Source organism: Capra hircus, chromosome 4 (assembly GCF_001704415.2).
Source record: "Capra hircus breed San Clemente chromosome 4, ASM170441v1, whole genome shotgun sequence".
Taxonomy (NCBI): domain Eukaryota; kingdom Metazoa; phylum Chordata; class Mammalia; order Artiodactyla; family Bovidae; genus Capra; species Capra hircus.
In genome coordinates, this window is record NC_030811.1 from 108675426 (window position 1) to 108810583 (window position 135158).

The window sequence follows — 135158 nt, forward strand, 5'->3', positions numbered from 1 at the left end:
ATCAGTTGGCTGCAAGGTGGAAGGGGCCACACATGCTATTGTTTACCATGCATTCATCTGTCAAGTTGGCTGAAGTAAGCCATGGATTCATCACACTATGATAAAAAGCAGTACCACTACCGTCCAAAAATGACCCTATTTCTGAGAGGCCTGGAGAGCAGTGGGTTTGTGAACTCTTAGAAGACTACCTTGCTCTCTCTCTCAAAAAAAAAAAAAAAAAAACAAGTGTTCATTATAATTTCACTGTAGCTAGAGAAGGGTCAGCATATTTAATTTTGTCCAAATAAATGGCATAGGAATTTATATGTGTTGGGACCAGGAACCAAAACCCAAAGTTCGATTAAATTAGACAATAAAGTGCGAAGGGCTTAAACCAGATTCAGATAGTTGTAGATGAAAAAGGAAATAGGGTGGTACTACTGGTCATGTATGGACGTGAGAGTTGGACCGTGAAGAAAGCTGAGCACCAAAGAATGGATGCTTTTAAACTGTGGTGTTGGAGAAGACTCTTGAAAGTGCCTTGGACTACAAGGAGATCCAACCAGTCCATTCTAAATGAGATCAGTCCTGGGTGTTCTGTGGAGGGAGTGATGCTAAAGCTGAAACTCCAATACTTTGGCCACCTCATGCGAAGAGTTGACTCATTGGAAAAGACTCTGATGCTGGGAGGGACTGGGGGCAGGAGGAGAAGGGGACGACAGAGGATGAGATGGCTGGATGTCATCACCAACTCGATGGAAGTGAGTTTGGGTGAACTCCGGGAGTTGGTGATGGACAGGGAGGCCTGGCGTGAGGAGATTCATGGGGTCGCAAAGAGTCGGTCACAACTGAGTGACTGAACTGAACTGAACTGATCAAAAGATTCTAAGGAATATTTTCTGTTCAAGGTTGATCAGTTGCATTCTGTAATCACCTCTTTGTCATCCCTTTGCAGCTGGAATTAGGGAGATCTTTGTCCCTTTTCCCACAGGATTCTGAAATGGATCACTGACAGTGGAAACTATAATAAGGAAGAAACTCTGTGTTCTATTACAAATTAACCACTAATGGGATATTGCCTATAAGCCTAAATTATACATAATGGTGCATCTCTGGGAACCCTACCTCCCAGGAAGTAAGCATTGACTTAAAATAGTTTCGTCTGGCTCCCAGGAAACATGCTGACCAGGCCCACCTGTGAACAGTCTTAGGCAGTAAGAAATTAACACATCCTTTCTAGGATCTTACCTCCCCCACTCTGTTTTAATATAAAAGAGGCCTGAATTCTTTTTTTAAAAACATTTCTCAGAACTTTAATGGGCTACAGAAAGGAGCAGAGGATTGTTCGTAGGGGAATGGACTATGCAGGTTTCAGTGAGGCATGGAGACCCTGGGAACTCACCCTCCCTCTTCACAATGTGAATACCTTCTCTTCCTGATGATCTCAATATTCCTTTCACCTCTCTCTGAACTTAGAAAACAACAACAACAACAAAAAACACTTTTATATTGGAGTATAGTTAACTAACAATGTTGTGATGGTTTCAGGTGAACAGTGAAGGGACTCAGCCATGTATACACATGTATCCATTCTCCCCAAAACTCCCCTCCCATCCAGGCAGCAACATAACATTGAGCAGAGTTTCCTGTGCTATAGAGTAGGAGCTTGTTGCTTATCCATTTTGAATACAGCAGTGTGTACCTGTCCATCCCAATTCCCTAACTATCCCTTCCCTCTATCAAAGAAGCCTGAGTTCTAAATCAGAGAAGATGGTTTTTTGTGACATTGGTTCATTGAACAGTAGTTTATCATCTTCTCACTTTGCTGGCTTTCGAAATAAAGTCACTATTCCTTACCCTAGCAACTCATCTCTCAATTAATTGACCTGTTGGGTGGTGAGCAGTATGCGCTTGGACTTCTTAATGTACATTTTCTACTTCTTTTGTATGTCTTTAAATCCTTTAATCTCCTTAAATATCTTTTGACATATGGAGTTGTTATTCAGTCACTCAGTCATGTCCAACACTTTGCAACCCCATGTACTACATCACCCCAGGCCTCCCTGTCTATCACTAACTCCCAGAGTTTGCTCAAACTCATGTCCATTGAGTTGGTGATCCATCCAGCCATTTCATCCCCTGTCATTCCCTTCCCCTCCTGCCCTCAATCTTTCTCAGCATCAGGGTTTTTTCCAATGAACTGGCTCTTTGCATCAAGTGGCCAAAGTACTGGAGCTTAAGCATCAGTCCTTCCAACAAATATTCAGGGTTGATTTCCTTTAGGATTGACTGGTTTGATCTCCTTGCAATCCAAGGGACTCTCAAGAGTCTTCTCCAGCAGCACAGTTCGAAAGCATCAGTTATTTGGTGTTCAGCCTTCTTTATGGTCCAACTTTCACGTCTGTACATGACTACTGGAAAAACCACAGCTTTGACTATATGGACCTTTGTTAGCAAAGTGATGTCTCTGCTTTTTAATAGGCGGTCTAGGAACAAGCATCTTTTATTTTCATGGCTGCAGTCACCATCTACAGTGGTTTTGGAATCCAAGAAAATAAAGTCTATCACTGTTTCCATTTTTTCCTCATCTATTTGCCATGAAGCAATGGGATTGTATCCCATGATCCTAGTTTTTTTGAACGAGTTTTAAGCCAGCTTTTTCACTCTCCTTTCACCTTCATCAAGAGGCTCTTTAGTCCCTCTTTGCTTTCTGCTATTGGGGTGGTGTCATCTGCATATTTGAGGTTTCTCCTGGCAATCTTGATTCCAGTTTATGCTTCACCCAGCCCAGCATTTCACTTCCAGTCTGACATTTCGCACCCAGCCCAATACTCTGCATATAAGTTAAACAAACAGAGCGACAATATACAGTCTTGAGTAAGAAAGGGAATTTATTGCCCCCACTCAGACTCAGGTTCAATCCCTGGGTTTGGTAAGATCCCCAGGAGTAGGAAGTGGCAACTCACTCCACTATTCCTACCTGGAGAATCCCATGGATAGAGGAGCCTAGTGGGCTACAGTCCATAGGGTGGCAAAGAGTCAGACACGACTGAGTGATTACCCATGCGTGTACGCACTCCCATAATTAAGCAGTTGTCTCAGGACTATTTAAAGACTATGTCTATCTCTCCTTAGCAATGTGAAATCAAATATTACCTTATTCTAATATTTTCTGAATTAAAATATTTGTTTTATATTCTATTAATCTGTATATTCCACATTAATAGCTAGAGCTTAATGTGTCTATACATCCAATTGTTTCAATACAATTCCTACTCCTTCCATTGAGTGTGTGTGTTCCTTCCATTATTCTATGTAAATTCTCTTTTGGATAGCCATGCCCATACATTATTTTTCTACAGTTTCCCTTTAAACTTTCATAATCTCTAAGTGCTCCAGCTCTATTTCCCTTGTGCGTGAATGTGTTTTGAAAGTGCTGGGCCTTCTGGTCTTCAAGTAAATGTTTTTCCATTATTTTTTCTTACTGATAGTGTCCTGAGGTGAGGGTGAGATGGAAGGAGGTGAGGTGGGTTCTTAATTCTAGTTTACCCTCTCTGCATCAGAGATGGCTGTCACTATTTTTCTCCTGAATCACTTAGGAAAAAACTCATCTTGCTACTCCAAACCTATCTAGTCTAGTCTCACAGAGTACAGTATGATCCTGTTAATCAGGGCTTCCCTGCTGGCTCAGATGGTAAAGAGTCCGCCTGCAATGCAGGAGACCCAGGTTCAATCTCTGAGTCAGGAAGATCCCCCGGAGAAGGGAACGACAAACCGTCTTGAAGATAATGAAGACTTTGTACAAAGACTGGCAAAGACATTTGCAATTTCTGCAACACTGAGTCTCAGCCTAGCCACATTCTACAGTATGTGGCTGCAGAACATATAAGAAATACTAATCTTCATCTACCCTGTGAGATTTTAATTTCATTGACCTCATTGGCCAGAATCTGATTTAATATGCAACAGTGAAAGAGAAAGGAAGAAGAAAATGATCTAGATAATGATAAAAGCAAAACCAGATATTTCCAGATTCTAGAGGAGAAATAATAAGAGCCTGAAAAGAGGCGGTAGCAACGAGAGAAGAGAAATATGAGGACTGAAAAGGATTTAAGAAATGGATTGCATGGAATGTATGAGAAAGATACAAGAGTTGAGATGATTCCTAGATTTTCCGCTGGGGAGAAAGAAGGATGGTGCTACCTTCCACTGAAGGAGGAAACACAGGAGAAAATGTTGGCTGCTGTTTTCTGAGGGGAGGTGAGGAGAACATAGAAGATGCTCTCAGTTTTATTTACCTTGTCTGGAGAATCCCATGGACAGAGGAGCCTGGCGGGCCACAGTTCATGGGGTCACAGAGTCAGACATGACTGAGCGACTCACACTGATCCTATGATTTATGAGACAAAACAAAACATACTGACCTAGTTATGAAAAAACTACAGTCAAAAATCAAGTACTTTGATTAGAGAGTAAAGAAAGCTAAGAATTAAAGAAAAAAAAGACCCACAACTACCAGATAACCTTTTTATTTTTAATGTAAGATGGTGTAAGCCTTTAATATAACATATGTTTATAATATTGGAGATATTTTAAATTTGAAAATAAAAAATGCAAAAGTTTTTCTTTGTTGGTTTACCTCGAATTTGGAAAAAGAATCTTGGTACCATTTTTTCTTAAGATGTAAAAATGTCAGGTTTTTTTCCATTATGATGTTTAGTAAAATTTTATCTTTGAATCCTTTAAAGACAAAGCATTTCATTTTATCCTGTTTCATAGTTCCCCAAATTCTTCATAATGGATAAGATACCTGTATAACTTTTATATTTTAAAGCAACTACTTCTGGTGTTACCTAGAATTCAGGTATTTGGATTTTGTTGTATTTAGGATTTGGTACCATATTGAGTGGCAGCCATATAACTCGCACTTTCCCCTCATAGTTCACTTGTACTGTCACTATTAATATGAAAAGGAAAACGAATAGTGCTTTTACATTTTATAAAATTTAAAACAAGAAAAAGTTTTCTAGAATTTAGTCTTCAACCCTATAATTTTGGGAAGGTAGGTGCCAACTGTTTCCTCTGTAGAAACCATTTTTAGTGTAAGAAAATGAACCAGAATAAATATGTTGCCAGATACATTTCTCCGAATCTCAGCTATCCTGAGAATGAACAAATCGAGTCATATATCCAATCAGTTTTGAATGTCTTTGCAGAGAAATATTCAGTCTGGTAAGATGAGTTGAATAGCCAATCAGAACAGGCCATCTTTATTCCAGTCTTTGAAACCAGGCTAATGGTCATTTTCTCTTGAATTATGAAAAAATTTAATCTCTTTCGACAGTTCTAAAGAACTCTAAGTACAATGCCATGTAACCTCTTTTTATATAGCAGGCTCCCATATGGTCCATCCAATTTATCAAAGAAAACACTGACTTGTCCATAAGATAAGCCACCAAACACTCCCAGTTTATGATATCAGTGACTGTATTCATCCTATATCAAATTTTAGGATCTCCTCAATCAATCAGTATATCATTTTCTTATAATGAATAGGACATTGGTATATTTCTGAGTTGGTTACATTAGAATTCTCAGTGTAAGCACAAATATAATTAGGTGGCCATATCTTGATATACTGAAGGAGATAAGTTTTCCTCATTAGCTTTCTATTTTCAAAGCTTATTTTTTGGCATGTAATTTCTGGTACATTCAATGGATATGATTTTTAAACTTACCATCTGTTACATATTCTGATGTAATTTTTTCATTTAATATATACCTGAATTTCACAGCATGTATTATTTAATAAGTTTTCATTAAAGTCCGGTTGAAATTTCAGGCTTTCATTTAATTCATTAATCTGAGTTTTACTTATACTGGCACCCACATATACATTTTTATGTACTGGCAATAGTTTTTAGTAGAGTTGATTTCATAATGGTTTTTGAAGTGGCATTTTTAAGTAGTTTTATGACACAGTCACATTTTATCTGAACACAGAAGAATATTTTTTACTTCCACAAAAAGCACAATCTCTTTTTAAAATACATAGCCTTCCTAGTTTATCTTTTCATTTTCCACTTTTGGTAGAGATAGGATTCCAAATAATTCCCCCTACTATAACAAATATAATAGCATAAGTACAATGACAAATTGCAATTGACATTTTTCCCAGCATAAAGTGAGAGAATGAAAAATAGTAGAATGCACAGCAAGTAAGAGCCTGTTCTACCTAGCATGGCTAGCACTCAGGAACGCAAGTGGCTTCCATCCAGGCCGCAAAAACCCTTAGGCTCACTTGTTCAGTTCTCTCAGACTCTTTGCAGCCCCTCGGACAGTAGCCCACCAGGTTCCTCTGCACATGGAATTTTCCAGGCAAGAATACTGGAGTGGGTTGCCATCTCCTACTCCAGGGGATCTTCTCGATGCAGGAATCGAACCCAGGTCTCTTGTATCTCCTGCTTTGGCAGGCAGATTCTTTACCACTAGTGCCACCTTGGGAGGCCACACAAAGACCCTTATTTGCTGCAGAGTCACAGGTTATGTGCCGTGTGACTATTTGCACTCGTTTTTTTCTGACCATGTAAGTGGGTTAAATTTTTTGTAACAGTATTCAAATCAATATCCCAAAACTCAAATAAAGCATATTTTTAGCCTCTTGTCCAAATCACTAAGAAGGCAGCTGGGAAAATAATTTTCCTTTTCATCATTTTGCAGGGCTGCCCACCTGCCCTGTATGGGATTAGTACTTGATACTATTTCTGTAGCTTTTATTAATTAGTTCATTTGGCAAGTAATTATGAGGTATTATTCTAGGAGCTGTGGATACCATAGGGAGTAAAATAAAAACCTTGTCCTTGAAAGATTATGTTCTAAGGAGGGGCGAGATGGAAGCTGAAAAGCATAGGTATGTAAAAAGAGGAAGTATGGCAGACCTACAAAGAAAAAAGCTGACGAGTACCGTAATTCAAGAAAGAGCCAGCAGACTTCTGGAACAGGGTGATCACATTGGAGATGATGGAACGTGGTTGACTTACTGAATTATGGACCTATTTTGAAGATGAAAATAACAAGATTTACTAAAGTATAAAACAAAAAGTCTGAGAGTTGAAGTGTTTTGAACAATTGAACAATGTAGTTGCCATTTGCTGAGAATAAGACTGGGTGTTTCTGTGTGTGCTGCAACTACTGAAGCCCGTACAGCTAGAGACTATGCTCTGCAATAAGAGAAGCCACTACAATGAGAAGCCCCCGCTCGCTGCAACTAGAGAAGCCCCCACTCGCTGCAACTAGAGAAGCCCCCGCTCACTGCAACTAGAGAAGCCCCCGCTCGCTGCAACTAGAGAAGCCCCCGCTCGCTGCAACTAGAGAAAGCCCGCGTGCAGCCAAGAAGATGCAGCACAGCAGAAAAGGAAAAAAAGCCAGGCCTCTTAAAACAAACAAACAAACAAACAAAAGACTGTGAGTGTTTTTGTTTGCGGCCAGTAGTGGAGAAGCTTAGTTTTAGACCTGTTAAGTTTGAGATGTCTTTTGAATATTCAAATAGAGATATTCAGGTATCTAGATTTGAATTTCAGGGAAGAAGTTCAGACTAAAGACATAAATTTGGCTGGTAGACATCAAAATACATCCAAATATAAGGTTTAAAGCCATTTGACTATTTATACTCACTCCTTGGAGAAGGCAATGGCAACTCACTCCAGTGCTCTTGCCTGGAAAATCCCATGGACAGAGGAGCCTGGTGGGCTGCAGTCCATGGGGTCGCTAAGAGTTCGGCACTACTGAGCAACTTCCCTTTCATTTTTCACTTTCATGCATTGGAGAAGGAGATGGCAACCCACTCCAGTGTTCTTGCCTGGAGAATCCCAGGGATGGGGGAGCCTGGTGGGCTGCCGTCTATGAGGTCACACAGAGTCGGACACGACTGAAGTGACCTAGCAGCAGCAGCACTCACTCCTTAAGTAATATCACCTGAGGTTCTGAGGACTGAGCTTTGGGGAACTGCAGTTCAGAGGCTGACAGAATGAAGAGGGTCTAGTATCTAGGACTGTGAAAGAATGGCTGCAGAGGTAGTGGGGAACAGGAAATGGTGACATCCTGGAAGCATAGTGGAGGAGAGGGCAGTAAATAGACTGTGTCAAACATAGGTTAAGTAGGGTGGAACCTAAGAACTGATCAATAGATTTAGCAATATGGAGGCTCTTGTTGATCTTGACAAGAGGCAATTCAGGTCTGTAGGAGAAGATAAATGAAGCTGTAACTTTGGGAATGCTAGAGATAGAGGAATTTTGTTTTTAAGATGGCAGAAGTAAAACCAGAACTTCTTAACTGATGGCCAAGCATTTCTAGACCTACTCTGTGTATAGCACATGACTATATCCATCTTGACACTGGAGTTGCAATCTTACTGAAGGAGTGGGAAAAAAAAGGACAATATAATGGAACCAGGTAATTAATGCTAGAATAGTTGAAAAGAATATAAACTGTTGGTTTCACAGAGGATGTGGAGTTTAAATTCTATGTTAAAAAAGTTGGATTTAGGTGGATGAGAGAGTGGGGACTAAGGAATAGTACATTTGGGGAACAGTAAGACTGGTCTGGCTGGAACTCATATTAAGAGATAAACATGGAGAACTTTCACCATCAGCTAAGTTCTGGTTTATTATTTTGGCAGTGGAGATTAAAAAAATTAAATAGTCCATCTGTGGTAGCTGTAGAATTAAAAAAAATTCTTAATAGTTTTATGATCCTTTTTAGCAATTTTCATTATTAAAAAATTCTCTCAAGGGACTTCCTTGATGGTCCAGTGCTTAGGAATCCGTGAGCCAATTTAAGGGACTTGGGTTCAACACCTGGTCTGGGAAGATTTCACATGCCGTGGGGCAACTAAGCCTGTGAGCCCCAACTACTGAGTCTGGGAGGCATAGTGAGAGAAGCCAGCACAATGAGAAGTCCACACACGGCACGGGAGAGTAGTCCCCATTCACCCAGCTAGATAAAAGCCCCAGGGAAGCGCTGAAGACACAGCATAGCCAACAAGAAATAAAATTAAAAACCAATTCTCTCAAATATCTTCTATGGAATAGGACCACTAGGTATTAGTGCGTGCATGCTAAGTTGCCTCAGTCTTGTCCAACTCTTTGTGACCCTGCAGCCCACCAGGCTCCTCTGTCCATGGCATTCTCCAGGCAAGAATACTGGAGTGGGTTGCCATAGCCTCCTCCAGGGGATCTCCCCGACCCAGGGATCGAACCTGCACCCCCTGCTTTGGTAGGTGGATACTTCACCACTAGTGACACCTGGGAAGCCCAGGTATTAGTGAAGTAAATGATAATACAATCAGCTGAATTTCAAAATATTATGATCACTTTTAAGGATGAAGATTTTGCCTGCACATGACAATCACTTCCAGGCAAGCTTTTCCTTTTAAAATGTTGATCTACTCCATTTTTATACTTTAGAATGGCACTTTAAAAAGTGTTTCATAAATAATTTTTCATAAAATTTTGTATAAAAATTAATTTTGTATAAAAACAGTGAGTTTTAACTTTTTAATTTGGATCCATTTTGTCTTTCTTCTTGAATTGCTGTTGCTAAAACTTCCAAATATGTTGAAAAAAAGTGGCAGGGAATGGACGTTCTTGTCTTGTTCCTAGTCTTAGAGGGAATGCTTTCAGCTTTTCACCACTGAGAATGACGCTAGCTGTGGGTTTGTTGTATATGGTCTTTATTATATTAAGTTCCCTTTATGCCCACATTCTGGAGAGTTTTTATCATACATGCGTATCGAGTTTTGTCAAAGTTTTTTCTGCGTCTATTGAGATGATCGTATGGTTTTTATTCTTCAGCTTGTTAATATGGTGTATCACACTGACTGATTTGCAGATATTGAAGAATCCTTGCATTTCTGGGATAAATCCTACTTGATCATGGTGTATGTTCCTTTTAATGTGTTGGTGGATTTGGTTTGCTAGGATTTCGTTGAGGATTTTTGCCTGTATGTTGATCAGTGATACTGGCCTGTAATTTTCTTTCTTTGGTGGTATCTTTGTTTAGTTTTGATATCAGGGTGTTAATGCTTTTCTAAATGTTTCATACAATTCACCTGTAAAGCCATCTGGTCCTGGACTTTTGTTTGGAAGTATTTTTAAGCACAGAAATTTAAATCTTATTTCTTAATCTATTAGATAATTTATACCTCATAATATATTCAACTCTACTCTTAGAAAATAGTCTCTTACTTATACTACCTTATCAATCTAACTTTTAAGCAAGTCTTATCATTCTAACGTGTAGTATATAGGACGCTAGAAGGGATTTCATTAAAATATCAGAATGGATTTAAAGTGTGAGTGTGAGTATTTAGAATTTTGGTGTCAAAATCAATTCTGCAGGTAACTATCCAAGTTGTTTTAATCAAGAGAAGCTGTTGAGTCCCATTTTGTAGGTCAAAATGATAGTGTACTAATGATTTAATACTGCTAAACAAAAAAAATTCCAATTTGGCTCTCAAGCTTACTAGATTGTCCCTCCCATTTGTATCCATCTGCAGCAGAAGAGGCATTCTCCTAGAAGTTGCATGTTCCTTGACAAACTGTCTTTTATTAAGTCTGTTTTATGAAGGTTCTACTCTAGGTCCTATGGTTATTTAATAGGCTTAATAGTTTACACATATATTGAATATTTTTTACAATCTAGTTAAAAAATATAATCAAACATATATATGCTTATTGTTAAACTTAATTTTACAATGCTTAAAAGCCTCCTAACATTTGAAATAATATTCACCCATTTAAAATATTTTAACTGGCAACTTGTCTTACAATGGAATGGTAGGGTAGAAATGTTGTATTATACTAGCACCTACAGTAATAGGATTCACTTCATAGGTACAGTGAATGGTTTTATGTGAAGGCTCTGAATATTTTTAATAATTTATTTTTTATTGAATGCTAATTGCTTTATCGAATTTTGTTTTCTGTCAAACCTTAACATGAATCAGCCACAGGTATACATATATCCTCTCTGCTTTGAACCTCCCTCCCATCTCCCTCCCATCCCACCCCTCTGTGCTGATACAGAGCCCCTGTTTGAGTTTCCTGAGCCACATAGCAAACTCCCGTTGGCTGTCTATTTTACATGTGGTAATGTAAGCTTCCATGTTACTTGTTCCATACATCTCACCCTCTCCTCCCCTCCCCATGTCCATAAGTCTATTCTCTATGTGTTTCTCCATTGCTGCCCTGTCAGTAAATTCTTCAGTACTGTTTTTCTAGATTCTGCATATTTGCATTAGAATACGATATTTCTCTTTCTGACTTACTTCACTCTGTATAATAGGTTCTAGGTTCATCCACCTCATTAGAACTGACTCTAAGGTGTTCCTTTTTATGGCTGAGTAATATTCCACTGTGTGTATGTACCAGGACTTCTTTATCCACTCAACTGTCAATGGACATCTAGGCTGCTTCCATGTTCTATTGTCAATAGTGCTGCAATGAACAATGGGATACATGTGTCTTTTAAATTTTTGGTTTCTTCAGGGTATATGCCTAACAGTGGGATTGCTGGGTCATATGGTGGTTTTATTCCTTTTAAAGGAATCTCCATACCATCTTCAACAGTGGCTGTATCAATTTATATTCCCACCAACAGTGCAAGAGCAGTCCGTTTTCCCCACACCCTCTCCAGCATTTATTGCTTGTTGACTTTTTGATGATGGCCATTCTGACTGGTGTGAGGTGATATCTCATTGTAGTTTTGATTTGCATTTCTCTAATGAGTGATGTTGAGTGTTTTTTCATGTGTTTGTTAACCACCTGTCTTCTTTGGAGAAATGTGTTTGTTTTTCTGGTATTGAGTTCTATGAGCTTCTTGTATATTTTGGAAATTAATCCTTTGTCAGTTGTTTCATTTGCTATCATTGTCTCCCATTCTGAGGGTTGTCTTTTCACCTCACTTATAGCTTCCTTTTCTGTGCAAAAGCTTTTAAGTTTAACCAGGTCCCACTTGTTTATTTCTTTTACTCTAGGAGATGGGTCATAGAGGATCTTGCTTTGAGTGTTCTGCCTACATTTTCCTCCAAGAGTTTTATAGTTTCTGGTCTTACATTTAGGTCTTTAACCCATTTTGAGTTTATCTTTGTGTATGGTGTTATGAAGTGTTCAAATTTATTTTACATATAGCTGTCCAGTTTCCCCAGCACCACTTATTGAAGAGGCTGTCTTGGCCCCATTGTATATTCTTGACTCCTTTGTCAAAAATAAGGTACCCCTAGGTGCATTTCTTGGCTTTCTGTCTTATTCCATTGTTCTAATTTCTGTTTTTGTGCCAATACCACATTGTCTTGGTGACTGTAGCTTTGTAGTATAATTTGAAGTCAGGGTGGTTGATTCCCCCAGTTCCATTCTTCTTTCTGAAGACTGCTTTGGCTATTCAAGGTCTTTTGTGTTTCTGTATGAAATGTAAAATTTGTTGTTCTAGTTCTGAGAAAAATGTCATTGGTAATGTGATAGGGATCACACTGAATCTGCAGATTGCATTTGGCAGTGTAATCATTTTCACAATATTGATTCTTCCTACCCAGGAACATGGGATATCTCTCCATCTGTTTATGTCATCTTTGATTTCTTTCATTAGTGTCTTATAATTTTCTGTGTACAGTTCTTTTGTCTCCTTAGGCAAGTTTATTCCTAGATATTTCTTTTTGTTGCAATGGTGAATGGGACTGATTCCTTAATTTCTCTTTTTGATTTTTCACTGTTAGTGTATAGAAATGCAAGTGGTTTCTGTGTATTGATTTTGTATCCTGAAACTTTGCTAAATTCACTGATTAGCTCTAGTAATTTTCTGATATTGTCTTTCAGGTTTTCTATGTACAATATCATGTCATCTGCAAACAGTGAGAGCTTCACTTCTTTTCCAATCTGGATTCCTTTTCTTTTTCTTCTCTGATTGCTATAACTAGGACTTCCAGAACTATGTTGAATAATAGTAGGGAAGGTGGACACCCTTGTCTTGTTCCTGATCTTAGGGAAAATGCTTTCAGTTTTTCACCACTGAGAATAATGTTTGCTGTAGGCTTATCACATATGGTCTTTACTATGTTGAGGTAGGGTCTTTCTATGTCCATGTTTTGAAGAGCTTTAATCATAAATGGGTGCTGAATTTTGTCAAAGGCTTTTTCTGCATCTATTGAGATTATCACATGGTTTTTATCTATTTGTTAATATGGTGTATCACAAGGCTCTGAATTTTTAATGCTATTTCGGTTATTCATACAAATGGGAAGGTTTGACAAAGGGGAGGACTGGGGTAGACTGAGTAAGGCAAGTGCCTTTTGAAGCCAGAGGACAGATTTTTCAACGTGATATAATTTATAGAAATTCTGAGTTTCACAGAACCTGTGATTTTCTCTAAATTTTAGCATATCTAAATATTCTGTTAAACATCTTTCTCTGAAGAATGGTATGATTGAGTAATGCACACAATCATTATGTGAGTCAATGCAGAAAAAAATATTAAAATATACCATACATAGATGCTAACATTGTGGCAACTTAGAGCACAACAACCTCTTATCAGTAAAGACTCATTAAAAAAATCAAATACAAATAGAATATTTCAATCACAAATGTAATTTAAAAAATTTTTATGTCACTGTTTTATTTTATATATACATTAAATGAAAACATGTGAAGAAATAGGGCTCACCAGTTAAGTTTTAGGCTTGAGTTCAAATAGGGAAGAAAACTTATATTCACTTGGGTATCACTATTAGAAGATATAAATGCTTCTAAAAAACAAATACTGGTCATCATTTTTTTTCAGTTGTTTCATCAGGAAGAATCTTTCTCAGGTGATAAAACTTACAAGCTAAATTAAAACGCACTCTACTCATTGGCAAGCCACACTAGCAAGAATGATGTGATCACAGTACTTGGAAGTTTTTGATTTATAACTATACTATTCTCTACTTATAAGCCTGCGGTCTAGGAAGCAGAGCAATGAATCATTACAATTGTCTATCTGGGAAATGTCAAAAGACTAAGTAAGGGCAGAAGAAGAGAGAAAAAGAAAGAACACACATCTGTTTGAGAGACACTCCTCAATTAATGGAAATATATCATTAGCACATAAATCCAGTGCTAAAGAAATACTCCAATTTTTAAATCTTCAAGTAACATTACTAATAAAACAATGTTTTAACTCATGAGTAGAAAGGGCAGATTACCCTCTAAAGCACTGATAACTAAATTATTCTTTAACTATCACTGTGACTTACCCATATATGCTCAGAGGTTAAAAAAGTAAATTTAAACTGAGGAAATGAATTATAAGACGTTTGAACCAATCATTAATGGATCCAGCTTTTAAAAAAACCACATAGTTTAATTGATACTTTACAATACAAAAATAAGCATCCACAGAATGTTTATTTACTGTTTAAATTATTCCATATTTTCATATACCACGAACAAAAAATATTTTACCCCATACACAGTAACAGCAAACAAGTGCAATTTTTAAAACATTAAAATCTATAATCAAATCTGTACAACAGATAAATAAATTTATACCTCTAACAGTAAAGCCTGTAACAAAACCAAAAACAAACATTGCCCAAGGTGACCAGTTTACTTAAAATTCTACTTATACATCTCAAACATATCCTGAATCTTTACTACACTGCACACATTTAGATTGATAAATATTTTTTTAAAAAATAGGAGGGAGTAATAGGAAATACCAAAATGTTATAAAGAGCTTCCAAACATTGGAAATAATATACAAAAACTAATTAGATGGGGGAAAGCATATGTGATGCATCCACAGGGTAACTGGCATTACACTGGTGCAGCTTAAGGAAAGGAAACAGGTGCATGTTTGGACTGGAAAGAAAATTTGGCCTTTTTATAAAAAGCTAAATAGCATCAATGACAAAACCCTGTCATCGAGGCTAGAACAACTCTGGGACAAAGTGTACAAAGATTTTAGGCTTATATACCTGAAAACCACAGTTAGGAAGAAAAATCATATCAGGAAACATAATATCAGAACATGAACAATAAAAGATATTGTTTGTCATTCCACATCATTGCACATATAAGGAAACAACACTGCAATCTTTCTTGAGTAAGAAAGTTTTCGATGAAGTAGGAAGTTCAATGATGAATATAGGTGCATATAATTTTTATTACCATAAATTTAGTAAATATCAAAACACTCAGTGGTGTTACTAAGCTAATTAAATTATCTGTATTTTTTACTGGAAAGGTAATTATTTCCCTGCCTTCATATGTTAACTTAAAATCACTTATAAGTGGAAATGCAGATCCAATAGGAAAGACTTTTCACATGCAATCCTATACAATGCACTCTGCTTCAATCTTCTTCAGTATTTCACACTGTATATGTACATTTCCAAAATATACAACCACACGTGTTCAACAGATGTCACTGAGCTATCTTCTTGCCACACAAATTTTATTTACATATACATTTACAATACATCTCCAGATAGATGCTGTTCTCCTCTAGGTAGATTCAAAGTTAATCTGAAGAGTTTTAAGTTCTTAGAATCCTAATGTCTTGATTTATCTTGAATGGATGATAAGACGAGGAGTCCACAAAAAAATGCAGCTATACATGCCAACCTTTTCAACAGAGATGAGTTATCTTTAGGAATAATAATCTGTGCAAGATCATTAGTGATCTGAGAAATTTCATGTGCCACACAAACAAATATGAAAGTGCTGACAATAATGTTGAGCATAGGGTTTCCAGGTATGAGGACCAAGATACCCCTTGTGTCTGCTGCCAGCCATATGTGATATTGGCAAATAAACAGCTGGAAGGAAAAATATTTCGAGTTAGGTATTTTCAGGAAGTCCATAAATATATTATAGATTTTCCTAATTAAAACATATGAGAGCATAATTATTTCACTATTGGCCTTGAAAATCTATTGTCAAAATGCCTATACCACAAAGTAAACTACAGATTCAATGCAATACCTATCAAGTTACCAATGCCATTTTTTTTGCAGATCTAGAACAAAAAAAGATCTTAAAAATTTTATCAAAACACAAAAGACCCCAAACAGACACAGTAATCTTAAGAAAAATGGAACTGGAGAATCAGGCTCCCTGATTTCAGACTATACTACAAAGATACAATAATCAAAACAGCATGACACTGCACAAAAATAAATGACAGTGGCACAGAAACAGAAATATGTATCCGTGGAACAAGACAGAAAGCCCAGGGGCGAACCCACACCTACACCTGATCTATGACAGAGGCGGCAAGAAAACACGATGGAGAGTAGAGAGCCTCCTCGGTAAGGGGTGCTAGGAAATCTGGACAGCTCCATGTACAAGGATGAAATTAGAACACAAAAATAGACTCAAAACGGATTAAAGGCCTAAATGTAAGATCAGACACTATAAAATTCTTGTAGGAAAACACAGCAAAAACACTTTGACATAAACCACAGCAAGATCTTTTTCAATCCACCTCCTATAGTAATGAAAATAGAAACAAAAATAAACAAATATGACCTAATTAAACTTAAGAGCTGTTGTACAGCAAAGGAAACCATACACAAAATGAAAAGACAACCTACAGAATTGGAGAAAATATTTGCAAATGAAGCAACTGACAAGGGATTAATCTCCAAAATATACAAACAGCTCATGCAGCTCAGTATCAAAAAGCAACCCAATCAAAACACAGGCAGAAGATCTAAACAGACATTTCTCCAAAGAAGATATACAGCTGGCCAAAAAACACATGAAAAGATGTTCAACATCACTAATTATTAGAGAAATGCAAATCAAAACTACCATGAGGTATCACCTCACAACAGTCAGAATGGCCATCATCAAAAAAAATCTGTAAACAATAAGTGCTGGAGAGAGTATGGAGAAAGGTGAACTCCCCTACACTGTAAACTGGGTACAGCCACTATGGAGGAAGTACGAAGGTTTCTTAAAAAACTAAAAACAGAGTTGCCCTATGATCCAGCAATCCCACTCCTGAGCATATACCCAGAGAAAACCACAATTTGAAAAGATACACGCACACCAATATCCAGCACTATTTACAAGAGCCAGGACACGGAAGCAGCCTAGACGTCCAGCAGAGGAATGGGCAAAGATGCGGTGCGTCTTCGCAATGGAGCATGGCTCAGCCGTATGAAAGAGTGGAGAAGCACCATCTGCTGCAACACGGGTGGGCACAGATGGACTGATAGTGAGCGAAGGAGAGGCCAAAGAAATTCTATATATAACAAACTCATGTATAAAATGGAAACAGAGCTACAGATGTAGAAAACAAATGTATGGTTACCAGGGGGTAAAGAGGGTGTAGGGATAAACTGGAAGATTGGGACTCACCTATATACACTACTCCATATAAAACAGACAGCAATTAACTACTATATAGTGGAACTCTGCTCAACACTCTACAATGACCTATGTGGGAAAAGAATCTACTCTAAAAGACTGTACACCTGATTCATTTTGCTGTATACCTGAAACTACCACAACATGGTAAATCAACTATATTCCAATATAATTTTTTAAAAAATCCCACAAACAACTCAGTCAAAAAATGGCAGAAGCTCTAATAGATGCTTCTCCAAAGAAGACATACAGAGGGGCCAAAAAGTACATGAAAAGGTGTTGAACATCGCTAATTACCAGAAAAATGCAAATCAAAACTACTACGAGGCAGACCTAGGGAAAAGACTGGTGCTGAACGCACGGAGACAGCCTGAGGAGCTGGAGTGTGGTGTGGCTGTAACGGTGGGTGTTTGCAGAAGCATGGGCCTGCCATAGAAACGAGGGCCACTGTTAACTGGTGTGTGAAGGGTGGGGCATCCACAGCAGCCTCCTGCTCCATGTGCTGGCCCATGGCTTGCCTCCTCCGCCTCCAGGAGAGTGTGCCCCAGCTGCCACTGCTTCAGGAGACTCCTGTGTCAACCACCACCTTGGCAGGCCCCAGGAGCAGATGCCAGGGGGTTGCCCACACGCAGAAGCGGGGCTGAAACCACAGCTGAGCTCCAGAGGCCAAGCAACTTAGGAAGCAGGACTGAATTCTCTCCCCATAGCTGTGTGAGAGATGGAACACCTCCACTGGCAGCTCTGTAAATTCAGCACCTGTGGGACATACAAGTAGACAAGAGGTGCTTCTGCCGCTGGGAGGGCTCTGACCTCAGCAGCTGTGGGCTCTGTGGGTACATGTGCATGAGGGCTGGGCTAGGCCAGGGTATGAGATGTCTCCACAGCTCCCACCCTGGATTCAGAGGCGTGAGTACTGCGGTCCTGGGACCTGAGTGGACCCAGATCCTGCGCTGGTGGCCTTGTGGAGACAACACTCCAGGGACACCAGGGCCATGGCTGACATTCCCACTATTGAGGCAGAGCCCAGGACAGTGCCAACAACACTGCATTCCATGAGCCCTGACAAGTGAAAGGTGACGTGACAGAGCACACTCCCTGGTGCACAGCTCCTGCAAGGAAAATCAGTGGCTCCTGTCCCGGCGGGAGAGCTCCAGTGCCACCTACCTCACACTGCAGCTCTGAAATGCAGCTCAGAAAAGCATCTGGGGGCCTCTAGGCCAACAACTAGGGAGCAGATTCTGCCCCTGATAGGGCAGCGACAACTACAGAGCCAGGAGGAGGCCCGGTTCAGTCTCCAGTGCAGGCTCTGGCCGTCACAAGTCACACCTCCTATCAGAAGGATAATGACCAGTGTAACTGAGCAAAGAAGTGGCAGGCTCCGTACTACAAAGAGCGCTTGTACCAAAAAATACTAAATCCACGCAGGCTACATAGGGACGCACCTACAAAAAATACACCTCCAAGACCATAGCAGATGACTGTTTCTCCTAAACTCAGACAGCAAGAGAAATATGCAAAATAAAGAAGCAGAGGAACCACTCCCAGTTAAAATTAAGAAAAGAATTCCTCTGAAAAAACAAGCAATAAAACAGACCTCTTCAGTCTAACAGATACTGAGTTTAAAAAGGAGACAGTGAAAATACTGAAGGAATGAAGAGAGGCCATGGACAGAAATGCAAATTATTGTAAAAAGTGAGTAGAAGCTATGAGGAGAAGCCAAGAAAAATTAGAAAATTCATTTGCATAGACAAAAGGTGAACTAACTGCAATGAAGAGCAGAATGGATAATGCAGAAGAAAGAATAAGTGATCTAGAAGATAGGATAATGGAAATCACCCAACTAGAATAGTGGAGAGAAAGCCAAATGGAAAAAAAAAAATGAAAGCAATGTAACAGACTTATAGGTTAAGATAAAGCATGCCAATCCACAAGTAGGTATCCCAGAAGGAGAAGAGACAGAAAGGGGATTGAAAATGTATTTGAAGAAATTATTGCTTAAAAATTGCCCAAACCTAAAGAAGGAAGCAGAGCTATCTCAGGTACCGGAAGTACAAAGGGTCCCAAACAAGATGAACCCAAACAGACCTATTTCAAGACATAATTAAAATGGCAAAAGTTAAAGAGAAGATTCTAAAGGCTTGTAAGAGAAAAGCAGAGAGTTAATTACAAGGGAACCCCTATAAGGTTATCAGGTAATCTCTCTACAGAAATGCTGCAGGTTAGAAGGAAGTGGCAAGGTATATTAGAAGTCTTGTAAGGCAAAATCCTGTAGTGTAGGATACTTTACCTAGCAAGGTTATAATTTAGAGTAAAAGGAGAGAGAAAGAATTTCTCAGATAAGCAAAAACTAAAAGAATACGGCAACACTAAACCTATCCTAAAGGAAATATTGAAAGGTCTTCTCTAAATAGAAAAGAGGAATCTATAGGGAAGAAAAATATCACAATTGAAAAGTACATCTCTTAAATAAGCCAGTAGAAAGATTTAAAAAAACTTAAAAATTTTGTGAAAGCAATGATGACCACATGGACAGCAACAGGTTGAACATGAAGATGTAAAAGAGGACATCATAAAATGTGGGGGAGGAGAGTAAGAAAATATAGACTTTTTAGAAAGTGTGTGAGCCTATATGACTACCAGTCTAAACCAAATAGATATAGGAAGAAGTTAACATACTTGAAAACAGAGCAATAGCAAATCAAAACACAACAGATTCATGAAAACCAAGAGAACATGAGTATAATACAAAAGAAAACCATCAAACCACAAAAGGAGAAACAAAAAGAGACAAAAAAGAAATATAAAACCAACAAGAAGGCAAGGTTTAAAATGGCAATAAATAACATATCTATCAATAATTACTTTAAATGTTAGTGGACTAAATGCTCCAATCAAAAGACACACAGTGGCAGACTGGATTAAAAAAAACAAAAGCCTAAAATATGCTCAAAAGGCCCACTTGAGGACAAAGGACACTTAAAGATTAAAAGGGAGGGGATGTAAAAAGATATTTCATGCAAACAGAAACGACTAGAGTCACAATACTCATATGAGACAAGATAGACTTTAAAACGAAGGATATAAAGAAAGATAAAGAAGGATATTGTATCATGATACAAGGACCACTGCAAGGAGATACTAACAAACATGAAGAGAGAAACTGACGGAACACAATAATTAGAAGCCTTTAACACCCCAGGCACATCAGTGGATAGATCTCTGAGAGAGAAGATCAATAAGGCAACAGAAATGCTAAATGGTACAACAGAATAGTCCGACTTAAATGATACCTTCAGGACATTACACACAAAAAAAACAGAATGCACATTCAAGTGTCCATATCATCCAATAATTCCACTTTGGCATATAGCTGGAGAAAATGATAATTCAAAAATATCTAGCCTCTGCAGTACTATTTACAATCGCCAAGACACAGAAGCAACCTAAATGTCCATGGGCAGGTGAAAGGATAAAGAAGATGTGGTGTGTGTGTGTGTGTGTATGGAACATCAGTCATAAGAAAGAATGCAATAATGCCATTTGTAGCAACATAGACAGACCCAGAGATTATCATACTAAGTGAAGTAAGCCAGACAAAGACAAGTATCAAATGATACCACTCACATGTAGAATCTTACAAACAAAACAAAACGAATGAACTTAATTCCAAGACAGAAAGAGACTCACAGATATAGAAAACAAACTTATGGTTAGTTACCAACGGGAAAATGGGGAGGTGGTAAATTACCAGGTTGGGATTAACACACTATTATATGTAAAACAGATGGCAACAAGAACCTAATAAATAGCACAGGAACTATTGTATCTTGTAATAACTTATGAGGGAAGAGAATCTGAAACAGAATGTGTAACTGAATCACACAGAAGTCTTTCCCATTTTAAAGACAACTTAATACATATTATAACTCTAAAATGTATCTTTTATGATTAAATGAATTCTATTTTAAAATGTTCTATTTCAATAATAAAACTCAGAATACACTGAATGTATTTCATACCTACTTTAAACTGATTTTGAGGATAAACTCATATTAGTTACTGCACACAAAATATTGAGTTTTAAAATTTCCCCAAACTTTCAATAAGAGTGAATTTTATTATGATAAGCATCAATAAACTAAATTCCAGCAATATAATATTTAATTATGAATGAACAACAAATCAAAATCCTCTCAGCTTGATTTCATTTATGTCTATTTACAAATTTCATTTGTATCTATTTCATTTTTTTTCTCTTCCTATTTCTTCATCTTGGCTGTACTTGAAAGACAAAATAAATATGTGAAAGTCATCTGTATTTAGCCATTTAAATAAGACTTTAAAAGCATTCTACAATACTGCTGTTGAAGTTCAAAGTTTTTTGCCTATAATTTCATAAAAATAGCTTTGGTTTAAAAAAAAAGTCAGTTACACATCTATATATACATTTATATACACAGCTCCATAAAACACTGGGTAGTATAAGACAGATCAAAATATTAATATACTAACCTCTAATGAAATTTTTCCAAACCAAGCAAAAAATGAACTGTAAACTGAACGAGCATACCCAGGGATATTCCTTATAAGGATGAAGGCTAAAATCTAAAGAAAAAACACACAGGCAAATGTTAATAATCTGTTTATTCAAAGAATTTTGCTTTCTTTCAAGTGATAATTTTATTCTTTATGTTACTGAACTTAATACATAGACTTTTTTTTTTCCTCTATAGATGAAGTATTTGCAAGTTATTTTTGATCTAGAGTCTACTCAAACTGGATTTCTGAGCATGTGCTCTATATAGTGCAAACAAGGGCAGGTTTTATATGGCTGGACAGTTTTATTTTATATGTACTAGAAAAAATATAAACTCATCTTGAGGACCTTTGTGTAGAAAGAAATGCTATATTTATGTATCAAAATTAATAAAATTCCATGATATGATTTTGCTTCTAAGAAATATTCACTCTGTTGGGAGCTGCTTACCCTCATCTTTCTGCTCTCTTCAAGGCTCCTTCTACTGACAGCAACGTAAATGTGGGAAAAAGTAACTAAGGAAAGATGAGTATGTGGCATGTAGTGACCAGGAGTGAAAGTGATGGCTCAGCAGGATTTATGTTAGCCTTCTTCTATGTGCAGTCACTCTCTCCCTTAGCTACTCTTACGTTGTTCTGTATTGGTGTCATGTTAGTGGAACAGCCCCCTTCCTTCCACGTTGCTACAGAAATGACATCAGATACGAAATACCAAGTGTTACTTGTAAGCATGACTTCTGCAGAAGTCCTGAAAATGCTATATTAATATAGTACAATTTTTAAAATAGCACTGTCAATTGTGTTTGGAGAGTTGGTCATATGCTTAGTTCTACTGACTATATAGAGGTTTAAGATGGATGAAATAGTTTCTTCATTGAAGAGAACTTAAAACCTAAAAGAAGATCCTCCAGAAATCCTCCCTGTTCCTTCCTGTTGAACCATACAGTTTTCAGGCTTTGGCTTACATAACTTTGTCCAAGAACCTTGGTCTGATATCAAGATGGATTAGGAAGAAATCCCAAATGTTCTAAAATGCCCTGTACTTAACCGTCACCACACTAATCACAAGGCCCTACAATTACCTGCAACCACAGGTATCTCTCTAAAATGCAAATTTGATTTGGGCTGCTGAGCAGCCTCGGCCCACCTCCCAGTCACTACACATACTTCTTTAGACTCTGGCTCTCTGAGTTCCAGCCCCAACGGCTTTCTTCAAGTTCCCTGAATGGGAATATACTCTTTTCTACCCACATGGCCTAAGTTCTCACTGCCTGCCTTCATTCCTCCAATCTTGGCTTAATTTTTCCACCCTTCTTTGGCTGCACCTTACGGCATTCAGAACTTCCCTGACCAGAGATCAAACCTGCACCCCCTGCAGTGGAATCCGAGTCTTAACTGCTGGACCACCAGGGAATTTTATCAGGGAAACCGTCTCTGAACCCTAACCACATTGACTCCAGCTCCAACTAGGTCATATACCCTTACTGTATTCCCTTGTAGCGTCATGAACTTCTGTTCATGGTTACTTGGTGATTATATGATTACTATTTGCAGCTGAAGAATACAGGCTCTGTGAGAGTAGGGACCACATCTGCTTTGGTCGTCACTACGTCCCTCAGCATAATAGCTAGCACACAGAAGTATCAAAGACTTGTTAACTGAATTTTAGAAACTGTTAAATGAATAAATGTTCAACCATATTCCTGTTGGACTGTAAGTTCTAAGGGCAGGAACTACATGCACTTCCGACCTGTAGCATGGTTCTTAACACATGGAAGGCCATTAATAAGTAAGGCCAGAAACAAGTAAATGAAGAAATCTGAATAAGTAAATGATGAAAAAGAAAACAGGAGAAATGAATGAACATTTTCTAAGTGCTTACCAAGTGATAAACACCGATCATTTCTATACATTTAATAATAACATTTAATAACCACCCTTTAAAACAGATTTTAGTATCTCTACTATAGAGGAAGGTAGGGCTTAGAAAGATATACTACATTTAATAGATTTCAATTTAAAAGTTGTCTCTAAAGACTCCTGTTCTAATCAAAAATTAAGAAAAATTTCTCTAAATAAAGATAATTACCTGTACCACAGAAACGGATGGGTGGAGTTCATTGCACTCTGCTTTGTTTTTACAACTGCTAGCCCAGATGGAATAGGTCTAAAACAAAAAATTTATGGATCACTTCACAAAAATAGTTATGCCTTAACAAGGCAGCACTCAATTTTAAGAAGTTTCTTTATAACATACTTCATAATTTTTTTTAATATTTCTTTTTTTTTTTGGATGTGGACCATTTTAAAAGCATTTATTGAATTTGTTACAATATTGCTTTTGTCTCATGGTTTGACTTTTTTGGCCAGGAGCCATGTGGGATCTTAGCTGCCTGACCAAGGATCAAACTCACACCTCCTGCATTGGAAGGCCAAGTACTAACCACTGGACTGCCAGGGAAGTCCAACATTATACTTCATTGTGCTATTAAAGTTCAGTAAAAACTGTACACAGGTTTGCTCCTCTCTCATTTTGGCAAGCTCAAATATAAAGAAGTAGAGAGAGAGGAGCGTAAGTCTGTGTTTTTCCAGAAATAGTGATCATACTGCAGTGATGGCTCTTTCTGTTAAATAGCTTATATTTTTTCCCAAACTTATTACAACTTTTAAAATTCCTATTTCATTGAGATCTCAATTCTTCATATTTAACACATATATGTTTATATTCTCTTTAGAATTTATGTTCAATTTAAAATAAGAGATATTTCAAAAGTAAAAGATTTATTAAAAATAAATGATTAAATTCCTATCTCTTAAAGTTAATTTTCTGCACCATTTGGGATTTTGGAAATTTAGAAGATTACATGTGAAACTTACCAAGAAAGAAACTACTGAAATAAATAATAGAAAATTTGAAATTTTGCTTGAAAAAAGAGGTTCACCCTTTCCTTCAGAAAGTATTTGGCGCTTCTGCAAAGCCAGATAAATGAAAGCAAATAACATTCCATGAAAGACTACCTGAAAAATAAGGGGGGAAAACCTGTTTTAAATAGCTACTTTACAATAAATAGCAAATATACTTGGTAAAGGAGTACCATATGTATAGAAGTATATAGGTTAAAAGCTTAAAGATCCAAAGTTTCTATGAAGAACCTAAACATCAAGAAATGAGGTCAAGTCAATGATCACTGGAAACAATTTGCAATGGACAAGCAAACATCTCTTGCAATGATAAGATAAGGTGTCTTACTTCAAGGAGTCTCAGCAGCAAGTAAAGAAATAAAGACATTTTATATATCTGGATGAAACCATAATTGGAAAAGATGCATGCACCCCAGCGTTCACTGAAGCACTATGTAAAACAGCCAGGACATGGAAGCAACCTAAACACCCACCAGTGGGTGAATGGGCAGAGAGGTGGCACATATATGCAACGGAACATTACTCGGCCATAAAAAAGAATGGAGAGTGCCACTTTCAGTCACAGTAATTCTTGCCTGGGAAACCCCATGGACAGAGGAGCCTGGTGGGCTGCAGTCTATGGGGTCTCAAAAGAGTCGGACACGACTTAGAGACTAAACAACAAGAAGCCCTGGGTACATGTTGCCAAACTGCTATGATACTCCTGACTTTAAACCTTTCCCAACATTTAAGAATTTTCATTTAAAAACTGACACACTGTAAATCAAGTATATTTCAATCAAAAAATAATAATCTTTAAAAGACCAGATGAATCAAAACAATAACAATAAATGTTAAGATAACCTGTGTAAAAATAAAAGAGTATTTTGCTCACTGCAAAAAAATAAAAGAAAACCAAAGGGTGGGCTGGATTGCTTTGATTTACCAAATCAACATGTTTCCTTATTTCAAAACTAAATAAAAACAGATTACATTTTTCCAAGTAAATTTTAAAAGTATAATTTGAAATGGGAAAAGAGCACAAGGTAAATACATACATAACGGTCTAACCTCCATCTGAACCACCATTCATATACATTGCCTTTCAGTTCAAAACACTTGGACAATGGCCAAAGAGAAAAGATCTTCTCAAATGCACCCTGAGAAGAAGAATTCAGAAAATTAAGATGGTATAAGTCAATACTGGCTTTTGGAATTCTATTATAAACTGTAATTTTCTAAAGTTAAGATTTTATTAAGGTCATTCATAATTTTAAAATTCTATTTATTTCATATCAAAATGTCATTTCATTTGAAAAGAAACTTATTTTACTAATGGGTAGTAAAGATAACAAAACATTTTTGTTAACTTACTTTCATAGCACATGAAAGGCTATTGAGACTGTAAAATCAAAAAACAAAACAAAACAAACCCCAAGTTGGTAATTGGAAAGTTATTCCATTTAATCTAGTGTACAAAAGAGATACTATTTAATGATCAAAACACAAAACTACAAATTACTTCAGCCACTATGGTATCAATAACCTAAAGGATGATGGTTAAAGTTATAGTTTTTCTTTATGTAATGTCCTTAATAATCAATCTATAATGAACCATATGAATTAAAAAGAATCCTCTGAATTAGTCACCTTAATACCCAAATGCCATTATTAGACTTTGAAACAAAGCTTACAACTTTACTCTGGTCATTAGTGAATGTACCTTCTTATTGATCTGACAGTCTGGAAAATCTGGGAATGAAGGGGCAGAAGTCTTGGGTACATTTCTGTACATTAATGAAGTCTTTCAAAAAAGAGAACAAAACACTCAATTTCCAGACTAAAGAATGACAACAAACTCTATTATGGAAACTCCATTATTACACATGATGCCACGGCATTAAAAAAAAAAAAATTGTGTAACTTCAGTTTTTTAAAGGCTAATAAAAAAATCAAAGTAAAACATGAAAATAGTATTATGTTTTATGTAATACCAAATCTTTAGGTCAGAAGAACTTTATTATTTTAATAAATTGCAATAGTCTCCATTTAGTCACAGAATTTAAAATGCTAGTCACTTATAAAAATAGGTTCTATCAAGGTCTATGTCTCAGGATGATTATTACCAAGACCTGCAGTATAAAGTGTATACCTATTATATCACATTTCTCTATTTCACCAATATGTATTAGACATACAGGATTCCACAGATCATGTATCAAGTTTATTTCTCATCAAAATTTATATGTAATCAATAAGCAAGTATTTAATGAGCACCCATTTGCACAACACACTGGGCTGTACTAGGCAATTTCCTTTTTTTTCTTATCCAGTAGTCAATACTGTTTCAAAGGTAAATCTTAATTCTTTTTATGGACTCTTGGTCTGTCTTCCTTTCCCTCCTTCAGATGAACCAGGGAGTCTTGGGAATTTTAATGAATAATTGTCAAGTGGCAATGGCAACCCACTCCAATACTCTTGCCTAGAAAATCCCATGGACAGAGAAGCCTGGTGGGCTGCAGTCCATGGGGTCGCGAAGAGTCAGACACGACTGAGCCACTTCACTTTCACTTTTCACTTTTATGCATTAGAGAAGGAAATGGCAACCCACTCCACTGTTCTTGCCTGGAGAATCCCAGGGATGGGGGAGCCTGGTGGGCTGCCATCTATGGGGTCGCACAGAGTCGGACACGACTGAAGCGACTTAGCAGCAGCGGCAGCTGTATGACACTTAACTGGCTATTTTGTTTATATTTGACTATTGTTTCCTTATTACTTTACATATTTCCTGCAAAAAAACCTTAAAAGTCAGGCAGATATAAGATACTTTATTTCTAAGAATGAAAATAAACAGGAAAGCCTATAGAAAAAAAAAAAAAAGAAAAGCCCTCTATAGGAGTTTACACACACACACACACACACATACACACAATGCTCATATGGCATTTTCATCTGGTAGAGTTGAATACAAGACAGTGTTGGAGATGGCAGTAAACTACAGAATATATCACAACTAAATGCAATTAAATTATTGTTATAAATATCATGCTGCCCAAATAATAAGTCTGTCTGATGGACAGACCAGCAGGTAGCAGTTTGCCATCTTGCGAAAAGAGTTAAGAAAATCTCAACCATCAAAATAGGGTGATAAAAGGTTAGAGATATACTACATACAAGCAAGCCACTCTGCCCCTGAGTTGGCTTTATCAACAGCCAAAATTCTGCTCTATGAAGTTATGGGAAAAGTCAAGTAGCACTTGGACGCCATGAATAATGCACAGACCAAGCTGAAGATTCTGTCAAGAGAATTTTGATCTTCACTTTGAGCAGTGTCTTATGAGAGGCGTTCAATAAAAGTTTGATTGATCAAAGTCAAGTAAAATGGATTGCGAACAACTGCCAGAGGAAGAGCTTTAAATTGCTCTTCCAACAAAAACAGAGGTAACAAAAGTAGATAGGTCTCAAAAGAACGACACTGAGTAGTCAACTCCAGAGTGACACTTTTATTACTGTCATTAAAAAGTGAAGCTTAAGAAAAGCTCTGATTCTTCTCTCATACTTTAACACATTTGAACTTTAGAATAAAATACAACAAAATATAAACCAAAAAGGACAATACAAACCTGAGAATATGCCAAAAAACATATACATAACAGCAAGAAGGCTAGTTTCAACAGTAAGCCAAAATGCCACAAACAATTTCCTAAGAGAGAAAATATTTAATTTACTAAGAAATGTAAACTTACATTAGAAAACATGTTAAATACTCTCTATTTAACATATTAATACCCTGCATAGTTCTTCATAATAATTTAAGGCTGCCTACAGGATACACAAAATATATCTAAAATTACAAGTGGGACACAAAGGAAGAAAAGGTGGAGCGTCCTTACTAGGAACGAGGCTACAACATTGATCTGATACCCCATATACTTGATATTTAGCCACTATAAATGCATTTGAAAATACATCCCAGATTCAATTATACTGTTCATTATTGGAAGTTACAACAAAACTTGGAACAGGTTCAATGTAATTCTAACAAACACTCATGTTTAATAACCTTGGTAATACTGCTGAAACATTACAGTTTTAAGAAGGGAGCTTAAGAACTTCCCAGTGGATTAGTTTAATCTATAAGATGCATTTTAATGTATGCATATTTTAAGTTATGTGTTCACAGTTTATATATATTGATTATCATTTTATAAATATGCAGGGTTTGTGTTGAGGAATTAAACTACAGAGACTCTCCAAGACACAAATGGACTTCATTGAAGGCTGGAGCTTAACTCTTTCCTGAAAAATTATTTTGTATTATTAATAGAAGTTGACAGAAAATATTTTTTTGATATATAATATTTGACTGAAAGACCTAAAAGACACTATTAAAGATAAAAAAAATTCTGTTTCAAAAAAACAAACAAGGTTTAATTTTAATGACATGATCTTGATGGAGAAAAGCATTAGGATCAATGACTGTGACCTTACTTTGAACATTCATCAGACCTATCTATGTAAAATTTGAAGATGACACCTTGTGGGCACTTACGTTTCCTTAAACATAAAACAGGTTGATAATAACTGCTTAAAGGGTTGTTTAGAAGATAAGCTATACTAGTGATTTTTAAGCTTGTCTGACACAAAAAGCCTTTTTGCAAATGAATGTCTACTCAAAATCTACACACACACACACACATGCGCGCACACACACACACACACACAGACACAGGATCAAGTAAACCAGAGATGCCAAGACTGAAGCAGGATGTGTGGCCCTCTGGTGCGCTCCATTCTGGCTCCATACAAGAGAGTTTGAAAACGGCTGTACTAGCTGATATGTAAAATGGCTTTGAAAGTTTAAAAGGAGAAAACATAATATAAATGCAAACTATTATTCCTCACTGTTAATACTACTTGAACCACGTAACTTTCTAGAAACATAATTTAAGAGCAAATTTTCAAAATATCAATGCTACATATAAATTTAAACTGTCAATACATCTCAATAAAAATAACAGCCGTTAGCAACTAAAAAGAAACTTGCACTGGAAGAATATATTTATTAACATTAGTAAGAAAATATATTTACCGTTTGCTTTTTTTTGGATTATTTGTGGCCATAGTGCTAAAGTAACATATATGACCATGAACCATACAGTGACCAAGGGGACAAAGTAATAGAATTGATAAGGCCGATCCATTACTATGCATAACACCACTACCAGGAAATTGAGACGAAATAAGACCTATTAAAAAGGAGAAGAAAATGGTTTTCACTTTGAAAAGTAGACAGATTCTCTCTGACAGAGTATAAATGTTTAAGACTAAAATCATAACTGTACAAGTACTATTTACTAATCCTTTAAAAATCATATTTGTTCTAAAATCATTGTAAAGAGTTGAACATAAAACATTTATGCATCATTTTATTAACTGGATCCCAGCAAAGCACCAACCTGAGCTATCCTCTGGCTACAAGTGTCATCTTGTTAAATGCAGGAAAAGAATCATAAACCTCCTTCCTAGAGCTACAGTTTATAAACAAAGATTAGGTTATCTCAATGAAAGAATGTCCATTTGATCTCCATTTGATGTTGATGTATCCCATTTGGTATTAAGTTGAAAGTTTTAACAGATACAAAATAATATTACTCAAATTAAAAAGGGTCTTTGAAAAACAAAAGTATCTTCGGGACTTCCGTAACAGTCATTTCAGATGGTGTGATGTCAAAGAACACAGAATTTGAGCAGATTAATATTAGAGCTTTATCACTTACTATGTGACCTTTTTAAGTGAAAGTCGCTCAGTCATGTCTGACTCTTTGGGACACTAGGGACTGTACAGTCCATGGAATTCTCCAGGCTAGAATACTGGAGTGGGTAGTCATTCCTTCTCCAGGGGATCTTCTGAGTCCAGGAATCGAACCCAAGTATCCCACATTGCAGGAAGATTCTTTACCAGCTGAGCCACAAGGGAGGCCAAGAATACTGGAGTGGGTCGCCTATCCCTTCTCCGGCGGATCTTCCTGACCCAGGAGCTGAACCAGGGTCTCCTGCATTGAAGGCGGATTCTTTAGCAACTGAGCTATCAGGGAAGCTTAGGCAAATTATTTAACCTCTCTGAAGCTCAGTGTCCTTGTCTGTAAACATAAAGATCATAACTCAGGGTTGTAATGAAGGGTAAATAGAATAACATTTACAAACTGCCTAGCACAATGTAGAAACTTAATAAATCTTAATCTTCTTCTTAGAGAGAGAAAACACAGCATATTATAACAATCCCAGGTAACTGTACATTTCTACAAACTAAACAGGGAGGCCTGGCGTGCTGTGATTCATGGGGTCACAAAGAGTCGGACACGACTGAGCGACTGAACTGAACTGAAAGTGATTCAGCAATGTTTTCCCTGGTGTGCATCTATTATACATTCATCTAAATTCTGTTTTTCCATCCCTCAGTAATAAATTACTTATTTTGAATTATTAACCATAGAACATGGAAATAATACAACTTTAAAGTGCTATTTCACAAATTCAAATTACTTCAAATTATTCATGGCCATATTTATATCTTCTCAACAGTCAGGCACAAAAGCACGTTGAAATGAAAGAAAAAGAATAACAATGCATTCCTACCTGACATACTCTATGGATTCCAAAGTCTCCTTTGACCCAAAAGTATGAGAAATGCCCATACCCTGTCTGAAATAGATACGCAGCAACCAGAACCCGAATGTGCATGTACACAGGCAAAAACTGTGGAGAAAAATAAACAGGTCAAATACATGTCGACGTTAACTATACCTAAATAATCACAACCAGTACATTTAACCAAGATAATGGAGCATTATTATCATTCGGTGTTAGCACAATGAATAGATTTATTCTCAAAAATTAGGCATCATAGCAGAGGTTAAAAAAAAAAGTAGACTCTGGAATCTGATAGACCTAGATTCAAATTCTGGTTCTAACAGTTATGTGACTCTAGAGTTTTCTAAACTGCAAAATGCAAGTATCTTCTCCTTTCTCAAAGGGTTTTGTGAGAAATGAATGACAATAAATGCGAAGCGCTTTACACACTTCATTCAATTTGAATTAAATATATGATATCCATAATTATTAATCATCATATATGCTGAACATGAGGTTGCTCTGGAATTCAATTTCTCAATAAGAAGATTAAAAAACCAAACAAAATCCTACATTTTTGACCCCCTTAAACATATGGAATTTAGACTTACAAATAAAATTGTCACGATTACTTACTATTTAGCAAAAATTACACATTTAAAAATATATGCAAACATAATTCACAAACATTATTTCCCTCCTAATCTTTTATAAAACAATTCTATTTCTCCCTCCTTTGATGTCTCACCTTCACCGTGATTTTTCAAAGCATCACGTCCTCACTTCTGTCTAAGCTGAATGAAATAGACTTCTCACCTATATTTCACGGGAGTCACTGGGAAGATCACCTCACTCACAGTCCAAGTTCTCTCGGCCTTAAACCACTGTCACTGCGCCTCTCCACAACATATCAGTCCCTTAGTTGTCTATTCGCTATTTCGCAATACAGGTAGTGTGCTGCCTTTTAAAATGACCTTTAAAAGGCTTGTTCAGTGACATCCAACATTCGTAATGAAAGGCTATTCTTTTATGAATAATTACTAAATCTATGTAAACATTTTTTTTTTTTTGCTTCTATTTGATTGACTCATCTGATCATTTCTGTAATTATCCAGCATTAACACTGGTTATGGCCACTTTAGCCAAGTGTTTCTTCCCCAAGTGATACCTTGCAGGATAAAATAACTGAGCAGATGCCTTAAACAGATTTAATAAGGCCTTGAACATATGCATCTTTTGTATGTATCCTTGAATGCATCCTTGAACATTTCTTTTACCTTTTCTGAGGGATAACTTTTTTCTGGAAGGAAACCCCCGATTATAATAAAGTATAAGTTCTTCAATATAGCCTCCACTTCAGCCAAACTGTTAGATTCTCTGTCTCCTAAACTGGCCCTTCTTGTGTTTTCCTGTTGCCGCTCCTTTGTTTACCTGCTCATTCTACCCTGGAATGTTCTCCTAACCACATGTTATTTATACATATCCTATTCTTCTCAAGAGCCCTGGTGACATTTTCCAATCTTTTACTCTCAGATGAAAGTCATTTCTTCTTCCTTTGAGGTCTTTTAGCACAAATATCTACATATCAGATTTTTTATTTATTGCTCTTCATCATTAGTTCTTTCTAAATGTCTTATCATTAGATCGGGAAATTTCAGTGCAAGTATAACATATTAGAATCATGGGGATGAAGGTGGGAACACAGGATTGAAAGAGACTTAAAACTGTTCTAATCCAAACCTGTATCTTTACTTTATTCTTGATTGCACTTTAAAATATTTCCTTCAAGTATTTGAGCACCTTTTAATAGTGGAAAACATACAAATTCTTAAGGCAATCCATTCCATTTTCAGATGGTCATTAATTGCTATAAAGTTCCTTGTCATGAACAACTGAAATCAACCTGTGTAAAAGCTACCAATTTAAGCTCTCTAGGACAGTGCTGTGCAATGAAGTAAAATGTGAGCCAGGTGGCAAATTTTTCATGTGGCTGCCAGATATTTAAACAGTTAAAAGAAATAAGTGAAATTAATTTTAATAAACAAATTTTATTTAACTCAATATACCCCAAATATTATATCATCCCAACATATAGAGACATTTCATATTTTTACATACTAGGTTTGTGAACTTTGTATACATTTATCAAAATGAATCATACTTAATCTTATACATATTTCACATTTCAGAACATCTCAATTCTGACTGCACTTCAAGTGCTCAATGGCCACCTGTGGCCACCAAAATGGACAGCTTAGCTCTAGAGCCATGCCCTTTATCACTTTTACATCTGATTGCTCTGTAAGCATTTATAAACAGAGGTCAAACTGAGGCTACTCATTCCCAATTACGTAAACCACTCTCCATGAAACATGCTTTTGAGCCCCTTCAAGGATGGGTCTGGGCCTACAATGTTGAGACTTAAGTTATATTTAAACAGGAAACGCAACCATTTAAATGGAATTAAACACTATCACAATTTGCCCAGTCTCTGCCAATGCTGCATCATTGCCAATGCTGTACGATACTTTTGACTTTTTAAAGATAAAGCCAACAGAAGAGTTGCAAGAACAGTGCAACACACGCCTGTTCACTATGCTGAACTACTTAAAAAGCGTGTTGCTGCCACATGACACCATCCCTAGAAACTTCAGCAACTGTCAGGATCACTGAAGAAAGAACAGTTTCTTACATGACTGTATTACCATTATAACACCCAAGAAATTTAATATGAATATAACAGCATCCACGTACAATCCATATACAAATTTGAGTGTCCCAGCAATATCCTTTATTATTAATTTTTTTTAAAAATTTAGGAACCTTAAGAATCATACACTGCATTTAGTTTTTATTCCTCTTTAGCCTCCTTTAATCTGAATTGTTTACCTTTTTTGTCTTTCAGGAGTCAAATACTACAACAAAATGTTAATATTAAAAATGTATTTAGTATCCAACTTCATCAGAATTAGTATTAGAATGTTAACTTAGCAAATGATTATAATAGAATGCCAAACTGCTTTCATCCCTTTATGATCCAAATGCTTTCTGGAATCACTGAATTGAAAAACTGAATCTGCCATCAATACTTCCTGATTTGGGTTTTTTTCGTTTTTTCTTTTTTAAACAGTACTACTACTCTTTAATATGTCAGCAATTAATTATGTCTTTAAGTGGCATTTTCTTAAAACCCTTTCCACATCCTCTCAAATCTTTCCCCACCCCCACCCCAAATTAATCTAATCTTTCTTCACGTGTCAGAGCTATTTCTACGATTGGATATTCGTGTTTGCTTGCTTTTTAGAGAACTTGCTAAATTCATCACAACTTCTGAACCAGGCTTGTAAACAAGCCCTTCGTATCTTCTTGCTCTGGATCTCTCTTGCTGCCTGCTCTCCCACAGCTGCTTGAACTTCCTAGGGCCCCTCCAGCTGCAGCGCCACAGGAGCGTCACTGCTGTCACAAATACGCAGATCACAGCTGCACAGCCCCAGTTTAAAAGGTGTGCTTCTCCCTCTGCCTTTAGCATTTAAGCAAGTCATTCATAAAATTACCGGCAATTTTCGAAAATAAAGAGACTTAATGAAGAGTAACATGAGTACTTTCTAATTGTTAAGAGATATCTGATGAACCCCAGTATTATTTATCTTAACTGCTGCTATAAATTTCAAAACACTCCTTTCTGGCAAATCTCCCCTGTTATCTCAACATAATATAGATTCTATGTTAAATTACTGTTTATAGACATGTGCTTTATATAAGCAAATAAACCAGTTCATGTTCAACAGTTCCCAAATTATGAAAGAATCTGTTAAATTTTTAAAACATATTTTATAGAAATCAAACAAAATTTTATTTCTATAAAAACAAATTTTATAGAAATCAATTTGTACCGTCACTTAAAAAGTATGATAAGTGGTTATTAGATACCTAGGTTCACTCTTAAAAGCTTGTTTTAACTGTAGCTCTAATATTACAATTCTGAATACATTTTTTCCTCCCCCTACCAAATCTGGTGTCCCCAGTTAATGAAAATCCTAAGTCTAAAAGACTTAAAAAGACACCTACTGTTGAGGGAAAAATTATTTTGGCCAGGTACAGAGGGCACCAGGTGAGCTAAGGAAGGGTCCTCCATCTCTTAAGCAGTTAAGACTTTAGGAGGTATGGAACATAATACATGGTCAAAACAGCAGATCATCAGTATCTGAGGATTCTGACTACTGAGGCAAGAGAGTTCTACATTTTTAGACTTTAGAAGTATAAAAATGGTTGGTCAAACTTGCTGAGAAACAATGAAGTGTAGAATATAAAATATAATCATCTAATCGATTTCTTTTAATAGTAACTTGCCTATTCTAAATCCTTTGCAACTAAGTTATCATCTAGAAAGTCTCCTAATAAATTAGTTTTCTAACAGGATGACATGAAACAATACCCTTGGATGATTGTTCCTACTATATCAAAATTAATGTCAAGTAAATACAAACAAATTACTGCCTTATCTTTTTTTTTTTTTTTTTTAGATTTTTATTTTTTTTAATTTTTATTTTTACTTATTTTACTTTACAATACTTTGCTTTTAAGTGTAATCCTTCTTAGATCAGGTGGTAGGAGAGAAATGGGAAGACAGAAAGATTGGGAGGGAAATAAGATGGGTCTCTAAATGGTAGAGAAAACAAAACACAAAGAGTTGGTGTCCTGAAGGAAACATTAAAGTGACATTATTTCCTATATTTTCTGAACTTAAATTTGAAATACTTACTGTACTTGCTCCAGAGATATGATAAATCAAAATCACAAGTTGCATCCAGCCTTTCCATTCATCTGTTTGTTCTCTATTTAATACTTTAGTCTGTGCAAAATAATCAATATTTGTTTTAAAACTCATCAAGACACTATTATTTAGACAGAATATATTAAGCATGTTAAAATTTTTCTTATAGGATATAAATTAATCCTTCTTTCAAAAGAACCTTGGGGGAAAAATAGTTTAAGACTGTCATTTAATTTCTTGATAAAAGAGATAATGAACTATTTAAATATAATATGAATTTAAAAATGAATATAAAAGAGATTTTAAATATTTAAGTTGATACATATGGTTTTATATTATTTTTTAAACTGTGACAGATATCTTTATAAATCCAAAAAATGGCATTTTATAATTTTCTTTAAGAAAATCTTAGAATTTCAGTTAGAAAAAAATCTCATAGTTCTCTTACACTGTACTGTGAAGAAAAAAGCTCCATTATCATACTTTATTTTCTCTAGAATATTCCCACTGGGGATGAAGAACTGATTAATCACCCTCATATGAAAGTTATTTCTTATAAAAGAATTTATTAATTCAAATAATCATGACTTATAAAGGAGCTACATTTATATTCTGAGCAATTACAGCAAAGCTAGAATAGGCACTCAGAACACTTTTTAACAGTGCCCACGTTATTATGTGAGTTCTAATTTGTGTGTGCATGCCTGAATGTATAAATATGTAAATAGAAAAAGTGTTTATTAGTGTTAATTATATGCTTTTAACTTATAAAAGATAATAGTATCTCATGTGTGTGGACCATCAGAAAGTGAGGAGCATCTCTACTTTTTCCATCCTCAGGCAGGCAAAATAACACCAAGTCACGATATCTTTTTCACAGTCATTATTTTCCAACTTTTCAACAATCTTTATGAAACTGAACTTTCTCCAAACTGTTCCAAAAAAGCAACAGTTAAGAGTCCACTATACAACTGCACTATTCCTTCATCTTCTTCTGTATGTGTAAATGTTTGCATATGATGGCATGATAAATAGTATTAATTCTTTAGTCCAGACTTTATAATGAGATGAGGAGGATAACATGAACTAAAAAGAAAATGATTCTTACCTCCTTGGTATTTTCATTGTAAAATACTCCCAAAACCAAGATGTAGATAATTGGAATAAAGAAAGTTGAATGTGTATAAAATTTGTTTTCCTTCATAAATAGATTTGCCCGGTCACACATATAGAAATAAGCCATAATCAGGCCAAGTTTGCAGAAAGACTGTAAAAATACTTCTAATGGAGACACAGAGGGATTGATAATATTTTTCTTTTCTTCTCCACTTTCCAAGTCAGTACAAGGCTTATTCTTCCGATGAGCATTACGATGAATTATATAAAAAATTAAATATCCAATAATAGATAAAGTGAAAAAGCAAGCAGCTAGCTTCTGTATGAGAGTAAGAGGCGGCCGAGGTTGACAACAGGAACCATCTACAGGCTTCAAAATCTTATTGCAATACACGTTCATAAGAATCATTGCACTCTGTGAACAAATCAAGTGATTTGGTTATTATCTTGTCAGTAATGTATTTCCCATTAGGTTTTCTCCTGTGAATACAACTGACTTTTTAGCACTGAAACCAAAATGCTTTTGTACTTTTTACTACCATTTCCCAAACAATCATGTAAATAATGATAGTCCTTCAATCTGTAAATAACTAGTTCAGGGTTTTTCAAACTTCTTGGGTTATGATCCATAGTGAAAAGTTCATTTTATAATGTGACTCAGAATATATATACATACATACATGTTTCATATATATATGAAACAATACCCATCCTTACTACTTGGAATGCATCGGAGTTTTTTCCATTCTATTCTTTAAAAAAAGATAAAAATACAGATTTCATGACTGTTAATGGGCTGTGACTTTTGGTTACAAAAACACTAACAGATGTCAAGGACCAAAGAACTGTAATTAACAGATGTTCAATACAGAAGATACCAAGATACTTAAGGTACACGTCCAGTCCTTAGATATGAAAAAAGAATGTAGAGTAACTGCCACCAAAAATGATTAACTCTTAGCTAACAATATTTATAATATGCCTTTCATTTGGTTTACAAGTTTATGGACCACTTGGGATTCAATAGTTTTAGTGTTTCTAACTTGAAGTGGAATCTTCAACATAGTTTTATCATAATAAAATATTCTAGGCAAGCTATCAGGAGCCGTTCTAGCTGAAGGTTCAGTCAAATTTAGTTTTATGAAAACTTCATGGTTCTAAAAACCTTTAGAACTCTAAAGCATTCAAAGTATTCAGCCATTTAGAAAATCTCATTCTCTCAGCTTTAAGACTTTAGAAGATTCTGAGCTTGGAACTCTTGCAGACACTAGTCTACAAACTCTATTCCAAGGTTCATCACCAGTTCTAGGGAGTCCACAAAGCCCTTGAAAAAGTATGGAGAAATGTTGTGTGCGTGTGTACGCAAATATGCACTTTTCTACAGGAGAGGAATGGAGCAATTACTTTTTATCAGATACAAGGGTTATGTGATACTCAAAAAGATTCAGGACCACTACTTTACCTGTTGCACTATGTGTGAAAATTTATAATTATCCAGTTCTCTCTTCTATTTACACTAAAACCCCTTTCCACCCATCAATCTGGAGTTGTTCAGTATCTACTCTGTATCATGACTAATGCTTAGGGTATCAGAATTAGAAGGAAATAATAAATAAAATGTTCTCCATATTAAAATATGCTCTTCGTGGAAGCTTAATTTTATTTTAAGGTTTAAGGCAAAGAGAACATGGAGCAGCAGTTTTCAAACATGAATGTAACGAGGACTTAAAAGCTTTTTAAGAGTATCTAGCACTGACTAAATGAAGCTGCATTTCCTTCCTCCCATAACCTTCTTCCTTAGAGTATATGAAAACTCTTACATATTCAGCGAGGTGATGGAAAGTCAAATTATTTCTAGATCTATGTCTAGACAGAAAAACTGAAAATAACTGACTGCAATTCAGTTCAGTTGCTCAGTCTTGTCTGACTCTTTGCGACCCTATGAATTGCAGCACGCCAGGCCTCCCTTCCATCACCAACTCCCAGAGTTAACCCAAACCCACATCCATCGAGTCGGTGATGCCATCCAGCCATCTCATCCTCTGTCGTCCCCTTTTCCTCCTGCCCCCAATCCCTCCCAGCATCAGAGTCTTTTCCAATGAGTCAACTCTTCACATGAGGTGGCCAAAGTCCTGGAATAGTGATATATAGCTATTGGTTAGATATTACAGTCCCTACTGACAGATACAAGAATTCTTACAGTTTCTCTGCTTGATTCAGGAAGATGTAAGCCATCCAAAGATTCCATGATGGTTTCCTGAGCAATCAATTTGGAAACACTGAACACCTTAACATTTGATTTAGAATTTCTGGTGCTGCTATTCAAAATACTGACTGCAGCTTCATTGTAGGCATCTATCTTCTCATTAGTGATCATTTTCCTATTTTCACTTAACAGATCTTCATAAACAGGATCTGCACATGAAACATATTTTTAAAAATACACTTAGAAGTCCCTACTGGTAGAAATTATAATCAAGCAAGTTAGTTAATTGCATTTCATATTTTGTTGTTAAAGTTGAGAATTCCAAGCACCTAATAATTCATTTTTTTTAAACAGTTGACCAAGATTTTGTAATAGATTTCCTAGCTTATAGTCAAATTTTGAATCAATCTATACCTCTCTTCAAATTAAAAGACTTTTATACCTCTTCTCTCCTAAGTACACAACTCTTAGAAAACATTTTTATGTTCTAGCATGTCTTAAGAGTTTGAAAATTTTGGATGCTGGATTATATCAGGTAACGGGAATTCAAAACTGGATTATGGAAGATTGCCTAATTAAGAATAGCAGTCAATCTTTTTTTTTTCCTCCTGTTGCTGCTTATTTTTGCAAACTTTATTCCCACAATTAGGAGGTAATATTACTAACGATCAAAGCTTTTTACCACTTAGCATAATCATTTAACTTTTTCTCACTTTAGTAAGAGAAAGGTTAATGAGTCTGTAAATGAAATAGTGATTTTGGAAGAGATTATTACCATCCTTGTTATTTCTCTCAGTTTGACATTAAACTTGGAAATAATTATAAGAGTTTCTAACAAACAACTTAAATTGCTAAAATACCCAAGGTGTTTCATATTGTGCAGGGCATTAAATAATGGACATTCAATAAACTTAAGTGAGTTGATCTAATGTCAACTTTTTCTTAAAGAATTTCATTGCCAAGTACAAACTAGATGGTTTGAATTTAAATATATTCTGTCAATTCCAAAGAATGTTTACTTCCAATGAGTCTAATATTATGAATCAGATAATTTTTCTATATTTCCCATCACAATAAAAACTTGATAAGAAATAAAATCAAAGGCAAGCATCTAATTTGCCTTTAGGACTTATTCTCTTTGTTATGTTCTATTCTAACTGCTGAGACTCCTTGGAGAATTTATTTATTATTAATTTTTTGATTATTATATTTATTAGTCTCTCTGTTCCTTAAGTTCAAAACAGGAAACCAAATAGCTCAAGTTTACTCTAATTTTGCAAACATTTATTCTCATAAAGTAGTAATTTTGCTTCTTGAAATAGATAATAGAAACCCAAGCCTCAAAACAGATACAAATGACATTTTTTCATTACTTTTACCTTGTAAGACCCAATAAACATCACTAGTCTTTGCCAGTTTTTCTAAAAGTGGTGCTATGGAGGTAATATTCATTTTATATTGGGAAAGCGCTTCATTGCTGCCATTGTGAATCTTGATAGACCACTAAGAGGAAGTAAACATTAAGCATTAATTCAGTATTTATCACAGGAAAATGAAAGTATACCATTTCTTCTATTGTAAAAAAGGTTCTCATTTTAAGAGAATTCCCATTTTTATTCAATATTAGAATAAAATATGGTCAATTATTTCATGAAATGCATGAAGGCAGTTACAAAGAGCTGATAAAAAATTAGACTTTCAAAGTATAACATTCAAGAAAAAAGAATGTAATTTTAGATATAAAAATAATATTGACATTTACCATCAAATTTCCTAAGTTCATTCAGACCTTTTTTATTAAAATTATCAGTCTAATTAATTACAAGAGAAATAAGAATTAAAATATAAGTATAATCAAGAATTCTATTTAGCATAAGTTAATTCTTTCTTAGCATGTTCTTAAGTACATGAAACAAAAATCATTTATGTAAGGATACAGATGATAACTTACTGTGGCAGCTCCTGCTACAATCACATGGGGCTTTGCAACAGAGTCCTGAAGAAGGAAAAATCTTTATAATAGTGTTATAGTTAGTTCAGGAGATTAATACAAGTAATATTGCTTAACTTTTTTCCCTTACGTTCTTCTTCCATTTAAATGCATTTTAATTTTCTAGGGTTCCTATTCAGATTCTTGTCACAACAAGATGGACATCCTATGCTTAAAACCTTACATGGCTGCATGACTACACAGGATGGCATGAAGCTTGCATGGCTAATTCTTTGGTGTTCTTTAAGATAAAACTCGACATTCAGAACACTTAAGATCATGGTATCTGGTCCCATCACTTCATGGCAAATAAACGGGGAAACAATGGAAACAGCAAGAGATTTTATTTTGGGGGGCTCCATAATCAGTGCAGATGGTGACTGCAGCCATGAAATTAAAAGACACATACTCCTTGGAAGAAAAGTTATGACAAACAGAGACAGCATATTAAAAAGCAGAGACATTACTTTGCCAATTAAGGTCTGTCTAGTCAAAGCTTTGGTTTTTCCAGTAGTCATGTATGGATGTGAGAGTTGGACTTTAAAGAAAGCTGAGCACTGAAGAATTGATGCTTTTGAACTGTGGTGTGGAGAAGACTCTTGAGAGTCCCTTGGACTGCAAGGAGATCCAACCAGTCCATCCTAAAGGAATTCAGTCCTGAATATTTATTGGAAGGACTTATGCTGAAGCTGCAACTCCAATACTTTGGCCACCTGATGAGAAGAACTGACTCACTGGAAAAGACCTTGATGCTGGGAAAGGTTGAAGGCGGGAAGAGAAGGGGACAACAGATGAGATGGTTGGATGGCATCACTAACTCAATGGACATGAGTCTGAGTAGGCTCCAGGAGTTGGTGATGGACAGGGAGGCCTGGTGTGCTGCAGTCCATGGGATTGGAAAAGAGTCGAACATGACTGAGCAACTGAACTGAACTGAAGATAAAACCCAAACCAAAAAAAACAGTACTAAAATCTAATATGGCCTAATATTATTCTGAATTCTGAGTAAATCGTGTAAAGCTCTAGTATATTATGTCAGCCAATTAAAAAGTATCTTTGGAAGCCTACAGGGTACACAGATACAGTGTTAAATAAAAGTAGGGCTCTAAGGAGACAAGATCTTTTGGGTCTGGTATGTATTTAACAAAGTTAACTGACTATGATAGACCATAATGTGGGAAAAAAACAAGGAGAAATTTGGAAGAAATCCTCACCTAATGCAAACTGTATTATTTATAATACTACCAATTATATAGAGGCTTCCCAGTTGGTTCAGTGGTAAAGAATCCACCTGCTAAAGGAGATCCCTGGGTTGGGAAGATCTTCTGAAGGAGGAAATGACAACACAGTCCAGCATTCTTGCTAGGGAAATCCCATGGACAGAGAAGCCTGGCGGGCTATGGTCCATATGGTCGCAGAGACACAACTGAGCACACACACACCAATTGCATACTGCTTGGTAATTTACTAAGTATTTCTCTTAAATTAGCTCATTTTAATATAGATTCTTGCCACTTGTGAGACAGGCAGGGAGATTACATAGGTACACATATACATATGTATACACCGTTTTTTAAAAAAGGCTACAGACTCAGGTTTATAGATATTGCTGAGGCCTGGCAGAGACAGAACCAGAACTTAAGTCTCTGACTACTGAGTTCAATGCACTTTTCACAACACAGAAAACCTGGTATTACGATCATGTGCACAAGAAATGATTAAAAGAAAGAAATCAGAAAACATCCAAGCCATATACAAAAAGAGAAGTGACAGTTACTGTCTCATTATGAAGGTCAAACATGCTAAGTGTAGAGAATTATGAAAGCAGAGAAACATAATCACAAAATTAGTCTATTTCCAGGCTAGCGTGCCCCATTTTATATTGCTATTTTACTGAAACTTTTTCTTCATCCGTAGGTGGCTCCCTTTCTCACTCTTCACGGCAGCTATCCCAAATCATACTAAATATTTTTCTTACACAGGTCCCACCTGCCCTCCTCCTCACTTCTGGCATAAAGCCTAATCCTCAAACTTAGAGAAAAATAGAACTCATCTGGTCTGTGTGCTCTTGCCTTCCTTGCTCCATTCTCACAACTTTATCCATATACTCACACAGTCTATCATCTTCTGATAGATGGAGAGTTAGACCAAATATGTCGCTATTCTCCTTAATGGCTAAACGGTTACTCTTGAGTCTGTATCTCCTCCCTTTTTACATCTGGAGCTATGTCTGTAAGCTATCTTCTCAAACTCTGGAATTATCCCTTTCATCCTCTTCTCTTCGTCCTTCTCTCAATCCACAAAATGTCAAGTCATCTTTATCCTCAGAAAATGTTCCTTCAATTCTGTCTCACTCTCAAATGCTCCCCATTCACTCTTGAGCAACAGATTACTCGGAAGGGCGCTCAGCTTTCGCTGTGCTAATTTCTTTCTCATTGATGCCTCAACTTATCATGCTTTGATTTTGAGTTAGTAATCCATTAAAACCTCCCTCAGGGCCCATTAATGAATTCTGAATTGCCAAGTCCTGTAGTTGCAGTCTAGCCTATACACTTCCTAAAGTGACACTACTGTTCACTTTTAAAACTCTTTCCTTCCCTGTGTGTTATATTACAGCTATTCTCCTGCTTTTGTTGCTTTACCTCTTTTATCACCTTCTCTCAGAATCTTTTCTGTTTCATTCCCACATTGTCTTCTTTAATCTATACTTGCTGTCTATTGAATTATTTCCATTCAAGTCACTTCAAATATTACCTCACTTCCTACCAAGACTCCCCAAACTGGTCTCAGTAACTCAGACCTAATGTTTACCATTTATCTACAGAAGAAAATCTAAATTGCTGGTTTCCTTAATTACCCATATCTGCCAAATCATCTAGAAGCTCTTTGAGGACAGGAACTCTGTTATGTTAATCAAAGTATCAGCAGTGTTTAGCCTGAGGCCTAAAATATGACATGATTTATAAATATCTGTTGGATAACAGTAGTTATTTAAATTCAACTTTGCTTTTATGCCTCTAGGTATCTGCGAGGTTATTTCAGTTCACATCTTTCTAACCCAATGTTGTTCTTATCTCCTCTGTAAGGCTTTCTTAGATCTTCACCTATACTCTAAACAACTCTCATCCTAAGTGCCTCTGTCCATGGTGCTTTCATAGTTCTGTGTGGCCAAGTCTATTGTTACCCTTCATATTATCATGTCATCATTCATAAGCAAGTCTAGTCTATCTTTTAGATTGCATACTCCTGGAGGTCTGAGACTGGGGCTAATTTCTAGCCACATTCCTAATACTGAGAACAAAGCTAGTTATAGTACAGACATAATAAAAATATGTATTCTCAGGATTCAGCAGCTTACTATGGAAACAGTAAAAAACACATGAATATATGCATATACACATACTCCTTGAATAATTAAAACCAGTCAACTAATCAATCTCAGGTAAGTACATGACCATTTATCCAATAAGCTGAATATTTCCTCTCCCCCAAGAATCAAAAGGAGTTTTACAATAGAACCTAAAGCTCCAAAATCAAGTTCTAGCAAATTATAAGAACAGAAGATCTGAATATGCAATATATCTTCAGCTTAGTCATAACAAAGGTTTTTGTGATCTTGCTTGAGTTCTAAATTATATTACACTGATGTTGTTTACCTGTGAATTTCTACAACTTTAATGGATATACTTTCAGGATCAGCATAAATATAAATCACATGTTTAAATCATCTGAAATACACATAACATTATTCTTATTTCTGGACATTTAAAAACATATTATTAAAACAAAACAAAATTACGTGAGATCCAAATTTTCCAGAAAGTTGGATTCTAAAAGTTGTCTGTATGTTTGTTTTTTGAAAACTTAAACATTTTCTCAAAGAAGCAAAGTTAAAAATGTTGACTAGGTTCTCACTGGATCCTACAAAATTCTATTAAGGTGTTACAGTTGCTGTATTAAAATACTTATTGTGAAAAGAAAGAAAAAAAAATACCATTGCAACACAAGTAATTAAGCAAAACAAGGCCAACAAAGTCGAATATTGTTTTATCCATCCCCAATGCAAATACCTCTGGGAAAGGATACAGGTTTAATTAAAGGACTGACAAGGAGATGTATGGAGACATTGTGGGAATTCTAAAGTGGACTTGTGAGAAGTTAGGGGTTTTCTGAGGTTAACAGCACTCTTGTCTTCTATCTAATTTATCTCCAAACATTATGAGCCAAAACACACCAGGCTTGACTTTTAGGTCACAAATATAATAATAAAAGGGAATAAGGATATTAAAAAAAAATTTTTTTTCACAAGTATCAGGACATAAAAGTTTGAAGAACAAAGTGGAAAAATGCTCAAGAAAATGTGTATTGTGATAGAAAGATTATCTGAGTTTGAATTAACTGAGAGCTATGGCAACTTACTCTAGTATTTCTTCCCTGGAAAATTCCAAGGATAGTGGAGCCGAGCAGGCTACAGTCCACAGGGTTGCAAAGAGCTGACCATGACTGAGCATGCAAACACCCACAACAGTAACAGAAAGCTTTAAATCAGTAAAGTGTGGTATAAGCCTGATCACCACAGGGTTAGAATGGTAATGTCCAGAGACACTGACAATTAATCTAGCATGGTCAAAATCAAGAAGGTTGGTATAAAGTAGAGGAGAGTAGGACAGGTGAGTGTAGGAGAATAAGCTTTCAAAATTTGACTCCTCAAAACCAGCAAGGCCATATTTTCAAATACAGACCTCAGTCCACACTTTGATACACTGTTTCATAGAACCATTAACCTCTGGATGCCACAGAAAATCCTAAGAGAGAAATGTAAGAAAAGAAGTCAAAGAAAATACTATGTCCACCATTCAAAACAAGCTTTAACACATCTCTTACAGAGTAGGTAAAGGGAAAACACTACCTTATCTACATCATCGTCCTCTCTCATCCCAATCGGGCAAGCCTCACAATAGTTCTCTGTATGTCCACTTCTGCTATTCTCTAGAATATTTCCACACCTTTTCAACAGAGTAATGTTTTAAAATTTAAAATCTGATCTTGCCACATCCCCGCTTAAGTATTTAAGAATTTTCAATCAATGGCCCTGAGGATAAGTCTCAAAGTCCTTAAAATTCTGAGAACTTGCAGTCTCGGCCTCTGCCTAGATAGTCTGCCTTTTCTCTGCCGCTTTCCCGCTTGTTCTAACCATACTTTTGGTTTTCCTTCGGCTCTTGGAATGCTCTACATGCTCCTTTTTCCCCACGGCTTTGTTCCTATTCCTTCCACCTATAATGCTCACAAGCTCTCCCCGTCAGTCTACCTACCTCCTACTTACCCTTGAGGCCTCTGGTAAAGCATCACTTCCTCAAGGAGGAAAACTACTTTTAATTCCCTGTTCTACACATTTATAACGTCCTACTTTTTCCTTTTTGCCATCCTTAGCTTCCCTGGTGGCTCAGACAGTAAAGAATCTGTCTGCAGTGCAGGAGACCTGGATTCGATCCCTTGGTTGGGAAAATCCCCTGGAGAAGGGAATGGAAACCCAGGATTTTTTCCTAGAGAATTCCATGGACAGAGGAGCCTGGTGAGCTACACAGTCCATTGGGTCGCAAAGAGTCAGACACAACTGAGCGACTAACACTTTAACACTTAATCCCATGTTTAAATGCTCACAGAAAACTATAATGACTTGCAAGCTCCACTGGATAGATCTAGGACACTGCTGTCTTGATCCCCATCTGTATTCTCAGGACCTAGAAGGCACTGGGAATTCAGAAAATTCATATAATGTTTTCTTATGAAGAGTAATCCCGAATACACACTGATTTCAAATTAACATACTTTCTCCTGGATAGAAATCTAAGAGACCAAATTTTCTATTACACAGAACAGTGCGTGCATTACACGATCTTACTCTACTGGTCATCTCTCAATACACTACATGTACATGTAAATTAACCAGCGAATAGTTTCAACATCATAACACTGAGCTTACTATTATATGAACTTACCACTTTAACTGATGCAATCTTGTCTTCAAAAGGAATGTTTTCATGCTACCATAATGAGGGAGAGATGACAGAAAAATATTAATGTACAGATTAATTTTATGTAAATAATTCCTCCTCCAGCTGCTTTTGTTGGTTAATTTATACACCATATCCCAATTATCTACCTTCAACCCCAAGGGGAAAAGATCTGTATAGACTACCCCAAAATAAGTGATACTATTTTTAAAAAGACTTTTTATCCGTGATCTTCAACATCTTAGAGGTAAAAATAAAACTCCCACTATGAATAAGCAGGTAGGCGAACATGCCTACATAAATTATCTTTTTGTCAAGCTTCCCAAGATTCCAATTTAGTCCTAGTATTATCATCTATGGCAGAGACCAGTTGCTGCCCTGTATTTCCCAAATCCCTTCCAGTTAGACAGGACACATGACTAGTTCTGGCCAATGTACTATGACTAGATGTAATGTGGGTCACTTAGAGGCTGAAGTTCCCAGGGCAATTCTGCTCATCTGGTTTAACCTGATACAGAGACAGAGGAGGTTGAATGTCCCAAACGGAACAACTAGAAAACAGTAAAAATTGCAACAGTAAAGACCCCTGAATGACTGTAGGGAACAAAGCCCTTTGTCCCAGGTGGTAGGACAAGAAGTGCTAAGTATTGAGACTGTGACATGGATTTATTGCTGTAGCAACAGCTAGTCCATCCTCACCACTATACTAATGAAGGCCCTGCCTAAACATGAATGGACACATAGGACTCTAGGTTATTAAAGATTTCACTGTGAAGATGGTACATAGTCTAGTTGTAGACAAAAATTAAAATCCAAAGACTATAACTTCTTATAACTGTTTCATAAAAAAAAAAAATCATTTCATAATTATTCAGGATGGAACAGGGGTAGTTAATAAGAAGCTAACTGTCTTCCTAAAATCAAAGTTGAAACATTTTCATTAACTAGACAGACAGTATTTATATTAAGAAATAGTTTGTTTCTATCAACAGGCTAAATTTTAAAATTCTTGTTAGTCCTGTTTAAGCATCTTTTCCTAAAAGGGCTTAAAAAAACAAAAATCGATTTGACTTACAGTGTTGTTAGTTTCAGGTGTATAGCAAAGTGAATCAGCTATACATATACATTTATCCACTCTTTTTTTAGTTAATATGTTGTATATATAGTAGTACGTATATGCTAATCCCAATATTCCAATTTATCCCTTCTCCCTCTTATTCCCTGGTGACCGTAAGTTTGTTTTCTACTTTTGCGACTCTACTTCTGTTTTTTAAATAAGTTCATTTGTATTCTTTTTTCCCAAAAGGACTCTTGAGACCATTAATTCAATAGTACTTGTGGTGATTTAGTGGCTAAGTCATGGACAGCAGCCCACCAGGCTCCTCTGTCCATGGGATTTTTCCAGGCAAGAATACTGCAGTGGGTTGCCATTTCCTTTTCCAGTACTTCAAGGTATGTTATATGAAAAGAGTTTCCTTGGTCAAATAAGTCTGGGACGTCGGGTCAGAGAAAGTCACACAGGTGTTCTCCTCTTCCTATCCCTTTAAAAAAGTCTCCCTCTGAGTGTGTCATGAAATATTTCTCCTTTTGGCATGGCACAGTTAATTCAGTCAATTCAATCTCTTCATTATAATATAACACCTGCTATATGTAAAATAACATATCACATATATGTAAGTCACAAGTCATAGTAAAAATAAATAAGCACTCATGAATCCATGGCACAAATCAGTGTTACCAACACACGAAATGAGCTATGTTGGCTCCTAAATTCCTTCTCTAAATTCCTTTCTTCACCCAAAAAGAACAATCTTCTTAAATTTTATTTTTCTTTCTATTTTATTATACAGCTTTGTCACACATATATGCATCTTTAAATGATACACTGTTCAATGTTGTTGGCTTTCACTCCATTTTAATTTTGAAGAATTTCAGACTTACAGCAAAATTGACATCCTTTACCAATTGTCAGTATTTTCTACACTAATTTCATGTGTCTCTACGCACCACATATACATAGTTTTTCTGGATGCAAAAGTAAACTGCAGACATAGTAACATTTCACCCTTAAATATTTAAACACATATCTTTGAAGAATATGGACATTCTCTTGCATAACTGTAATACTATAGTCCCAAAGAAGTTGACATTAATAAAATATTATCAAATCTAATAATACAGTTCATGTTCAACTTTCCCTAATAAAGTCTTTGATACAGTTCTTATATTTTAACCTAGAATTCAATAAAAGCCAGGTATTATGTATATGACTGAAGACAAGATGGTGGAGAAAACCAAACTTGAGCCTACCTCCTCTCACAAGAACACCAAAATCACAACTAATTGCTAAACAACCATGGATAAAAAGATTGGAACCTTTCAAAAAAGATATTCTATATCCAAAGACAAAAAGAAGGCCAACAAAATGGTAGGAGAGTCACACTTGTGATATAATCAAATTCCATATCCTGACCCACAAACTGGAGAATAATTTTATCACAGAAGTTCTCGCACAGGAGTGTTCTGAGCCCCATGCCAAGCTCCCCAGCGCAGGGGTCTGGTATTGAGAGGAGGAGCCTCCAAAGCATTTGGCTTTCCCAGAAAAGGGGCTGATTATAGGAGATCCACAGGACTGGGGGTCAGACTCCACACGTGGAGGGTGCACACAAGGTCCTATAAGAACAGGGACCCAGAGCAAAAGCACGGACTTCAGAGGGGACTGGGCTGGACCTACCTGCTGGTCTTGGAGAGTGTATTGTGAAGGCATGGGGCAGCTGTGGCTCTCTCTAGTGTCCTGAAAGCTGGCAGTGGTAATATTGGGGAGTGTTTCTCTACTTGAACTCTCGTTAGAGGCACACATCTTACCGTGGGTAAAGCAGCAAGACCACACCCTGCCCAACAGCCTGAAGTTGGAGCGCCTCAGGCCAAACAATCCACAGGGCAGGAACACAGCCCTACTCATTAGTAGTCCCAATTCAGTTCAGTTGCTCAGTTGTGTCCGACTCTTTGCAACCCCATGGACTGCAACATGCCAGGCTTCCCTGTCCATCACCAACTCCCAGAGCTTATTCAAACTCATGTCCATCGAGTATCTTTCCCAGTATCAGGCTCTTTTCCAATGAGTCAGTTCTTCACATCAGATGGCCAAAGTATTGGCCACTCATTAGTAGACAGGCTGCCTAAAGACTTTCTGAGCCCATGGTCACCTGTAGACATGGCCCTTGACACAGCCCTGCCCACCAGAGAACCAAGAACCAGCTCCATTCACCAGTGGGCAAGCAACAGCCTCTCCTATCAGGAAGCCTTCACAAGCCTCTAGAACAGGTTCACCCACCAGGGGGCAGACACTGGCCTCTCACCAGAAAGCCTGTACAAGACTCTAGACCAGATTCACCCACCAGAGGGCAGACACCAGAAGCAAGAAAACTGCCATACAGCACTCCATGGAACTGAGTCTGCAAACTCAGGCCAGAACCGACCTTGGCACCAGCTGGTCACTGGACCTTGGGTAATGAGAGGGAAATGCACTGCTTGGACACAGAGGGCATCCCCTATTGGAGGAAACTTCTCCAAAACTTCCACATGCATAAAAATACAAATGGAAATTTAGACAAAATGTGGTGGCAGAGGAATATGTTCCAGAGGAAGGAGAAAGAAAGACACCCAAAATGACAACTAATGGCATGAAGACAAGCAATCTGCCCGAGGAAAGAGTTAAGAGTAACGGATGCACAGAGCAGGAAGGTGCAAGAAGTTTACAGAAGAGTCAGAAAATGCCAAGAACGACCAAAGAGATGAAGAATACAACTGAACTGAAAATACACGAGAAAGACTCAGCAGCAAAATAAATGAGGCAGATGAACGGATAAGTAAGCTTGAAGACAGTGCTGGAAACTACTGCTATGGAAGAGAATAAAGAAAACAGAACGAAAAGAAAAAAGGACAATTTAAGAGACTTCTGGGGCTCTGTCAAATACACCAATAACATAATAGGGGTCCCAGAAGGAGGAGAGAAAGGGCCTAAAAAATATCTGAAGAGACAATAGCTGAAAACGTCCCTAACACGGGAAAAGAAACAGTCAACAAAGTCCAGGGAGCACAAAGTCCCACGTAGGATTAACCCAAGGAGGTACAGGCCCAGAAACACAGTAATAAAACCAATAAAAATTAAAGACCAAAGCGAAAACATTAAAAGCAATGAAGGAAAAGCAACAAATAACCAACAAGGGAATCCCCATAAGACTATCAGCTGATTTTTCAGGAGAAACTGTACTAGCCAGAATTGAGTGGCATGATATATTTAAAGTGATGAAAGGGATGAAACTACAATGAAAAAATACCCTACCCAGCAAAGGCCTTGTTCAGATTGGTTTGAGAAATCAAAACTTTAGAGATAAGCAAAAACTAAAAGAATTCAGCACCACCAAATCAAATGCTAAACAACCTGCTCTAACTGAAAAAGAGAAGGCATCAATTAGAAACACTAAAATTACAAAATGGGAAAGGTCACTGGATAAATCAAACATATAGTAAAGGAAACTACCCTCATACAAATATACTATATAAACCAGTAACTGTGAGAGGTAAGTTCAGGATATTTGAAATGCATCTGAAATTAAGAGATCAGCAACTTAAACAATCGTATATATATATATATGTGTGTGTGTGTGCATGTGTATAGAGATTGCTATATCAAAACCTCATGGTAACCAGGAGCCAAAAAACTGTAAAAGATTTACATACAAAAGAGAAAAAAATCCAAGCACAGCACTAAACACAGTCATCAAATCAAAAGAGAACAAAAGAAGGAAGAAGAAAATGACCCTAAAAAACAAAATCCAAAACAGCAGCTTCAGCTGCATGCAACAAATTCTGGTACAGTCTTTTTTCATTTTTATTCTGTTACAAATATTTTCTAATTTTCCTTGTTACAGCTTCTTAGGTACACCCATCATTTAAAAGGGGTCACTTAATTTCCAAATACATGGGCTTTTTAAAAGTACCTTTGGTATTAATTTCTTATTTTGATATTAATCTCTCATTTAAATCCTTTCTTCTCTGCAATCACCCTCTGTGTTTTTTGTTTTCTGACTTTATTGAGGCTTTCAATGGCTAAGCCAAAGATCTCTCTTGGTAAATGTCACAATGCACTTGAAAATATGTGGTTTATCTTCAAATATCTTTTTTGATATTGACTTCTAACATAATTTCACAGTGATAAGAGAACAGTCTCTGTATGATCTCAATACCTTTAGACCATGAAATTTTTGTCATCACAGCCCCTACTGTCAGCATTTGTACTTTTCTTTCTGACTTGCTTCACGTAATATAGCAAACTCTAGCTGCACCCATGCTGCTGCAGATGGCATTACTTGCTCCTTCCCCTAGCTAAGTGCTATGCCACTGTACCTCTGTGCCACATCTTTACGCACGGCGTTCGTCTGTCGATGGGCATTTAGGTTGCTTCCATGTTTTGGTGATTGTGAACAGTGCTGCTATGACAGATGATGTATCTCTTTGAATTATATTTTTGTCTGATAGAACATGCCCTCACACCTTGCACAAAAATAAACTCAAAATGGCTTAAAGACTTAAACATAATGATACCATACAACTCCATGATACCATAAAACTCCTAGAAAAGAACATAGGCAAAACATTCTCTGACACAAATCTTATCAATATTTCCTTAGCTCAGTCTCCCAAGGGAATAGAAACAAAAACAAAAATAAATAAATGGGACCTAATCAAACTTGGGGCTTCCCAGGTGGCTCAGCTGGTAAAGAATCCACCTGCAATGCAGGAGACCCTGCTTTAATTCCCGGGTCAGGAACTTCCTCTGGAGAAAGGTTAGGTTACCCACTCCAGTATTCTTGGGCTTTGCTGGTGACTCAGCTGGGAAAGAATCCATCTGCAATGCAGGAGCCCTGGGTTTGATTCCTGGGTTGGAAAGAGCCCCTGGAGGAGGTCATGGCCACCCATTTCAGTATTCTTGCCTGGAGAATCCCAATGGACAGAGAAACCTGATGAGATATAGTCCATGGGGTTGCAAAGAATTGGACAGGACTGAGCAACTAAGCACAGCACAGCACAATCAAACTTACAAGCTTTTGCACAGTAAAGGAAACCATAAGCAGCATGAAAAGACAATGCTACAGAATGGGAGAAAATGATGCTACAGACAAGGGCTTAATCTCCAAAATACATACATAATAACAACAACAAAACACCAATAATCCAATTAAAAAATGGGCAGAAGACCTTAATAGACATCTCTCCAAAGAAGACAAACAGATGGCCAGCAGGCACATGAAAAGATGCTCAGCGTCATTAATTATTAGAGAAGTGCAAATCAAAACTACAACGAGGTCCCAGTCTACACCAGTCAGACGGCCATCATTAAGAAGTCTACAAATAACAAATGCTGTAGAGGATGTGGAGAAAAGAGAGCCCTCCTACACTGTTTGTGGGAATGCAAGTTGGTACAGCCACTATGCTGAACAGTATGGAGGGTCCTCAGAAAACTAAATTGTCTTTTAATAAAATTTTGTAAGCTTTCTGCATACATACAGATGTAGGCTTATTTACTAGGCTTATTCCTATGTACTGTTTTTTAAAAATTATTATTATTGCACAGAGTATATTTTAAATAACATTTTTGAACTCTCTATTCCTGACAAGTAGATATGCAATTAATTTTTAATAGCTTTATTGAGTCAATCAATTTTCATATATTTATCTTATAATTAGCTATATTGTTAAAATTTTTATTATATCTAGTAAATTTTCTATAGGTTCTTTGGGATTTTCTATGTAGATAACTGTATTATAAAATATCAAGTTATTTCTTTCCAATCCTTACATCTTCAAAGTACCACCTTTCTTTGGCTGAGAGAGAAAGAGTTAGTCGCTCAGTCATATCTGGCTCTTTGCTATCCCATGGACTGTAGCCCACCAGGCTCCTCTATCTATGGGATTCTTCAGGCAAGAATTCTGGAGTGGGTTGCCAGTTCCTCTTCCAGGGGATCTTCCCAACCCAGGGATTGAGCCTGGGTCTCCCTAAGGATCTATAATACAATACTGAATAGAAGCAGCAATAATGAACATCCTGAGTTTAATGGAAATATGTCTACCAACTTACCACTGGAACATTTATTGTAGGCTTTTAGAATTTTTATCAGAATAAGAATATAAAGGAGCTTACTTAAAAGAGAGAGATGGTACCAATTCCCTGATACTGTTAGGACTTGGTTAATGGACCAAAATGTGATCAAAATAAGGATTTCATGTGTGCTTTGAAAGATACTCTCCAATATCTTAGCGTATTCTTTAAGTACTGAGTTATAAGTTTATAAAATCAGCATACTAACAGCCTATATTTACTCATTTACTTGCACTATCATTAATTACATGAGTAGTGAGTAATTCTCCCACTATGGTAGACAGCCAGTCTGAAATCAGTCTGAAAAATCTGTGTTTAGCTGACAAGTTTAGACTACTTATATTATTTTGATAATAAATGTTTCCATCTTAATTTTTGATTTCTAGCTCCCTCACACATATGTATATTTTATATAAACATAAAATTAAACACTGATTTTTTAACATGTAATATGTTTATATATATATGTATTCACATATGTGTATCAGAGTACACATATACGTGTGTACTTATGTATGTATGTTTATGTATTATATTTGATATTAGATGAATTTGGTTTCATTTATTTTTTCTTCTTCTGGTTTAGAATTACCCACCCTAATTCTATCCTTCCAGTCCTTGCCCTTGGAATTAAGGGCATCTTAAGTTCTAAGTTAAGATGATACCTTAAAGTGTAAAGAGGACATCAGAACACTTTAATTGTGTTCATCTCTCTCTGACGTTTATGCTATGTCAGTTCTTTAGTACTGTGTTTTTGTAAAGTGTAAAAAGATATTATTTGACATAGTTTGTTTAGATTCATACACGTTTATTATTTTCTTTAACCATTAATTCAGATCATTTTTTTTCTGAATCATTTCCCTCCTTGAAGTTTATTCTTTGGAAAACTCTTTAGTATAAGTTTATACTGCAGTAAGCCCTCATAGTTGTTGTTTATTTTAAAATGTCCTATAATTCAAGAATAGAGGAATTCGTATGTTAGGGATACAATTCTAGGTTAAAGGTTTCTTTCTATCGGAACTTTAAAGCTATCAGTCTACTGTCCTCTGGCTATCAATACTACTGTTGAGAAATATGCTGGCTCAGAGCTTTGTTTGCTACGTACAGGGCATTGTAGCTACAGGCATCTATCTTCAGGGCAACCCAAATCTCTATTGCACACTGACTGTTATCGTTCCCATGACTGGATTTGCCTCAAGGTTGTTCCTTTTTTCTGGGGGATGTGCCCCCTACTTCAAAGTCTAGAAGTACATCAACAAGTATTTTTTAATCTAGGATCTAGTTGGTTTGAGGTGGAAGGGGCCCCCAGAGTATCGAGCTTGCCCTCTGGCTGGAAGTAACACAAACAGCTTTCTTCATTGCAAGACTTCTCAAGTTTTTAATATCCTAGCCTAAACTAAAACTACCTAAGAGGAAGATATGATATCCACCTCTGCCCAAACTTATTGACCAGAGCTTCTTACAGAACTAGTCTTCCACAAAATATAATTTGAAAAAAAAAAAAAAAAAATCCTGCTCTAAAGCTTCTTTCTAAAAAATTTTCCTCAGTACAGAAAAGAAATTTAAAAAAATTATCTTCAATACTTAAAGAACCCCATTACCAAGGCTAAAAAAAAATTAATCAGATTTCACAACATGCCAGGCTATGTTGTGAAATATGTGAGACACATATTTAAAAATAATGATAACACACAATCTCTGTCCTCAAGGTGTTCAGAGAGAAGAGAATAAGTAGAATACAATTTAGCGAATGCTCCACCAGTAGTTTGAACTAAATAACTGTCTCTTTAAAACTATAAAAAACTTTCTTTGCAAAATGTATATAAAATAAAATGCATCTTATTTGATAATTGTGGGATAACTAGGAACCCCTAGAAAATAAAAATTGGAAACCTAGTGCTCAGGAACAACATACCATATTGTAGCTACTTCTGGCCATGGACTAAACCATTATAGATTTTTTTCAACTAACTGTTGCCAAATGCATTATTCCAATTTTCAAATTCTCTATTCTAAGCCTAGAAATAGTAAAATTATTTTTTAAAATTCAGATATCTATTTTTAAAATGTTTACTGAGGTTTTTTTACTTTAAGCTGTAAGAATCTCGTCATTAAATAGTTTCCAATCTTCTGTATAGTTTTGTATGTATAAATATGAATGCAAAATACATTCATAGATATCAAATAAAATGAAAAGTTTACTTTGTTATCTTCTATTATTCAGCTTTAAAATCTATACTAGCTTTTCCTAGTTGAAAATCGCTACTGGATTCTTCTTACAAGAGTTCCTAAAGCCTTTGACTGTGTGGATTACAATAAACTGTGGAAAATTCTTAAAGAGATGGGAATACCAGACCACCTAACCTGCCTCTTGAGAAATCTGTATGCAGGTCAGGAAGCAACAGTTAGAACTGGACATGGAACAACAGACTGGTTCCAAATAGGAAAAGGAGTGTGTCAAGGCTGTATATTGTCACCCTGCTTATTTAACTTATATGCAGAGTACATCATCAGAAACGCTGGGCTGGAAGAAACACAAACTGGAATCAAGATTGCCAGGAGAAATAGCAATAACCTCAGATATGCAGATGACACCACCCTTATGTCAGAAAGTGAAGAGAAACTAAAAAGCCTCTTGATGAAAGTGAAAGAGGAGAGCGAAAAAGTTGGCTTAAAGCTCAGCATTCAGAAAATGAAGATCATGGCATCCGGTCCCATCAATTCATGGAAAACAGATGGGGAAACAGTGGAAACAGTGTCAGACTTTATTTGTTTGGGCTCCAAAATCACTGCAGATGGTGACTGCAGCCATGAAATTAAAAGACGCTTACTCCTGGGAAGAAAAGTTATGACCAACCTAGATAGCATATTCAAAAGCAGAGACATTACTTTGCCGACTAAGGTCCGTCTAGTCAAGGCTGTGGTTTTTCCTGTGGTCATGTATGGATGTGAGAGTTGGACTGCGAAGAAGGCTGAGCGCTGAAGAATTGATGCTTTTGAACTGTGGTGTTGGAGAAGACTCTTGAGAGTCCCTTGGGCTGCAAGGAGATCCAACCAGTCCATTCTGAAGGAGATCAACCCTGGGATTTCTTTGGAAGGAATGACACTAAAGCTGAAACTCCAGTACCTTGGCTACCTCATGCGAACAGTTGACTCATTGGAAAAGACTCTGATGCTGGGAGGGATTGGGGGCAGGAGGAGAAGGGGATGACAGAGGATGAGATGGTTGGATGGCATCACTGACTTGATGAACGTGAGTCTGAGTGAACTCTGGGAGTTGGTGATGGACAGGGAGGCCTGGCATGCTGCGATTCATGGGGTCACAAAGAGCCGGACACGACTGAGCGACGCGACTGAACTGAACTGAACTGAACTGAACTGAACTGAACCATCATCATGATGAGACTACTTAGTTAGCTGTGAAGTCCCCGATTTTTCAGTTTCCTACCACTGGACAAGGTGATGTGTACAGGCAGATTTTTATCATAAATTAATGAGCTACTGCCCTACAATTCTGAACTTTCTTGTACTTTACTTTTTCTTATTATTCTCCACTCCCAACCATATGCAATTAAAGACAGAAATGAGAACTTCAGATCACTTAAAAATGTATTAAACAGAAAGATACAATGAAAGAGTTCACAAAAATTAACTAATTAACAAATTAACATTTAGAAAGATGTTCATCCTTGTTAGTTTTTTTAAAGATAACATTTCTAAAATGAGAAATTAAAAAGAGCAGAAATTTGTTACACTGTCATTTTAATTATATAGCATGAATGTCCAGTGCCAGAAAGGTTACAGAAAATTAGGTTCCAATGTACATTGCTAATTACAGTGTAGATTGAAAGAATTTAATAATATAATCAATAATTTTTAAAGTACTATATTCTTTAACCTAATATTTGCACTGTAAAGATTCTATCCTACAGAAATAATTTAAAAAGCAAAGTTTTCACACAAAAATGTAATAAAAATGTCCTTTTTAAAATCACAAAATATTAAAAATTAGAAAACTACAAAAAGTTAAGAAAAGGGAAGATTATATAGGGTCACATTATATCCACTCACTAGTATATTGCCATTATGAAGATACTTAACACTGATTTATAATAATATGGTAAATTATGATAAGTGGTAGCCAAGAAGATATCAAATTGTACATGCTAATCTATTACAATTTTGTCTTTTAAAAAAGAGACTGAAAAGAAATATAGCAAAATATTAAAAGGAGGATAAGGGATATTTCTTCTTTATTCTTTCTAAAAAATTTTTTTAAAGTTTTTCCATGGAAAGAATTTTAATATTTCTGAAAACAAAAAGTTTAAGTCAATAAAAGGTTTGCCAATACTTTACCCACCACTTCTTTTTCTTATGGCTCCGTGATGGCAAATTGTTCCCCGTTCCCTTTCCCAAAACCAAACTAAAAATTTTATATTCTTTTGTTCACGTGAAAGGGCACACTTCTCCTGTAACTATTCAGTTGCCTAACTGCTAAAACAATACCCTAATGAAACAAATAGACAGATTTTACCTTATTTCCTTCTTCTTTGAATTGAGGATTAATTATTTTCACAAAAGAATAAAATAACTGACGAATCCTGGAATCTCCAATAAATGCAATATGTTTATCTACGAGGCAGTTCTTTGCTTCACTGGAATCAACAAGGAAACATCAATTATAATACAGAAAATCAGCCCAGGCATCTTCAAAGCACATAATTTGTGAAGAAAGTAGCACAGGATTATTATATACAGTTATGTTGTCATTTTAGAAACAGGTGGCCAGGTTTGTTTAACCTACCAGTTCGTGCATGATTGATTAATTCGATTAAGTGTTTCATATGTACTTGAACCACAGTAAGTGCTTAATACTCACTCTCTCAGAAAAACTGCAAGAGGTAGCTATCCAAGTCCCAAAGCAAAAGTCTTTCATTCACAGGCTATTGCCCTTGGCCCCTGGTTTTCTCTCACCTGAGATAAAGCAGATTGGTCCAAAGCTTTCCCTAATGCTTTAGAGCAAGAATACTCTTTTGGACTCACCCCCACTCCTGCCCTGTCAGCACTTCTCTACCATCACATGGAGAAGCACCATCTGCCACTTTCTTTGCTCTGTTAACACTTCTCTACCAGATACTAAGACCCATCTTAGCCAAGAAGAAAAAACATAATAAATGAAGAAACTTTACCTGATTTTGTACTTATGCATCATACAGCTGTGAGGCTGCCAAACCTTCTCTCCAAGAAATCTGCCGCTTGAGAGAAGGTATTCACATGAATCACTGCCTGTAATAATTAAACACAATAATGTTGCTAACAATAGTTATATTTTTATACACTGGCTGTCTATTCCATTTTACCCTTGGAGTTGAGAGAGTACAGAGTTTTCTACACTTCACTGTACCCTCTAGGTACATACGACTCATCCTTAAGAAGCAGAGCAACTATTAATATATTAATATTGAAGCCAATGAGAGGCACTAGTACAGATAAATCACCTAGAATATTCTTCATCCCCAATGCTACGGCAACACTTTGGCAGTTCCTTCTACCGCAAGTTTCAGGGACATCTTGCCTCAAAATAGCCTTTGTATCTGTTTATCACTTCTACTTCTAGTTGGGAAACAAAAGTTTCAGGGATAGAAGAGAAGACTCTGGAAATGACTTCCTATTCAACTATTACAGTATTTCGTGCATTAGTACATCAGAAACCTGGTAAATACTGAAGTATTTTATAAATCGACGCCCTGATTTTTTACAACTTCCCTGGAAGGACGTGGGCTATATCCCTACTCTGTAAATGTGCAAACAGAGAAAGACTTATTAAAAACTTCTTAAAATGCGTAATAAAATGTCATCCCTTTACAATCTCACAAAGACTTGTAACACTGTTAGTCAAAAGATGGCTGAAGATACACATGATCAATTACCAGTAATAAATGCTATTATTAATATCCATCCTCTACTTCTCTCGACTGTCTCTTGCCTCCACCGTCAGGATGACAGCAAACTCCTCCCACTGTGGTTGGGAGAAGTTTCAAACAGAAAATCCCATTTCTGCAAACCCCCTCACTCCTGTGTAAACTGGGACAGATGGTTACCCTGCTTCTTTTGGCCATGTTACTGTACATTAGCTTAATGTACATGACCAATGTACGTGGTTAAACAGGGGGTTGGAGGCATCAGAAAAGTTCAAGTATATCAAATGGACGAGGGAGAAATGAGATGTGTACATTAACTGTGGGGTTACAGTTAATGTGCTTTTAAATTTGATCTCCAGTTCTTTAACGGTCAATAGCAATCTCTATTTGTTTTACAAATAGTTAAGGTCAGGACTGAGAATCTGGTAAAAAGAATACTACAGAACAAAACGGTGGAGATAGGAAAGAGCCAAAGATATTTTAAGTAGAACACATCTCTTTTCTCCATCCAGTTGTCTGGACAACACACAGATAAAAGGTGATACAAACACAAGGCAAGTAAGCATAAACAATGAAAATGTTGATACCACAGCGTCATAAACTCTAAAACAGAACAGGGAGGAAAGTGAAAATAGTACACCATTCTGTTGGTGAAAACTGGATAAGGAAAGTAGATGATAAGTTATTATATTTTTGTAATTACAGATGTAGCCTAAGCAGTTTTTTCTGTATTTTAAAGATTTTTTAATAACATCTCTCTAAGGAAACTATAAATAATCAGTTCTTAATTCTTTTCAATTATCAAAAACTAATGCTAGTTCTAACAAACAAAATTAAGTTACATAAACAGTCACGGAGGAATAAAGAAAGGACTATAGAAGCACACAATTATCTCCTAAAAACAGCACCGCTGCTGCATTTTAAATAATGGCCATATAGTAAAATCCTATTAAAAATCCAGTAAATGTTTAAAATTAGGACGAAAATTCCGTATTTACAGCACTTCTACCTCTTTAAATACATCTATTAAGCCAAGCAAAAAGTTAGTAACACATTTATTTTATTAAAAAGTTATATAAGAAGTTTTAAACAATTGGCACTCTGTAAAGTTTTCCTTTCTTCATCCCTTCTTCTTATTGCTCTTACTTGACTTCTGTTTCTTAATAGAAGTTCAATCAATCTTCAGTGTGTTAGATTATGCTATTTGTTTAACCATCTCTATAGGTTATTGATATGATTTTGTGGAGATGGAAGTGCCACACCAGTGTCTTAAAATAACCAATTTTCTCCACCAGAAAATGTGTGTGTTAAAATGCCAAATTCTTCTTTCCCTCTTTAATATTACTGCTCAGACATTATTTTTCAGTAGTTCAGCTGGTAGAAAACAAAAGCTCTAATCTCAAGACCCCACATTAGAAAAACCTCATACCAAGACAGATTTAAAGTTGTCACTAGCCAAAAGACATTTTGAACACTGCATTTTAAAAACTAGCTGGTCTTTCTGGGAAAAATATTCAACTACCATATTAAGGTAGTTGAATAAATGCTAGTTATTGGTGACTCTTCATAATATATGCAAAAAAACAAAAACAAAAAAAACCCTTGTATCTGAAACAGTCTCTGTAACTTATCAGTTAAAGTGAAAATCACTCAGTCGTGTCCAACTCTCTGGGACCCCATGCACTGAGGCCTGCCAGGCTCCTTTGTCCATGGACTTTTCCAGGCCACAATACTGGAGTGGGTAGCCATTCCCTTCTCTAGGGGATCTTCCTGACTCAGGGATCAAACCCAGGTTTCCCGCATTGCAGGTGGATTCTTTACCGTCTGAGTCACCAGGGAAGCCAGTTAAGGTCTACTCAAAACAGAAACTACACCAGCTATTTTAGTAGAGAGAATGTAATATGAAGAACTGTTAGGAAAGTAAAAGAACTGCTAAGTAGATAACTGAAAAGGTAATGAGGACACAGACTTTTACATATTTGTCAGCAAAATAATAAAAATAGTAGCACTAGTAAATACCATAATATCTGATTAAAAATAAATTAACTAGTTCTAAAAAAAAAAAAAAAAACTCCGCAAAATTCCATACTCTAAAAACTAGTTCTTTTCCTGGGAAGGAAACAGTTTTAAAATCAAATCACTAAATGTAAGTCTAAATGTTCAATTAATGTGACACATTTATATTATGTATACTAGCTACATGTTAACATATGCTGGCACATTATTTTCCTTTGAAAATTTACCCAGAAGAATCCCAAACAAAAGAAAACAAAATACTACAGTCATTATTTCCAATTGCTTCATATAATTTTGATAGCTACCTTAATACAACCAGTGAGATGAAAGTTGCCAAGTGCTCAGATAAATCAAGTTAGGAACAGAATTTTTAAAAAGAAAAAAAAAGCAACTAATGGGATAGAATTATCTACTCCAGCTGTCTCTAATACAAAGATTATCTAGATGAATGGCTGTCTTCCCTTCATTCTGTTATCTTAAGCATAAGCATTCTCATTTGTCAATCTAAAGTCTCAGGCTTTTATGCATGATTTTTCTATAATAGAAAGATACTAAGAGCAGACAAAGTAAGTAAACAAGTTAAAAAACAAACCTGAAAAACAAAACAAATAAAGAAAACACCTGACCTGCTAAATAAACTGAGGCTTATATTTGTCATTGAATAGAATACCTCTGGCACACTGCACCTTTAGACTGAATCATCTTGACAAAGCTGTATGTTTCTTGCTAACAACCATGAAAATACCAGATCATAAAGTTTACAATCTGATCTGCAGAATATTTTATTTGTCCCAAACTTAGCAAGTTATACTTCTGTCTGTGTTGAAAAATCACCATTTACAATTTTCTTTAGATAAGCTAGGAGTGCCTCTTTACAAGTGGTGTCATGTAGATCAGGATTTTTCTAGCAGCCAAAGAAGGGAAAGCCTGAGAGACCGAACGCTGCTTCTTGTTTTAATTTCTGAAGCTTTGAACTCATTTTTCCAAACCATGCAGTATTATTTCATATTTGCATTAAATATGCCTATGACAGAAAGGAATTAGAAGTCAACAAAACTAAGACATTTGAAGCAAGTTAACTTTATCAATTAGAAAATCTAAATTTAACCAGATTGGAACTATTCTTAAGGCTATTGATACTGGCTTCTTATCCCAGAAATGATGCCTTTAGTCTATAATCACAATATTAATGGATATCTTGTGATTCCATAACGGTAAAATTTACAAAAAATGTAACTAAAAGAATAACTACTTTTTTAAATGTCATTTTTTATGTAAAATAATATTAATAATGAAAAAAACCCACAAAACACTACTTTCTAAAATTAAGATCAGAACATGAAATTCAATTAAAACCAAAAGAACCAAATGCAGGGAGGCAAAGAAAAGGAAATAAGGACTTCAAAAGTCTGTTTATCCAATAACTGTTACAGAGTTCCTACTATGTGTTAAGCTCTGATGATTTAAGGATGAATAAAATACCCTTGGAAGCTCAAAGTTTATGTGGGGAGGTCAGATACAAATTATTATAATACAAGATGGTAAGTCTGTACTAGCTACTGTAGAAACACTGAATTCCTAATTTCTACTTCTATGCTGGTGACATCTGAACCAGGATTTGAAGGAACAAGTAAACAGGTCAGATTCTGAAGTTTTAGACATGTAACTCGTTGGACTGTGAAGAAAGCTGAGCGCCGAAGAACTGATGCTTTTGAACTGTGGTGTTGGAGAAGACTCTTGACAGTCCCTTGGACTGCAAGGAGATCAACCAGTCCATTCTAAATGAGATCAGCCCTGGGTGTTCTTTGGAAGGAATGATGCTAAAGCTGAAACTCCAGTACTTTGGCCACCTCATGTGAAGAGTTGACTCATTGGAAAAGACTCTGATGCTGGGAGGGATTGGGGGCAGGAGGAGAAGGAGATGACAGAGGATGAGATGGCGGGATGGCATCACTGACTCGATGGGCGTGAGTTTGAGTGAACTCCGGGAGTTGGTGATGGACAGGGAGGCCTGGCGTGCTGCAATTCATGGGGTCGCAAAGAGTCGGACACAACTGAGCGACTGAATTGAACTTTTAGAAAATCACCATTTATTGGAAAATGAGTAAGACAATTTTTGGCTGGCACTGTGAGGTTGAATTAGTATTTCTAAATGATTTAACCCATGTTCTGACAGAAAACACTTTCTCACTCCTTTTATACGTTACTACTGTCTAAGAGGCTCCAGAAAGGCAGAATATAACATAATGGTATGAGACACGACTAACTGGGTTTTAAATCCTAGCTCAGTCAGATTAATGGTGTGTCTTTAGGCAACTTAACCTCTCATGCCTCATCTTTAAAATGTAAATAATACTGCAATTCTCTGAATCTAAGACCACTGATTATAAAATACACCATTATTTTATATAACAGTAGGAAAAATGTTATCAATTAAACTTTGACATGCAATCAAAGTTTTAAAAACTCATCTTGATTATGGATATTAAAAATGGTGGGGGCAGGAAGTGGGAAGCATTTGTATCTACCCATAGGCTGGTTGCAAAGACAAATTAAGATTTAAAATCCTTAGTAGAACAGCACCTGGCATATAATAAGTGCTCAATGATAGCATGTAGTTTTGCCAAGCTTTGTTTTCTGTAGTGTGCAATTTTTTACTTTCTTTAGCTTGTAAAACAAGAGATACTGAATCTGTGTATTTCAATTGCATTCACTCTCCTGGCCTGAGGCAAACCCATACTCACACACTGGAGATTTTAATACACAGCCTAAACCTCTATATGTAACATAACGTCCTTTCTTATTCTAAAGATTTATGATGCTGTGATTCAAGTGTTTGATTATCCTTGTGTGAAAAGCATTGCATCTGACTGTTTCACACTGCTAAAGCATGAGGCTGGCTAAAAAGTTTCTGGTAAGATCATTTCTCTCCCCCATCTCTGGCTCACGTTCCTGACATTCCGCTTGGGCATGTACACACACCAGGTGTACTGCTTCACACTCAAGACACTGAAGCACCTACAGAAGCTGCTGCTGAGCTTCTGGAGGAGGCTTTATAAACAATCCCAGATTGCTACACTGACTCTTAAGGTTCCATCTGACATTCTGTTTTTCCTGCGGACGACAGATCTTGAAAGGATGAAATTTATAATCTAAATATAGCAATTAGGACCACGTTTATCAAAAGACAGAAACACAATTAAAAAAGGGAGGTGGTGGTGGGGGGAGGGGGGGGCCAGATGTTTAACTTATAGGAGGACCATGCTGTTGCTGTTGCTGTTAAGTCGCTTCAGTGGTCTGACTCTGTGCGACCCCACAGACGGCAGCCCACCAGGCTCCCCCGTCCCTGGGATTCTCCAGGCAAGAACACTGGAGTGGGTTGCCATTAGAGGACCATAGCACACACTTATAAAAGTTACCTCCACTATCACATACATAAAATTGAGTTAAATTTCTATCATCTTGTAACAAAATAGCATAATATGTCAGTGATCAGAAATTTTTCTTTAAAGTGACTATAAATGAATGCATTAAATTGCTAGCTTTATTTTGTATATGAAAGTGTTGGACTTCTCTTACAGCAAATGAACCGAAGTCTTGCCAGGTCATGTGAATGTGATCTATGCGAAGCTGGAGGAAAAAGGCCAAGAGGGTATAAGCAATTTATCTTTTTCAATCGATTTCGTGTATTTATATAAAAGGCTATTCATCCAGTACAGTACTAGAGTGTAAGATTTTTAATTCTCAAGCATCGCAGAAAACAAGCGGGCACAACCAATCAAAATATCCTTTACTTTTAAAGATTTCCTAAAATGAGAAGCGAGTTAGGATTCCAGTGCCCCCTTTACCGGATATTTTGCCAAAGTAGGTGTGAAGCTAAACGAAAACACCTTAAATGCGCACCTATTACACACTACCTTTTGACCAGTTATCTCACAATCACCAAGAGCTGTCCAGATAATGGCTTCAAAACTACAAGAACCACAAACAAGAGATCCTATCTTTGTTAATTTCCCTCAGCCTGTCAACCTCTATCCTAGTGACATTCTCACAGAGAAAATTAAGGGGAAAAAAAATCAAGGACAAGTAAATATCCCTTGATTACCGAAAAATAACATGTTCTGAAAGAATGAGGTCATATTTCCTTACTCTTTGCACCAATTTCAAAACCCACAGCGAAGGCCTCCTCTCAGACTGCTTCCAACTTGTTTTCCTTGCCCACCTCAACTCCTGTCAACCCGTAAGTTCTTTTCTAATATCGGCAGCAGTGTCTTCACTTTGTAAAAAGTGTGCAACCAGACCCCTTTAAACGTTTCTGAATCACAAAGCCTGGGTGACACCTCCTCCATTTGGCCAAGGGCATCTTCTGCCAGCTGTCAACTCGGCGGCAAAAGAAAATGGGGCAGCCCTTGCCGCTGTCCAACAGCTTGGCCCCGCTGTTCCAGGGGCAGAAACGGGATAAAACAAAGGCTAAAAAGCCGGGCACCTAAGGCGCAGAATTGGGCGACCCCACTTGGAGCCGAGGTGCCCCCGTGGCGGGCGGCCTTGGCCTCCAGGCGCCCTGGGCTGGCCCCCGAGGGCCGCCTGCTCGCCTCCTGCACGCGAGCCCCGGGCCTGCCGCGTGTCCCCCGGCCCAGCCCGCGCAGGAGCCGGGACCCCCGCTACCCGCTGGGCCCGGCCCGGGCGGGCGCCCCCGACTCCTGCACCGGCGGCTCGCGGTGGGGGTGGGGGGGCGGTGCCAGGACCACGGGCCCTCGACCCGCGGCCGCCTGAACTGGGGTCCGCTCGCCGGTCGGGGGCGCCCGGCCCGCCGCCCGGGCCCCCTGGGGGCACGTGGGGGGACCGCCCGCCCCGCCCGCTGGGCGCGCCGGCGGGCGGCCGCGTGAGCGTGGGCGTGTGTCGGGCGAGGGGGCGGCCTCCAGCCTCCGCGTCGCCTGCTCCCGCCCCGGCCGGCCCGGGCAGGGGGAGGGCCCGCTCACCTCGGTAGCGGCGGGAGGCGAGGTGGCACACCGCGAGCAGCAGTACGGCCACCAGCGCCAGCACCTTGGCGCTCCTCACGCTGAAGTAGTGGTTGATCTCCCGCTTGCCCAGGTTGTAGGCCAGAGCCGCCATCTTGGTTCCTCCATGACAACAGTGCGCGGCGGAGCGGGGAAGGGGCGCCACACAGGGGCAGCACTGGGGCTGCCGCCGCCGCAGCCAGGCGAGGAGCCGCCGCCAGCCCTCGGGGCCGCCACCCGCGCCTCCCGCCGGGGAGGCTGACCCCGCGGCGCCCCCGGCCTCCACCTGCCCCTCCTCGGCCGCGGGCGCCTCGGCGGCCTCCCCCCAGCCCCGCCGCCGCTGTTCCGCCGTGCCTTTCCCCCAGGCGCCCTGGACGCCTGTCTCCTCCCCTTCCTCCTCCTCCCCTTTAGCCTCCTGTCTTAAGAGAGGCTGCGCTTGCGAGGGGGGTCCGGTTGCCCAGTCCTCCGGGGTCACGGACCCCAGACTGTCCTCAGGGGTCACCGGGTCACCTGCGGCAGGCGGCGGCGGCGGCAGAGACATGGGGGTGTGAGGAGAGGGGACCAGGCTTCCACCCTAGCCCGAACGCGACTCCTGGGCTTTTAATTAGCTTACTGGCGGCAACCTGAGCCCAGGTTGGGGCAATAGAAGTACCGTTCCGGAAGAAAAGCAAACATCGTCCCCCTCCTTCCTTCCGCAACACACCTTTCAACGAGCTTTCTACTCCCTAAACCTGTCTAGCAACTTCACTTTCACTGTTCACTTGCCTGCATTGGAGAAGGAAATGGCAGCCCACTCCAGTGTTGTTGCCTGGAGAATCCCAGGGACAGGGGAGCCTGGTGGGCTGCCGTCTATGGGGTCGCACAGAGTCGGACACGACTGAAGCGACTTAGCAGCAGCAGCAGCAGCAAACCTGTCTAGCAGGATGCGAAGGCCACCCCAGTGTCACCGGGGCTTATCGTCAGGCTCTCTGGTCAGTCTGGATGCCCCCCAGATGCAAGCCAGGTGTAGACACTGCGGACAGCCTTAGCACCATCCCACCTGTATGATGACCAGTCTTAACTCACTCTTCGGAAGCCCATTTCTCTTGAAAACTGGAGAAAAAAAAAAAAAAAAGTCCTGGCTTTACCCAAGTCCAGTGAGCCAAAGTATATCAAAAGTATAGAGTGCTTTCTTGCTCAGTCGCTTCAGTCAAGTCCGACACGTTGCGACCCCGGGGAACTTATAGCCCACCAGCTTCCTCTGTCCATGGGATTCACCAGGCAATAACACTGGAATTTACTCCCTTCTGGAATGAACAGAGTAGAAGATACAAAACGAGCCTCGCTTGATGTAGGTGTTGGTGAGAAAAGAACTCCACTTTTTTGTATTTACATGAGCGTTGGCTAGGTGGTTGGGCCAGACGTCAAAATGTGTTCTCCGGACCATCATTCATGCTCCTGAAGTTGGTTAATGTGGTTATCAAAAAAGGGAGCACTCCTTTGCCTTTGTTAAACGCTCCTTAGTCCCCCACTTTATTTATTTCGTTAGTTTTCTGGCTTCCCCTGTGATGCCTTCCATGTGGGAATGCTTATTTACTTTTGCTTCCTTTTCTGCTTGAGTGAGTTCCTGATTAGTTAGGGTGTTTTCAGGCGTTCTTTCAACTTTCCCGTTTAACCATTCCTGAACTTGTATAGATCCCTCTTAAAGTGTTCGATATGATGGGACTGTAGAGATCTTGCCATCCCAATTCTTTTCATCCAAGGACTCTTTTTATTATGTTTTTATCTATGGACCCCATATCTTAAAAGATTTTTTGACACTTAAATGAAATCACATACGTCACTGTCATGGATGTAATTCTAATAAGCAATAAAGCTAAATAAGTGGACAAACACTAGGCACTGTTCCCTGGAAATGGTTGCTTAATTTTGGCTGTCGTGCTTCTGATCCAAGGTTGATCACATGCTGGGAGAATTAAATCAGATATTGCAAAAAAAAAAAAAAAAGATAAATAACTCTGCTAACAGTATACGGTCTACCAAATCACATCTTGGAAATTTCTATGATGTCATCAACAGCAAATTAGAATTTCTGATCAGCACGTGATAACCAGTGTTAGCCTGCAGGGTTGATTTAATGCCTGCCAAAAGTAAAGAAACTTGACATTTTATTTAATTGCAATTTCCAGAAGGCTTTCTGAAATGTTGTAAATAGCTTGTGGCCCCCCTTCCTTCTCTCCAGTTCAGTTAAGCCACTCAATTGTGCCCAACTCTTTGTGACCTCATGGATTGCAGCACGCCAGGCTTCCCTGTCCATCACCAACTTCTGGAGCTTACTCAAACTCATGTCCTTTGAGACAGTGATGCCATCCAACCATCTCATCGTCTGTCATCCCCTTCTCCTCCCACATTCAATCTTTCCCAGCATCAGGGTCTTTCTGATGAGTCAGTTCTTCACATCAAGTGGCCAAAGTATTAGAGTTTCAGCTTCAACATCAGTCCTTTCAGTGAATATTCAGGACTGATTTCCTTTAGGATGGACTGGTTGGATCTCCTTGCAGTCCAAGGGACTCTCAAGAGTCTTCTCCACACCGCAGTTCAAAAGCATCAGTTCTTAGGTGCTCAGCTTTCTTTATAGTCAAGCTCTCACGTCCATACATGACTCTTTGAAAAACCATAGCTTTGACTAGACGGGCCTTTGTTGGCAAAGTAATGTCTCTGCTTTTTAATATGCTGTCTAGGTTGGTCATAACTTTTCTTTCAAGGAGCAAGTGTCTTTTAATTTCATGGCTGCATTCACCATCTGCAGTGATTTTGGAGCCCCCCCAGAATAAAATCTCTCCCAAAGTTTCCATTGTTTCCCCATCTATTTGCCATGAAGTGATGGGACCAGATGCCATGATCTTAGTTTTCTGAATGTTGAGCTTTAAGCCAGCTTTTCCACTCTCCTCTTTCACTTTCATCAAGAGGCTCTTTAGTTCTTCGCTTTCTGCGGTAAGGGTGGTGTCATCTGCATATCTTTCCCTCCAGTTTAAAGCTAATCCTTCTCTGCTCTGAATCTCTTCCTGTCCCCCTTTCTTGGGAGTGTTGACGACTCCATCAGTTATCCCTATGTCAGTCATTCTCTTTCTGTGTCTTCTTTAAACTCTTCCTCTCTCCTGGACATTTCCCTTCTACTAAGAACTCTGTTTTGTTAGTGAAGCCCATCCATGGACTGTGTTTCTTTGTGTTCAACGCTCCATCTAGTTCCTTATCCGACAAGCTCTAGGAAGAATAATGTTGAGTTTTCAGTCTTCACTTGCTCGACTCCCATTCTCCCTTCTAAATAACTCAAATATGTTGCCTTCTCTCCATCCCCTTGTTGTTGCCTTGCTTAAGGCATGATACCTTGCTGGAATTTTTTATCCTTTAAACTTTTCTCTCTCATGTCTGGCTCAAAAATTCAGTCTTACAGCTTCCTGCCATTCCTCTAACCAGACTGAACTTTCTTAAATATAATAATGCTAAAAACTAGTTAGTGGCTCCATGTTTATTTGCCAGAATGTTAACTAATGCTCAGCAGATTATCTCAATGGTAATAATATTAAAAAAAAAAAAAAAGAAACGATCTAATAGGAGACAAAATGAAAAATACTGACCACACTTTACTCCTTCCCTTCTATTTTTTTTTTCCTTTTTAACCAAATATCTATTTCCTGTTGTACCACAGGAGGTCATGAGGATAAAGAAGAGAGGAAACAGGTTTGAAAAGGACCAGCACCATAGGAGAAGCACAGTTCTGAGGTGAGAATATTTTGATAAAAACTGTTCCTGCTCTACTGTGTCCGTTTTGTTGGGATTTTAAAATTTGGGTATAATTGGCATTTGGCATTGTATGAGTTTCTAGCGTACAATGTGATTTGATACTTGTATATACTGCAAAATCGTAACTGGTTAACATTTGTCCCCATGCCTACATACATAAAGAATCTGTCTGCAATAGAAGAGACATGGAGATGTGAGTTCGATTCCTAGGTTGGGAAGATTCCCTGGAGAAGGAAATGGCAACCTACTCTAGTATTCTTGCCCGGAAAATCCCAGCAGAAGAGCCTGGCAGGCTACAGTTCATGGGGTTACCAAAGAGTTGGACATGATTGAGTGACTAAACAGCAACATACATAGATGGTTACAGGATATTTTTTCTCATGATTAGAACTTTTAAGATCTACTCTGTTAGCAACTTGCAAATATGCAATACAGTGTAATTAACTATACTTCCATTCTGACTTGAGAAATTCTTTCTCTTCTTTTCCCAAATTTTTTTCTCCTCTTTCATCTGTGTCCTTGATTGTATCAGTAAAATTTCATTTGAGAATCTGGTATCATAAGTTTCCCTTCTTTATTTTTACCCATAAACTGCTCCCTCTTCACTGTTTAGCCAGCGTGTAAGCTCAAATACTTCCTATTTAAAACATCTTCCTTAATTCACCACACAATCTCTTCTCCCTTAACTGTCAAACTTCTGGCCTGATCCTTTTTCAATTATTTATTGGTTCTTTAAATACTTGAAAACTGACTTCTGCTCCTATTACTTTACCTACACTACTTTCTTTAGCTCTCATGTTATCCAGCCATACTAAAGTACAAGCCAGAAAACATTATGTATCTGTTGCTTTTTTCTTACTATTAATATTACTCACTTAGCTTGAATACCTTTTCTCCTGTACTCCATATGCTACTTATTTAAAACCTTTCTTCTTCCCCCACCTTCAGCCTTAGTAAGGTGTAATTGACAAATAAAATTGTTTATAGGGTACAAAGTAGTGATTTGATATAACCATCCTTTGTGAAATGATTAACACGATCAGAAGAACTTTCTCCTGTAAAGACCTGTGCCGGGAGCCAGCGCGAGGAATTCCGCCCATGGCACAGGTCATGAGGAAGGAGGCTTGGCATACACAAAGGTGTGATCGAGCCTCAGGAAACCCCCTGTTCCCAAGCATCTACCCCCAAAACCAGAGTCTATCTACTTTACTGTTTCATGCTCTCGCCTACACCTCTGAGTTTGCGGGGGGCTGACCCCCATTACCTCTCTCGGAGAAGGAGTAAACGTGCAGCTCCAAGTCAATAAAAATTCCTGGGCATGACAAGAGTGTTTCAATTTATGGACTCCCCTGAAGGTTATCTAGCCCACCTGTATAGGTTCGTCTGGCCACATGTGATTGTTTACAGCCTCCCGACCTGAGAGGCACGAGATGTTTTAGACTTACTAAAGGTGGATTCTTTTGGGAAGTTAGAAATTATTAGTATAGTGGGTTGGTTAGGAATTATATTGGTGAAGGGTTTTTCATTTGTTGTGCCAATAATTGCTGCTAATTCCCTGCCCTGGGTGTGACAAGAGTGTCTCAGGTCAAACCTCTCTGATGACAGACTAGCTTGTGTGACAGGATTATCCATACTCCTGCCACTACGCACATGATTGTTTACTACCTCTCAACCATAAACAGCACAGAGAGTTTGGGAGTATTTTGAGAGTCTTAATTAGCATAGGGCTTTTCTCATTGTTGAGTCAATGATTGCCGCCAGGCCTCTATATCCTTAGGCACCTGGGAATATATTAATCAATGTATTTGGAATATAGAATAGGAAATATAGTAGTTTTTAAGGTTAGTAGTACTAGGCTTTTTGAGTTAATGAATTTTCTCTTTTGTAATAGATCACTGTACTTTGTTATAAATCACTGTGTCCTTGCTATGTAAAAATGTAACTTTATCACTATCTTAAGACTAAATAGATCTTAAGGGGAACATTGATGAAAGGGTTTTCATTTGTTGGGCTGATGTTTGCTGCTAAATCTCCATATTCCCTGCTCTTATAACGAATATAACTAATGTATAGGAGAAATAAGTATTAACCTTTAAGCATATAGGAGAAATAAGTGTTAACCTTTAAGATTAATCATGTTAACCTTGGGTTAAATAAATTCGTTTCCTGATTGTAACTCACTACACCCTCACCCTATAGGAATGCAACTTTATTTGGAGGGTGGTGCCTGGTTTAAGAAAAAACACCCTTGGAAAAAATAAGTCTTTTGGTTATCAGAAAGAAAGGGTCGTAAATGTCAGCAGGCCTCATAGCCAGAAGATGATGTAAACCCCTAAGATCTTTTTTTATGTAAAGCACCTGATTTTGATAAAGGTCAGGACTTCTGACCCCCACGTGACTCTGTATTCATCCCTATGTGTAACAAAAGGTATATAAGCAAACCTAAAAAATAAAGAAATTGGATCAGTTTCCGGAAAGACTGATTCCCCCATGTCACTTCTTTCTTGCGCTCCGTTTTTCTGGCTGAATTTCCATCTGAAATGTGGGTACTCACCAAGCCTGCTAATTTTGCCTGGGCTTCTAAGATCGGACTGGGGAAACCTCAGTGCCTCCTCTCCTTCGGGAGAATGGAAAGATGCCTGTGGCCTATGTAGGTGGTGATTGGTATTCCATGTAAACCAAGTTATTCAGCCTCTTTTTCTCTGCTAATTTTCTAATCCCTCTCTATCTGTAACTAAATAAGTTATTTCCAAGAACGCCGACTCAGTCCCCACCTTCGAATCACCCTGGATCCACCGGGGCTGGACCCTGGCAGACCTGCAACATTTTGCCTCTTCGCCAAGGCTCCTTGTGGGAATATGGCTCTTTCCCCGCACGGGGATTATCGTGGTACTTTTGTTTCTGGGTATGCTTCAGCATGCATGCAGCACCAGACAGCACCCAATCAGAGTAGGTGTTCTATCTTCCTTCCTTGTGCATGTTGTGTTTATTGGGAAACTACCAGTTCTTTTGGACTGTATCCCACTGTGCCTTGTAATCTACTCAATTATTTTGTTTATCTCCCTCTTCTTCATTCCTTTCCCCTCCAGATTTTGTGCAGTGGGGCACAGGGAATTAGTACTTTTTGTTTTATTTGTAGGGAAAACTTGTGAAAGACTTAGAAATATACCATGATATTAGGGTTGTCTTCAATGGGAAATTGGGCATTGTCCAGCTTATCTGCTTCTGTCCGGTCTTTTATTGTCTTTGAATTATTTTGCATTGCTGTAAGTTATATAATACTTATAGTAATGCAAATGATTCTTGTCCATAGAAATGCAAATTGTATCTCATTGGGATTCAGTTGATTATTGCTCTGTGGATATTGAGCAGTTTTGAAGTTTTACATTTGTTAAGCAAATTTATTTCACCATTCCTAATGCCCAGATATATGATTCTTTGAATTCTCTTTTGAACCAATTGTAATGTCTTTCTGGTTCATTCATTAATTAGTGAATTAAATTAAAGCTTTGACACATGTTAATTTTATGTTATGAAAATCATGCTATATTCTCTTCTAAAAATTATCTTTTAATACATGAACATGCCTTGAACTTAATAAATATTAATATTTCTTAAGTTCAGATCAAAGATCATTTTAATGAAGAACATTGGAAAAAATTGAGACACCTTTCTTAGAATTTTTAAGACTATAGGATACAGATGTATTTTCCAAAGTGAATTTGGCTTGTTTGAACAAATGAACAATTTCCTATGCAAGACTGAAAAACTTGCTTTTATCACAATGAATTTTAATATTGGCCTTTTGATTTTTTGACTGAGTGTACTTCAAACAAAACAAAAGCCAAATATCTGATTTGTGTGTATTTAAATGTCAAAAAAACAATGCAAAATAGTAAGAAATTATGAATTATTACACCGTTATTTTATTACATGCTTTTAGTTTTTTTTTTTTTTAATCTGGAAGATTTCACCTTAAAAATTATACAGATCTCAGTAATCATTTGGAAATTGTATAAAGTGAAAGTTTATATATGATATTGTATTATAGTCTTCAATATCATGTGTAAGAAACATATCCTGGTTGGGAAACAGCTGGAAGTGAACTTTAAAGTCTCAGGTCCTTTCTGTCTAAACTCTCTGTTTATCCCAGCTATATTCTGGTTCTCACACCATTTCAGCGTCTCTTTGAACTTTTCTTCTGCTACCGGTTGTGGTGCTTTCCACAGTTATCTGTACTATTGAGAAAGCTCTTCATTTCCTACCTTGGTAGAATCATTCACTTCACTGTTTGCACAAAGGTGAAAGCAGAAGAGATAGGGGGGAAATGGGGGCAGATCAGAGAGGTTTTAGTAGTAAAACCTGACAGAACATGCTAGTGGATTGCTTGTGGGAAGATAAGGGAGGAAGAGAGTCTGGGGTGATTTCTGTTTCTGCTTGAGCAACTGGTGGCTTCAGGGATCACTTGCCTACGTGGGAAAGATTGTCAGAACAGTTCTTCAGTTTCTTCTTATTTACATCAAAGCCCAGACAATCTAATACATATTAAATTTTCACATGTGAAATTCTACCCTGCGCCTCCGCCATCTTCAGTACCCTTTCTCCAGGACAGAAATATGTATCATCCACTTTACTCCCAAATTACACAGTTTTCTCTCAGGTGAAATCAATGTTTCCTATCAACAGTTAACAAATAAAGGGAGGCAAGGATGATAGTACAACAATAATTTTGCCCTGAGTCTTACTCAGTGGCTGAGACAAATTCTCCTTTCTGTAGAGTACTTGTTTTAAATTAGCTGGAAATTCACAGTTCACTGCTTTGAAAAAATCCCTTAGGGAAGGCAAATATGAATAACTCCCCTTTGTTTCTAAGGTGCAGGATGTTAACCATTGATCAGATCAGAGTGGGGCAACTTAAAGAGAAGAAAAAAATTCTAAATGACCTGCCTGGTTTCCCACAGCCTCCTGGCCCAAGTGGTACTGACATTTTCATTAAACAGGTTAAGGAAAACAGTAGAGGTTAATTGACTTAGTGGTGTCTCAGCTGAAACAGACAACACTGCCCAAGGCCTCAGGTAAGTCTAATGTTGTTAGCAGTGTTCTGGCCTTCCACTTTACACACTCTCACCTTTGAATGTCCATAAACAAATTAGGATCACTTCATGTATAGTGCTGTGGAGCTCACAGAGATGTGTGAAAATGTATTAGGTAATGTCTGTAAAGCACTTTAAATGATTTTTTCTTTAGCCAGTTATTCCTAAGGGATACTTTGTCTCACAGGCTTCTAATTGCCATCTAGCTAGATGATAAAGAGCAGTCTTCAACGAAATACTTGGTGGGTTGCAGGAGATGACTCATAGGTCTTTTACTCTGTGCACACAGAATATAAACTTACATTTCCCATCATGAAATTCTGCTTTTCTAGCTAGCATATTTTTTGAGGTGACATTTAGATATCATTTTTGGTTTGCAGAAGTGGCAGGTATAACTTTGTGATTGTTAGTGGAAAGTTTTTACTATGGGAGTAGAATAATGTAGTTAAAAAAAAAAGAAAAGCGTAGGCTTTGAAAGAACATTCAGGGTTTGACACCTGGATCCACCATTTACTAGCTAAACAATGTGGCAAATTGTTTTACCTGTTGAACTTCAACTTTCTTACTTGTAAAAGGAGGATAATAAGACCTATCACTCAAGGTTGTTTTTATGACTAAGTGAGTAATGTATAGTTTTTGACACTTAGGCAATGCTTAATAAAAGATTCCTTCTTCCTTCAAAGTTCACTGTCACTGGTAAATTTGCCAGAAGTTTTCTTAAATTTGTTCTCTACTGGTTAGCATATGTGCCATGGAGACTGAGTGTTTAATTGATAGAAAATAGCCAGGTCAAACATAGATACAGTCCTTTAGATTAAATAATCTTTAACCAAAGTCTGTTAAATAATACCCCAGTATGATAATGAGAGGTCCTATCACCCATCTTTTGCCTTATTTATACATTTTTAATAATTTCTGCTTAACAGTCTGTTCTTTTGATCATAAATAACCTTTAGAGATTTATTTTTGATCGTGCACACAAAAGGCTGGATTCATTATGTTTTGGAGTGGTTGTTTATGTAGTTCAGCCAAAGGTATTAACTGTCTGTGTATGCCTACTTGAGTGTTCAGTACTGAGCAACCGTAGAGCCAAAGAATTAAATTCTGCTGAGTTTTTTCATTAAGAAATGTAAGATTCAAATAATTTAAAGGGATCTATTATTTTCTTCTATCCCAAGATTAGGAAACCAAGCCCAAGAAAACCTATCCACCCAAGACAAAGAAAACCTATTTTACTCATGGCTTACAGATTCTGGTGAACTCTTTTCCACTTACGTTACAAGTATGCTGAGGTTCTGGAGAAGGAAATGGCAATCTACTCCAGTATTCTTGCCTGGAGAATCCCAGGGATGGAGGAGCCTGTTGGGTGCTGTCTATGGGGTCGCACAGAGTCGGACACGACTGACGCGACTTAGCAGCAGCAGCAGCACGCTGAGGTTCCTGGCCAGCAGTAAGTCTGTTGCTTCTGACTTGTGTGACTTTAACCATAAAATAGGTACCAGGCTAGTTTTTCTAGGTGGGACTGTAGGCATTGCTTTCACATATAAAATATAACACTTGCTTGTTAATGATGGGGTTTCCATATCTGATTGTAATTTATTTTCAAATATGACTCCCAGGTCTGACTTTGTATGATGATGTCAAAGTCTTCAGTGTTGGGGTGCAAGACATAATCTTTTAATAAGAATTTGATACCTGGTGAAAGGAAGAGGAACCAGAGATCAAATTGCCAACATCTGCTGGATCATGGAAAAAGGAAGAGAGTTCCAGAAAAACATCTATTTCTGCTTTATCAGCTATGCCAAAGCCTTTGACTGTGTGGATCACAATAAACTGTGGAAAATTCTGAGAGAGATGGGAATACCAGATCACCTGACCTGCCTCTTGAGAAATCTGTATGCAGATCAAGAAGCCAACAGTTAGAACTGGACATGGAACAACAGACTGGTTCCAAATAGGAAAAGGAGTACGTCAAGGCTGTATATTGTCACCCTGCTTATTTAACTTCTATGCAGAGTACATCATGAGAAATGCTGGGCTGGAGGAAGCACAAGCTGGAATCAAGATTGCTGGGAGAAATATCAATAACCTCAGATATGCAGAAGACCAACCTTATGGCAGAAAGTGAAGAGGAACTAAAAAGCCTCTTGATGAAAGTGAAAGAGGAGAGTGAAAAAGTTGGCTTAAAGCTCAGCATTCAGAAAATGAATCTGGTCCCATCACTTCATGGCAAATAGATGGGGAAACAGTGGAAACAGTGTCAAACTTTATTTTTGGGGGCTCCAAAATCACTGCAGATGGTGATTGCAGCCATGAAATTAAAAGATGCTTACTCACTGGAAGAAAAGTTATGACCAACCTAAATAGCATATTCAAAAGCAGAGACATTACTTTGCCAAAAAAGATCCATCTAGTTAAGGCTATGGTTTTTACGGTAATCATGTGTGGATGTGAGAGTTGGACTATAAAGAAAGCTGAGTGCCGAAGAACTGATGCTTTTGAACTGTGGTGTGGAGAAGACTCTTGAGAGTCCCTTGGACTGCAAGGAGATCCATCCAGGCCATCCTAAAGGAAATCAGTCCTGAATATTCATTGGAAGGACTGCTGCTGAAGCTGAAACTCCAATACTTTGGCCACCTGATGTGAAGAGCTGACTCATTGGAAAAGACTCTGATGCTGGGAAAGATTGAATGTGGGAGAAGAAGGGGATGACAGAGGATGAGATGGTTGGATGGCATCACCGACTCAATGGACATAAGTTTGAGTAAACTCTGGGAGTTGGTGATGGACAGGGAGGCGTGCTGCAGTTCATGGGGTTGCAAAGAGCCGGACAGGACTGAGCGACTGAACTGAACTGAAAGGAAGGCAGCTGCTTTTGGACCTATGCAAGTAACTTGGAGATTCAGTGAAGATATTTGGTTCTAAATTCTGAAGGAACTGAAAGTTAGGAGCCATTTTTTAAAATGTTTCATTTGATGTTGAAAGTTAGAGATCTAGGCATAAATTGTTAATCCCAAGTAAAGGACTTCTTCACAAAAGGATCAGAAAATAGGCAGTTAACAAATAAATGCTGTCAGTATTCCAAACCAAATAACTATAGTTAAACTTCCCATTATCAATTCATTTAGCTTTATGTACATATTTCTTCTTCTGCTGTATCTTGGGTCATCAGTCTGCTTTCATGAAATCATCTCATTCTGAAAAAAGAAAAGAGTCTTGAAAATCTCAACTCATTCCCAAATATATCTGACAGTTGTGCAAGCAATGTCATTTTTATGCTCGGAAGTTGTTACTCATGAGCCTATTCATTGAACTATCATCAATTAAGAGTACAAAGTATATTCTTTCCCATGAGATTCTGAGATTGTCCTTTGCTGAATATTAAAAGTTTAACCTGTGAGCCTTTTGACAAGCATCAGAAGATAATAGGAGTCATCTGTCAATGAGACTAAATGATTATGGTTAACATATTGTGGTAACTAACAATGTCAAAGCTGAAGATAGTAAAATTCTTTACTAAATGTAGTATGTAATTTTTTGTAAGAATTTGATCAGTATTTTTCCTGCGAGTAAGAACATACTATAGACAATGACAGCACTGGCAAGTCTCCAGGACCTTCCAATTCATTTTATAACGCTTACAGTCTCTGAAACATATGCGAATAATATTTTGTCTATATAAAAATTTACCCTTTAATGTGACCACTCTTTTGATTGGTTCTTACAATATAGTTGAGCTAGTCTAGAAATACAGAACATGTCAAGAAAACAATTTGGGGGCATCACCTCTTTTTATAACGCAAAAGAATAAATCATCATGAATTTCCAGGGATCTTATGGAGAATTTCAAAGAAGTTTTGTTTGTAATGAAAATCCTGAAAATTTGATTTTTCTGAATATACGATATTGTGGGAAAGCAAAATCAAGAGAGTTATCAGAGGACATCAGATAATTTATTAAGACAGGATCAGATGTGCCTGAGAAAGATAAAGCTGGCTAGCTGTTAAGCAAACTGACAATACAGTACAATATTCTAAATAAGAAGAAAGTAACACAGTTGAAAGGAATCTTAGCTTTTTCAGAAATGAGGAATGTTATGTTTTTGTTGCCTAAAAATAAAGTAGTTGACACAGTCATTAAAAAACACAGAAAACTGTTCTGTTAGAATGTGAAATTTCCAAAATGCAGACAGATCACACAGAATGTAAAAGTGTAGCTATTTACCACTGCTTGTAAAGAAGAGACTAAAGAGTTTAAGACAAACTTGAACTTTTAATATATAGAAAATAAAATTCTATATTTACAGTCAGTCAGTTCAGTTCAGTCGCTCAGTCATGTCTGACTCTTTGTGACCCCATGAATCGCAGCATGCCAGGCCTCCCTGTCCATCACCAACTCCCGGAGTTTACTCAGACTCATATCCATTGAGTCAGTGATGCCATCCAGCCATCTCATCCTCGGTCGTCCCCTTCTCCTCCTGCCCCTGATCCCTCCCAGCATCAGAGTCTTTTCCAAAGTCAGCTCTTCACATGAGGTGGACAAAGTATTGGAGTTTCAGCTTGAGCATCAGTCCTTCCATAGAACACCCAGGACTGATCTCCTTTAGAATGGACTGGTTGGATCTCCTTAGAGTCCAAGGGACTCTCAAGAGTCTTCGCCAACACCACAGTTCAAAAGCATCAATTCTTCGGCGTTCAGCTTTCTTCACAGTCCAACTCTCACATCCATACATGACCACTGGAAAAAACATAGCCTTGACTAGATGCACTTTTGTTGGCAAAGTAATGTCTCTGCTTTTCAATATCCTGTCTAGGTCGGTCATAACTTTCCTTCCAAGGAGTAAGTGTCTTTAATTTCATGGCTGCAATCACCATCTGCAGTGATTTTGGAGCCCCAAAAAATAAAGTCTGACACTGTTTCCACTGTTTCCACTCTTTCCCCATCTATTCCCCATGAAGTGATGGGACCAGATGCCATGATCTTTGTTCTCTGAATGTTGAGCTTTAAGCCAACTTTCCCACTCTCCTCTTTCACTTTCATCAAGAGGCTTTTTAGTTCCTCTTCACTTTCTGCCATAAGGGTGGTGTCCTCTGCATATCTGAGGTTATTGATATTTCTCCCGGCAATCTTGATTCCAGCTTGTGCTTCTTCAGCCCAGCGTTTCTCATGATGTACTCTGCATATAAGTTAAATAAGCAGGGTGACAATATACAGCCTTGACGTACTCCTTTTCCTATTTGGAACCAGTCTGTTGTTCCATATCCAGTTCTAACTGTTGCTCTAGAATTCTATTATTAAAATTCTATTATTTACATTAATATTATATTTAACAGTAAAGGATTCATGAACTCCCTGCCGTATTTTTTAACTATTCTTTTAAGCCCATCAAGACTGAGTAAACTTTGTCAAAACTTGAATCTATTTCATTATTTCTAGTTTGAGACAAATACAGTTTTTTTCCTAGAAATGTATGTACTTTTCTATATTCAAGATTATTCTTACACAATCCTTTTTTGGATTAAGGAAAAACCAGAGTTTTAAAGATAAGACTACTCTTCTTTTCTTGAAAACAAAAACACATTTCAGTGTCTTACATTCAGTTGTAATTTTCTGCTAGTATTGCTTTAGCAATCTTTGACTACCTATTGGTTCATGACTTTCAGTCAAATTAACTGACTTCTATTTCACAGAGAAAACTGGAAAGGAGTATCAAAGAATCTCATACACATCAAATTAACAAAACTCATAAATACACACATAAAATCCTCTACAGTCCCCTACATCCATTTTCACCTTATAAATTAGCAAAATAAAAATAATCACTATCATGGCCAACACATTTAGCCACCATAAGAAACAAAAACATATATATATATATATACAAATATATATATGTATACATATATACAAATATATATATGTATACATATATATGACAAGAGTGAACGTCGACATTCTAGGAATCAGCGAACTAAAATGGACTGGAATGGGTGAATTTAACTCAGAGGACCATTATATCTACTACTGCAGGCAGGAATCCCTTAGAAGAAATGGAGAAGCCATCATGGTCAATAAAAGAGTCCGAAATGCAGTACTTGGATGCAATCTCAAAAATGACAGAATTATCTCTGTTCGTTTCCAAGGCAAACCATTCAATATCACAGTAATCCAAGTCTATGCCCCAACCAGTGACACTGAGGAAGCTGAAGTTGAATGGTTCTATGAAGACCTATAAGACCTTTTAGAACTAACATCCAAAAAAGATGTCCTTTTCATTATAGGGGACTGGAAGGCAAAAGTAGGAAGTCAAGAAACACCTGGAGTAACAGGCAAATTTGGCCTTGGAATACGGAATGAAGCAGAGCAAAGGCTAATAGAGTTTTGCTAAGAGAATGCACTGGTCATAGCAAACACCCTCTTCCAACAACACAAGAGAAGACTCTACACATGGACAGCACCAGATGGTCAACACCAAAATCAGATTGTTTATATTCTTTGCAGCCAAAGATGGAGAAGCTCTATACAGTCAGCAAAAATAAGAATGGGAGCTGACTGTGGCTCAGATCATGAACTCCTTATTGCCAAATTCAGACTTAAAGTAGGGAAAACCACTAGACCATTCAGGTATGACCTAAATAAAATCCCTTATGATTATATAGTGAAATTGAGAAATAGATTTAAAGGACTAGATCTGATAGATAGAGTGCCTGATGAACTATGGACAGAGGTTTGTGACATTGTACAGGAGACAGGGATCAAGACCATCCCCATGGAAAAGAAATGCAAAAAAGCCAAATGGCTGTTTGATGAGGCCTTACAAATAGCTGTGAAAAGAAGAGAAGCGAAAAGCAAAGGAGAAAAGGAAAGATATCAGCATCTGAATGCAGAGTTCCAAAGAATATCAAGAAGAGATAAGAAAGCCTTCCTCAGCAATCAATGCAAAGAAATAGAGGCAAACAACAGAATGGGAAAGACTAGAGATCTCTTCAGGAAAATTAGAGATACCAAGGGAACATTTCATGCAAAGATGGGCTCGATAAAGGATAGAAATGGTATGGACCTAACAGAAGCAGAAGATATTAAGAAGAGGTGACAAGAATACACAGAAGAACTGTACAAAAAAGATCTTCACGACCTAGATAATCATGATGGTGTGATCACTCACCTAGAGCCAGACATCCTGGAATGTGAAGTCAAGTGGGCCTTAGAAAGCATCACTATGAACAAAGCTAGTGGAGGTGATGGAATTCCAGTTGCAGATCCTGAAAGATGCTGTGAAAGTGCTGCAGTCAATATGCCAGCAAATCTGGAAAACTCAGCAGTGTCCACAGGACTGGAAAAGGTCAGTTTTCATTCCAATCCCAAAGAAGTGAAAGTGAAGTGAAGTGAAGTTGCTCAGTGGTGTCTGACTCTTTGCAACCCCATGGACTGCAGTCTATCAGGCTCATCCATCCACGGGATTTTCCAGGCAAGAGTGCTGGAGTGGATTGCCATTTCCTTCTCTAGGGAATCTTCCCGACCCAGGAATTAAACCCGGGTCTCCCGCATTGCAGGCAGACGCTTTACCGTCTGAGCCACCAGGGAAGCCCATCCCAAAGAAAGGCAATGCCAAAGAACGCTCTAACTACTGCACAATTGCACTCATCTCACATGCTAGTAAAGTAATGCTCAAAATTCTGCAAGTCAGGCTTCAGCAATACATGAACCGTGAACTTCCAGATGTTCAAGCTGGTTTTAGAAAAGGCAGAGGAACCAGAGATCAAATTGCCAACATCCACTGGATCATGGAAAAAGCAAAAGAGTTCCAGAAAAACATCTATTTCTGCTTTATTGACTATGCCAAAGCCTTTGACTGTGTGAATCACAATCAACTGTGGAAAATTCTGAAAGAGATGGGCAAACCAGACCACCTGATCTGCCTCTTGAGAAATCTATATGCAGGTTAGGAAACAACAGTTAGAACTGAACATGGAACAACAGACTGGTTCCAAATAGGAAAAGGAGTACGTCAAGGCTGTATATTGTCACCCTGCTTATTTAACTTATATGCAGAGTACATCATGAGAAACGCTGGGCTGAAGAAGCACAAGCTGGAATCAAGATTGCCGGGAGAAATATCAATAACCTCAGATATGCAGAGGACACCACCCTTATGGCAGAAAGTGAAGAGGAACTAAAAAGCCTCTTGATGAAAGTGAAAGAGGAGAGTGGGAAAGTTGGCTTAAAGCTCAACATTCAGAGAACAAAGATCATGGCATCTGGTCCCATCACTTCATGGGGAATAGATGGGGAAACAGTGGAAACAGTGTCAGACTTTATTTTTTGGGGCTCCAAAATCACTGCAGATGGTGATTGCAGCCATGAAATTAAAGACACTCCTTGGAAGGAAAGTTATGACCGACCTAGACAGGATATTGAAAAGCAGAGACATTACTTTGCCAACAAAAGTGCATCTAGTCAAGGCTATGTTTTTTCCAGTGGTCATGTATGGATGTGAGAGTTGGACTGTGAAGAAAGCTGAACGCCGAAGAATTGATGCTTTTGAACTGTGGTGTTGGCAAAGACTCTTGAGAGTCCCTTGGACTCTAAGGAGATCCAACCAGTCCATTCTAAAGGAGATCAGTCCTGGGTGTTCTATGGAAGGACTGATGCTCAAGCTGAAACTCCAATACTTTGTCCACCTCATGTGAAGAGTTGACTCATTCAAAAAGACTCTGATGCTGGGAGAGATTGGGGGCAGGAGGAGAAGGGGATGACAGAGGATGAGATGGCTGGATGGCATCACAGACTCGATGGACGTGAGTCTGAGTGAACTCCAGGAGTTGGTGATGGACAGGGAGGCCTGGTGTGCTGCAGTTCATGGGGTTGCAAAGAGTCGGACACGACTGAGCAACTGAACTGAACCGAAGACTAAGAAATCTTATAATTTTCATGGAAACACAAAATTCTCTGGGTAACCAAAGCAATCTTGAGATAGAAAAACAGAGTGGGAGGAATCAGGCTCCCTGACTTCAGACTATACTACGAAGCTACAGTTATGAAGATGGTATGATACTGGCACAAAAACAGAAATATAGATCAATGGAGCAAGATAACAAGAGAAAGCCCAGAGATAAACCCGTGCACCCATGGCCACCTAATGTATGCCAAAGTAGGCAAGAATATACAATGGAGAAAAGACAGTCTCTTCACTAAGTTGTGCTGGCAAAACTAGATAGCTACATCTACGTTCTAACGGAATGCAATCAGAACATTTTCCTAACACTATATACAAAAATAAAGCAGAGCAAAGGAAACTACAAACAAGATGAAAGACAAGAATTGGAGAAAATATTTCCAAGTGAAGCAACTAACAAGGGGTTAATCTCCAAAATATATAAACAGCTCAATATAAAAAAATTTTTAAAATGTGTTCAAGAACTAAATAGACTTTTCTCCAAAAAAGATGTATAGATGGTCAACAAACTCATGAAAAAATGTTCAGCATTATTGCAAATGAAAACTACATTGAAGTATCACCTCACCTTGGTCAGAATGCCCATCATCAAAAAAATATACAAACAATGAATGCTGGAGAGGTGTGGAGAAGAGGGAACCCTTTTGTACTGTCCATGGAAATATAAATTGATCCAACCACTATGGAGAACAGTATGAAGATTCATTAAAATACCAAAAATAGAACTACCATATGGCCCAGCAATCCCATTCCTGGGCATAAACTCAGAGAAAAACCATAATTCAGAAAGGTACTTGTATCCCAGTGTTCATTGCAGTGCTATTTACAATAGCCAGGATGTGAAAGGAACGCCCGTGTCCATCAACACAGGAATAAATAAGCTGTGGTACAATGGAATATGCAATGGAATGTTACTAAACCATAAAAAGGAATGAAACTCTGCCATTTGCAGAGATGTGTCTAGACCTAGAGACCGTCATACAGAGTGAAGTAAGTCAGAGAGAGAAAAGGAAATCACTTACATGTGGAATCTAGGAAAATGATATTTTTGCAAAGCAAGAACAGAGACACAGGATATAGAAAATAAATGTATGGATACTAAGGAGGGAAGTGGGGGTAAGATGAAGTGGGAGATTGGGATCGACATATATACACTTCTGTGTATAAAATGGTCTTCCCAGGTGGCTTAGTGGTAAAGAATCCACCTGCCAACCTAGGAGACACAGGAGTTGCAGATTTAATCCCTGGGTCAGGAAGATCCCTGGAAGAGGAAATGGCAACCCATTCCAGTATTCTTGCCTGGAAAATTCCATGGGCAGAGAACCCTGGCAAGCTGCAGTCCCTGGGGTCACAAAGAATCAGATGTGACTGAGCATGCAAATGTATAAGATAGATAACTAGTGAGAATCTGTTGTATAGCACAAGAAACTCAGTGCTCTGTGGGGACCTAAGTGGGAAGGAAATCATAATCTAAGGTTTTAGAGTTAAAGAAGGATCTGAAGTTGACAGGTAACTATTTGCTGCTGCTGCTGCTAAGTCGCTTCAGTCCTGTCCAACTCTGTGCGACCCCATAGACGGCAGCCCACCAGGATCCCCCGTCCCTGGGATTCTCCAGGCAAGAACAGTGGAGTGGGTTGCCATTTCCTTCTCCAATGCATGAGAGTGAAAAGTGAAAGTGAAGTCGCTCAGTGTCCGACCCTCAGCGACCCCATGGACTGTAGCCTACCAGGCTCCTCCATCCATGGGATTTTCCAGGCAAGAGTACTGGAGTGGGGTGCCATTGCCTTCCCCTTGTAACTATTTAGAAAATCACTTATCAGAATTATAATTTAAGAATTTATGTAGACCATTTGTATTTATATAGCTTAATGATTAGGACTGAGAACTGAGATCCTCTGTATCAGTTTAACATAATATTTATTCCAGGACATTCTTGTCCAGGAATATAAAAGCTGTAGCCAATTAACAGTTTCACTACTTGCTTCAGGAAATTCCTGAAGAGCGATTTATTTATACAGTTTGTACATCTGGCCAGACAGCTCTATCTCCTGTCAGGATAATAGACTGCTCACTTGGCCAAATAGGTAGCTTATAAAAAACATTATTAAGACTCATGTCAAGAAGCTGACTTTCTTTGTCTCTCAATCCTAAACTGTTATGTCAAGGACTGTCCTACCTTCAAGCATTTAAGCTCAGATCCCCAAGTCCTTCCCCAGTCTCCCCATTTGAGACATTCTTAGAATCTCTCAAGGTAGTGTTCTCCCTTACTGCAGTGGGCCTAATAAAATTAACTTTGATTGATAAACAGAAACTGTGAGTTTAATAAATGTGCGTTGCTTTAAGCTGAGAAGTTCGTGCTAATATCGTTATGCAGCAATAAACTCATAAGACCACATTGATAAAACCAAGGGAGCATCATTGCTGTTTTCAACCCAAAAGTTATTAAATCAGCCTTGTTTATAAAAGACTAAACCTTATTACATGAACTTAAGTTTTTATATTGACCTGCTTCTGCTATTGAGGTTTCTGTAAGATTCATTTTAAGACCCAGTTTTACAAGTTTGATTTATTTCCTGAGAAATATGGGAATAATGAAGTTATATAAGTGCTTATTTTTCGTTATGAGCTAATTAGAATGGCACTGTTTGTATTTGAGAGACTTTATAGTTTATATATTCTAGAGACAGGAAAACATCAAAAATGATGAGAGGCAAAGGTCTTTCTCAGTGACATCCACAGACTTGCTGAGAGATTGCAGCTTGAGTTCTACAGCTTCAGTCATAGATTAACATTAAATGCAGAACCATAAATACTCATTAAAGCAGATCTCAAGGGATGTTCTACTTTCAGAGAGTGTAAAATGTTTCCTTGACTGAGTACAGTTCACATATACTCCTGAACAAACAAATGCTAGCAAACCAGACTCTTTATCATCTCTTGCCTGTTTGGTCCCCATTATATTCTGAGCAAGATCATCTAATGATGAGATCATAAAAGCAGATTCCCTAATACCGTTGTTACAATGAGGAAAAAATTGTTGACTGTGCATAAATGAACACAAGATGCTTTCTTGACTATGAAATCAAGACTGTCCCAGTGGTCCAGTGTATCAACTTGGTCCATGGGTGCAGCTGTAAAGTTAGACAAGACTTGACTAGATGAATAGCCTTGGCCAAGAAGGAGAAAAAAGAAATGAAAAGTGTCTATGGTTTACTCAGGAACAATGATTTAGGCTGTTTTGATATCAAAGAATTTACATGGGGAGTAGGATGGGCAGAGGGGCCATGTTAACTGATAACCTCGAACCTTGTCAAAAAGTACAAGTGTATATTTGCTGAATGTGTTAAACTATGCTTATTTTTTTAAAAGGTAAAATTACAGCTTTCACACAGATCTAAAAATGAGTTGGTGTTAAAGATTTAATTAGGGCTTCCCTGGTAGCTCAGCTGGTAAAGAATCCGCCTGCCTCAGAATCAGACTTCCTCACCTAACTGTTCCCCATTATATTCTGCCAGAGATCACCTAATGATGAGATCATAAAAGCAGATTCCCAAATACCGTGGTTACAATGAGGAAAAAATTGTTGACTGTGCATAAATGTACACAAGATGCCTTCTTGACTATGAAATCAAGACTGTCCCAGTGGCCCAGTGTATCCGCTTGGTCCATGGGTGCAGCTGTGGAGTTAGACAAGACATGAGTAGATGAGTAGGCTTGGCCAAGAACCAGAAAAAAGAGGCAAAGAGCGTCTATGGTTTACTCAGGAACAATGGTTTAGGCTGTTTTGATATCAAGGAATTTACATGGGGAGTAGGATGGGCAGAGGGGCCATGTTCACTGATAAACTTGAGTGTTAAAAAGTGCAACTGTTTCTTTGCTGAATGTGTTAAACTATACTTCTTTTTTATTTTTTATTTTATTTTTTATTTTATTATTATTATTTTTTTGAACAGAAAAGTGGTATAATCTGACTTACTTTTCAAAGATTCATTCTTTTTTTTTTTCCTTGAGAAACTTTTTTTTAATTTTTACTTTTTTTATATTTTACTTTTTTTTATTTTTTAAATTTTAAAATCTTTAATTCTTACATGCGTTCAAAAATATGGAACGCTTCACGAATTTGCGTGTCATCCTTGCGCAGGGGCCATGCTAATCTTCTCTGTATCGTTCCAATTTTAGTATATGTGCTGCCGAAGCGAGCACTATACTTCTTTTTTAAAAGGTAAAATTACGGCTTTCACACAGATATAAGAATAAGTAGTTGTTGAAATTTTAACTCATTAATGGGAAACTGTTGAGGTATTATAAGTTCAAGGTAGGATTTAAGAAAAAGATATTTGCAAATCAGGAATATTGAAATAAATGTGCAAATCAAAGTAATATTGGGTAGAACTTGCACAATTATAGACAATAATTATTGTGCATTGTTACCAGTTATCTACAACTTACAGAGGTGTAAGATAACTCAAGAATAATGAAAGGCTAGAATCAGATACCTGGAAAGATGTGATCCAAATGATACATACTCTTTTACATTGAAGCATAATTTTTTCCCTACTGTGAGCTTGACTGGCTTAATAATGGGAAAAGGAGGCAAGGCAGACTTGAGATCTGCTTTGGGAGTAGAAACCATGCATCTGGTAGTTGCTCAGATGTAGTAGTGAGTGGGAAGGAGACGTCAAGGGTCATTCATTTCATGTGTGGTGTTTGCCACGGGGTTCAGTGGTTGCTTCACAGGGGCTAGGGTAATAACCTGTAGGGTGTTGGGGTCAATGAAAGGAGAAACAAGGGAACTATCTTAAGAAGGAGTCATTTTAGAAACGCACGTTTTGTGATCGTAAAGAGGTCTTTTGGTAGTGATGGGGAGGATTGCATTATCCTTAGACCCACCCTTTTTAAGGCCACATGACATAATCACACAGCCTAAGTGAAAATGGTGTGCTTACCCTGCCTGGAAGCTCCTGGGTAAATCCTTTAGCTTCCTTTTCTGGAATTGACTCAGAGTATATCACCTTTTTTGGTGCACTTGGTCAGGAATCACTTGTGGACCTACGAAAAATTTAAGCGGGAATTAAGGAAATTCCTAAAGGGAATCGCAGAAGTCAATACTCATTACTTTTCTTTTTCCCCAGTGTGCATTTGATAAGAGAATATTCTAAGGGAGAAAAAAAGTAGGGGGAACTGAAGACATATTACCCTTTCTTCTAAAAGTTTGAAGGAAAAGGCAATTATATGACCAGGAACCTTTTTTTCATATTTAAAACATGAAGAACACTAGGTTCTTTGTTTATAACCATATTACTGTTTGCTTAGCTTAAGGTCCTTTGAAACTCAGTTTTAAAACAAACGTCTGCTCTAAACTTGCTGTTCTGGTTTCCCAACATTCCACAATTTCACCTTAAATGAACATATATTTTCTGTTTATCCATTATATGAATATGAGGTACTATATATCTTTGTTCCTTAAGGAAGGAAGGAAGAAAGGAAAGGAGCAAGGACAGTAATGGAGAAAGAGAAAAATAGGAAAAATGTGTGTGTTGGGGGGTGCGACACTAGTTGCAGTTTGATCACTAACTTGATACAGCAGAGCTAGTCTGGGCGCTGCTGTAGATCTAGGGTCTCCTTTTTGAGCACTGAGCAGCACTAAACCACAGCTTTCCTGAAACTGCTGTTTCTTTCATACCATCAGTTAGTCGGTATTATTCAGTGCCTCATATGTGCCAAGTCATGTACAGGAGGCTAGGGATATGGAAGTAAATGAAGGCGTCTTTGCCCTGTTTAGAGATTTGTTCTTATGGGAGGTACTGAAAAAATAAACACGCATAAGTAAAAGAAAGTTTAGTATAGGATGCCAAGTAAAGGAGACCTTTTTGTCACTCCTATATTTATGATTTAGAAGCCAAGTGAAAGTGTCTCAGTTGTGTCTGACTCTCTGCGACCCCATGGACTATACAGTCCATTTTTCCCTTCTGCAGGGGATATTCCCAACCCAGGGATGGAACCCAGGCCTCCCGCATTGTGGGCAGATTCTTTACCAGCTGAGCCACAAGGGAAGCCCAAGAATTCTGGAGTGGGTAGACTGTCCTTTCTCCAGTGAATCTTCCAAACCCAGGAATCGAACCAGGGTCTCCTGCATTGCAGAGGGATTCTTTACCAATTGAGCTATCAGGGAAGACAAATCTGAGGTTAAAAAATCTATTGAGTGCTTCAGATTCTCAAGACAACAGCAGAGAACTGGGGGCAGATGTCACGTCAAGGCTTGGTCTGCTCCCCTTTCAGTCTCTCTCAGAGGGGATTAAAGAGGAATGGAGAGAGAAAGAGAGAAGCAGCTGTCTAAAGTGAGAGTGATTGGCATTTTCTTCTCTTCTACTTGGTGGAATTGGGGAGGTACCTCCCAAAAGTCAAGTGAGTGTTCGTTAACTCCAAGAGCCAAGTAAGAGGAGCTGCACAAAACCTGCCTGCAGAGGTTGGGGGCATCTGCAAGAAAGTGAGACTGCATCTTGTTTCGTACTGGATCATCGACTTACCCATGTTGTTGACTAGCCTCTGTGTCATTTTAACATAGAAAGGAAAAAGCTGGAAACAAATGATAAAACAGAGAGAGGAAGTAGGCTGTCCTTGAACCTTTGCATGGCAAGGATATGAGAGGTCTGCAGTTCAAGAAGACATACTAAACTGTAGATGGACTCAGGCTGACCTTCTGGGACCTCACCTGGTGAGTAGGTTTTGACACCAGGAGCTTTGTGATATACCCCTAACAACAGCTGCTATGGGAAGGTTGGAAGACGTGAGCTGGAGGGGCACCAAATGAAGGATCTCTGTGGGTTTTCTGAAGAACCAGCAGTTGGAGACTGTTTGAAAGGAGAGCATGAAGGCTAGTGGTTCTTACCCAGAGACACCTCAGTGACTGAGAGAGACCCACTGACAAGCGGCCTGTTCCCCAAGATCTTGGCCATCTATCCTGGTTTTCTTCCCCTTTCACTCCCAATTCCAGAAGCCCTAATATTGGTAGAAATGGAGAGGAACTGTGAAGGAACATCCTGAGAAGAAGAATGAGACTTAAAAATGAACTAGACGGAGTTTTAGTAACTGGAAGCAACCCAGCATCTTTGAGAGCTGCCTGAGTTATTGTTAAGAGGCAGGAAAGGAAAATTGAACAGTGCAAAGCTGAAGCCAATGATTGGAAAAAAATAAAACTTCTTTCATGCTTATTCCTCTGTGGAGTTCAAACTGCAAATAAACCACTTAAAAAAGAAGGGGGACAGTTTTGTTTGGTGTTTATGCTGTGAAGAAAATAGAGTAATGAGTAGAAAGTAACTATGAAGATGAGTTTGGGTAGGAGGCCACTTTAGCTATGGTGATCTAGGGAGCCTCTTTGGGTTGAGAATTTCCATGATGAGAAAGAGCCATTTATTCCAAACTCAGGGGCAAAAGTGTGAAATGACCCAAGGTAAGATTAAAAAAAAAAAAAAAAAGACTAGAGTTTAGATAGTTAGGCACTGATAGAAAATACTTCTGGTAAAATGGGCAGAAAGCCAAGTAACAGAAAGCCTTGTAGGGCCACAGTAAAATATTTTGATAGCAATTTTGCTTTCCTCAAAAAATTTTCAAACATTTTCTTGGACTTAGCTTCTTTGTATTATGGAAGACTCTGAATTTGTTAACATAGTTATTTTTGATGGGTCACATATACCATATAGTTCTAAATACTTCTGGTCTCAGAAGTAAGAAAATATAAATATATCTTACATTTGTTCTCTTATGACCATAATGCTGCTCCTTTATAAAGATAGTTATAAAAAATTCATTTCTGCTATTTGAAATTTCGTCTCATTCAACTCTTCCTTGTTGAATTCTTGGCCATCATGGGGGTGTACATACTTAAGTAGTTATAACTGATAACTAGCTTCCCTTGTAGTTCAGATGGTAGAGTCTGCCTGCAATGTGGGATACCCGGTTTGATCCCTGGATTGGGAAGATTCTCTGGAGAAGGGAATGGCAACCCACTCCAGTACTCTTGCCTGGAGAATCCCATGGACGGAGGAGCCTGGCAGTCTACAGTCCATGGGGTCACATAGAGTGGGACACGAGTGAGCGACTTCACTTTCTTTCTTTGCTAGAAGACTGAAATGATGGGTCCAGGCTTTGCAAATAATTCATATTAATCATGCCCAAAGAAAAAAAGAACAAACTATTCATTTGATAGCAAATGGAAAATGTGTGGAAAATAATGAAATCACGGCAGCTAAAAGTTCTGCTCTTTGATGTGTATGATGTAACTCCCAGAAGAGTAAACCTTTTCCTCTTGGACTTAGCTATAAACTCCAGAGATGCAGTCTTTCCCAGGAGCAGTGCCTGATCTCTCTCATTAGAGCCAGTTCCTCCATAACCACATCAAAGAATGCACAGACTGTAAGGAGGGTGTGCTCAGCCTTCTAGCAGCAATGTTCCGGGCTTCTTCTCTGATATGAACTGAATGTATGGCAAATCCACCACAATATTGTAAAGTAATCAGCCTCCAATTAAAGAAAACAAATTCAAAACAACTTCTATCTGCTACACTTATGCAAATAGTCACTCTAAATCCAACATGATACTTTTTAGTTAATCCTGGAGCATGAACTATCACAGCTGTCTCATGGAAGAAACAGAGAAAAATTTCTGTCAGTATGGAAATCACTGTAAAGCTCATGATACACGAAGACTTGTGAATAGTATATCAGTTATTGCAGTCATCATTATAGCAGTGTATTTCCTTGGGTTCTTATGGGAAATTACTTTCTTTGGCACATTCTTGGGAATTGTTTCCTATGTTCCATTAGCTCTGCGGGATGACATCCGAAACTGACAGGTGCAGTTCTGTTGTTTTGTTCGCTTGCCCCGTAACTGCTCTTAGGGCTCCTTGTTTGAATGCATATTGCTTTCTCTTTGAATATCACCTGAGAATATGATTCATGGTTTAGTCTTAATGTTTTCCAAAAAGCACCTGATGAATATGAAAGAAGCTGGTTCTGGTGGAAAAAGTAATAAACAGCCGAGCTGGTGATCCTTGTTCTAGTTTGTGATCCCACTGTTAAATACATGACCTGTGGCAAGTTACTTTATACAGCATTTGTTTCTTTTACCTGTTAGCTTATTTTTTAAAATCCCCTTCAGTTTATGTTTTCTATTACCCTAAGATTTTTCAGCATTTAGTAAATATTAATTCTGTAACTGAAAATCCTGTTGGGGAGACAAAATTGAAGTACAGAAATTATGGAAAATATATAACCAACTACTCACATATAGTATGTTGATGAAGGATATTGATTGCATGCAACAGGAGTCCACTGATTAAGCAAAAACTGAGGTTGTTGCAAAAGCTATCAGGGACTCTCACAATCAGCTGAGGCTAGGTCAGGGACCAGGCTTGGGGAAAGGGAGGGTTCCAGGGAACTCTGTAGAGCAGAGAAGTGGGAAATGCAGTCTTGTCAGCATTCTGCCGTTGTGTTGTCACCCTGAATATGACTATCTGCCGTTTGTTTCATTCTTCCACTACTTGTTCATAATATAGGGTGAAAGCATTCAGTGGGCTGATGTTAGGTCGTGAGCCCACCATCAGGGTGTATTTAGAGATAGGAGCCTGACAGACAGGCACAGTTATTCTCTAACTGTGATAAACACACAAAGAAGAGAACTTATTTGCTAAAAGGATATTAGAGTGCTATTAAGAAGTAGGACGTGCTTAGCTGCTCAGTCGTATCCGACTCTTTGCCACCCGATAGCCTGTAGTCTGTCGGACTCCTCTGTCCATGGGGATTCTCCAGGCAAGGATACTGCAGTGGGTTGCCATGCCCTCCTCAAAGGGATCTGCCAAACCCAGGGGTCAAACCCAGATCTCCCACATTGCAGGTGAATTCTTTTACTGTCTGAGCCACCAGGGAAGCTTAAGAATACTAGAGTGGGTAGCCTTTCCCTTCTGCAAGGGATCTTTCCAACCGAGAAATCGAACTGGGGTCTCCCGCATTGCAGGCAGATTCTTTACCAGCTGAGCTACCAGGGAAGCCCAAGACATAGGATGGCTAATGATGAATGTCCACTGCATATTAAATTGCTGAGGCTAGAGAAGCTAGTTCAGTTTATCCTGGAGTTATTGAGAGACTTTATAGAAAATGTTGGATAAATAGATGTTGAGATGAAGTCCATGAAGGGAGATTTAAAATGTTTCACTAAAGAATCAAACACAAAGAAAAACATGCAGAAGCCATCAAAATTCATCTGTGGGATTTTCAGTATTGTATCTAGTCCACCACATTGCATCTTTTAGTTCCCAGAAGGGCCTTATGGTCCCTTGTGGGAAAAGGAACCGTGTACCTCTTGACACAACCTATTCTCTAAACCTAGTAAAAATGTATCTTCTCATCAGAGATCACTTGTTTTCCAAAGCTCTGCTAAAAAGTGCAGTTCCATTTTCCCTGGGCACTGAGGAATTTATGGTTCCTCAGTTTTCCTATCCATTGAGAAGATATGTCATTCCCTATGTTATAAAAATAATAAGCACAAAAGTATATGTAAAAAGCACTAATGCTGGTGCCATTTAGTTGCTAACTCTTGTCCGACTCTTCATGACCCCATGAACTGTAGCATGCCAGTCACTCTGTCCGTGGGATTTTCTAGGCAAGAATACTGGAGTGGGTTGCCATTTCCTTCTTCAGAGAGTCTTCCTGACTCAGGGAATGAACCTGTGTCTCCCGCTTGGCAGGCAGACTCTTTACCACTGAGCCACCTGGGAAGCCTTTAAAAGAGCTAATACAAGAGAGAAGAAATCATACACATTTATTGTGGTTATCATGTATTATTGTGTAACATTTTTTCTTCTCCCTTTTGACCAAGATTTGCAGATTAATTGGAATAGGGTGGTTTACATGGTAATATTGCTCACGTTTCTAGTGACTCTTCCCACAAGATTCTATGGCAGCCATAGATTCCTTTGACTAACCGGTCTCGAAGGCTATTGATGACCAGTACGCCTACATCTAAGACTTCTGTAGCTAAGACTGTTTATGTTTAAATTTTTAACTCTCCTTTGACTGTAATATGGTTAGATCTTATTTCATTTTTCATAAATAAATTGAAACCTTTTGTGACAGCAACTTGAGAACAAGCAATTGCCTTAATTGTCTCTGTCTCAACACAATTTCCAATAGACACCTAAAGCATGCTTCAAATATAACATTTTCATGACTGAACTGGGGAATTCCCCTGTGCTGAGCACACATATTAGGGACTCAGTAAATATTGGTTGATTTAATTCACTATATACCTGGAAACTGATAAAGAAGTGCTTTTTCGTGTTGGCTGTCATGAAATTACATTATGGATGTTTGTGGTAGTCCTGTGAAGCTGAGCTTTTACTTTCCCCTAGAAATAGTTGGAAAAGCAAACAACTGTCTAGATAACATGGGTAAACATGAATAAAATATATTTATAGAATCCTACCTTGATGACAGATTTGCAAATCTGTCTGCTTAAATGTTCAAGAAAGAGAAAAATTGCACAGGAAATAAACACCTGTGTATTTTCCTATCAAAACTGGTGAAGCTAAGCATGTATGGTAAATTGGAAAAAGCCTGTAAAAGTCTGGTTGTTTTTTTTTTTTTTTTTTGAATGTTATCTTTTCTGTATTAGCTTGCTGTTCTTGGTGGCAAAGTAGGGGCAAAGATTATTGACTATCCCTTTTTAAATTTCATTTTTCTTGCTGAAAGTGACAGTTGATACCTGACACAAGTGGGATGAGGAAACCACGAAAGTGCGTTTCCCCCCAACTAGATGTGAAGAATATGTTCTGTTTATAATACACTTCTGCCCATAAGGCCAACTAGGATGCCAGTAGTTGTGGGCTGCTAAGGTTAACGCTGATGCACAGAAGGCATAGAAACGTGAAGGCAGATCCAGGCTGTGAGAGGTGTGTTGTCAGGGCCAAGCCAGTAGCTGGCTTTGCAGACACCTCACAGAACCTTGCGAGGGGGCTTTATTTTGGTGAATTTATCACATTGAGTGATCTGGCTCTGACTTGTCTAGGCTTGAAGCCCTGAAGCTTTAGTCATTTCATGAAATGGATGCATTTCTTAGTGATGGTTTCATGTAAAACATGTTCACAAGGTTGATATCCAAGATTTAGTGCCAATGTATTAATTTTTAATGGGAAGTGGCGTTGTCATACTAGTTAGAAAGCTATAGTCTCTGATCTTCCTTTAGATAATTGAACATGAGATATAAGATTATAACCTGAAGCTTATTTGATGAATGTGAAATCAGAACAAAGGGGATTGGTTAAATAAACCATTCCTTAACTGTTAATGCATTCAGAACACAGTCAACTTAACTGGCCTGAGAGCTTTTCTTCTCTCTTTTATATCTCTTCTTATTAGTCATTGTGTCCTAAGCTTGCTTAACCATTTAAAGTTCATAGTCCCTCATTTCTCAGTCTCAGGGAAAACTGTAATCCTTCATGTACTGACTTCAAGAGAATTTTACTTTTAACTTTAACTGGTTATCATTTGAGCTTCCCTGGTGGCTCAGACAGTAAAGAATCCACCTGCAACGTGGGAGACCTGGGTTTGACCCCTGGGATGGGAAGATGCCCTGGAGAAGGGAAAGGCTAAAGTGTAGAGTTAGTCACTCAGACATGTCTGACTCTTTGTGACCCCATGGACCATAGCCTGCCAGAGAGTCCTCTGTCCATGGGATTCTCCAGGCTAGAATACTGGAGTGGGTAAGTCATTCCCTTCTCCAGGGGATCTTCCCAAACCAGGGATAGAACCTGGGTCTCCTGCATTGCAGGCAGATTCTTGACTCTCTGAGCCACCAGGGAGTATCATTTATAAACTAAAATATAAATTAAGATTACAAGTACAGTTTTTAAAACTTATATATAGGTAGCACATAGAAGTCACAAGTATTCTCAGAATACCTGCGAGTTAAGCAAATTAAGTAATACTGAACTTCTGAAAAAATGAGTGGACTATTCTCCACTGTTAAAGAAAACTAGGAAGTGATTTGTCCAATCTCAGCTTTTGTAAGTGGGATTTCCTCAGAGTGTTGAAGGTAAAACGACTGGTTACAGAAGAGTCTGTGTTCGAGGGGAGGCAAGCATGGTCCAGTTTGAAGGAGAATCCTTTACTCAGGTAAAGGGGAGAGGAGTGAGCTTATGTTTCTGAGAAGAGAAGCAAGAAAGAGGGAACCTGTTTGTTGGGAGGGAAGGTTTTCCAAATGCAGTGGGAAGGATACATGCTTTGAAGTCATACAAACTTGTGCTTGAATCCCATCTTATCACTTAGCAATAGGGTAATGGTCGACATTTGCACAGCTTCTTAGCTTGAGTCTAATCACTATAATGAGGGAAGAAGACATCTAGGTTACAGCATTTATTATAACATCAAATGAAGTCCCACGAACAAAGTGCCTAAACCACTGTGGTGTTCAAACGCTACTTTCCTTCTCTTCCTAACCCATGATGTTTAATTGTAACCAGATTAAAAAAGAGGACTTCCAGGGTAAGACCTTTTTATTCTAGTTGATTGAAAGTTTCTCTTCAGTTAATGTGATCACCCTGGTTAAAAAAAAACTGGAGAAGAGCTCTTTCACGCCTTGTCTACAGACATCCCTGCCGGCAGTCTCTTTCCCTGATTCGCTTAGTGTACTTACCCTTGCTGTGATCACTGATAAGAGAGGAGACTGGTTCAATTTGGCGATGAGGAGGATATTTCACTGTGCCACAGTGGCAGTAATGACCCTTCTGCCCTTGGGGAGAGAGACTGTAAGGGTTACTGAGTTGGTTGAAAGTTTCATCTATATGGTTTTGTCCTTTTTCACTTGTATCCATTTAATATAAAGCTTTTTATTTTCTTTTCTTTTTTTAAAAAGAACTTAATGGCATTCAAGGCTGGGGTCTGGAAGTAGTTCATTTCATACATTGTTATATTCTCATTTGTTTTTCAGATCTTTCAAAGTTGGTCTGGTTATCTTAGCTTTTTCATTTTTTATTTTTTTATTGTTTTTTTAGAATTAAGTAACTAGTGGAAGCGTTGGTTCTTAGACTTCTTTATCTTCTGGATGTTCTCTGAATGGCATAAATACAATATTATAGGGAATCAACAATTTTTTGACCATAGAGAATCAAATCTAATCTCACTAAACTCGTTTTTCAAATGTAAGAGCCAATGCTGCGGGCCGAAGGCATAAAATGAGAATAGGAAAACAAGGGTATAAAATAAGGCAGATTGTTTTCTAACAGGAATATAGACATATAATTAAAATGATTTTCAAGTTGCAGGCACAGCGTAGACTTGACTGTATCCGGGAGGGCAAGGGACACAATGAATGCCTTGTTTCTTTGGCTAACAGTGAAAACATCTCATTAAAAAAGTTCATTTTCAACAGTAATGTCCTAAACTGCAAAGCCAATCACCCAAACAGAAGATATTTGGGCAAAATGTGGTTACTAGATACCTGTAAAGAAATCGAATTTGGAAAAAAATGCTAATTTCTTGATTTTCTGCAGTTACTAAAGAGACCTCAAAGAATATATATTTGTAGTTGAATTTAAGTTGTAGAAAACTCTGGTAAAGTTTTTCAAGTTGTTTTTATATAATACACTGAGTGAATCAGAGGTGAGAAATGTTCTAAATCAATAACCAGCATTCGAATGTGACTTTTATATAATTTCTTAGGAGGAGATCTGGAGACCCAGTGCATTGTAACTTCTAGTCAAGCCCAGACACTTGTCACCTTGTTCTCTCAAGAGAAGGGCTTGAACACATGGGGATGACAAAAGGCTACCCACTTGGGAGTTTATTGATTTTCGCATGTTATTTTCCCTTCTGCTTGCCTCTCCCACTAATTTCTCACTCCCTGCTATTTCTTTCACTGCCAGCATGGCAGAGAAAAAAAAAATGTGGTTATTGGCACATATTGGTGGGTATTGTGCATATTAGAACTTTGAGCAAGTCCCTATTTCTGTTCACAGTGCAGGAGTGCGTACAGAGTGTGGAAGTGCTTCTGTGGTCCGAATGGTCTCTTGGTCAGAAAATGACTGGTATCCAGCTGAATTTTGAAATTGTTATTTAGAATGACCTTTAAACGCATTTGCTTTACAGATAATTAGAATTTAAATTAGAATTAGATTTCAGAAAGCCAGCAAAAACGAGGTGGTTAAGGCATAAGCCCTGGAACAGAATCTTGACTCTACATCTTATCAAGTGTGTAACATTGGGTAAATGACTTATCCTCTTTGTGTCTTCCTTTCTTGATTTGTATAATGAGGATAATCCTGGTATCTACCTGATAGGCTTGTCGTGGGTCAAATGTATTGATATGTAAAGTATTTAGAGTATGCTTGCATCATGATACATACAATCTAAGTGTTTACTCTCACAGGGCCATACAATCCCTTATTTGCAATTCTAAAATTGAAAGCCTAAAAAAACCCGACACCTATTGTAGTGACCTCATTAAGTGGTAAGATCTGACTGGAAATGACCTGTAGCAATTTACAGGGACACTTTTCCCTCCTTTGTGTAAATACAGTTGTCCCTTGGTATCTGCAGGGTACTAGTTTCAGGCCCTGCTGTGAATACCAAAATTCTTGGATGCCTAAGTCTCTAATATAAAATGGGGTAGTACTTACATATAACCTATACATATCCTCCCATATACTTAAAAGCATCACTAGATTACTTACAGTACCTAACCTAACGTAAATACTTTGCATATAGTTACCAGTCTGTGGCAAATTCAAATTTTTATTTTTGGAACTTTCTAGATGTTTTTTTTAAAGAATATTGTTAGTCTGTGTGTTGAGGCCTGATAGAGGCCATGACTAAAATAGGCCGGAGCAAGCATCCTGGAAACAGCTGAGACACTGCCCAGGCGGGATCAAAATTACCCCTGCCGGTGACGGGAGGACTCAGCCTGTCAGCATGCTCCCCGTAGCCTGGTCTGTGCCAATTGGGACGAGGATAGAAATCTCCTAAGAAAGCCCACGTGCACGAAAATCTAGCCAATTAGTAGATGCAAAGAAACCCTTGTAACCAATCCCACCTTGCCAATTCCCTGTCTTTGTCCTAAACTTATAAATACTACTGTAATCCAGGGCTCGGGGCTCTGCCTCTATTCCACTGTGTTGGATGTGGCCGGGGCCCTAGCTCGAGCTAGCAATAAATTCCCTTTTTGTGTTTGCATTGCCGTGGATGTCTTGTTCCCTCAGTTCTGGGGATTTGGACCTTGGGCATAACATGTGGTTGATTGGATCCCCAGATGCCGAACCCATGGATACAGAGGGCTTATATACTAATGACTGAAGAATTTTTAATATGTTTGATTAAAAGTACCTGATAGCCTCCACTAAGGTTGTTACATAAGATAGCCGTGATTTTCTTAAACCTGAGACATTCTGAATTCCAAAAAATATCAAGTCCCAAAGGTTTTGCTGGGGGATAGTCGATCTGTGTAGCTATTATGTCAAGCGGTAGAGTAATAGATGCAGTCTTGTTTTTGATTTGTTGGGCACAAAACAAATGATTTGAAAATGTAGAAACTTTCTTTTTAAAAAATGTATTTGTTGAAGTGTGGTTGATTTACAATGTTATATTAATACCTGTTGTACAGCAAAGTGATTAGTTGTGCATGTATATACATTCTTTTTCACATTCTTTAACATTGTGGTTTATCACAGGATATGAATATACTGATAGTTCCCTGTGCTGTGCAGTAGGCCCTTGCTGTTTATCCATTCTGTATGTAAGTTTGCACCTGCTGATCCCAGACTCCCAACCCATCCCTCCCCTATGTCCCTTCCCCTTGGCAACCATAAGTCTGTTCTTTATGTCTGTGAGTCTGTTTCTCTTTTGCAGACGAGTTCGTTTGTGTCATATTTTAAACTGAAAATGTGGAAGTTTTCGTAACTCAATAGAGTTACATGACACAGTGATACATGAGATTGGGGAATGGATATTCTGGTTAATCAAATATTCTAATTAGTGTAGAGTTGCTATATGTATATAATATCCATGGATATTGTAAATTAAAAAAATATTTGTTTACTTATTTGACTGCATCTAGTATTAGCTGTAGCATCTGGACTCCAGAGCGTGGGCTTCAGTACTTGTAGCATATGGGCTCTCTAGCTGTGGCACATGAGCTTTGTTGCTCCATGATTTTTGGGATCTTAGTTCCTGGACCAGGGATCGAACCCATGTCTCCTGCATTGCAAGGTGAATTTTTAACCACTGGACCACCAGGAAAGTCCATGGATTATAAATTTTTAAAGTTTGTATTGGGTGTTCAATAAGTGCAGCCTGTGTTTATGTTGCAGGAAGGGGGACCCCTTCCAGGGCCCGAAACTTGGTTCTTGTCTAACACTCAGAAATGAATCGTCCGAGGAGACACATGTGCTAACAAAGCAAGAGATTTTATTGGGAAAGGACACCCGGGTGGAGAGCAGTAGGGTAAGGGAACCCAGGAAAACTGCTCTGCCATGTGGCTCGCAGTCTTGGGTTTTATGGTGATGGGATTAGTTTCTGCGTGGTCTTTGGCCAATCATTCTAATTCAGAGCCTTTCCTGGTGGTGCACGCATTGCTCAGCCAAGATGGATGCTAGCGAGAGGGATTCTGGGAAGTGGACGGACAGGCGATGTCTCCTTTAGACCTTTCCCGAACTCTTCCGGTTGGTGGTGGCTTATTAGTTCCGTATTCCTTATCAGGATCTCCTGTCATAAAACAACTCATGCAAATAATTACTATGGTGCCTGGCCAGGGTGGGCGGTTTCAATCAGTGTGCTTCCCCTAACATTTATTGAGTACTTTCTTGTGCCAAATACTGTATTAAGCAATTTACATTGATTTTTATTTACTCTTCTCAATAGCTCTATAAGGCAAGTTTGCTCACCATCTCACTTTAGACAAAAATTAAGAGGTCACACAGGTGATTAGTAAAACTCTAACCTAAGTTTGGGCACTGTAGAACCTGTGCCCTTATCTATGAATTGATTATTCTTTGGTGATTTAAAATTTGTCACCCATGATATTCTTGTGTTCCAAAGACATCATTAGGAACACTAATAATAGCATTTATTATGCCTTTACTATATCCAGTTGTGCTAAAAGTAGAATTATAACTCAGCTATGAGTGAGTGCCAGTTTAAAGTGTTGATTCAAAACATCTCAACAAACATTGTTTCATTATATTTATTTATTCATTAGATTCATTACTCTGTGATTTATGATTCAGGATGAAAGACGAATAAAACAGGTCGTCTTTTTAAGAGATTATAATTCCAGGGTAAGTGGTTCCCCACAGGTTAATAGATATGCTTAACTTTTTATTTCAATTTAGAGTTAATAATGAGGTGGTTCACATAAAATGTAAAAACCTTACAGCTGTATAGGTCTATTATTCCCCAACAAATCTTTACATAATAATTTTCATATGTATTACCTCTATTACCTCACAAGAAAATCTCATAATTTTTGACCTAAACACCTAGGTATATTTTAACACATATAATTTTAAAGCAATTAAGTGAGGAAATAATTTTATAGTAGCTCAGATATTTAAGTTATATCCAAGTATTTTTATTCCTTTTTTGAAGATCTGACTTTTTCATTTCCCTTCAGCCTGAAGAATTTTATTTAGCATTTCAGCATATCTGTTAGGTGGCAAATTTTCTTAGTTTTCTTTTACTTGAAAACATTATTTCATGTTAGTTTTTGAAAGATGTGTTTGCTGCATATGGAATTCTGGACTGACAGTTTCTTCTTTCAACACCCTGAATATACTTTCATGAAATTCTGGCCTCTGTAGTTTAGATTGAAAAGTCTGTAATCATCAGAATTATTTTCTCCTGTGTAACTGTGTCATTTTTTTTCTGCTTGCAAGATTTTTCTTTGATTTTCAGCAGGTAGATTATGATATTCCTACATATAGCTTTTTAAATATTTATCATGTTCTGGGTTCACCAACCTTTTATTTTTAGGCATTTCACCAAATTTGGGAAAATTTTGGCTATTTCTTCAAATACTTTTTTGGCCATACCTCTTCTCATCCTGGGCTTCCAATACACATGTGTTAGATCTTTTGACATTGAGGCTCTATTAGTTTTCTTCTAAATTTTTTGGTTTATTTTTCAGATTGGATAATTTCTATTGTATTATCAAGCTGTTTTCTCTGTCATCTCTATTATTCAAGCCTATCTAAGGATATTTTTTTAATTTGAGATTTCATTTTTAGTTTAGAAATGAAATGTCCATCACCAACTCTCGGAGTTCACTCAAACTCATGTCCATCGAGTTGGTGATGCCATCCAGCCATCTCATCCTCTGTCGTCTCCTTCTCCTTCTGCCCCCAATCCCTCCCAGCATCAGAGTCTTTTCCTGTGAGTCAACTCTTCCCATGAGGTGGCCAAAGTATTGGAGTTTCAGCTTCAGCATCAGTCCTTCCAGTGAACACCCAGGACTGATCTCCTTTAGGATGGACTGGTTGGATCTCCTTGCAGTCTAAGGGACTCTCAAGAGTCTTCTCCAACACCGCAGTTCAAAAGCATCAATTCTTCGGTGCTCAGCTTTCTTCACAGTCCAACTCTCACATCCATACATGACCACTGGAAAAACCATAGCCTTGACTAGACAGGCCTTTGTTGGCAAAGTAATATCTCTGCTTTTGAATATGCTGTCTAGGTTGGTCATAACTTTCCTTTCAAGGAGTAAGTGTCTTTTAATTTCATGGCTGCAATCACCATCTGCAGTGATTTTGGAGCCCCCCAAAAATAAAGTCTGACACTGTTTCCACTGTTTCCCCATCTATTTCCCATGAAGTGATGGGACCAGATGCCATTATCTTCGTTTTCTGAATGTTGAGCTTTAAGCCAACTTTTTCACTCTGCTCTTTCACTTTCATCTTCACTTTCTGCCGTAAGGGTGGTGTCATCTGCATATCTGAGATTATTGATGTTTCTCCTGGCAGTCTTGATTCCAGCTTGTGCTTCTTCCAGCCCAGCATTTCTCATGATGTACTCTGCATATAAGTTAAATAAGCAGGGTGACAATATACAGCCTTGACGTACTCCTTTTCCTATTTGAAACCAGTCTGTTGTTCCATGTCCAGTTCTAACTGTTGCTTCCTGACCCACATATCATTTACCATACTATTTTTCTTTGCCTCAATGAGTATAGTTATAATAGCTGTTCTAAAAATCCTTGCCTATGTTAAAATTAAGTACAAAATGGAGCCCAGACTTGATAATTTCCTGGGCAGACAAGACCAATTAAATCATATAAGTGTAACTTGATTTAGACTATTTTGCAAAACAAGTGAAATTTTTGGTTTGGTGGTTTTAATTTTGCTGTTTCTAGATTTTTGACATCTACTAACTTCAATGTTTGGATCATCTGGGGTTGATGTTTCCATTTTCTCTTTTCTTTTGTTTATACTTTTTGGCTATTTTGAATAAGCTTCTCTGAACATTCATGTATTAATACAAGTCTTTGTGTGGGCATATATTTTTTATTACATATATCAAAGATACATGGGATAGAATTTCTTGGACATAAAATAAGTTTCCACATCCAAAAACCTGCAAGACCACTTTTATTTATCACTCTCCAGCAGCATAAAAGTGTTTTAGTGTCTCCACATTTTCCGTCATACTTGATGTTGATAAGTCTTTACAATTTCAGTCATTCTAGGAAATGTAGTGGTATCTCATTATAGTTTAATTTGTCTTTCTCTTGTGACTAGTAATGTTGACCATCTTTTGTTGTGCCATCAAATCTTTTGCTCATTTAAAAGATTGAGTTGTATGTGTTCTTATTCTAGAGTTTTAATTGTTCTTTATATGTTTCAGATATTAGTCCTTTTCAGATATATGTTTTGTAAATATTTTCTCCTAGTCTGTACTTTGTCTTTTTATTTCCATAAACAGTGTTCTTTGAAGAATAAAGTTTAAAACATACTAATAAAATTCAATTTATAGTTTTTTTCTTACTGATTGTGCTTTGGTATCATATCTAAAAATTCTTTACCTAATCCAGGTCACAAAGATCTTCTCCTACATGTTCTCTTAAAATATTATAGTTTTATATCTTGTATTTAGGATTATGATCCATTTTGAGTTAATTTTTGTATGTGATATAAGATATCTAAGTTTATTTTTAACATGTGGATATTTTTTCTGTTTTTTTGAAAACATTATTCTTTCCCATCAAAGTATCTTGGTGTCTTTGTCAAAAATCAGTTGGCCATAGGGTCTGTTTAGAAATTTGTTATTTAGTTTTTAAACATTTGTGGATTTTCCACATACCTTTGTATTATTAATACATATTTTGCATGACTTGAAAAAATCAGTTGGCTGTAAATATAAGTTCATTTCTGGACTGTCTGTTCTATATGTCTATCCTTATTCCAAGACCACATTGTCCAGACTATTGTAGCTTTATAGTATGTTTCAAAATCAGGTAGTATAAACTCTCTAACTTTATTCTTATTGTTTGAAAATTTTCTAGCTACTATAGATTATTTGTAATTCTATATGAATTTTAGAATCACTTGTTAACTTTTAAAATAAAATTACTGGGGTTTTATCATTATTTTGTTAATTCTGTAATTCAGACTTTGAATGTTAGCTCAAACTTGAATTTGTGACTCAATTTACTGTTAAATTTTAATGTTACTGTGATTGTGATTGTTTTCTTCATTTTGTTTTTGGATTGTTTTGCTAATATAGAGAAATACTATTAACTTTTTATATTAATCTTATATCTTATGACCTTGGAAAACTTCTCTATTAGTTCTATTAATTTCTAAAGCATATTCCTTGGGATTTTCTACATAAAAGATTTTAATGTCTGCAAATAAAGACTTACTTCTTACTTTTCAACCTGTAGGCTTATAGTTTCTTTTCCTTGCCTTGCTATATCCTTTTGATATCTTTGTCTGCTCTGATCATCATTAAAATTTTGTTAATATCTTCAGCCAGAATTATGTATTAACTATCCTTTTAACTCTGTCAGTAATTGCTTTACATATCTTGACATTTCATTACTAGGTGCATACAAATATAGATTATTATAAAATAATTTTGAATTGACTGTTTTTTAAAATCATACTCTCACATCTCTGTTTATTTCTAGTTATTGATTTTTGCATTAAAGTTTTCTTTGTCTTATCTATCTATAGTTTCAACATCTCCCTTTTGGTTAGTGTTTGCATATAATCTCTTTTTCCATACATTTCTTTCAACTTTTGTTTTCTTACATTTAAGGTGAGATCTTAAATAAAATACCTTAATTTAAGGTTCTGTAAGCAGTATACAGATTTTTAAAAATCTATTTGAATAATTTTGTCCTTCAATTGGAGGATATGATCCATTTATGTTTGATATAATTACTATTATTTATGTTTAAATGTATTATATTAGGCTTGATTTCATTTTATTTCTTGTTTGTTTTTTCCTTTTTGCTAAATTATTTTGAATTAATAAGTATATTATTCTCTTTCTGTTTTTATTTTCTTGAAAATAATACATCTGAAAATATTCCAGATAATAAAGATATTACAGTTAATAAAGAGATTACAACATGCATTCTTGAATTATTACTATCTACATTAAATTAGAATCCAGCTTAAATTAGTGCTCTTACTGCTTTCTGGACAATGGAAGGATCTCATAAACATTCTCACCAGAGTAACTGTCATTTTTTGTGCTATTGTTGTTATACGTCTTAGTTTCCATGTATTTTAAATCCCATAAGTCACTTTAAAAAATCAACTAATATTAACTGAGATTTACTTACATTCTAAACTTTTGATCCTTTTCCTTAATTCCTATATCACAAGATTTACAGCTTCATCATTTTTCTAACAGAAAAACCCTTCCTAGTATGTTTTTTAGCATGTACTTACATTGAATTCTCTCAGTCTTGTTTCTGAATTTTAGTTTATAACAGCTTGATTCATATTAATAATTTACAGAGCATAAAATGCATCCTTCTAAAGATTTCCAATTCATTGTTTTTTGTTGTATTTGTAGAGCTCTAAATATTCTGTCTTTATTTGTCAAATTACTTTGCCAACAAAGGTCCCTCTAGGCAAGGCTATGGTTTTTCCAGTGGTCATGTATGGATGTGAGAGTTGGACTATAAAGAAAGCTGAGCGCCAAAGAATTGATGCTTTTGAACTGTGGTGTTGGCGAAGACTCTTGAGAGTCCCTTGGACTGCAAGGAGATCCAACCAGCCCATTCTGAAGGAGATCAGCCCTGGGATTTCTTTGGAAGGAATGATGCTAAAGCTGAAACTCCAGTACTTTGGCCACCTCATGCGAAGACTTGACTCATTGGAAAAGACTCTGATGCTGGGAGGGATTGGGGGCAGGAGGAGAAGGGGACGACCGAGGATGAGATGGCTGGATGGCATCACGGACTCGATGGACGTGAGTCTGAGTGAACTCCAGGAGTTGGTGATGGACGGGGAGGCCTGGCGTGCTGCGATTCATGGGGTCGTCAAGAGTCAGACACAACTGAGCGACTGAACTGAACTCAACTGAAATGCTGTCTAACTTCATCATCCCTGAAGAAACCTTGTACCCATTATCAATTCATATTCCATTTTCTCCTTGTCCTTGGCAACTGATAATCTCCTTTTTGTCTCTATAAATTTGCATATTTTGGACATTTCATAAAAATAGAATCACAAAACTGTCACCTTTGTGTGGCTTTTCTCACTTAGCAAAATATTTTCAAGCTTTATCTATATGAGCGTATATAAGGACTTCATTCTTTCATATAGTTCTTTTTATATTCTGTTTATATCTCTTATCAGATACATAATTTGCTGATATTTTCTCCCATTATTTAAGAGTGTTTTCTTTTTTCATTTTCTTGGTGATGTCCTTTGAAGTGCAGATGTTTTAATTTATTGAAATCCAATTTATGCATTTTTTTTCTTTTTGTCACTTGTGCTTTTGGTGGCATATCTAAGAAACCATTGCTAAAGCTAGAGTCTTGGAGATGTTTTATGACTTTAGCTTTACATTTATGGATATAACCTATTTTGAGTTCATTTTGTATGTGGTTCATTCTGTTGCATGTGCATTTGAGGCTGTCCCAGTGCTACTTTTAAAAAGACTGTTCTTTTCCTACTGAACTGTCCCTGTTGAATATTCTTTCTGCCTTTTCACGTGTATGTTTCCTAGTTATTCTCTTTCAGTTTTCTGATCTTTGCCTTTTCTGCTATTAAAAATATGTATTGGATTCCTGATTTCAATTATTATCAGTTTTCATTCATACGATTTATACTTGATTCTTTTTAGTAGATCCCTGTTTTCTTATAAAATTTCCACCCTTCTCTCTGTTATAGAGAATACATTAAGCATTGTTATTTTAAAATCTAATGATAACTCCAACAGCTGAATCATCTTTAGTTCTATATCTGTTCTTTAATTTTTCCTACTTTTTTGCTATATGTTCCAATTGCTTATTTTCTCTCATAACATTTGATGAAGTTTTGATATTCTGAACGAAAAATCAGAGTGATCATAGGCGATGATCTTCCCCAAGATAGTTTAATTTCATTTGACAGGAAGAGAGAGCTATGGCAGATCACCTTGACCTAGTGGAAGATAGATTCTCTACTCTGATGGGATTGGTCTTATTCTAAATTGCCTTCATTCTTAGGACAAAGTCCTTACTTCTAAGGTATAGCTTTTCTGTGGTCTCAGTCATGAGGGTGTTTCCTGTATCACCTCTACTTTCTGAGCCCTGAATTATAACCTACACGTCCTCAGTACTACCATACTGCCAGGGTCTTTGCTTCACTACCTGTCAGACTACTATTTTTGGCTAGGTTTCTACGAGTCTTGCTCTGTGCATACGTGGTTTCAAAGATGGAAAACCCTTTGCAGAGAAATTACATGCAGAATTTCAGGTACACTTTTTATGTGTTTTCTCATTTTCTTCAAGTCTACCCTATTGTTTAGCCGCTGAGCCATGTCTAACACTTTTGCCACACCATGGAATTTAGCCCACCAGGCTCATCTGTCTGTGGGATCTTCCGGGCAAGAATATGGGAGTGGGTTGCCATTTCTTTCTCCAGTCTACCCTGTTGGATGCCCTCAACTCTGAATCCTGTCTCTTCAGCCCAGTGAGAATGTTGCAGCCAGGTCTGTCTTTGTGTTTAGCCTCTGCTTCTCTCTGTGGCAGATCCCTGGGTGTCTTGAGGAGGATCACAGAGCAGAGAGGCTCCTCTCCGTGTGCTTGCCTTCTCTCCAGGACCACTGCTTCTCATGTTCTCCCTGCTGTCAGTAGTCTCTAATGTGTCAAGCTATTGTTTCATGCATTTTATAATTAATTTTGACAAGAGAATTACTCTGATATTTAACTTTGCTGTGTTAACTGGAAGCAGAGTCTTCCCAGCTTTCTTCTGAGAAATGTACAAGGAGAATTCCTACTTTTTACTATAGTATAATTCTGTCATGTCAGCAGGTAATACCTTTTAGAAAACAAGATACTTTCCTGGTGCTATAATTTGTGGGCTTGATCTGTGATTGGAAGACTTGGCTTTAAATCGTAAGGAGAGCGCCCTGAAATTATATGTCAGTGCTATCACATTTACACAGAGATATGATGCCTCAAAATTTATAAAAGAGGCTGAGTTTCTCTGTGCTCTATATGAGACCTCAACATACGAGATGCGTAATATGTTAAAGAGAACCTTGTTGTACCCATATTTTGATCTATACTTAATATGTCAGTTATCCTTAGCATTTAATTCACTGTATTTTTGTTGTTTTAGACCGTAAAACATATTTCAAAAATGACAGTTTGAGTGGCCCAAGTCTCTTTAAAATGTCTCTTAAAAAGTTTGAGCAACTTGCTAAATCTTCCCTCAGTAACCCCTTTTTTTGATTTGATTTGATTTGATTAAATCTGATCGAGTGCCTATTGAACTATGGATGGAGGTTCATGACATTGTACAGGAGACAGGGATCAAGACCATTTCCAAGAAAAAGAAATGCAAAACAGCAAAATGGCTGTCTGAGAAGGCCTTACAGATAGCTGAGAAGAGAAGAGAAGCTAAAGGCAAAGGAGAAAAAGAAAGATATACTCATTTGAAGGCAGAGTTCCAAAAAATAGCAAGGAGAAATAAGAAAGCCTTCCTCAGTGACCAGTGCAAAGAAACAGAGAAAAACAGTAGAATGGGAAAGACTAGAAATCTCTTCAAGAAAATTAGAGATACCAAGGGAACATTTCATGCAAAGATGGGCACAATAAAGGACAGAAATGGTATGGGCCTAACAGAAGCAAAAGATATTAAGAAGAGGTGGCAAGTATACACAGAAGAGCTATACAAAAAAGATCTTCACAGCCCAGATAATCACGATGGTATGATCATTCACCTAGAGCCAGACATCCTGGAATGTGAAGTCAAGTGAGCCTTAGGAAGCATCACTATGAACAAAGCTAGTGGAGGTGATGGAATTCCAGTTGAGCTATATCAAATCCTGAAATGATGCTGTGAAATTGCTGCACTCAGTATGCCAGGAAATTTGGAAAATGCAGCAGTGGCCACAGGACTGGAAAAGGTCAGTTTTCATTTCAATTGCCAAAAAAGGCAATGCTCCAACTATTGCACAATTGCGCTCATCTCACACACTAGTAAAGTAATGCTCAAAATTCTCCAAGCCAGGCTTCAATAGTACGTGAACTGTGAACTTCCAGATGTTCAACCTGGATTTAGAAAAGGCAGAGGAACCAGAGATCAAATTGCCAACATCCGCTGGGTCATCAAAAAAGCAAGAGAGTTCCAGAAAAAACATCTATTTATGCTTTATTGACTATGCCAAAGCCTTTGACTGTGTGGATCACAATAAACTGTGGAAAATTCTGAGAGAGATGGGAATACCCAACCACTTGACCTGCCTCTTGAGAAATCTGTATACAGGTCAGGAAGCAACAGTTAGAACTGGACATGAAACAACAGACTGGTTCCAAATAGGAAAAGGAGTATATTGTCAAAGCTGTATATTGTCACCCTGCTTACTTAACTTATATGCAGAGTACATCATCAGAAACACTGGGCTGGATGAAGCACAAGCTGAAATCAAGATTGCTGGTTAGAAATATCAATAACCTCAGATATGCAGATGACATCACTCTTATGACAGAAAGTAAAGAACTAAAGAGCCTCTTGATGAAACTGAAAGAGGAGGGTAAAAAAGTTGGCTTAAAACTCAACATTCAGAAAACTAAGATCATGGCATCTGGTCCCATCACTGCATGGCAAATAGATGGGGAAACAGTGTAAACAGTGACAGACTTTATTTTGGGGGGGCTCCAAAATCACTGCAGATGGTGATTGCAGCCATGAAATTAAAAGATGCTTAATCCTTGGAAGAAAAGTTATGACCAACCTAGGTAGCATGTAAAAAGCAGAGACATTAAACAAAGGTCTGTCTAGTCAAGACTATGGTTTTTCCAGTAGTCATGTATAGATATGAGAGTTGGACTATAAAGAAAGCTGGGTGCCAAAGAATTGATGCTTTTGAACTGTTGTGTTGGAGAAGACTCTTGAGAGTCTCTTGGACTGCAAGACGATCCAACCAGTTAATCCTAAAGGAAATCAGTCCTAAATATTCATTGGAAGGACTGATGTTGAAGCTGAAACTCTTCACCTGATGTGAAGAACTGACTCATTGGAAAAGACCCTGATGCTGGGAAAAATTGAAGGCAGGAGGAGAAGGGGATGACAGAGGATGAGATAGTTGGATGGCCTCACCTAATCAATGGACATGAGTTTGAGTAAACTCTGGGAGTTGGTGATGGACAGGGAAGCCTGGTGTGCTGCAGTCCATGGGGTCACAAAGAGTTAGACACGACTGAGTGACTGGACTTAACTGAACTGAACCCTTTTTTGAGAATTAACAGATTCCTTCTATTGATCTTAGTTCTACCCAGAAATATTATAGTACATATAAACATATTCATTGATATTGCTGTTGATGACTATCAAGATGTTTCTTCTACTGAATATTATTTTTAAAGTAACGATTGACAAAATATTTTTCTCTTTATCCTTGCCTAAGTGTTTGCAAACTGTAAGTATATCTACTAAGTGTCAGAACAAGAACTAATTATTTCTGCCTACTCACTATCATTGATACTTTGACAATTATCAAAAGTCTTGACATTTCATTATAATCCACATAAGTGATAAGCATTTCCTTTAAAACAGAACTTTCAGCTTTATTTGGAGAATTATGGAAATAGCTATGACATTTAAAAAATTGTTTTCAATAATATTTGTAATGGGGAAATTTATGACTTGAAGACAAACAAAGGAGTGACTGTCTATATTTTCAACACAGTTTTAGAGTCTTTGGAGATTATCTGAACCTATAGGGATATGCAACTTTGTCTCTAACTAAGCTGTTTTACAACTTTGTACAAAGTTGTATAAAATGGATGGGAGCTAAGTCGCTTTAGTTGTGTCTGACTCTTTGCGACCCCATGGACTGTAGCCCGCCAGGCTCCTCTGTCCATGGGATTCTCCAAGCAAGAATATTGGAGTGGGTTGCCATGTCCTCCCGCAGGGGATCTTCCTGACCCAGGGATCGAACCTGCATCTCTTAAGTCTCCTGTCTTGCAGGCGAGTTCTTTACTACTAGCATCATAATGAAAATAATTCTTGTCTGTAGACATGTACAAATACTTTTCTGATAGAAGGAAAACATTTTCCTCCTGTGGGAAAGCCAGTTTTGCAAATTCATCTCAGTATTACAGATTCAGCAGTATGTCTTCTTTGAGATCCCCCTTTTGAACTCATTGAAATGGGCCCCTCATTTAATTAATGAGTTAAGTAACATCTTTGACATGTGTTAATTTTACATTTGTATGAATGACATTTGATCTTCTTTTGAAAATTATCATCTAACCTAATGCTCCTTTGGGCTTGCCATTTATGGAAACTCTTAATGGAAAGTGAATTCATGTGTGGATGGGATTTAGGTAGATTTGAATGAGTATAATGATGGTCAATGAAAGTATGGAAGACAAGAGCTTGTTTCTTTCCCCAGGCTTGAGATAAAGACCCACTCAGCACAGGAAAGAGGTCCTTAAGATTACAGAGATTTCTCAGGGTTGTTACTTTAGTTTGTTTACCTTAGTAGTACCTATACAGAAATCTTTTTGCATTAAATCTGTTACACACACTGCAATTATTTTTAATATGATTTTTGTTGTATTCTTTATTTCAAAGTCTGGTTTGTTTCTTTATTTCAAAGATTGGTGTAGTAACTAAAACTGCTCACACTTCTGATAACAATTACCAATAAGGAGGAACATGTATTATTATATATTTACAAATCATTCGGAATTTGGAGAATCTCTTAAGCCACTTACCAAATAAAATCTTTCTCAGTTCTGTACCCCTTCATCAGCACGAGAAATGCAAGGAGTAATTTCCCCATCATTAACGCTACTCTCGTTGTCCAGGATTCATCTCCCCTATCATTGGTTTTCCCAGGGGTTCCGTGGTAAAGAATCTGCCTGCCAGTGCAGAAGATGCAAGAGATATGTATTCGATCTCTGGGTCAGGAAGATCCCTGGAGGAAGAAATGGCAAGCCACTCCCGTATTCTTGCCTGGAAAGTTCCATGGACACAGGAGTCTGGCAGGCTACCGTCCATGGGGTCACAAAAAGTTGGACACTACTGAGCAACTAACCACACATGCATGCATCTTGAATTTAAGAGGGTCTGCAACATTATAATCAGGAGGAAGATTTCCTCTATGGATTATTCAAACAATAAAATCCTATAGTCCAGAAGACATCATCAAGGCTCAGAATCAGTAGATGAACCACTGGGTTCTAAAGTCCTTTCTTGTTGCTAAGGAGAGGATCACCTGGAGTTGTGTGACATTCTAACTCAAGTGAAGGCTCCAGCTTATTCAGCTTGCGTTCACCATCTGGACACTTGATTGGTGCTCTTGGCAGTGGTTCTTAATTAGAGCTACCTACTGGTTTCTTCCCAGGTTGCAAGCTCTCTGCTTGGGCTCCAAATTTCCCAGGGCTCCTTTTGTTACCCTTTCATTTCATTTTGACCTCTTTCCAACTTCCTTTTTGTCAGGAATAAGGGGTGGGGGCGGCAGATCTGTTCCTCTCTATTTGGGCTTTCCTTACAGGCAGTTTTTCTTTCCTTGTTTAGTTCCCTTGTCTTTTTCTCACAGTAAACTTTGATGGCTCATTACCTTTAGAGGTTGAATCATTAACAAGCAAAATATTAGTTCTCTTTCTTAATATTCAAACCCTGCCTCTAGGCAAGGAAAAATATTTGCATTCCATTATTCTCTGCATGAAAAGAAAAAAATTAAATAGTTTTAGTTTGTATATTATAATAGTCATAAAATTGGAGTCTTGCCACAGAAAAGTATTTGATTAGGATGCTTTTAGGAGGTAGAAAAACTGATACTTGAGTTGACAAGCTCCCTTCATTATGCTTTCTCTTAGGTTCAGAATATAGAAGAAATACTGTACCAGTCTACAATCCCTTTAGAAACCACTTGAGTTTGATATCTGTTTGCAGTTGAAAAATTCTTAGATTTTTAGAATGGTAACATAATTCATATAAATTTATTATGTAACTTCTTCCAGAGGGGCCTGGGATAGCACTGGTTACTCAGAAATATTTTTTTTTTTTTTGCCATCAATGAATGGCAAAAAATGAATATTCACATTCCATAGGATTAAGTCTTTAAATGGTCTCCTGTCACTTCAGAATATCTTTTCCTACTAAAAATTTCAGATCAGATTATGTTTTGATGCCAAATAAATTAAAAACTTACCTCAGACTTTTCAGAGCTTTCTGGGGTTTGCAATTTTGATTAGAAGATGTAGGTTTATATTTCTTCAATTTTAACATGTTATCAATTTCAAATGATAGTTTTGAAAACCCCAAAATAATTTACTATTATCCCATGTGTTTTTACTGTTTTTTTGCTATCTTAGTTTGTATACCTGATTTTATTATATTTTGGGCAGTGAACATGGTGTGCATAATATATTTTTTTGGTTTTGTGTTTGTATTTGTTGAAACTTCCCTTGTGGGTAGCATGTGGTTATTTATCATAAATTTCTTACTTACATTAAAAAAGTGTTTATTCTCTGAGTGTGTGTATGTATTCATGTATATACTGATCTCTCTCTATATATATGTTTGTGTATGTATAGAAATATCTAAGTAGACACACAGGTACATATTTATATATATTAGCAAATGTTGTTATGTTATTCAGACATTGTCCACCACACTTATTTTGAATCTGCTTGATCTATTGCTATCTGAAATAGGTATCTTAAAAATTCTTACTATTTCTATAAGCCTATTAGTTTCTCTTTCCAGTTCTGAGTTTTTTTCTTTTCATTCTGATACATTTTATGTTGTTGGGTGATTATATATTTTATTGCTTTTATGTGAATGAAACCATTCCTTCATTTCTTAATGACTTTTGCCTTCAATTCTTTTATTAATCAGACACTATCAGGTTTCTTTTTATTATAACTAGCCTGGCATTTTGTTGTTGTTAAATAGAGCTTAAATAGTTTAAATCTGTTTTGAATAATTTAATCCATTCATATGCATTAGAATTACTGATATGTTTAGAATTATTTCTGCTCTCTTATATGAATTTTCAAATTATTATAATTCTTGTTTCTCTCCCCACCCATTTCCTCTTATTTTACATATATTTCTCTAGATTAGGGCTTGGTAAGCTACAGCCTGCAGGCAAATCCAGTGCAGTATGAGTCAAGTTCAGTCATTAATTTTTATCTGGGGGATGTCTGTGGCTCCTTTTGTGTGACAGCAACAGGGCTGAGTCGTTGTGATGGACACCCTGTGGCTTGCAAGATCAAGAATGTATGCTCTTCAGTACGTTACTGATAAAAATTGCAGAAATCTGCCTTAAGTAATTGTTGTGTAGATCTTTGCTCTTGAATGACATTAAAAGATGTGCTGCCTTATTTCTAAGTTCTAGGTAATATTTTTGCCTAAAGTAACATTTTTTTTTTCATTTTTGATTACTTACAAATAAGCCGTTTATAAATCTTTGATGTGTGATCTTTCTGAATTTCTATGAAAGTCATGTTTTTAACTTATTTTTGATGTTGATCCTGGTCATATTGGTTTCTTCTACTTCTCCATTATGAATGCTTCATTTTCCTTTTTGTAATTGATAGCTATTTTGGAGGGAGATATTGGATTATATCAATATACATTCTTCATCAGACCCAGAAACCTTAGCATCTATTGACTACTCCCACCTGAATCAACTACCGTATGGCTGTTGCTGTGTGGTAATTTTCTATTTCTGTCTTTTTTCCAGTACTTTTTAATAGGAATTCTACTAAGAAAGTAGTGGAATTATCACCCCTTTTATGTATGTGTATATGTATGTATCAACTCAGGGATTTCTGTTTTATTCACTGAGTTTTAATCAATTCCTATTTGGACTTCCCAGGTGGTGCTAGCAGTAAAGAATCTGCCTGCCAATGTAGGAGACGCAAGAGACACGTGTTTGATCCCTGGGTTTGATCCCTGGGTCAGGAAGATCCCCTGGAGAAGGGAATGACTACACACTACAGTATTCTTGCCTGGGAAATCTCATGGATGGAGGAACCAGGCAAGCTACAGTCCATGGGGTTGCAAAGAGTCAGACACAACTGAGTGACTAACATTAAACATACTACTATCATTATTTTGATGCTCAAATTGTTTAATTTGGCCAGTATGAACCTCTTCAAAGCTGGCTCTTATGTCCTTTTAACATGCCCAATTATTCTTCTGATCTGTAACCAGATATATTACCCATTACGTAACTGGCCCACACCCTGCCCAGTTATTCTTTAACTACTTTCTTATATTCTGGCACACCAAGATATTCCAGGACCATCTTATACTTTTCTTGCCTCCATCGTGGAATCAGTTATTTCCCCAAGGATTTTAGGTTCCTTTAGATGAAGATGGAATTTTGAAACTACTCTCTGGGCAGTCACTTATGTTCATTGTTAGTTACTAGAGCATCATTGCTTCTAGATGCTCTCCAAAGAAGGTACGAAATATATATGTGCATATGGACATATGTAGACACATATTTCGACACATACATGTCTATGTCTATTTATGTATCTATCCATAGAAAGGTATAAAGTATGTTCAAAAGTTAGTTCGCACTGATATCTCCAATTCCAGTTTAACAGCTCAGGCTTCTTTCTAGCTGTCCTCCTTTTCCTATTTGTAACTCACTTCTCCAACACTGAAAAATCTGGCTCACAGTATCATTAGTCATCTTTATAGTGTCGTTTATTTATTTATTTAGGCCCTGCCACATGGCTTGTGGGATCTTAGTTCCTTGCCCAGGGATCGAACCCAGGCCCACAGCAATAAAAGCACAAGTCCTAACCACTGGCCCACCAGGGAATTCCCTTATTGTCTTTAGTATAGTTACTTCTTTTCTCAGTGTTTCTGTATATAACTAATCTCCTGACCACAGGAGCCATATATTTGGCCTTTGCTCCCTCATCAGCCCTTCCTCACTCCCTTTTCCATCCTCCCCACCTCATGTCTACTTGGCCTTTGTCTCTACTGCCACCTCCTTGAATCGCTTGCTTGCTGCGTGGCCCAACCCCTCTTCCGCTCCAGACTCACTACTGCCTCCTGTGCTTTCAGAAAGCGGAATAAACCTATTAAGTCGAGGAAGAAGAGGAGAAATAAAGGATTTTTTCTTTTTATCCTTCATGGTCTGAAATGTTTGTTTCTAGGCCTGTTTTTTTTTTTTTTTTTAATTTTTCTGAATTGTCTTTTTTCTGGTAGCAGTGATGAACTCTTTGGACAAAAGAATCCTGTCACTTAGTTCTTAGAAATTCTTTGTCTCTATTTCTCCAACCATAGATCTTCCTTTCTGTCCGTCTTCTCCTCTTAGGAAGATTCGTTGTCAGACATTAGAACTTCTGAATCTATTTTCCATGTCTTTTAAAATTTTCTCCAGAGTTTACATCTCATTACCTCTGTATTATGTCCTGGAGGAATTCCACAGAAGTATATTCCAGTTTTCCAACTTACTTGGAAGTAGATTCACTATGTTAGTCAGTTTGTTTATTAAGTTGTATATGGCTTCTCTAGGGGCTCATTGGTAAAGTATCCGCCTACCAATGCAGGAGAGACAGGTTCAGTCCCTGGGTCAGGAAGATCCCCTGGAGAAGGAAATGGCAGCCCACTCCAGTATTCTTGCCTGGGAAATCCCATGGACAGAGGAGCCTGGTGGGCTACAGTCCATGGGGCTGCAAAAGTGTCAGACATGACTTAGCGACTAACAACAATGAAATTTATTAATGAGTACATTTTTCATTTGACAGACCTTTAACTGATTATTTTATTACTATTATTTTTGCTTCATAACCACTTTTTCTTGTTTTTATGTATTTTATTGTATTTCCTGTTTTGTCTCTCCTATAGTATTAAATATTCTTTGAAGACATTTCCATTAATTCGTCTCCTTAAGTCAAAGTTCTTTTTTGTGAGTTGAATGACTGAGCTTGATGACAGTCTTTCATGGTGTTGCCATGGGATTAGTAGATCTTATTTGGATATTTATCTTCGGTGGCAGAATTCTTCTGCATGTATGCCAAGCAGTGACAGTTGCTTGCGTGTCCAAAATGACTTCCAGTGGTGATGATGTAGTTCTCCTAACACCACATAACATGGCTACAGCAAGGGCAGTGTTTTCTTTCAGGATGGCTGTCTTGGCTTCTTAGCTCAGCAGCTGTGGTGTGCACCAGATATAAAGGTCCCAAAGATTTCTTGCGTATAATGACTTCCAGTTGTGATGGCTTCCCACACAATGGATGCCTCTTACACTTATTCCTGTGACCTTGGCCCACTGCTGTGGCTGCCGGTGTTTCTTTTAGCAATACTCCACAAGTCCATCAGTTCAGTTCAGTTCAGTCGCTCAGTCGGGTCTGACTCTTTGCAACCCCATGGACTGCAGCACACCAGGCTTCCCTGTCCATCACCAACTCCTGGAGCTTGCTCAAATTCATGTCCATCGAGTTGGTGATTCCATCCAACTGACTCATCCTCTGTCACTCCCTTTTCCTTGTGCCTTCAGTCTTTCCCAGCATCAGGGTCTTTTCTAATGAGTTAGCTCTTCGCATCAGGTAGTCAAGGAGCTTCAGCTTCAGCGTTAGTTCTTCCAGTGAAAATTCAGGACTGATTTCCTTTAGGATGGACTGGTTTGATCTCCCTGTTGTTCATGGGACTCTCAAGAGTCTTCTCCAACACCACAGTTCAAAAGCATCAATTCTTCAGCACTCAGCTTTCTTTATGGTCCAAATCTCACATTCATATGCAGCTACTGGAAAAACCATAGCTTTGACTAGACAGACCTTTGTCAGTAATGTCTCTGCTTTTTAATATGCTGTCTATATTTGTCATAGATTTTCTTCCAAGGAGCAAGCGTCTTTTAATTTTATGGCTGCAGTCACCATCTGCAGTGATTTTGAAGCCCAAGAAAATAAAGTCTTTCACTGTTTCCACTGTTTCCACAAGTTCACGCCCACCAAGAATTCCTTTTCTTGTTAAGAATTAATTGCTTTCTTTTCTCTCCCCTTCCTTCTTCCTTGTCTTCATTCCTTCTTCCCTCCCTCCCTCTCTTCCTCCCTTCTTCCTCCTCCTTCTCCTCTCTCTTCCTTCCTTTTTCTTTATTCTCTGGTTTTGTGTGTTGGTCTGCATCTTAGAAGGAAATGGCAACTCACTCCAGTGTTCTTGCCTGGAGAATCCCAGAGATGGGGGAGCCTGCTGGGCTGCCGTCTATGGGGTCGCACAGAGTCAGACATGACTGAAGCAACTTAGCAGCAGCAGCTGCATCTTAGAACCAAAATCTATAAATGAAATTTAGTACCTTTTTGTTAATGAATTTACATAAACAATGGCATTTTGTGTCTTCTCCTTCATAAAGATAGAGTTATAATGCTTCTTTGTATTTGGAGTTTAAAGACTTTTCTGAGTCATTCTCATCAATGGGCACTCAAATGTAGCACCATGTGGAAAACACACTTCCTAGGATAGTGACTTCTTTAGTATGTTTAGGCTTAACACAGTGACACTATAATGTGGAAGAGCACTGGGATTTTGTCTGTATTTCCTATTTGATTAAGTTCATGCTTTCTTTTTATCTTTAAATGACCTAAGTATTTCCTGAAGTTAAATAGCTTTTCTTGAAAGTCAGCCAAAGATTTTTAATAGATAACTATTTGGGGGCCTGACTGTGGTTCTTCATAATCATGTGTTGCTTGTAACAGTCTTTCCCCACTTTGAGAATTTGATGATCTATTAAAAAGATCTGGCAATATCCAGGGCCTTTAATTGCATCACCTGACTTCTGCCAGGTATCCTCTCTCACAATACTGTTTCATTTCAGTGGTTTTATAACACAATCATTTTGAAAGCATGTTAAGTGAAAATTTGAAATCTGAATTTCAGTCTGTGAATAACAGCATAGCATGTGACACCATGGCTGAAAACAGGGTCATGACTCAATGACAAACTCCTTTACTGGAATGTTTGTGTACGGACGTTGGCATCACAACTTACCCATCAAAGTTCTTGGGACACAAAGTATGAAAAAGTTTTGCTTTAGTTAAAAAATATGGTATTCTTGTTATTAATAAACATCTAACACACTGAGTTAGAGAATAGAAACAAAAAGGGTACAATAGGGTAAAAGGAAGTAACTCGGTCTCTGTGTCAGGCAGGTCTCCTCTGATAACATGGAAAAGGAGAGAGAATTCCAAGTGGCTTAAGAAAAAGAATATATTGACTTGTGTAACAGAAAATCTAGGGGTTTGATACAGGACTTAAAATACTATCATTAGGACCTGGTTTTGCCATCTCTCTTCATTCAGCTATCCTGTGTGTTGGCTTCATTCTTGGGCTGGCTAAGCCTAACCTCTCCAGTGTTCAAGTCCAGAGGAAATGGGAGAAAGCGTCCTCTGGAAATTTCCATGTAAATCCTAGGATCCACTGTAATGGGACCAATTTGGATCCTATGGTCTCTGACCCAGACTCCTGGGGGATCTTCTCTGATTGACTAGGCATCAGGATGGCATGCCACCCAAAATACACAGATCGAGACTCAGAGGGAAGATAAATAGTTTGCTAAGGAAAATTGTGCAATTTAACTTTAAGCAGCGTGACATGATATTGGATAGTCAACAACAACATGTCTTATAGATATGGTTGAATATCGAAGCCAGAGAAAATAGATAAATAAAAAACTCCCAACTGTAGTAAGTAAAGGTGGCTGTGAGTTTCTATTTGATTATAAGTTATTAAATTATAAAGATTTTTAAAGGTCTCTAATTAGCGCTCTGTCATCAGTCTTACATATTACTTCTGTTCTTATGTATAGACTAATTTATTTATTTAAAATTTATTTAGAATTAAACGAAACAGAAGAAAGAAAGAAATATATAGGAGTAAATTAGAAAAAGTAAATGTTTCATTAAATTATCCAAGTATACTTAAGGTTCTTTCTATTTATTATGATGACCTGGAACACTTTAATTGCATTGCTCTACTTGGCTCTAGTGTGTAGGTAAATAGTAGTAAAAAAAAGAAAATCTGTTTGCTAGCAACCTAGGGGTAAACCAAACTATATTATTTGCTGTTCCCATAAATCCCAGATACAGTGCTCTAGGTTCTGGTCAGAACTCAATTATTCTTGTTTACTGACTCACCCAGTAGTATAAATATATGTAAAATATGATTGTTGTATGGCATTCCAGCCTCAAAACTGATTTATTACGCCTTCCTCTGAGATCTTAACACAGACAAAAATAGAACAGCAAGAAAATAAGCAGCTACTCCCTCTCTTAACCAGCAACAGGGTTACCCTTTCTCTCTGCCTCCTGCATCCACACCAGTGGGACCAGATAAACACAGAGAAGTGAATTGTTCTCCGCTTGGTCATAATGTCAAAACTGTGCTTGAATGTTATCCGTCTTTCAGCTTCACAAAGGCTTTTGCAATGATGAATGTAAGGTGTGGTCTGTCTTAAGACTATTTGCGTTATGAAAGGAAATTCTTGAGGGCTCTAAAGAAGCCCTAGGAGCAGTAACTGGAATTGTGGGAAGAGAGATTCTTTGAGAGCGAGGGGAAATGTCCTATCCCCACATTTTTGGTGGAGCAGAAAACGCAAACCAGGTGCTTTTTTCACAGTGTTTCTACTTATAGATTTAACTTAGCTGTCTCCAAGTGCATCCTGGGTGTGTGTGTGTGTGTGTGTGTGTGTGAGTGAGAGAGAGAGAAAGAGAGCGAGAGAGAGAGAGAGAGAGAGAGACCTAAAGATACTACAGCCCTTCCCTCTTCCAGTTCATGAGAAGTGAATAAATAAAGGCTTGGCAGCCATCTCACAGAGGCTGCTGACACCTGCTCCGGACAAATCCCAGGGCAATGTGCTTTCTATCTTCACTCCATGTTCTGCACGAAGGACTGAACTTTGTTTATCCTTATCCCTCCATCCAGCTAAAGAGATTGTATTTCATGGCCAGCTGGTTCCCTTTGAGGCTGACTTTGGCTCCTTAAATATGATACTTGTCTAGATAAATGTTTAAGTTATTTAACAAAGGACATAAAAGCCCACCTTTTCCTGATAGCTTTTTTCCACTTCTCATTACTCTAATAGAGATCATTCGTGTTTGTTGGCAAAATTATTCGGTTTTGTTCCCCCAGGAACAGTATTAAAAAGACTAAATATTTTATTACTGTAGAAGGAATTCCTTTTACTTCATTAGTATTTGTAGCACTGTCCTCTTGAGGCAGTGACTATGACCATAGTAGGTCTTAGAGTTATTGGCTTTTATTTAATATAAGTAATCTCAACTAATTTTTCTTTTTGGGAGGGGGTTTCCTTTTGGTGTATTTCCCCTTAGTGGTAGGTAGTGCTTTCCATACTCAACTTACCTACTAAGATGAGAGTGCTTCGAATTAAAAACTTAAGTCGTAATAAGAAATGTTAAGTACACTTGTCTCTGAAGATCCACAGAGGTTTTCCAAACCCTGCAGTGAATACCCATAATGTCTATTGCAGTGCCTTGCACATAATTTGCATTCTGCCTTGCTTGTTATTTGAGTGAAAAAGATGAAAATAGTTTGAATTATCTGTGTAACTATCCTCAAATCATAATATCAGTGCTCTTCATAAATCTTCTATGATGGGTTATTTTGATGCTTTCGCTGCTCACTTTCACAGAGCCCTAACCCGTCAGCATGGGCTAGATCCTCACGAATGCAGTGGACTCAGATGTGAGAAAGCTTCAGACTGTTTCATTACAGCCAGTTTGCCTGGTTTCACATTAAAAAGGGAGCCTAGAAGTGTATGTCCCTGAAGATCAGAAAGCAGGCACCATGAACTAAGCTAAATGAGACACCTCTGATTTTGGGGGGCATGACTGTAAAGCCAGAGATACCACAGTTTTGTAGGGAGAATGTACAGCAGAATGGAGTCAGGTTATCTAGGTTTAAGAACCAGGTCTTCCCAATTACTACTGTGTACTTGTGGATAAATTCTTGAACGTCTCTAGGCCTTAGTTTCCTTGCTTGTAAAATGGAGATAATAATAGTATTTAACTCATAGGGTTGATGTGAGGATTCAATGAAATCATGCTACTAAAGGACACAGAACAGAGTCTGGCACTAAATGAACACTCAACAAATGTTAGCTGTTAAGTCCTGTCTGCCACAACTACTCCTTGACTCTGAAATACTAAAGCTCTTGGAATCTGCAGTGCTCGTTTTGGCACTTGATCATGCGTTAATTCATCCATCACCATCTAGTGAGTGATTTTAATCCCCCTTAGATTGCTGAACACGGCTCACAGTGTTCAAGAGAGCAGATTGCCTAGTGGTGCTGCTCAGGCTAAACTAATCTCTGATAAATATTTACTCGCAACTCTAGGTCAGTCCTAGACGAGGATGGGATGGTTGGATGGCATCACTGAGTCAATGGACATGAACTTGGGCAAACTCTGAGAGAGGGTGAGGGACAGGGAGGTCTGGTGTGCTGCATCCCATGGGGTTGCAAAGAGTCGGATACGACTCAGTGACTGAACAACAACTAGGCCAATACTAAAAAAGCTAAAGGAACGTGGTAGCCTGTTCACAAACAAAAAGTGTCTAGCTTATGGAAGCCCTGCTTTCCTCCTCATTACTAGAATATCCGGCTTAATTATGGGAACCTACACCCTGAGAATGACACGGATAACAGAAAGCAAGTATAGAAGAGTCTAGAAACCTTACGCGTTGTGAGAAATCGTGGAGAGGACTGGTGACGCAGCAGGTAAGAATCTTTCTTTGATGTTAGGCACTGTTGGAGAGCCTTGCTCTTTTTAGATTTCTGTTTACAGTCAAGCTTTAATCTTTGAGCTCCCGAGGCTGGACTGGGGTTATTTAACCATCAAGAGTTACACATTTTCGAAGCCCTTATTTTAGCAGCTACTGTGGCTTTTCCCCTAAGTATTTTTTATTGTCCTTGCCATTTTTTTTCCCCTTCAAAGAGTTCTCCCTAGAGGTTCCTAAGTTTTTATGAGCTTCTTCAGAGTGCCGACCGGTTTGCCAGAGGGCTTCAGTGTTGCTAAATCCTGAGTCAAACTCTCTGCCCTTTCCCCCAGGCTTAATAGGCTCAGCGGAATAGAAACACGCAGGAAATGGGAACTAACAAACTGTAAGGAGACAAGGGGCCCCATCTTGAGCATGAACTTGGTTTGCAGACCAACTCTACAGCTGTGCTGCTAACCTTACCCTCAATTTTAGACTGCCCTGGATGTTGAGGATTCACTCTGTCTCTCTCTCAAGTGATTTTTAAAATTCAAATTACTTTAAATTACCAGTGGGAAAGACTGTGGTTTTTCTATAAAATAAAAAACGGCCACATTTATACTATATTCAGTTTGGAGACTGAGTGTATAAATACGCAGATCAAAACTGTCCGTGAAAGTACCCAAAACTGCTTTTTCTCATGATCTGATGTTGGGCATTACTGAATTTTGCACGTAGAAAGCAATTACTTTGATTTTATGTTCATTTTTATTTCTAAAATCAGAGACAGGTGCCATATCAGACTGCTATTCGCAAGCATTTCCCCACAGGTTTTCTTGGCCCTGCAAGCTTTCTACTATCCTGACTGACTGTGACTATCATGATGGCTCAGCTCTGTGTTTTGGATATTTTGCTCACAATTCAAACTTGCTGTTTTCCCATCACAATTATATTCTCCATTATTTTTCATTGTGTCTTGCTTTTTAGCAATAGTTGTAATTCATGTAATTGTGGGATATTTGTTAGATGTAAACTCTTAGTCCTGCCTGGAAATATCAAATATTTAAAACACTGTATTCTCCGGAAGCACACGAGGAATAATATTTTAACAGATAGCTTTTATTCACTGAGCTGACATTAAGCTAAGGTAATTTTGTTACATGTTGTGTAGTGTTCTCGCTTGCGATTATTCCTGCAGTTTTCTCGTTTTGCTTTTTTAATCACAACAACTAAAGGGCAACAAACAGCTGCTGGAGTTAGGGTTGTCAGACATTTTAAGCAGTTTTTCCTTTTGCATGAAACAGTTCTGTTGAAAATACTAAATTGTGTATATGTTGAGATTGCCACCCGCTGGTGAAAATAGAGAATTTCCATTTTAATGAGTAATTTAGGAAAACATATTTGTTTTCTGTTTCTGGAGTATGAATTTATAAGTTTAGGTTTAAAAATATATTTTTTAAACTTTGCTAGAAGAATAAAGATTTTTATTATTCTGGAATACTTTAAAGCTCTACTGGAAAAAATTGAAAGCTCTATCATTTGCAACCATTTAAAAATCTTTATTTACATCTCTTGTGGCCCCTACAAAAGGGAGAAGAGAAAAAGAAAACCAAAAACTCAGAATATGCCTAAGCATTATCAGTGGTTGCTATTGACTACTAAGACTGAGGGAATAAAATAAATTTTGTTGCTTCTTTACATTTGTATGGAGTTATATTTTCTCCCCCTATGCAAAGCTTGTATTGCTTTAAAAGAAAAATATAAATCTGAAGAAGAAAAATAGCTATATGCGAGTGTACATAAATCTAAATGTAAGTCTCACAAGGGCACTTGATAGAGTGTTTAAAAAAAAAAGCGCCACCCTAAATCAATGCCACATTTAACTAAAAAGATACAAAAGGAACAAAAGCCTGGAGATTGAACTGCAGCTTTCATCACTCCACCAGCACAAATTTTAAATTCAAATGCATACATAAGAATTTATTATGTGATAAAGATGCCATTTCAAATTCATGTGCAAGGGTACCTCACATCATTTACCAAATATATTCCAGATGTGAAAAATTAAAAATATACAATGAAATAAATTTAAAAATATAAATTAATATTTAGGCTAAGCAAAAAACAAAGGAAAAATTATAAAGGAGAATGTTGAAAATGTCTGTGTATAAGTATCACCAGAAAAACAAACAATAAAATATTTAGGAAAAATATTTAGAGCTTACAGAACTGACAAGTAAAATAAGACTTTTAAAAAAAGGCCTGTGAGCATTTGAAAAGAATATTAACCTCATTACTAATCAAAGGATTACATATGTTTTGAAAACTGAAAAATTTAACCATAAAATTGGCCAAGATTTAAAAAATGTTATTATACTTAGTGTTTTCTGATAAATGTTTTCCTTTTCTGATAAAGCTTTCAAATATCTGACATGTTGAAAGTGTGTTGCTTGGTAGAAGAAAGATGATACAGACAAAAGTACTCCATATTATAAGACTCTACTGCTGTTTAAAATTATTCCTTAAAATACATTTAATAATATGTAAAAACACTCAGCTAGAATTTAGATTACAAATAGGGTTTAAGTAATAACACAGTTTTATTTATAGCTATCTCTCCATAAGGATATTATTTCAGAGTTTTAATAGTGATTATCATACTACCAAAATTATTGGTGATAATTTCCTTCTTCATTTATTTCTGTATTTAAAAAATTTTTTGAAAACAGTAAAATTGCAAATACATAAAAGGCTTATTAAAAATTTAGGGTATGAAATAATACAAGTAGTTTATTAGTTTAATAAAAATATATGTTATATGTACCTATGTATATTCATAACTATAGATTTAAATTATTTGAGAGTTTAATAGTGTTTATTTATATGGTTATTTCTATGATTATATTTCCTAGTTAGAGGTGATGATTTTCTTTATGATTCATTTTGTAAATATTTTACTTCTGATAAACAAAGATGTGCATTTCATATATATATATATAAATATATATTTTTATATATATATATAAATATATATTTTTATATATATATATAAAATCTTTTAATTTCCCAGGTGGAGCAAATGGTAAAGAATCTACCTGGCAATGCAGGAGATGCAAAAGATGTGGGTCCAATCCCTGGGTCGGGAAGATCTCCTGGAGAAGGAAATGGCAACCCACTCCAGTAATCTTGCCTGGGAAATCTGATAGACAATGGAACACGGTGGACTACAGTCCATGGGGTTGCAAGAGTCAGACATGACTTAGCGACTAAACCACCATTATACCTCAATAAAACTGTTAAAAAAAGAATACATACAACTCATGTCCTTTCTTTCTAAAAAGAAAATTTAACATTTAAAACATTCAGTGTTTACCTTTTACTAGCTCAGTATTTGTTTCATCCATTTATTGATGTATAGAATACCCAAGATATTTAAAATATTCCCTCATTGGCACTTGGCACTGCAATGAGTCAGCATCTTAAATCAGCCTACACACATTTGGGTCTGTACATCATTTTCTGTAGTGGGATGGTGGGCGGGGAGTAGAGTAGAATATTTCCATTTATCAAGATAGGTTAGTCCTTAAAAGGAAATTAGCGTCATGTACAAGGAGCTGACTGCTTTGTGGAAATAGTCAACCATTATTTCATCAAAAGAAAGTAGTTTCTTATGATTAACAAACTTAAGCAATCAAATATGATGACTTTTCAGAAGGAAACTTCTTACCCAGATATTAGAATATCTCATTAATACAAACTTGGCTTCAGCAGTAATATTACTGATTTTGTGGGCTGTTAAATAGTCTATCTGTAATGCAAATATAACCCTAGAAATCTGACATCAATGAATTTTCATCAAGCAACTTCAGAAATAAATTAAATAAAACTCAATTCGATGCAGGCATTCTTTTCTGATAAAGCTTCCAAATATCTGGCATCCTAAAAGTGTGTTGCTGAGTACGTGAAAGCTGATACAAAGGAAAATGCGGTCTCAATCATTTTTCAATAAAGGAAAATATACAGCTCTCCTTTGTAACTGCACAAGGCCTGACTGGAAGGTAACACTAATATGTGTCCAGAGGTAAAACAGTGTATCTGCCAGGCTTGCTGAGCTGTTTGGAGATCTTTTGCTCAGACTCTCCTGTGGGACAGCTGGATGTGTAGTCTGTTCTACCTTACTTTGCAAGGCTGTCTCACTCTGAAGCCTTACCAGCTAATATTAAAATAGTAACGCATGGCATAGACCTAAAGAATGAATGAAAATACTCATCCCCGAGGCATCTCGAGTTGATTATAATAAAAATTGCTTAATTATTTATTACTAGTTGCTTTATAAATTACTCGCTCTGGTTTTGCTGAAGGGTATAAACTGTGAGATGGGAGTGAAGAGCTCGAGAGGTGAAATTGTTAGGGGATCTGTGGTTAAGGGTTTCATATACCACACAGATGCCTTTTGACTTTATCCTGTAAATAACCGTGAAAACAGGAATCTTTTAAAGGGGAACTGAAAGGTCAGATTTGTATTTTCTCTGTATGATGGAGAATGGATTTGAGGGAGTCAGGAAAAGAGGCAGGTAGTCTATAAGGTGAAAGACGATGAAAGGCTGCACCACGGATAAGAGGAAGCACCAAAATATTTAAAAGATAAAGCATGTAGGAAGAACATTTAGAAGGATTTAGTAGTTGGGTGAATATGGAGGCCAGAGGTAAAGCAGAAGAAAGAATGAGTTTTCTTCCTTATATAACTGGGTAGATGGTAACATCCTTAAATGGTACTGAAATGACAGGTGCTGGTGCTGATTAGAATGGGACACATAAGTGGCCGGTTGAGCTACTTTCCTAATGGATACACGCAATCATTCAGAAATTTTACAAGAGCAAATTGTATGGACAGACATACAATAAACAATGACAGTAAAATTACAGACAAAGCCCTCTGACTAAATCACAAAGAGCCTGGAAAACATGAGAGCCTTTTTATGATGCTGATGTTAGGGATGCGGACAAAGATGGAACAATTGAATTGCATTAATTGTATTTGTTATGTTGCAATGGGAATGATTTTGCTTGCTGTCATAATGAGCTCTGCTATAACAGGCATTCGCCTTGTATCCCACCTATTCATTTAGTAGAATGAGGTTTTATTTTTCCCCCCTTTTACAAAGTAAATACACAATAAGATTAAATAAATTTTGATGATTGCCAACAGATGGTGAAGGGCTCAAACTCAGACCATCTGATCTTTTGGTTTTCAGTTCTTTCCGGCTGTTCTTTCTACTTAATTACCTTCCCCTCACTTCCTAATCCCGTCCATGTAATTCTACACCAAGATTGGGTCTAGCACTCTCTTAATTTTCTGCAGCCTATACTGCTTTCTGATGAGATATTCGGTCTTAGTATCTGTGTTGCTAATATATCTAAACAGTCTGGTTGTAGCAGAAAACCTTTCAATCCTACTTGAACCATGTCTTTTCTCAATTTATTAATTCAATTTAATGTTAAGAATTTAAAACTGTTCGATTCACTTCATATCTGACACAATGGATCAACCACCAGTAATTTTATGCAATCAAAGAACTATTTTAATTGACCTGTCTTTTGAACCCTTCTCATGAGACATGTATTTCTTTCAATCACTGAAATAGCCTTACTAGAGTGATATATGTGTTTTAGTGAGAAATTTCCTTTATTACATGAATGCATCTGTGCATCTTTTGTGAATGAAGGAGAGAAAGTATTGTGTAATAGGTATTTTAATGATATTTTAAGGAAATGCATAAAGGGTATGAATTTATGGACACTTCTGAGGTAATTTACCATAGACTATGTGTATTTATATAATCCATGTCTAGATAAAACCTTTCTTTTCTTTTGACAGGTATGTTTAAATGTCCAGTTCAATGTAAGGAGGCTGTTTTCGTGTTCAATAGACCCTAATAGCACTGCTTTACTGAGGTAACCTAATAGAATTCTGTTGATTGCAATTCCTGCATTATGAAGGTGTCCGTGTGTTTCAGTCATGTTTAGCAGTAGCTTGTTTAACCAAATGCTTGTTCACTAGACACAGAAATTACACACCAAAAACTACATATTGTTAAGTATTTGTAATAATGCTTGGTTTTAAAGATACCATCTATATTTTTCAAATATCACTTAAAATAATCAGTTTTCTTCTGGTAATAGAAATATTAAATGTTCATTTACATTTTTTTTGAAAAATTAAGAAGGATACAGGAAAGAAACCTGACAATACCCATTTCTCATTAAAGGTGATGGTTATTAAAATTTTTACATGGCTCCTTTCTGGATTTTTTATGCATATGTTTGTAAACTGAAAAATTTTAAACAAACTTGAACTTTTATAATGATTTATGTAGACAGACATTACTTTTAACTTGTGTGAATTTTATTCTGCACATGTGAGAGAGAGAACAACTTAAATAGATTAAAAATTTTTCCTGTTCATTTCATTTGTGAGTACATGAAATAAGCATGAGACAGGGGATAGGTATCTGCTGTTTCTCCAATGCGTCTCAGTTTCTCTGGCTTTTATAGTATGTGCATCTTGCTACACTGACTATGATTCTAATGGTAAAAATACATATTTTTCCTACAACCTGGTCAAAACTTAAGCCAACAGCTTTGATGCTCAGTCACAGAAACAGTTATCTATTCTAATACTAAAAAGAAAAACTGTCTTGAAGTTATGGTATTTGGTGCCCAAACTGGAGATTTTCATGGGCAGTCTTAGCCATATGAGATTTTTTAAATCATGTGCTGATTTTAAAATCTATTGCATGAGATGCAACTTCACTGTAATCTACTTGTTGTATCTAGTTATGAATTTTTTCTCATATCATTAAGTACTCTTTGAGAACATAACTGCTTTAACCAATCCACTATTTTTTAGATATTTGATTGCTTTCCAATGTTTGGCATTAAGTAAGGCTAGGACAGCTGTTGCAACCAAGATATGACGTGATAATCAACCATTATTTTTGCACATGTACTTAAATGCTGTTGTGGTATCTTTCCTTCAGGCAATTTTAACACTTTCATACTCTTAAAGTATAGAAGCTACAGAAACGTGACTTCACAATAACCAATGGGAAATTGCCTTTAATGGAAGAGGAGGCAATATGACATGTATTTTAAATACAGTCTTTTGACATTTTGGGGGTAGTTCTTGCCACAACAGCTCCTGTTCAGAGAGTTGGATTAGTACTTAGTCACATGAGCCAGTTCACAGAGAGTATTTGCTATGACGTTTTTTGAGAGCTGCGGTGTTCTGGTTCTTTCTGTTGGCTTCGTTCTGCAAACACCCTGGCATTTTCTCAGACTTCTGCGATTCACGTGCTTGTCCTTCAGACTGGCATGGCTGTCCTTCAAAGCTTAGGTTGCTCTAAACAGTTTCATTGGAGGATAGCTGTGTGTTGCTGTAACTTGGGCAGTAGAAAGAAAACCAGGGTTTCACAGCATTTTGGGAAACTCTTCATGTAGATACTCTTGTCCAAAAATCTTTAGGAAAATCAAGGATTCGTCTCCTAGGATACATTCCTAGATGAGGAATAGTAACTTGTCAAAAGTATAAACATTTTAAATTCTTTTGATACATACTGATCAACTTCTTTCCAGAAATTTTGTACCCATTTATGTATGAGACTATATGTCATAGTCATATAATGTCACTATATACATACACACACACACACACACACACACACATCATGCCAGCTATACATGGGGCTGATCTTTTGTCTAAAACATCATTTTCAGAAGAAGCCTAGCCATAGACCAGGTGAAGTTTTACTTCATATTTCTTTAATTGTTAGAAGAATTGAACAGTTTTTTCACTGCTTAATGACCTTTCATTTTATATTTTTAAATTTGTGTTCTTTGTCCCCTCTCTCACAAGGTTTTTGGTGCAAGCATTTCTAAAATAAAAGCTAATGTGTAAGAGCACTTGGTATTTAAAAATAATGCTCAAACTTGGTGAAATAAGACATGTATTTATCAAGAGAAAGATATGGTAGGAAGAGTGTGAGGACAGAGAGACAACATACATTCAAACAGAATGGCCTTTCATGGCCTTTATGCTCTCACCCCCTTTAAAAATTGCCCCATCCGTGGCTTCTGATGCCTAGGTGGCCACGTGTTATACCACATGACTTTAACGATCAGAGCTGATGGGATGTCGACTCAAAGGTCATGAGTTAATAGGCTGCCAAGGGATTTATGAACTGCACTGCAATGTCTCCCTAGGGAACTAGAATAGCAAGTTAAAAAAAAAAAAGATTGCCAATTAATAGCAGATCTGAAAGGACAAACATGCAGAATATGAATGACCCAGATTAGTGGTGGAGCTGTAGAGAAAAGAGTCACAAATTCCTGCTCCTGAGATCGCTAAAGCCACCTTGAATAGCCACATTCCAGCTCCAGCTTCAGCAAAGCTGTTCACCTTTGCTGCTCTTATTCGCCTATACACCTCCCTGTCTCTTAAGCTTCCTCTATTATTTACATTTAAGTGACTCTGAAGAAACAGAATGATTCTGAGGACAAGTAACAGATTTAAAGTGATCTTATTTACTACAACTCTCTATATATCCCAGCAGAGTTATTTTAATAGTCAACAATTCTTTCGTTTAACAATTTGTTCAACATAAAATCATTGAGCATGCTGTCTGTATTAGGTGTTGGGCTAGGTGGTAAAGGAGATACAGAGACGAATCAGACAGTCTCTCATCTAGAAGCATATGGTTCAATCGCGCTTTTCTACGTAGCCTGGTCTTTCATTACTACGATTGTCAGATCAATGGTGACCAACTAGTTGCTAGGCAACTTGAAATCCGGGAATACAGGACTGATGCAGCTTCATTATGATATGAATTCATCTTTGAAATGTTTGTCAAGAATTGTGAAGGGTCTGGAATTTTCCTCTCCTTTAAAGCGATGATGTTAGCCTGCCAGAGTTTAATAGATGCTGGCAGAAGACGTGTGACTTCTGAGTCAGAAAAGGACTTTGTTACTCACAGCAAGGCAAGTCACATGAGCTTTATGTTTCCTTCTGGTCCTCTTGCCCCCAGGTCTCATGGGGGCATTGAGGGCAACTCCGTGAATGTGTCACAAATGAGGAACACCAAGTATAGGGAACCCCTATCTTTTACAGTGAACTGTGATCAGACCTGCCTGACATTTACCCTGTAGGGAAACATCTTTATTATACTGGACAGTAGCTTGCCCTCCACTGTGGAAGGAGACACTACCTCTGTCTCCC

At 37.5% G+C, this 135158-nt stretch overlaps 1 protein-coding gene across 1 annotated transcript; it reads right to left on the minus strand.

Annotated features, from left to right (window-relative positions):
* CASD1 (CAS1 domain containing 1) lies at positions 14339-68004 on the minus strand. Its single transcript, XM_018047419.1, has 18 exons — positions 67639-68004; positions 59912-60008; positions 59257-59377; positions 47546-47590; positions 46289-46351; positions 41508-41552; positions 40936-41059; positions 39551-39765; positions 37343-37765; positions 36223-36312; positions 31467-31586; positions 29920-30076; positions 28451-28530; positions 25886-25987; positions 24804-24944; positions 24016-24093; positions 21903-21995; positions 14339-15832 (listed from the first exon to the last, which is right to left on the minus strand). The coding sequence occupies exons 1-18, from the start codon at positions 67769-67771 to the stop codon at positions 15566-15568; spliced, it is 2394 nt and encodes a 797-aa protein (XP_017902908.1). The 5' UTR covers positions 67772-68004; the 3' UTR covers positions 14339-15565.

What these genes read in the sequence shown, in the direction of transcription:
- CASD1 (XM_018047419.1), bottom strand. Translation starts at nt 67,771, where the DNA reads ATGGCGGCTCTGGCCTACAACCTGGGCAAGCGGGAGATCAACCACTAC. An exon ending in GTTTTTTGGCATATTCTCAG is followed by an intron (nt 25,988 to 28,450) that starts GTTTGTATTGTC and finishes TCTTCTTCTCAG; the next exon opens with GGTGCATTTGAGAAGATCTT. An exon ending in TTGGAAAAATTTCATTAGAG is followed by an intron (nt 15,833 to 21,902) that starts GTTAGTATATTA and finishes TTTTCCTTCCAG; the next exon opens with CTGTTTATTTGCCAATATCA.